The 116,548-nt window shown below is 38.8% G+C and overlaps 1 protein-coding gene across 1 annotated transcript; it reads right to left on the reverse strand.

The window, feature by feature from the left end:
• Nucleotides 1-7,346: 7,346 nt before the first annotated feature.
• On the reverse strand, nt 7,347-80,855 carry ptn (pleiotrophin). The gene is made up of 5 exons (XM_036576634.1): nt 80,784-80,855; nt 25,105-25,193; nt 22,417-22,590; nt 17,475-17,633; nt 7,347-7,939 (listed from the first exon to the last, which is right to left on the reverse strand). The coding sequence occupies exons 2-5, from the start codon at nt 25,190-25,192 to the stop codon at nt 7,884-7,886; spliced, it is 477 nt and encodes a 158-aa protein (XP_036432527.1). The 5' UTR covers nt 25,193; nt 80,784-80,855; the 3' UTR covers nt 7,347-7,883.
• Between the last annotated feature and the right edge of the window lie 35,693 nt (nt 80,856-116,548).

Raw genomic sequence — 116,548 nt, forward strand, 5'->3', positions numbered from 1 at the left:
TGTGATATTTTTGCCACCCCTATGGTCCACATCCATGTTCTAATGGAAAGAAGTTCCCTTAAAGGCATTATTGTGCTTTCCCATTTCAGCCTCATGGCTTCACCGCTCTGACAGCATGATGGAAGAGGTTTGAGGGCTTGCCTCTATGGAGCCGTCTCTGTAATGTGAGACAGACAGGCCAGTCCCGGCAGCATGCCAGGTCCAGAGCTTTCCCATCCGTCAGGCTGATAAGTGGATATGTGTCTGCATGTCACCTGTCGCACTCCCCACCCCACCCCCCTCCACGTCCACCTCTCTCTCCTGATGTTGGGAGAGTCGCAGCCCACCTGCTCACCTCGAAGAGCAGCAAGAGCAGTCATCGCAGCCGTGTCGTTAACGCAGTGTGAAGGACTAGTCCGATAGACGCTAATCTCTAGCGCAGAGATAGCAGGAGTGTTGCAGTGAGTGTTCAACATGGCACACGGGTCAGTTTTCCACTTGCCGTTCAGTCTCCATCACTGCAGCATGACCTGTGTGGCCCTGAATGTGTGAACACATCCTTAAATGGTGCAACATTCATGTATCACATTCACTCTGACCTTTTTGACGGAGATAAACTGGAGAGCAGTACATGATAGCGCAGAGTGGAGTATGACAGAACAGTGCGCGATGGCACACGAGTGTAAGTGATAAGATGCGCTTGGCCAGGTGGGTCGAGCTGTGCGATGGCTGGCAGTCATCTGCAGGACCTCGCCAGCTCTTTGCTTTGAGCTGTGTGTACTGTTCTTGCCTGATAAGACCCCACTCAGAGAGGGAGAGCGAGTGAAAAAAAGAGAGTGTCATTCAGCCTCTCTGGGTGACACCTGTTTAAAAGCAGCAGAGATGTTTAGGGTCACGGCAGCGCCAGCTTTCTGTCTCAGATACGCCACTGGGAGACTGGTGCAAAGTGTACAGGAAGTGAGTGAGCGCATATGGGTGTTAGCATGCAGCAGTGGAGTGAGCTGGAGAAGAATTCATCACTCATCCTGTCTCGGTTTTTATCGTAACAACATGCTGTCTCCAAGTTGTATAGACATATAGCACAACAGAAATATCAAAGGGCTAAGATCTAATTTAAGATCTATTCTACACAATTTATTACTTTTATTTATATACATTAAAAAAAGGTGCCAGAAAGGGTTCCACACCTGTTTCAACTTAAAAAAGTTAGTACCTTGGTTGCCTCAAAATTTTGATTTAACAGAATGTAAAACTAGATTGTTCTTCTGTTAACTTACAATTAGAAGTTCAATGAACCCAAAAGTTTAAGGTAACTAGGTCACATACTTTTTAATTTAAAATATTGGATCACATTTTATAGGGTATTGGTGATGCTATAGAAGAACCACTTTGAGAATCCATTAAGAACCATGTTTAAAAAGTAGTTTTGTAAGTCTGAGGAATTTTTAAAGCTTCAAAGTAACTTTACATAATATAAAAATTCTATACCAATTTAAGGGATCTTCTGAGAACCTGTACATTATGTGGGGGTTGTTTAAAACATTTTAAAACATTCTTCACACTCATATATTTCATTTACAATAATGTTTTTCTAAAGCAGACATTCTCGAACTGGTCCTCAGGACCTCCCAGATGGTTTTGAGTCAAATGGTTTCCTGTTCTTAGCCTAATTGCTAGGTCTTCAGTAAATGTCAAAACTTGACCAAAAACATGAACAAAAAATGAACCCAATATAATGACACTAATAGTCCCTATGAGATTCTACTGGTATATTAGCGCTAAGCTAAAGGGTGATCACCATAATTAATTTGAAATAGGACTTGGCTCCATTGGAAATCAAAACGTGATTGCTTCATTCCGCTGTCACTTACTATGATAATGATTAATCTGACACATCAGGCCTTCTGTCCAGCTCCTGAAGTCCTAATCAACAAGAGAGCTAGCTTGTATATACCTAGTTAGCCTGTATGCACCTAGACACAAAATAAATAAATAAATACAAATCTGAATTGAATAAGGCCTAGAAGGTCCTAAGGGTTCTCCACTGGCTAAATGATATGGCCGATAGAGATTATGTTGACAAATACTGACATATACTTTTAAATAACCATTTAGTGCAATGTTCTTCAGGTAACACAAGCTGGTTCTTCATTAATATTGCTCCCAAGAACCGTTTTCGGCACCTGTGTTTTAAAGAATGTATATGATTATTCTAGTATTATTGTGTGAATATGGAATATAATTTTTATTCTATATATACAGTTAGATTTAAAAATCTGTTATTTTGTGTGTGGACAGGGCAGCACTGGCTGCTCCTGCAGCAGAATGTATGAAGGCTGAGGCTGGAGTGATGAGGCTGATAATTACATAGTCAACCTCCCCTTGTGCTGCCTGGATAATTCCACACAGTTACTTTTTCAGAACGACATGAAGTGCCTTACAGAATTCAAAGATGAATTATTTAAACTTTTGATTATTTATTAATATATTTATTTTGATTAATATGCCTTTCTTCTTCTTTTTTTCTTTTTTTGCGACGACGGTGTGATTATGTTGTGTATGACTGTGAGTTGACGGAAAAGCACAGGATCCTTTAAACTGAACATTTCACTTACGCGGGGTGTCAAGAGTCTGTCCAGTGGAGCTGCAGTAGCAATGCAACGTAATGCGAGGTCTTAATGGGTCTGTCAATGCAGTGCTATCTCTGTATATATGTGGACGGGTCATCTCTGGAGACCTGAGGCTGCCTTCAGTATAGCATTTCACAAAAATGAGATTTGTGGTGTGTGTGTGTGTGTGTGTATATAAGGATGTGTGTGAGAGTGTATGAAGTGTGTATATAAGTCTTTATGTGTTGGTCATTTGTGCACTGTTGCTGTGTGTAAGGGGGGTGATGGGGTTTGAGTTAAACTGAGATTCAATTGAGAACTGTGTGTATATCAAAACTATAAAATAACCTTGGCATGTGGTTAACATGGGTGTTACACAATGTGAAATACTCTGCTGTTAAGCAGCAGAGTGAGAACATATCACATACACGCACCGGCAATTTCAGAGAAGAAAAAAAAAACGACGGCTGCCAAAGACACATACTTAACTGCCAGGGACAAGCCAACCTGTCAACAAACAAACAAGCAAGCAAACAAACAAAATGGAAAAGTAACATCACAGGAGCATACTGTATTGTATGTACTTAAAAACATCTTTTTGTATGAGGTTTTATAAATGTGCACTCAATGCAGTATAGATGCATTGTACATAAAGTGCGAGCTGTTGTTAGGCTGAGGAGATGACTCTCAAGTATTGATTCTGGAGCTGGAGCATCTGTCAGTGGAAACAAGGGATAATTGGACGTTAAATCAAGAGTCCTCCACAGACAAGCTGAGCTTTCAATTACCAAGTGAGAAAGAGAGTGAAAGAGAGAGAGAGAGGGAGAGAGAGAAAGAGAAAGAGAGAGAGAGAGAAAGAGAAAGAGAGAGAGAGAGAGAGAGAGAGAAAGAGAAAGAGAAAGAGAGAGAGAGAGAGAGAGGCGAAGGATGACAGAACATGACAAAGTTAGTGAAAGTTTCTAATTGTTAGGTGCAGAAGCTCAGTAGAGCCAAGTGCTAATAGAACTTGTCTGGGCATGCTAACATAAAAAACAGACTTCAGTTCATGTTTTGTGTTTTTTTTTCCCCTTCTTTTTCTTTTGACGGAGTGCTTAGCTGAGCACCGTCTGGTGCCTGGGAGAGTGCAGTCGCTCACTTAAAAATGTGCTCGTATGCCTGAGCTGGACCCAATGAAACCAGCTGAGGTGTTTCTCTGGAGTGTTTCCGCAGAGTAATGGCAGGTTTGCCTGTGAGTGAGACACACACCAGAGGAAGCATGACTCCAAGGCAACTCCTCTTTGGAATGAACCAAAAATCAAAAGACACAGTGTGCTTGCTCTAGACCGTATGAACAGAATGAGCTTTGACTCGGGAAGTTGGAGCAGATAGAAACAGACCTGGAAAAAAAACACTTCCTGTGTCTGATGTACATATTTAACTCTTTATCTTCGGTTTCTGAGATGTGTAGATCCTCATCGTGCTTTCCCTTCACTGTGGGTTGTGACTTTACATCTAGTAGAAGTAATCTGTTAACTGCTCAAAGTTCCCATTGTAATATAACATGAACATTCTATGTGATTTGGCACTGTTGCTGTGTAAATACATGTGTTTATTATTCATCTGAATGTTACCTTTCCACCCCTCCTTCCTTCCTCTCTTGATCCACACCCCTCCCCCTTCCCTTCCCTTACTAGCTGACCTCCGGTTTGTACACTTCTAATGGTACCGATTTCTTTGAGAGAAATGATTGGAGGAGAAATCTGGATGTTCACAAATCACTAATGAAACCATAATAATAAAATACATTCACAATATATATTGTGCCATATTCTTTTGGAGAAGAATTCTATCAATAAAGATATAAGACTGAGTAAAATACATTGTTCTTTATTTATTTATTTATTTATTTATTTACTTAGTAGTTAGTAAACTTGTAGCATGTGGCTTTATACACTCACTGGCCACTTTATTAGAAACCCCTCCCTTGTAGCTCCACCTTGCTGGCATACAAAGACTGTAGCTCATCTATTAATGTATTGTGCTAGCGATGCTCTAGCCCATCATCACTGGTCAGATTCTGACCACAAGAGCTGCTTTTGGATGGATATTTTTGGGTGGCAGACTACTGTCATACTAGTAGTAACACTGACTCATGAAAAAAAAAAAATACTGGCAGATGTTGTACTTGTTACAGTTTAGAAGGAAGGTTAATGTGTTGCATAAAGGACAACAGCAAGTTGACAAACAATTCATTTTCCAAATACACAGTGTCCCACTATGGCATGATGTGAGGTTATAGCCTACTGCTAAAATTATGTTGACTTAAACCCAACAACCAATGCAACACTTACTTGGCAAGACTCTGCTCCTGACAAGTACAGCATTTATCCCAATAAAGATGATATAAATTAAAATCTGACAGCTGAGATGTACATAACAAATACTGGCAAACTGAAAAACCTGAACCCATCAATCCATCTTGGGCTAAAGCATGCTGCCACAGCGGATGAGTTTTTTTGATTTTTTTTTTTCATTTATATCTTACCTTTAAAGTAAACAGTTCACAGACCACAATAAATAATGATGCAGCATTTTTTCTGCAACTGACATTCTTATTTGTGTTTGCCTTGGGCATCCTATACTTTATCAGAGTATCAGATCTCACTTTCACAGATCAACCAAGCATGTCTTTTGTATATCTGTGCTTCAAATTAAAAGTACATACACAGGAATGCTAGCTTAATGTTAAAAAGCAAACGTGAGCGCTTGACTGAGGTAATGAGATGGAATGCAATGATTGCAATGATAGCAGTGATTGGAGGAGAAATTAATCATACATTTCATAATGTTGTAAAGATTGTTAGGATTATGACCAGTGATAAGGTTGAAATTAGTTTTTGCAGTTCTGCCCACAGCAAGTCAAAACAAAGTTTTGTCATAATAGCTTATGAGGGCCCTCTAGAGGCTCAGGCCACTGGACACTGGGCCCAAAGAACCCATCGGATGATCCATGCTTGATAATATGTGCATGCACAATGTAATTTAGACAGCCAACCAGCAGTCTAGAGTTTAGAACAAGCATGCCTAGGAATGACTGCTTAGGTATTGAAATGTGGTATTGAATGACATGGAACTTTTCAATACTTGGCAGTATCAATACCATAAAAGTATTGAATATTAATACTCATGCCTGGTAAAAACTCTTTTACCAGCTGCACAAACTACCATGCTGCTACCATGTCAGTGTCACTGCTGTGCTGGGAATTGTCCAGGGCCCAAATAATACCTGTGCAACTGTGGTCAGAAACTGACCAATTATGGGTTAGAGGGTGATAGATAAACTGTGCATGACAGCAGATGGGCTACAGTCTGTAATTGTAAACTTAAATAATGTACTTATAAAGTAGAAAAAAGTGGCCAATGAGTGAATATATGACTGTAAGTATTAACGTGGCCTGACCAAACTGTTTAAGTCAATTGTTAAAAAATGGAAGGCAGCGGTAGTAGCTCTTTGCCAGGACTCTTTATTGAAGGAGTCACTGTAAAACTGTTGCGAAGTGAAATATACATGCATGTCTGTTACAATTTTTAAACAAAACATAGGCTTTTACAAGCCTCAAATGTTTGTGTTTACTCTAGAACAGCCAAAAACTGTAGTTTAGCACTACTATTAGCTTCTCATAGAGTTGTTTTTGAGGTGTTTTGACATCTATGGCCTGAACCGAAGGCCTAGCTCTAAGGTTATGTTCAGACTGCCAGCTGAAATCCAATTTTGGGCATATTGTATCCAGCCTGATTTTTAATAGTCTGGAAGCTTAAAACCACATGGAATATGATTTTTGTGAATCTGATCCAACCACATTTGGAAGTCGTTGTAAATGTGATTCCAATCAGGTTTTTACAGATGCATCTCAGTCTGCATGCTCTGGCCATTCAGTTCAGATTTGAACAACAGTTAATTTTTAACGTCTTTTTCAACACTCACAATGCTACAAAACAACAACGGTATTTTCCAGAGTGACAGAAGTGCTGAGATTCAAGAAGAGCACCAAAGATTCATGCTTATGCCAGTCTCACCAGCATAGCTATGTACACTCTCAGAAAAAAAGGTACGAAACTGTTACCAGGGCAGTACCCCTCTTGTCACTGGGGTGGTACCCTCAAGGGTACATCTCAGTACCTTTAGTCAGGGAACATAATTGTACCATAATCCATTGAAATTATATTTTCTAAGTTGTATTGACTCCACATGCCCCATCTCACCTCCAGGCTTTTTATTTTATTGTTCTGTTTTAACATTAAAGATACAAATATAGACCTTTTACTTGGGAAAACTTGTTTAAGGTACACAATTGGCCCTTAATACTACAACATGTACATTGTTTGTACCTTGATGAATGAAAAATGTACCTTTGCAGTACCTTTACCTCTAGCAGTGTAGTTACTGAGGCCTACATCGTTACCACAGCAACCCATGCAGGTAGGCTGGTGATGTCTGGACACACAAATCCAATCTTATCATTTGCAAATAACAGTGCGGACAGTCGTCTGAAAAGACCTGATTGGGGAAACAAATCCGATTTGCCTGCAGTCTGAACATAGCCAAATAGTCATGACTCACCACTGATTTTTACCAATGTTAGCCCCATTCACAGAATCAGGATAGCTTTAGGACAGAGATTGGGAAATGCATCTATTGTACAGACAAGTTAAAGAACAACATCGAAAACTTATTCTACACTAAAGTATACAATAGTATAAGAAACAAAAACTGCTGAATGAATGTTGGATTGCAAACCCATATTTATTTCCTGCAGAGCTGAGTAACAGGGAGCAGTAACATCACTATCTTCCATAAAGGGTGTCCACATGTAATGTACAGTGTATCTATTTTGGGTAAAGCTTCTACTGAACAATTACACACTGAACTGCTCAGTCACCAACTACATCACAGTTCAATTTTAACATTAATATTTTAACAAGTCACTTCTGTTCAGATGTTAAGGGGCAGTTCAGTATTTGTTGCATTTAACTGGACTCAGCCTAAACAAGCTAGTACTGGATTTAGTACATTTTTGTATGCATTATTATATATTTATTATTCAAAGTTCTAAACACAGAACCTACAAAAGAGCTACAAATCGCCTACAGTTCTACACACAAATGAGGGGAAGATGGGAAGATACATGTTCTCTTCTTCACTCTCCCTCCATGCAGCTGTCACCACCACTGTCTTCTCCATCTGAGAGCTGAGAGATACGGGTGGTCAGGGGGTTTCGTGGGGCTCAGGGAGAGTGTGTTCTCTTCTCTGAACCCCTACTCCGAGGGGGCCTGCTCTTTCTTCTTCCCGTCCCGCTTCGGCTTCCGTGAGTCTGTAGGGACACACAACACCGCACCAGTCACCAACAAACATATGGACACAATGAGATGCTGGCACATCGCCAGCAGCAGGTCAGAAAGGATGAAGCTGCTGTGTGTTCCCAGTGCTTAGCCCCTGGCTCCCTGCGCTGGATCGCTTTAAAGAATGTAATCTCTCTACACCTTGGCTCAGCGGATTGCAGCGAGAGAACTGGCTCTGCTTCCTTTCAATGATGCTTGGGGTAGGTCTACTGGTGTGTGGAGGTGATAAAGAGAGAGAGAGAAAGAGAGAGAGAGAGAGAGAGAGAGAGAGAGAGGTAAAGTGTTTAATTAAAAAAGAGGATTTGGCACCTGTTGCACTTGCAGTATATTGTGTGGTAAATGTCAGGTTTAATCAACACCTGTTCTCCTCATTTCCTGTACCTGATCTTCTGCAAGTTTCCACTTGTCACTAATCTCCAGACTTATTTAACTGATCCCCCCTTAAACTTTGAGGCTCTTGTCAAAATAAACAATTCAGTCAGCATGTTAAACCAATCAACTGGTTCGATTTCCAGTGAGTGGGACCATTCATCATAAAAAATGTCATTCTAGGCCTTTTGGAAGTCCTAGATATGTCACAGACTGTGAGTATGACCATTTGCTTGATCGACGTGTTTCAGTCAGATGTAACACACTACTAGAATCCCATAGGAGCACATGCAGAAATTAGCATAACTATAGAGGTGTCTTTTTTATTTTTGACCAACTTTTGACATTTAGGGCCTGAACTGAAGGCCTAGCTCTAATAGTCATGGTTCGTCAATGATTTTTACCATTGTTTGTCCCAATCACAGACTCAGGAAAGCTTTGTATGTTTTTGTGCATCTGTTTGTGTATGTGTTTATGCCTAGATAAACAGCATCTAGCAGGGGTGTAGCCACATTTGTGCCCAGACCACCCCCCACTTTGCCCTCCCACGGAAATAAAGCAAAGGTAAATCATATAATGTATTTCCTATGTGGTATTTACCTATGAGTTTGGTTGGACTGCATTTAAGCATTAACTCTCTGGTGTCCATGAATGCATCCGTCCATCAAATTTAAAGTTTCTATACATATTTCTTTATGATATTTCAGCACAGTCTTCCGATTCCATTGAATAACATTGCGAAATTGTATGTGACTCACATCTGGAGTTATAAGGCTGTGAAGAGGGGTGGAGATACATGCCATCTGCCTCTCACCATGTGTAATTGGTGGACTCATGTATTCATTAACATTTTGTGTAAAACTGACCGATGGACACTGGACCAATGGAAATCACTAAGGGCTTACCCATCACGCTGGAGACCCTTCATTCGTCATTCAGTCTTTATCTGAGACACATGTGAAATGGTGTGCAGAGAGTTTACAGCTGCTGAAGTTGCTGCAGCAGTTTTGGAAAGTAGTGATGAAGATAACAGTATTTTGATATAAAACTTATGGGTATATGGTAAATGCCTTTAAAGAATGCTTTTAAGAAAATACTTTCAGACCCCAAAGGGTAAAGATCTGACAATAAATGGGTTAAGTGTGCTCTGAATCATCAGCCTTGCTATAATTCAATAAGGATTTGATCTAAATGTTATTTTATTTAAATATATTTACTGTAATTTTCAATGAAACTGCTACAAAAAATGGTTGCTTGGAAGTTACCTATTAGCTACCTGCTTCGGTGACCTCACCTTGTCTCATGCTGCTCTCTCTCCCTCAGTGACTGTGGCTGCTTTTGTAACTGTTAGCCGCTGGGCTGAAGCTGAACTTCATTGGGTTGTAACTGCAGAAAAGCTTACTTGCTGCAAATGAAGTTAATCACTAGTTAGCCAGCTAGCTTGTGTTAGTACAATACATTTCTCTCTCTGTCTCTCTCGCTCTCTCTCTCTCTCTCTCTCTCTCTCTCTCTCTCTTCACTTCTTTTCTTTCTGAAATCCTGATTTTGGTTTCATTTTAACCAGGTGAGAATTGGCAGATAGCCACTAACTGCTCTCTATACATGATAGCACTTTAGGATCAAACCACTTTTGCTTTTCAGTCAGCAGAGAGAAGAACACAATAGGTGGAAAAGCAGAACTTATCATGCAGAACTTATCATGGAAGACACAGGCTTGTTTATGAACTTCTACAATAACAAAAAAATCTAAACTAGAAACCATGGCTCTCCATTCAGGGAGGGCCCTCGTTAGTCAGGTCCATCTTTACCTGATGACCCTGCTATCTAGTGAGCAAGATGGTCACTTTCTGCTGCATAACTGCTGTGTTCCAAAGTTACTGTTAGTTTTTTCTCTAAAAAAGAAATATAGGTCCAGAAAACTTGCAAATGTGTAAAATGTTTAGTGAAGATGCAAAGCAGCTCTCTCTCCCCTTTTTCACACACATACAAAAGTTTGTATTCCTGTCTTTGTGGGGTGTTTTCTATCACTGCTGCAATGCTGTAGCTAAACCGTGCTACAGTTATATGACATTAACCTTTTAACTCTTTCCCCCCCCAGCTCTTTAAAAAAGCTTTATGGAAATCAGCCAGATGTTCCCACTACATCAAAAATGTTGATGTTTTTCTATCATCCTGGCAATGTCTGGTCCCTACAGAGAGCTAATACACAACCTATCTCAGCACACACACACTTTCCTCACCGGTGAGGGTAATGGCCCTGTCCCCCACTTTGCGTGCTTGTTTTCATTAGTTTGCCTGTTTCCTCCGCTCTGCAGTCAGCAAATTGCTGGGGAGCAGTGGGGAGTGAGAGTGCTGCTGAGGCATTTCATTTAGCATTTCTGTTTGGGTTGCTTTAATATATATTCATTATCAGAACTACACGGTTCTCTGGATGGGGCAGGGTACACACACACACGCATGCACGTTTACACCCACCATCAGACAGTCTGTTCAGATGCCCCATCACGGGCTGGACAGCTCCCAGTGGTTTTCTTTATTATAGAAAGTGTTTCTGAAATGATATGAACCCAGATGATATTGGCAGCTCCCACTGGTGATAGTCTTGGGGCAGGCTTTGGGGATCTAGGGGCCAGAGGCTGTGTCTCATAATGTTTCATTTGCGTATCTCTGTACTGCGTGTATTACTGAGAATATTGTCTGGCCTCCAGGCTACTCAGACCTCTACACTCCTCCGTCTGCTCATTCTTCGGCTGAAGAACCTCATGACAAACGTTGCCTCCGGCCCGCCTTACCCGAGGAGAAGCAAGCCACATGGAAGTCATTATGAGAAGCGGGACGGGAGCAGGGCAGGTGAGATAGCCCTGAGTGAGTGAGTGAGTGTGTGTGTGTGTGTGTGTGTGTGTGTGTGTGTGGGTGTGTGTGTGAGTGTGTGTGTGAGTATTTGTTTACCTGTTTACCATAGCTCTGCTCACTCCACCATGACATCACTGCCCTGTCTCCCAGAAGCCTCTTGCTTATCTCACCACACAGACAGCCACAGCAACACACACCCTACAGTCTGTGTCTACAGCATGTGTACACATAACAATGTAGCTGCAAGACCCAAAAAGATGGGTGAGTCTCTTTGTCCTGCATCTCTTCATTTTCAAGGCACAAATGAAAATAAATAAATAAAACTGTTCAAATTCCTATAAATCTAGGGTTAAGTCAACGTCCTAACAGGTATAACACACAATATATTGGGATGTGTGTCATCAGGAGACATAAGAATGCTTTGGTGAACAGATACACATGCACAAACAAACAATCACACGCACTCATGCTCATAGAGTCCATATATGGATCCTCATAACCACATAGCTTACATATTAGTCTCATTGTAGTTACTAAATAATAAGGGTGTCAATAGAGGTTCATGGATGGGGGGGCTAAGCCTCTACTAGGGGTGGTCTGGGGTCATGAGAATTTTTTTAGCCCCAAAATGTCTGTTCATCATTAACTTTTAGAGTAGCAACAGCTAGAAAATGTATCTCAAAATGGCTATTTGGTCAAATTGGTACACAGTAGATCTGTCTCTTTGTATTAAAGACAGAGTTAGTATGACTTAAACACTTTGTCCATCCACTTACAACCAGCACAGGTCAAGCAAAGGTACAAAAGTCAAGCAATACTATCTCCTTTTTCTTAGATAAGCTGCATGGTCCTAAATGTATTAATCAAGCTCACAGATTACAGATCAGTTCAATCTCTGTTGGTGCAATCAGAAAGAGTGTGCTTAAGCTCAAATATAATGGTCATATCAACAAATATTATATTTTCTCAGTTAATTTTAATGAAATTCAGCATGAATTTTAACCAAAAGCTTATACAGCTCTCCCTCGCTTTCTTTTTGATCACTAACCTCAACTGGATCTGTTCCCTCAGCCCTGTCAGTCTCCCTCAGCTTCTTTCTCTCCCTCTCTTTCTGTTTTTAATAATACATTATTTTTATTAAGCTCAGAGTCACAAGGAAATGGAAATAATGAGAGATGAATCAATTATTTATTTGTTTTAACTGGTAGAAATCTCATCTGATTGGCCTCCGAAGGAGCTGCTACCTCTTAATTTCCATCTACAGGTTGAGGATTTGGAAGATATAAAAATGCATTATGATCAACACTATATGAACTTATATATGGTAAATATTAATATCTGTGTCTCCAAATGTTAAAGAGAAATATAAACACAAATATAAATATTTAATATTTAATTATAAATGCTCAAAGAGTATAAAGAGCTGCTCATGAACTCTCACTCACACTCACACTATGAATTGAATTTTCTTCAAATTCTTAAACTAGTGGCTTGTCTGCTAGCAGGCTAATGTAAGTGTTAGCTTTACTGCTTTTCTTTGCTTCACATGAACTTAGTTAGCTAGCTAGCAAGTAAATGAATAAAAACCTGATAACTGGCTACACTGATCATAATTTGCTTCAAATCCATATTGTAGGTGGGTCTCATCACTCTGTAACTACTTACTGCTTCTCTCAGTATGTTATAGATATGGAATAAGGTATATTAATTTTAGTGAGCTTTTAGCTAAAATTCTGACTTCAGCTTCAGTAGTTGCCAACTTATTTTACTTTGCAGAGCGAATAAAACCAGAGATGCTTCCCAAGTCTGATGTGATTGGTTTACAACTTATGAGGTCTGATATGATTGGTCGAGCTGGGGGTTCCACTTTTCACTTTACATTAGTAAATCTCTGGAAGAACAGCAGAAGCAGCGCTGTGGTGAAGCAGCAGCAGCGACTCCTTCAGTTCGCACCCTGCTATTACAGTTTATCATGAAATTGGAGACGTGACAAAACGGTTAAATAATGAAGAATGAATGATAATAAATTATAAATGATTTGAACTAGCAATGTACATTTATTTAGAGAGGTGGGGGGCAAACTGGTCTAGTGATGCCCCTGCTAAATAATCTGTAGTAGTCAAAGGATGATTCATAATAGTTACTGGATAATTCATAGTAGTTACTGAATGATTTATGGTACTTGCTGAATAATTCAGAATAGTAGATCATTTATAGTAGTTACTAGATCATTCGTATAGTTACTGAAGAATTCAGAATTCAGTGAATAATTAATAGCAGTTACTGGACAATTCATAGTAGTTACTTCATAACCCAAAGTGGTTACTGGATAATTGATATTGTACATACTGAATAATCCATAGAAGGTACTGAATATTTCTTATTATTCAGATTATTGACTGAATAAAAAACCTAGAGTGTAAGGCGTTAAATTTCTTTCAACTATAACAATATGAAATGGAGCTGTCTGTGTGTGTATTTTCCACCCCTATCAGAATTTCCCATCATCCCTCACAGCTGGCATGCTGAAAAGGCCATGCCTGGAAACTGTTATTATAACCTCAGTACCCTGGGAAAAACAAGTCAGATAAACCCCACACTCCCCACTGCATACACACACACAACACACACACACACACACACACACAGCATTCATGAACTTCATCCTGAAGTTAAAGAATTTGAAAGACTGTTTGAGTCTTATAACACTGTGTTATGAAATCCCCTCACTTTCCAACATTTCAAAAGAAATGAAAACTGTTTTTTCTGGCCTGATCATTATGAAACATAAGGTGTTGAGTGAGGTATTTTTAACACGGTAAGCTGTATAAAATTCTCAGACAGCATGTAGGAGGTTGTTTGCTTTCATTCAATATGGAACTGCGTTATGAGATTTTACTGAGAGTGATGAGAGTTACTGGTCTCACACACACTCTTACACAGATTTAGAAATGGAAAAAGAACCAAAAATAAAGATCAAAAGACCAGATGATAATACAAATAAAGTATTTCTTTGACTATAAAAAATGTTACATGTAAACGATGTTTCTCTCTCTGTCTGTGTCTGTGTGTACACTGATATCTTGTGTAGCAGTGTGTGTAAATTAGTGATGTTGTTTGGATAAACATATTGCTCTAATTTGTTTTTGAAAGTCTCTGCTCATTCAGGCAACGCTGTATAAATGATACAATAAACTGCATATATAAAGCCTCTCATATTCAAAATATTTTTCCAAGACTTGCGTGCTGCGATCTCTCTGCTTCTTTTTCTTTAAACCCATATACGCTCTCAAAGGCTGTGTGTGTCCGCACGTATTAAAGGCTGTATGCATCTGCATGTACTGAAGGCTGTGTGTGTGTGTGTGCATTGGGATTGTGATAAATCTCAAACCTTTTTCGGGAAGGCCTTGATTGGCCGTTCTGCCGGCAGAATAGAAATATCAACATTGATGTTTTAATCGGCAAAAGCAAATGAGCTATTTTCTCCTATAACTCTGTTATCAGATTACCTAGAGCACTGTTGGCTCACTGTTTGAGAAGTGTTGTGACTCTGCGTTGAGCTGCTAGTGAACAATAAGGCTGCAAAGAGAGTGAAGACAATTCACACCTCGTCACAAACACAGCCACAATGACAGCACATCTGCAGCTTTCCTCATATCTAATAATCATGTACAGCTGCCACAATAAAAAATAGCATGTAAACACAATAAAAACACTTTCATGAATGTTGTTTGCTTGCTCACCTACAAAGACATTTGTAGGGTTTGTAAATCATATACATTTTCATGTGAATATTATTGCAAAAATATATATAGGTCAATTGAGGGACCACCCAAAACAGGTGCTATATCGCCATGACCAGCCAGTCCAAACTTCTATTACTGAATAATAAGCCATAGAATTAGCCTGGGATTTTAAGGGGTAAAATAACAAAACACTTTATATCCTTGCACCTCTTTCCCCCCTTTTTGAACAGTTCATAAATAAATAATGTTTTAGTTTTAAATTTTGGGGTAGATTTTGGGAAAAATTGGCAAAATTGCAATCATGGGTTTTAAAAAAAAATTCTCTCTGTGATTTTAACAAAGTTTAATTTCATAGAGTCTATAATGCACTTAGATGTATATGTATGCAATTTTACATCTAAACAGTACAATACTTTGATACTTTCAACTTTAGTATGACTTTATATGCTGTGGATATAATTCATAACTGGGCCCATTGATTAACATGGAGAAAAAAAATGCAGTTTTGCAAATAACGCAAAAAAGTGGTGAACATTAAGGTCCACAGTTTGGCTCAAATATTTTATTTGCTTGTTGTATTTGTTTTTATCACTAAACATGTTATGAACGAACATGTCATGTTATGAAAAACATTACAGCTTTAATAGTCCATGTTTATTTCATACAAAGTCTTATTATTCAGTAACTACACAGACTTCAATGCAAACTAATGGACCTATTCTTAGGTTACAGAACTGTGTAATAAAACTTGGCTTGTTAAGAGGTTAATATTTACCAGGAAGATTGCTGAATTAGATGTAGTCAAAAAGTGCTTTGAAAACTGCTGCAACTTTGCAACAGCAGCTCTCATTTAATGTATATATTGTATTAAACATGTTAAAAGTAACACAAGGTTGTTCTCCTTAACTGTGTTATTTCCAACACATCAAATTGAATATATATAGATTATATGTGTGTGCAGGTTTGTGCATACAGCACAGATCAGACCTTCTATTATGTGAGCAAGTATCCAGTAAAAGAAGATCCTGGAGAAAACCCCAAACACACACACACAGGACTTACTCATTTGACAGGATTTAACTTTACTGAACACTCAAAGCTGCTCCGATAATTGCTGTACTTTAGGAGCTGTGGAATTCAGCTCTCTAAATAACTATAATAATCACAGAGGGAGAGTGTTAAGGGGGATGATAGAGAATGGAGGCAGAGAGTGATAAAAGAGAGAGAAAGAAACAGAGAAAGAAAGAGAGAGAGGGAGAAAGAGAAATGTCAGTACCGTCTAAAGTGTTCCATTCCAAAAGAAGTCAGGGACTGCTTACTGATGCAGAGGCTAAAAGAAATAACCCCTCCAGTCTTTAAATGGCAGAATCTCCAGCGAAAAGCAATTACCTCCCACTCTCTCTCTCTCTCTCTCTCTCTCTCTCTCTCTCTCTTTCTCTCTCTCTCTCTCTCTCTCTCTCTCTCTCTCTCTCTCAATCTTAGCTCCGCCATGTCTCAGTCCTCTAGACACACACATTTTTGATTGACAATAGGCAGTTAACAGGCGTGCATCTGTGGTTGTTTTTTGTCAGCAAAGTTAGGTCAGCAGTTTTCTGAAGACATTTCAGCACCATGGACAGCACTGATGACTGTCAGTCAGTGTGGGATCAGCACTATGGACAGCGCTCGAGCTTAATTCAGTTTCTCAATAATTGAACAATATGGTGCTATAAAAATGTACAATACTGCACAAAAGTTCAAGTCCATTCAAATGGCCATTCAGTACAACTTATTCATTTTCAGGAGACATATCTGAGGAGATGAGATATAAGGTGTCCGCTTGTATAAAGAAGGGAAAATTCAAAGGAAAATAAGTGGAAAAACAGGTGAGTTCAAGCAATATTCAAAGATATAGAGAAAGTGCTCCTACCAACCATGCAAGACCTGATGGATCACCAAACCTATCACCATCGGATAAACAGAACGCAAAGCTTTCATCTTTAAGAGAAAATCAAGCTTCGCTCTTGCTTCAGATCTGAAAAAGACTCCACTATGGGTCTGAAAGGACTTGTAGCTGTCAAGAAGCCATTACTGAGAAAAGACAATAAGCTAAAAAGGAAAAAACACTGACAAATCAAACAAAGAAGCTGCTGGTGTTCTCAGAACAATAGACTGACCACCCCAGAGTCCAGACCTCAACACCACTGAATATGTTTGGAATTACTTGGATTGTGAGAAACAGGAAGTGCAACCAAGACTGAACTTGGATACTAGGACTAAGACTTGGAGGTGTGGAAAAATATCCCTGCAGATTTTAAAAAAGTGAAAGCAAGTCACCTGAAAATGAATAACTTGTACTTAATTGCTGTTTTGACTGGAAATTGAATACACAAAAGGGTTGTCTCTGGCTTTTTCAATGATGCTGCTTCTAACCAGTGATGATAACACTTAATGGTTTGGTAATTCATGTAATTTGGTATTGGTCTTATTTAAGAAATAAGAGTTTGTGTGTGTGTGTGTGTGTATGTGTGTGTGTGTGTGTGTGTGTAGTTATCATTACCCTGTAGCTTGGTCTTGGTCTTGCCGCAGGGTTTGGTTGCACTGACTGTGTTGGGGCAGTTAGCGTCCATGAGGGCACGTTTCAGCACACCAGTCCGGTTCTTCATCCCTGTGGCAACATCACACTCACCCCATGCCTGGAAGTCATACTTACACTCACCTGCATGAGGCACAACAGCACAAATTAAAAAATCAGCGCTGGTCTTGGCACTCAGCCAAATCTGCCACAATTCAGCTTACAGTCAGTATTGTCAGTCAGCACAGGGCTCAGACTGCAGATAAAGCACTTTTAAATAACAGTGCACTCAGTCAGTCCAGGAGCAGAGTGGGTTGAGTCTGTTGAGGGTGTATAAGACATGACATTTTTCATGCCAAAGTGGACACAAAACAGTTTCTGAGTGGTGCGCCTGTCAAAACATCGGCCCTATTGTTGGGAGATTGCAAGTTCGATCCCCAGTTTGATGCCACAGCCACCCAGGGCCAGTAGACCAGGATGGTATAATTGGTCTTGCTTTCTTTATGTGGTCAGGATGGACTTCCTTCTCCATCACTCAGCATGATGCTGGTATCTGAGGGGGCATGTATTGGCTGATGTAGCAGAACTGTCAGGTAATGCTCTCCAAACATGTAGAGCTGTCCAATGATGCTGTGTTGGTGAGAGTTTTAAAGATGTGGTGGTAATTTAAGTGTTTGGGAGGAAACACATGCTTACCTAGGTTCTCCCAGCTTAGTAGTGTCATGTGATAGGGAGAGATCTATCTAGTGGATGGTCTATTTCACAGTAGACCACTTTTATGCACCCACCCACACGTATAGACACACGCACACATATAAGCCTGGATCTTTTTTACAGCAAAAATGTATTGATTACATCTTTATTTGTTTTGCTCAGAGCTTACACCTGGGCACCCCTGTTAACCTGATGTACCTAGATTTTTATTAAAGGTGATCCTGTCTCAGAATATAGCCTCACCACCCTCGTTGTCTTGTCGCTTTCTGAGCAATGAAAAGAGTCTCAGGCTGCAAACTGAGAGCCTGCAGTCCTGCACTCAGCCTGATATTACCCTACAACTCAGCCTAACCTCACCTTAGATTCTAATGTGGCTTCACTCTCTCTATATATTTGCACTCCATCAGGCTTCACTGACTTGATTCATCAAGAAGTCTGCACCTTCAGCCACAGAGCTGTCTCTCACTGCAGCACTCAGCCTCAAACTACAGCTCAAAATAACACTGATTGTAAATAGCTGTGAATGCTATTCTTTACGCTCAACTAAACCGACCTCAGCCTGACCTTAGAATGTTCAGCACTAGTGTTTAAATGTCTCCGATTTCCACCTCCTTCCTCCCAGATTTCCTCACATATTTCCTCCCAGATTTCCCCTTTGGCTTCCATCCATCCCTTCCTCCATTTTTGAAAAACACCAGCTGCCTTAGTCTAAACATAGTCTAAACATCTAATATTGAATGGGCCAATGGAAATGTTTCAAAATTACCTTGAATAAAATGTGTTTTGTTATAACAGCAACAATACCCAGGTTCTTCACTGTTTCAGACTAGTTCTTCAAACAAACTGTTAGTGACTCTACTTAATTAGTATTTAGCCATTTTGCTTTGTCTAATGCTATGCTGTTAATTCTTATATCCTTTGGGTAATTTTGCATAATTTCTTGGTATTTTCATCAATTGCAATTACACTTACATAGTGTTTATATTGCAATTACACTTACATAGTGTTAAATAACAACACATGCCATGTGTTGTTATTTTCAGGAGGCCCCAGGCTGCTCAGATATGTAATTACTTTACATGTAAGCTTAGACTAGACTGTCCGTTACCTGAAAAAACAATAATTTTGATAGTATGTTCTTCTGATTAGCACAAGGCATACATTTTTTATTGATTTTCTCTCTTTTTAAATCAGTGAATGCTAAACCTCAGACAGACAGCAAGACAGACGTTGGAATGTTTTGCTCAGGGTGAAGATTACAACAACAACAATAATAATACTAAAACATGATACCTACAAAGTGCCTTTCAAGAACCCAAAGCCACTTACAATTGCAGCAGTGCACAGAACAAATGAGAAAACACAGTGATAGAGAGACAGACAGCACTAGGAGGACATAGGGAGAATGTAATGGAGAAGTTTGAGGAAGATTGTAGGTGAGAGGAAATAGATCTGCTTTAAAGACCGATTTGAAAGCCACAGAAGGTTTTTGGAGAATGAGTGTCATGTGAGTATGTGACCGGGTATGAGTGAGAAGACCAGCACCACTCTCTGGACTCTCTGGAGTTTGTAAAGAGAAGAAGAGGCAATGCCAGCAAGAAGAGATTTGCAATAGACCAGGTGGGGATGAAGACATGAATAAGAGTTTCAGCAGCAAATTGAGAGAAGCATGGTCTGATTTTGGTGGTATTATGATATTAAGATAAGTACTTCTGAAAGAATTTTTACTTTCAGATTGACTTGGATTTTTACTGCAAGCTGTGTATGATACCTGAAATCAATGGAAGTTGAAAGCTAAAGCTGAATGAAGGCTTCTTGGGTTCAATGAGTTAAGCATGGCCAAACTAAGGACAGGATTAAGGAAACATAAACATGTTTAATAACATTAAATGAGTAATGCAATGAGGCTAGACAAAGGTTATTGTAAATCACAGACATAGAGCTTTGAGAGAGAGACAGAGAGAGAGAGAGAGAGAGAGAGAGAGAGACAGAGAGAAGGAGACCTCTCTCTTCTTCTCCTCATCTCTTTGTGAACACGAATGTCTTTCGGAGTCTGACTCAGACCTTCTTCCAGCTTGTTCTAAATACTGTTACTGCTTCAGCAGATGTTGTCTGCCAATGACCAATCAAAAGTATCACAAATTGCTCCTAATAGCATAGCAACTGCTCGTTTGTGGTGTGGGCAGAGCGAGCTGGATTTCCCTCTACACAATCATGCATGCCACTGAAAGCTACTTTACTCTCTCTCTCTTCCAGCTGCTGCTTGGTTAATTAGCACCCCCTCCCTCCACTCCCACAGCTACAAAACTAATAATACACACACTACAGTGTGATTTTTGTAGTGGTCATTTATACACCACTGCACTGAGTCACTGGCATGGTGTAATCAGTGGTGAACAGTTACAAAGTACTATATTCAAGTATACGTACTCTATTATTGCATTTCCATTTTGTGAGACTTTCACTCCAAAGTAAAATATTCTGCTTTTCACTGCACTGATTTCTGCAGCATGTCATTACTTCTTACTCTGAGTGAGAGAAAACTGGACTTTCTAAAATATCTGAAAGAATGAGATGCACTTTCAAACTGAAGCACACCTTTCACTAGACACCTCCCCTAAATACAGACTGTCTGATAGCTGCTTAGCAACTGTAACTAGGTCTGGGCACCTCTAGAGGGAAATTTTTTAATCAGTTAGGGATCAATGTGAAGAGTCACAGCACATCTGTAGACTTAGCCTCTATCTGTGCTCTTATAACATTAACTCATATCTACCTTAGCCATTAAAAATTCCATAGTGGCCATGGTGTGCTGGTACAACAGATAAACAAGCAGGTGGCCCTTAGTGAGGGGTCAGTTGTCTGATTTGTCTGATCTATTGCACCCATATAAAAGCTAGAAAGCAAGTTATAGTCACACAGCTACAACTTTAAGCATCAGAAAAAAAGTTAGACAGATGTATTATTCATAATTTAGCTATTTTATATTTATATCTCATGAATTATATAACTTGCAATATTAAGCATTTACTTACTAAAATAAGTTCACAGTAATTAGGGCAGAATTATCTTGTTTTGAATTATTAAAGAGTTGTTTATTATCTTTATAATATTATTTTGTGATGCATAAACATTTTCTTAATGCTTAATAAATTATTGTCCATTGATTAATATGTACTTTTTAACACATTAATAATTATTATATGGATATTATACTTTAAACCTTTAGATACTAATTACATTAACATGTTATATAATCACAAGAATAACTACAGTTCAAAAGTAACTAATACCATACATACATAAACTAATACCAATTTCACAGCACCTAAATAAAGATGAATCCTTTAAAAGACAAATGAACATCTGCTGCTGTGAAAATATTATCACATTGCAGAATGGTTTAAAGCCAGAACTTTGGGTACCATGTCATGACATAAGCTACTATAGCAAGCTAAATGTAGGGAAATAAGAATAGCACATATACAGTGTAAGTACTCTCATGATGTAGTATGTAATTACACACCTGTTACAACTAGAAAAGTCTTGTTGGAAAAACAGCAGCTCACCTTATACATAAAATATGCTGTTACAACTATCAAGATACACTTGTGTAATTACAAGAGTGAAAGCTGAAGTTAATACACCTGTGTATGTACATGAACTGTACTGCTGTAATCCATCTGTAATAGTGAACACATCACCAGTAGTAGTTACAATGTTGTTACATGTTGTTAATTTGTAACTACACAGTTATTACTGTCACAGGATATAATGTTTTCCCCATTGATACAAATAACATTCTCTCTCTCTCTCTCTCTCTCTCTCTCTCTCTCTCTCTCTCTCTCTCTCTCTCTCTCTCTCTCATGTATTCCTCAGCTACATCACTGTCTATCACTGGCATGGTGTTGCATGCTCAGGAAACAGACATGTAAATGGACTGTGAGCTCAGTGTAAGATAGTGAAGTGTCTTTATCTCTCTCAGAGCTGCACTCCAGCTCTGTGTGTGAAGCAGCTGTGAAGCAGAGCTAACCGAGTGTGAAATAAAAGAATGTAAATGAGAATGTGGCTCTAAACCCACTAAAGAGGCAAAAGGGTCGGTCTATTACACTGTACCATCACCTGCTTCACCTGCAAACTGCTCCATCTTGTTACGGGGATAAACCACTGTGTGCGCTTGTGTGCACACGTGTATGTTTGTGTGTGTGTTCACCTCCAAACTGCTTCTTCCAGTTGCAGGGGATTTTGCAACGCTGTGTTTTGATGGTCTGTTTACAGTCAGTGCCGCTACGAGTGCCCTCTCTGGTGCCCAGGCCACAGTCACCCTCGTTCGCCACACACACGCTCCACTGCCACTCCCCACAGTCTGACTTACGCTCCTTCTTACCTGTGAGACCACACACACACACACACACACACCCACACACACACACATATGTATGCAATCGTATGCAAAAGTTTTGTTGATTTTCTAAGTGAGAATGAGTTTACACTTCCTCTACAGAGAACACACTTCTGTACATTTTAATGTGTAATTACTGTTTATTCGCTAAATTTAAAGCTGCTCTTTGGGGATTTTTGGGGATTTAAAAATGTGTATTTACATAAATTGTGTGGAAGAACATTTTGTAAAGCTCCCCCGAGCAGAAGAATCTGATGATTGTGAATGTGTTAAAAGAGTATTCAAGACAAGTCCATCAGAGCTTGGTGAAGGACATGTCTATGAATTATCTATCACTGTCATCATATCTTCATCATTGTAATGTTGATTTTGCATTTGAGATCTAAACATCAAGCCAGACCTTTTTCTTGAGTCTGTGTGTGTGACATTAATATGCAAAGATGTATGACATATCCAACTTGCTTTGCACCAGCGCACACACACAGCATATTTTTGTGTGTTTTTTCCTCCTGACACATTGTCACACCACCCTGTGGCCTGGCTGGAACTACAGCCAACGGAGCCACCCAAGACTCCAGTTTCCAGAACTCCTTGCTGCATCACATGACTATGGAGTCTCACCGATCCACCTATCAGTGCTCCTTATCTCCAGACTTCTGATTCCACTCACATCTGTTCCCTATTTCCTTTTTCACTTAGTCAAGTATATAAGCCCAGGCTTTAGGATAGTTACTTTGTGAAGTATCATCACCTATGTGTGTACCAAGCGTTTCTCCAATGTCTCTGACTGCCTACCTGTGTATGACCTGTTTTCCATCTTTGACCTTGATTCTTGTTGCTCCCTTTTGTTCTGTGTTGGTGTTCTGGTTTTCGACTTTCTGCTTTGGTTTATCGACTGTGATTCTGGACAACTCCTTCGGCATTAAAGATCTTAACTCAATGCTCTGCTGCGAGTGTCTGGTTTCGTCTGCCACCGTTACACACATTAATAGTACTTCTTTCAATTTTAACAGACAAATTCTAAAAAGTGCTGCTTTAACATGTTGGAGGACAAAACATAAAATGTTGCCTATGCAAAAGTTACGGCACAGTTAATGTTAGCTTTTTTTTCCAATATGTTACAATCAAATAAACAAACTGTGCACACAAAGTTGCAGAAAAAAATATGTTCAGCTGTGTTCCCCGTAAAGGATGTGCTCACTTGTTGTCACTTAGAAAATCAACAAAAAAGTCACTTGAACAGGGGCGTTCAAACTTTTCCGTACAAATGTACAGGCACATAAATAGACAGTTTCACACTTCTGCTTGTTCGAGAACCTTTATTCTGAAAGTATGTTTCTAGTAAACTTCTGGTAAACATGTACACTGCCTATCAAAACTTTGAGGACGAAGCAGTCAACTGTTGGTAAATGGGAGAATTTATATAAGTCAAGAACTTAAAGAGAACATTGATTTTTCAATGGTAATGTTCTAACCTGTGTAGTTTTTGTCTGTATTTTGTAATATTTATTTTGACGCTGTTTGTTTTCTAAGCTTTTGACCTGTGTGTCACCTGGCCCTGCCATCCCTCCACCCCTTTCTCTTGTTGTAAAAAGCAATAAAATGCTGATCACAAAAAAAGCTATGGGGACACCTACAAACATATTTAGCTTTTTAAAACACCTTTGAACCAAAAGATTTACAATAATGTGCTTTTGGTACATACATATCTGATTCAGAGCCGTACAACCTTAAGGAGAACCTTAATTCTTAGAGTAGAATTCATGTGTCCACTGCAACATTGTTGAGTGTTAACATTGTAGCAGAACCTAACTTTAAGCTAGCAACAGTAAATGCTTCAAAAACAATGTATCTGATCCTCTAATAATGAACAGCTAAGAGCTCTTCAGAGCAAATTATCTTCACAAACATAGCTTGTTGTGCTAGTTAGTTCATTGTTCATGACACAGTGATATTGAGTCAGGTGTGCACATGCAGGTAATTACAGGGCACAGGTTTGTTCATTCACACACTGATGTGAATAAAGTCAAACATGGAAATAAGCAATAAGACTTGCAATATGAATTTAGCCTAAGAGTGTAAGTCACTCTGGAGAAGATGTAAACAAAAAACATTTTAATGAACAAGAATCTGAGTGTTGCAAACTGTAATTAAAGTATTAAATAGCTAACAATACTATACTTTATATAATAAGTATAATAATTATAGTTATAGTTATATAGTTATATAATAAGTATAATAGTTTCTTATACAGTGTATGTACACTGATCAGCCATAACATTAAAACCACCTCCTTGTTTCTACACTAATTGTCCATTTCATCAGCACATATGAGTATAGAAACAAGTAGGTGGTTTTAATGTTATGGCTGATCAGTGTGTATCTGCTCTATGTAGACCATTCAGATGAACACTCTTAGTATCCTGTATCACACAGAGTGGAGAGAAGAACAGATTAGTTGGCCTGAATAACACTCACAGTCAGTCACATTTCTCTCACCTTGCTTTTCCGCCTTCCCGCCTTCTGCTAGCATCACCGTGACGACCAACAGGCCCAGAACAGCCACACACACCCACTGCTGCTGCATGCTGGGACAGAGTACAGACATTACCACAGGTGTTGTTTAGAAACCCATTAGTTTACATGCACTGATTCTTCTGGGTTCATTCTAACAAGCACAAGCTAACAACCCTATAAATATGAGTAGCATTATGTAAATATCACATAAATATGTGAAATTAGAATATGGAAATTCTTTCATTTTAAACTGTAATTTGGACATTGATCTGCTGTTTCGGCCCCTCTACGATTAAAGCATGTGATGCAAAGGTCTGCAATAAAGAATCAAGAATCAAAGAATCAAGGGGTCAATCAAATTGATCATAAGTGTGTCTCCTAGCAGTGGGCCAGAACCCACTACTTGAAGATGGCAATGTTTACTGATGTCAAACTTTCTCTTGAGGACTAAGAATTAAGGATAACACCTGTTCTGCTTATGCAAACGCCTGTCTACAAACATGTTTTAAAATAAAGATGCTAAAAAGAACCTTAATGATTAGCTTATTAAAGAACCGCTTTAAGGTGTAAACATATTAAGGTTTAAAAAGTCTTTGCAAAATGTTGAGGTTCTGTATCAGTTAACGTTTTTTATTAGAACCATATGTCAAAGAACCTTTGAAAAACTGCTGTAGCTGTTGTAAACACGCTTACTTGCATGCTACAGCGGTGCCACAGCAGTCGTTAAACTGAGATTTCTGGTTTAAGGAATAGGAAAATCTTCTTCTGATGATGTTTTGTGAAGGTGTGGGGAACTTTTGAAAAAGTACAACTGCTTTGAACATTTTTTTCATTAGCTGGTGAATGCAGAAGGAAGCCAGGCAGCTAACACTACTTTTAGAAAACTCAATGTCTTATTGCAGCGTAAACCTAGTAACTGGTTTTAAAGCATCATAACAATGGAGAGAATGAGGCTTCACATATGAAAAAGAAAACAAGCAAATTGCTAGCAAGTTAGCAAGGTAGGTACCTCGCTATCTAGATGCATTTACCTCAGTTTGGCTTCTTTTCTCTGACTAAAATTGTCTCTGGTGTCAAATCTTTTACTAAATAAAGATTTTATTTGACAAACAAGGTAAAAATGACACTAATGTTAGTTTGGTTGTATTTATTAGCCAATAAAATAGTTGCTAGCAGTCAAGATTATTTGATACCACAGGGATTCCCAATGGGTGTATAATATTATAGTAATGCATGTACATTGACAGGACAGTGATGAACGAAAACATGAAAATGATATAAAATAATAAATTCTGTCAAACTGATGAGGCAGCAGGATACAATACTGCATTAAAGAATACTACATAACATGACAAATAACATATTAAATCCTGGTTTTAGGCCAGAACAATGCTTCAAAAGTGCATCAGTACCTCATGTGGTTGTATATCTGAAGAACAAAACACTGTATGTAGCTTTTCTTATTAAACAGTAAGAGAAAGAAAAAAAATTAAATGACTAAAGAAGGCAAGATGTCTAAGCACAGGTGAACACTGCTTATTTTTAAAGTTTGGAGCTCTGAAAGGACAAAACTGCAACAGGAATATGTTGTGCTTTGGCTGGGCGTGAGGCATTAGCATGACTCTGAGCAGGCAGTTAGAGTTCAGAGAGTGGAGGCACACAATAGACAGAGCTGAGCTAGAACAGGCTGACCACTCACAGCCTGTCCGTCTCTCACTCAGCCTTTAGATCCCACTGGCACCACAATGCTCAACCTTTTAAACTGCTTTTAATCAAAGTTTCTGTCCATTCTAGCTTCACTCAATTGCTTTTTCCTTCTCTTTACTTTAGAAATGCTCTCTGTCTCTCTCTCTCTCCTTCTCCCTCCCGTTACTCTAAAGCAGTAGAAAGGCACTCAGACCGCTCTGAGGAGAAATGAGCGTGAGGAGTTGGTAATTATGGAGCGTCTGAAGCCCAAGTGCTTCACTGTGCTTAAATTACTGCAAAAGGTACAGCCTACCGGCGACATTATCTCCATTCCTCAGTTTCAATTAATCATGAGTCTGCCCTCCCTCCTTCCTTTCTCTCGGTCTCCCTCCATCCCTCTCGCTCTCCCTCCCCAAACCTACTCTTTCCGCTTTATATTTTTAGCTCTCTGGTTTCTCTGGCTGTACGTGATCGTTGCTGCTCCCATCGTCTATTCATTATCGATGCAGAGCAGACTGTATGGGAAATGCTCGTTTAAAAAGACTATACCCACTCCCATTAATGATCCCCTTCATTAATATCACCAACTGTTTCTTTCTGTAACACTGTTCATGTCTGCACTCATTAGGCTGGGGAGAAGTCCAGCCCGAGCCCTCTGTACTCTATGTTGCTCAGAGAATTTGGCTTTGTATACACAAACTGACATATACATTATGCATAGATACAGATATACACACACGTTCAGCTCAGAACAGACTGTTCAGGGCAAAAGCGCAGAGCCACTGGCTCAGAACAACAACAACACAAAGGATGATTTCATGTGTTGTGCCTGATGATGGATATGGCGCTGTGTGGTGTGGATATGCATTCGCTCTGAGGCAGCTGACAGGGTAATTGCCTGAGAGGCGGCTGTGCTGCTGTCGGCTGGCGCTGGCAGAGAGCAGAGCAGGATTAGAAAAATGCTGTGATGCTGTGCCCCTGCTCAGGCCTCCACCCTCCCCCTTGCCATTTCACCCACCAAAAGCATCTGCATTATACTTGTGGACATTGAGTTTCTGCTGTTTTTGACACACATTATTTGTAGGCGAGTTTGTAGACACCTGCTCATGAAGTTTGTGTTGTTTTATGTAAACATAGTCAGTGTTTCAAGATGCACCATTTACTCCACAGTCCATATATCCACCTATTCAGTCTACAACAGTTTAGCTCTGCCCATTCACACTGAAGTTATAAGGAGTGTTTCAGCTCAGCCTGCATTACAAATCAAGCACAATGGAGTACAACTAATCAGAACTGGAGTCATTTATGTACTGCAGTCTTGAAGGCACAATAAAATACCAGCCTCTTTAAGTGTAAGGGATAAAAAGAGAGTGGAAAATGGTGATGTAAAAATGAATTATGACTGTTTTGGTATATAAAACCTCACAAATATAATGAGTGGGTCTCAAGGGAAATGATACAATGCATATCCATATGGGCCCTTTAATAAGGAGTTTGTCCCTATTTACTGCAGTAACAGCATCTTCTCTTCTAGGAAGGATTTACACTAGATGTTGGAACATTGCTGTGAGGTTTTGATTGCATTCAGGCTGAGGAGCATTTTTGAGGTCAGGTACGGATATTCATGAGTTCTGGATCAGAAACAATATGCTAACTCATTCCAAACGTATTAGATGGTCAGGGATGGTTCTAAACATTTGGGGATCCAGAGTGGCATTCTACTTAAGCATAAACAGTATTAAAAAAATAATAATAATTAAAATAACTGCAGAGTTGCAAGGGCCCCTTGTGACCCAGCATCTGTAAGCAACTGCTTATAATGCTAACAGCAATAAGCAGCCCTGTCAATAGTGCTCCATCACTCCAGAGAATGCAGTTCACTGCTCAACAGCCCAATGCTATGCCCAGTGCTCCACAGCCCAATGCTGTGCCCAGTGCTCCACAGCCCAATGCTGATTGGCTTTATACCCTTGGCATATGCTTAGCATGGGGCATGGTGACATTAGGCTCATGTGCATCTACTCCAGAGTAGATATCATACAGCTGAACTGAGATGATGACACCTTGTGAAGTAGGCATGAGTAAGGCTAGACATTCTGATGCAGTTAGCTGGCTAACTTGCCAACCATAAACAGTAACAAAAAATTACACAAAATACACTACAACTAGGGCTGCAATGATCACTATAACACAATGATGAAGTACATATTTTTACCAGACAATAATTTACTGATGAGGGCATAGTGCTGCAAAAACAAAGTGCATGTAACTATCATGGTTGCTGACTTAGCCAAGGGGCTAACATAGCAGTTAGCAAGCTGGCTAACCTGCCCACCATAAACAGTAAAATAATAAAAATAAAGATAACATTACCCTCCCAACTGACTGCATGTCATATAGTCTTTCTTGCATGAGCTTATTTGTTGTGGATCATACTTTGACTCTGAAAATTTAGCATTTCCTCCATTTTAGATTTTCAGTATTGCTGTATGATGGGCAGCCCCTTTAAAGATCAACACAGCCAAAGCAGCAACGGTGTTGATCGAGGATGTGAATTTGCATGACAAAGTTCACCAAAGTAGAACCTGATGTTAAGTTTCACATGCAAAACTGTGGTGAATTCCATTGAAATGAATGGACTTTCCGCTGTTAAAAATGGCAGGACTATAAAGAAGTTCCAAAACACATTATAGACCACCTTCAACAATTTTCTTTTTTTTTTCATGTTATATACATAGTTGGGAGTGAGCTTTATAGATACAAGAAAGATCGATACTATTTAATGATTCCCACCTTAATACCACCATTTTGTAATGAAGACACTGCATATCACAAAACATGGAATGGTCAAGCTTTTGTTTAAGTTTTAGGAATTTGGAGACCTCTCCGGCGTAATTGCATGAACATTTTGTAATGTAGGCTGTGCTTCAGTCCCCTTCCCCAAGAGGATGAATCTGATTCTTACGAGCGCATTGGAAAAGTATTCAGAAACAGCTCAGTCAAAACCTGCTAAAGGACATGTCTTTTGAGTGAATTATCTACTAAAAAAAAGATAAACTGTCATTTCCGGCCACTGCTGGCCACCATCATCTAAGCCAATGTGTACAAAATGCGTAATGGCCACTGATCTCAGTGACCCTCTCAAACTGAGCTGATCCTCACAGCTTATCTTCCACATCTCTGCTCTCCTCATTTGGAGTATGGAGAGATGGAGAGGTAGGGGATTTAAGTGATGAAAGTGTGCTGAGGACAGAAAAGGTGTACGTGCAGATGTGTGAGAGAGAGTTGAGGATTATTGGGGAAACCTCACGGACAGCTTCGGTGCCAGAAATACCCCGCTGGATGGATAATGGAGGGCCGAGAGGGCCAATACATCACGCAGGGTCACATGACGTAAGCCCTGCAGGAAGCAGTGGGTGAGAGAGGTGGTGACTCATCAGATCTTAAGCAGTAGAGTGAGAGGAGTTTCACTCCAGTAGTGGAGCTCAGTGGGCAGCACTGGGGACTGAGCCTGTCCATATAGCTCCATTACAGAGGAGACTCAGGGGGTAGGGTTTGAATTGAGACAGGCTGTAGCGTTATACCACTCCATTAGCTCATTGATCAGTGTCAGAGCTGCCGTTCCAACTGAGAGATGTGAAAGAGAGGGCACTATTGATCAGATCACATCTGTAAAAGTAGTCTAAAAGAGACACTAGAAAGACATGTACAACCCTGTGCTAAAGCCTGACACATACAAAGCACAAAGTAAAAGTCTATACCAATGAAAGAATACCTACACTCTTAAAAATAATGTTTCTGAATATATTCATAAAAAAAGAAAAATCTTTGAGTGGTATAGAACTTTTACAACATGTGGACGTTCTTTAAACTTCAAAAAGGTTTTTTTTTTTTTTTAAAGAACCATTCATTGAAAGGTTCCATAGGAAATCCAAAAGTAGTTCTTCTATGGCTTTGCTCCAAAAAACAGTTTTTGGCATCTTTGCTTTTAAGAGAGTACATGTTGTAATGAAACCAGGTAACTATATTATACCCATTGGAGACCAATTTAATTTAGCAGGTGTTAATTTAATGTTGGTGGTTATACTTTTTCAAATGTTGACCTCAAATCTAAACACTGACTAAACACACACACAAAACACTGAGCTGGAAAGTGTGCAAAAGTCAGAGACCACCCATTCATTTATTCAATTTCCAGACAAAATTGCCATCAAGTACATGTTATTAATTACAGAAACATATATTTAACAGAAGAAATTAACAAAAGCCTCAAAAACAATGTATGATATTAAATTTATCAGTATTTAATTTGTCTGCTCTTTAATTTTGTGGACGTGCTGCCACTTTATCTCTTCCATCTTTTAATCTTAAAATCACTGAGTTACAGTTGTGTTTTCCCAACAAAAGCTTTTTGCAAAGCTCTCACTAATATCATGTTCTCCTTCAGATACTAACATTCACACAAGCAACTACCCAAACACACCTTAATAGCCCTGTAGAATTCTTTCTTATGTACAGCTAAAATGACTAAAGGAGATATTTCTTAGATTAGATATAAGATAATCAACTTGTGTAAGTAAGAGCAAAGTCAAGAAAAATAGACTGGTAAACACCAAAACTGCCCCCATCAGATAAACAGTGCCTAAAGCTTTTATCTTTGAGTTCCACTCTTGCTTCAGATCTGAAAAAATCCACAGATGTTTCTGTCCACTGTGAGATGTACAGTAAGATTTTGTGGACTGATGAGTCTGAATTTGTAATTGGAATTATTTACATCATGAGAAGCAAAAATGCCACCAACTTCTAAGACTGAACTTTGGAGATGTGGATTTCTTTCAAAAACTGAAATCAGCTTCAAAAAAAGGACACTGTAATAGGTAAAGAGTGGACACAATCAATGCTAATGAATTTGGTATTATAGACCAAATCAAAATGTTTGTAAGTGTTGGCTGTGTGTCTGGGTGGATAACTCCAGTCAGCAGTAAAGGCAGCTCATCTTAAGTAGCAGTAACTGTGAACAGATCAGATGGAAACACGGGTAAAATACTGTTGGGGTTGAGGCTGTAATGTCAAATGTCTTTGGGGGAAATGGGGTATATGTGCCTTTAAGAAGTTATTTCCCTGTTACTACTAAGAGAGAGAGCATGATAGAGAGTGAGTGGATAAAAAAGTCAGTGCCTTTGCTTCTGCTTTAGCCTCTCCACAGCTCTTCCCAATTGTTCTTATTTTATAATAACTCATTATGTGCTGCTGATGGGCCTAAAGTTTTATTATACACTTCTATAAGCTAAGAACAGCTCATCCAGTTTGCATTGAAGTTTCTGTAGTTACTGAATAATAAGCTTTAGTATGTAATAAGTCTGGGATTTTAAGGGGTTAAGTTTAATTTCATTGCATGGAACTGCAAATAAATGCATATGAATGACAGGAAGGAAAATGAAGAGATGTGCCATGGCTATTTGATTATATACATTCAATGGTAATGAAGGTAGGCTGCAGTCTCTACTCTTCTATGAAGAGAATAGATGAAGGATCCCTGTGGTAAATTTAGGAGGTGGCCTTTGTTGGCTGAAGGCAGAGACAAAGTGTTTCGATTCAATGAAATTTCTAAGAATTTAGAAAGTTTGAACAAAGCTACATGACTGAACTCCATAACTCGCTTAGAACAGAGAAAAAATCTGATATGCTGAAAAGAAAAACCCAGGACGAGGCACACAGTGGCTGTGTATGACTAAGCTTACTTTTGTGTCCAGTGGATCAGAAGTATACTCCTCTTGTAATCCTCTCTTGTACGTGCAAGTCATTTCTGTTTTTGTGGCTGGAATACCTGAGATACTTGTTTAGTTTCTGTGTGCTCTGTTTATATTTGTGTCAAACGATTGCAGACACTATGCATACACATGACAAGCAGACTTTCATTCATAGTAAACAACTGGAACAGCAAGTCTGAAGCGTGTGTGTGTGTGTGTGTGTGTGTGTGTGTGTGTGTGTGTGTGTGTGTGTGTGTGTCAGTGTGTCTGGTCTGTGGGATGTGCCTTTTGAGGGATTTTGCACGGATGAAATGGAGTCTTGACTGAATGCAGTTAAAAGCTCAACACAGAGGTGTTTCCTGAAAGCCACTGTATTTTACAGCCAGAACTCTAAGGTCCTGTAATCCTGTAGAGGAACATTGCAAAGAAGGACAGAGGAAAAAAATATACATGGATCATTCTACTAAACTGGTTCAAAGTTAGAGCTCAAAACACATTTCAGACTTTTAACTGACTTGGACTTAAGACTAACATCCTTTTGCTTTAAGTGAACCTATACCTTAATTATGTTTAGTTTATTATAAGGAATGATTGAGCATTCTATTTTGTCACTACCGAAACAACCATAACACTACCGAAACTTTAGTAAAGGTGATTTTTGGTGGTGACTCAAAAACACTACCCAGCACATGTCTAACAAACACAGCTTTGAACAGTTGTACACAATAAAATCATAATTAATACACAAAAGTTTACTTAATTGCAGAAAATAAGTGTTTCAGTAGCGACATTTCTTAATGTTACCGCCTATGGACTAAAACTCTTTGCATTTCAGTAGTGACATAAAAATGAAATAAACTCAGAAATCTAAATACATCAACTTTATTTTAAAATAAATCATTAAGATCTTTTAAAAACTGAGAAAATACAAGGAAAAGAATTATTTTACAAGTTGTAATTTAGGGGTTAGGACACCTCCCAATAGAAAGGACACTATGAATGATGATTTTGTATATTGTTTAGCTTATTACTGTCTTAATTCATGCCTTGGATTTAAATAGATCATAATATATTCCTTGTAACTATCTAGGGTGTTGTTTTTTATATAGTTATTTTACTATGGCCATGCATTTTGAACTGGTTCGGTAGAATGGTCCATATAGGAGAAGAAAGGTGCCCTCACTTTCAGCGCTCCAGGTCATCACTCCAGGCCACTGAATAATGCGCAGCTGGTCGTGGCTCATGGCTCATGTTAATCAGAGTCTAATTGAAGCCTGTAGTGATTTGTCCCATGTTTGGCTTTTTGCTAGTGGGTGTATTTAGTGTGATGGAGACTGAAAGCGACTCATTCCTCCTCTCTGTAAAGGTCAGAGTGCAAGCTGCATTATGGTTTGTCTGTACGTGTATGTGTGCAACCCTCACATGCTCAATATGCACACGTGCATGCACTAATGTAATTAACACCCATCCACTGTACTCTCATGCTCTCTCTCTCTTTCAGATAATGTACTTAAAGGGATCCAAATTAGGGCTCAGAACTGCTCCATGAAGAACTAATATTTTAACCTGTCCATTTTTGTGTTTCATTAACACAGCCTCACTGAACCACACACACACACACACACACACATTTTCTAAGCCGCTTATCCTTCTGGGTCGCAGGGGGAGCTGGAGCCCATCCCAGCAGTCTGTGGGTGGAAGGCAGGATACTCCATGGACGGGTCACCAGTCCATCGCAGGGCAGACAGACAGACACATACATTCACACACACACTCACACCTCATATCCAATTGGCCTGACTGCATGTCTTTGGACTGTGGGAGGAAACCGGAACACCTGGAGGAAACCCACACAGACACGGGGAGAACATGCAAACTCTGCACAGAAAGAACCCTGGTCGCCCAGCCAGGAATCGAACCCAGTCCCTTTTTGCCGTGAGGTGACAGCGCTACCCACTGCACCACCGTGCCTCACTGAACCAGTTACAATAAATTTAAAAGTAGCTTAAAGTGCTATGTGATGTGATAAAATATGATGATGTGATGATGTCGCCAGTAAGTTGTCCTTCTAAAGACTCTTCTATGCAGATCATGTTTGTGCAAGCAATGTTGCACAGTAGAACAGTGCCCCTGTGTCAGCTGAACTTTCCTTCAGGTCCTTTGTCATGTGGGGGTTTTGCTTTGCCTTACTGGCCAGCATCTGAGAGATTTCTTGATATTCCAGATTTTGCCTTGACTTCCACAGTTCCCCTTAACTGTCATTTTGACCGTTAAAATATGGACACTTGAAGTCCAAAATCAAGTCAAATGTCAAGTAATTGTGCCTTAACATTTGCAGGAAAAAGGTTATTTTTGAAATAGTTTGCTTCAGAGGTGGTGACAAATATATTTGGCCACTTTTGCATACAACTGTGTATGACCAGATACATCAATTGTATTCTGTTGGCAAATGATTTATCAATTATTTATCAAACATTTGTTAAACATTGGTGTATTTTATTGTACTTTATTTACTCATCACTATGTGCCATGTCTAGCAGCAAGTTTTAACCATGGTAAAATCATTGTAATGTACCAACTAATGGCTTATTGCTGTATGACATCTTAAATCCATTGGCGATCTATGACTATTAGAGCTGGCCTTCACTTTGTGCTGTAATTGAAAAAACAAACAAACTTAGCCCTGTGCACATCAAAACATGATTGGTCGATTCCTCTATCACTTGCTAATTATGTTTGTACTTAATCTAACATTTAAGGCTTTCTATCCAGCTTCTAAAAGCTCCTGAGCTCACTTGCCTGTAGTTACTGCATCTACTGCATCTAGTTAACTGCACCTGGACCAGTTAAACTTAACAAAAAGGCTGTTACTACAACACTTGCAGAGTTTTAATACAACACATATGATGATTCGATTGAAACATATATGAACTTGATGTACATGAAATTTTAGTTCCTAGAAACCATTAGTGCTTCTCTGAATTGCACTGAAGGCACTGAATTACAAATAGCAGCCGTCAGTAGCAGCTACTTCAGGATTTTTAAGTACGTTTTGCTCCAAAGATACACACAGCTATACACTGACCCAAAGAACTCTCCTCTGAGGGTGGCTAACAGTGACTAATTACAATTATAAACAAAGTTAATTATTAATAGACACACACAGCAAGTGTGTGGCCTCCTGAGGGGGGGTGACCCAACCCCCAGCAACCTGCCACTGGAACAAATCCCTTCTGCTGGAGCAGCCTGGCCTCATTATGTAATGGAGCTTCAGCAGAATATGGGTTTAGCCTTGCAAAAGCGCTCCTGAATATTCCCCTCGCTCTGCCGTTTGTACACACACACACACACACACACACACACACACACACACACACACACGCACACACACACACGTACACACACACACACACACACACACACGCACACACATGGGCTGAATCATTGTCAATGCTTCTTCTTTCTGTTTCTGATTATGTCCCTCTGTTAATATCTCTCTCTAAATCTCTGCCTCCTTTAATGTCTCAGTTTTACACTCTTCCCTGAGTGAGTGAGTGTGTGAGCGAATGTTTCCCACCGTGTGGTGAAGTCACTGCGGGACACTTGTTCATTAGTGAGAGCTGAAGGGGAAAAGGGCTTTAACGCTTCTGACTTTTAACAGAAGAATCTCTCTCCTTTTATCTCTTCTCGTAACATATTGCTTTGTCCAGCACACACTTCTTAACATACAATATATTCACTTGGGAAGTCCACCAATTTTTCAATTCCAAATCTCACGTTTAGTACCTCTTAAAGCTACATCACAGAAAGTTACTACATTAAATGCTTACAAATATGCTTTTTGAAGATTGAGGCATTGTTTTATGAATGTTTTAAGAAGGTTTTGGCCTAAAATATATATTTTTTACAGTCCATTCAAGGTGGAGAGGTACAAGCAGGGTGTTGTTTTTTTTAGATTTTACCATCTTCAACATTACATATAAAAGCTCAGAATGTATGTTAGGTTCACTGGTTATTATAGTAATATAATAATCAATGGCTATATTATTTTATTCACCATATAGAAATCTGAGTGAGTAAATTCAGGTCACTGAATGGCTGTTTACATCTCAGTGATTAAAATAGAAAAAAAAAGCATATATATATATATATATATATATATACATGTGTGTGTGTGTGCATATATTTTCTCTTTCTCTCTCACTTTCTCTCTCTCTCTCATTCTCTCTCTCTACCATTTGCTTGCAGTTTGTTTTAAAATGACACATTAATACTGTGTTTACTGACACTGTCATTTACAGCATGACTGTGAGACTCCTCGGTGCTGTTGCTGTGAGTTATCAGTAGTTTATAGTTACATCTTCATCTCATAAATGTTTCAACAAAATGCAAATGTCACACAAACATTACAATGTCTGAAAAAATGTGAGCTCTATTAACCCACACAGACAATCTGAAGTACTGTGTAAATATACTAAGGTTAAAGCAGGCCTACGCACTCCAAACAAATGAACTGGAAAATTCAAGTCAAAATCCCAGTGATAAATCACCACTTTTAAGTGTTTTATATTATGTGAACTAGGGGTGGGGGAAAAAAACGATTCTTAGATGCATCGCGATGTGGACGTGAACGATTCTGAATCGATTCACAAATGTCAAAAATCGATTTTCTAAATATTTAATTTATACCGTAATGTTGACAGAACGCAAAGGGCGGAACTTGGAAGTGTGGAAGTGCAGCGCCCGGACAGTCTGTAGTGGCACATAACAAAAACACAACTGGATGAGCGAGAAATCCGACCGGCACCCCTGCATTAAAAACCACGTTAGGTCAGGAGTCACAACCCAAATGATAAGAAGAGACATTTTGTCTTCTCAACAAAAATCAAACCACCTTGGGAGCAGCAACATTTAATGTCCAGTATGTCTCAGTATGTGATGATGTCCTAGTATAGGCTAAACAATATAAACGAAAACGCAGATTTACTCTGCTCTGCTTTAAGCTTCGCCTACAGCCGCTTTCCTCCCATCTCCGCCAGAAAACTTTCCCTCAGAAGTTGATCAGTTAAATGTCTCTCAACGTTCGACTGTTTTACGAGGCTGAAGTCGCTTCTTATTCTCCAGCTTCTTGTTCAAATTTTCCCGTTCCACCTTAAATTCTAACTGAGGCACCGAATGTAAATGAGGCACCGTTTAAGGTGGAACGGGACAATTCGGAAGAGAAGCGACTTCATCTTCGCAACCTTTTAGTGTTTGACAGTCTCTCGTTGCAGATTTAACAAACCAGGAGACCAACTGCGCTGCTTATGAATGCAAATAATGCATCGCTGCTAGGTGACCTGCAGTTGGCACGCCGGTTCTCAGTCGTTGTGAAACAGGGCTTTCGCGCTATGCTGCACGCGTCCCGTCTCAAAGACATTTTACTGACACAGCGATCCCCCCCGTCTCTACAACGAGACCAAAACCAAAGTTATAAAATCACTAAAGAAAACGGGTAGAATAGCTGTAACGTGCTGCGTGGACATCCACTGCCACTGGATCTTATTTCACCGTAACTGCGCATTTTGTCGCAGATGAGTAGCAGCAGCTTCTCGTGCTCCAAACAAGAGCAGTGAATGAGAGCCTTCTAGTTCACTTGCCACATCACTTCCGTTTGTTTTATTAAAAAAGATGGAAGTAAATTCATTATGGATCATTACAAATACTTTGCTTTAAAAGTACCAAGTCACTTTAAATATCAATAACACTGAGTCACTTTAAATTGTATATTGTCTCTATATTCTGTGTATATTCTGTGTATATTTAATATATTTCAGTTGTTTTTTCTTGTATTTTTATTTTTACTTATTTACTTTCTGTAGAGTGATTAGCTGAGCCTCTCCACAAGCATTTCAATGCATAAATGGCCTGACATGTTGTGCAAATAACAAATAAACTCGAAACTTGAACTCACACAGTGAGAAAATATAAATGCTATATAGAAAAAAAAGATGCATCAAGATGCATCGATAATCGTTTTATAATCGCATCGCAGCCTCTGAATCGTAATCGAATCGAATTGTGAGGTGCCTAAAGATTCCCACCCCTAATGTGAACAGACTGCTGGGAGGAAAATAATTTATTTTAAGGATGGCACCATATTTACATATAAGATAATATTAAAAAACATAAGATAAATTAGATTATCCGACAAGGGGAAATTAGCATCTTTACAGCAGCAGAACTCACATTCTTAAACCCATTACTGTGATTCAGCTTTGAACTGTGGAATTTGAACACACCATCATGATTACAATAATGAAAAACATGTCAAAATGCACCCAAATCTTCGCAGGAGTATAACTAGGGTTGCGCCGATAATGGCACTCAAATGCAAGAACGGTTTCGGCGATGGGGATATTGATACCTATGATCAATACCACAAAGCAATTTCATGACATGAAGTAATTTCAAACGTGAGCCAGAGAAGCTGCTTTGTGCTTACATGTACACACCACAGGTTTATCTATTCCACTCTCATGGGAAGGAATTCCATAATATCTTGGGGTTTGTCTGTGAGAACATTTTTGAGGTCAGGCACTAATGGTGGACCACAAGGCAAGGCTCACAATTGATTTTTTAATCCAAAGGTGTTCAGTAGGGTTGAGGTCAGGGCTCTGTGCAAGCCACTGGAGCTCCTCCACTATGCCATAGCTGGCACTATGCATTCCAGTAGGTGATGTTCTCCTGGCATCTGCCGAATGATAATCACAGATATTGATCTTAGGCTTGTGTGCAGCAGCTTGGCCATGGAAACCCATTTCACGAAGCTCACAGTGTAGTTCTTGTGCTGATATTGCTTCTAGAGATGGTTTGAAACTCTATAGTGAGTGAAGGGTGATTTATAAACCTCAAAAATATCCAGCCAACAGCATCCTGTGGACAGCATCCTGTGACCACTGATGAAGGACTAGAAGACGACTGACAGAAATGGGCAACAACAGATGAGCTACTGTCTCTGACTTTACATCTACGAGGTGGACTGACAAGGTAGGAGTGTCTAATAGAGTGGACAGTGAGTGGACACAGTGTGTAAAAACTCCAGCAGCACTGCTGTGTCTGATCCATTCGTACCAGCACAACACACACTAACGCACCACCACCATGTCAGCGTTACTGCAGTGCTGAGAATGACCCACCATCCAAATAGTACCTGCTCTTTGGTGGTCCTGTGGGGGATTGAAGAACAGGATAAAAGGGGGCTAAAAAAGTGTGCAAAGAAACAGATGGACTACAATCTGTAATTGTAGAACTACAAAGTTTATCAATATGGTAAGTGGAGCTGATAAAATAGACAAAGAGTGTAAATACAAGGCGGTGTTAGTAATAAAGTGCTTGGTGAGTGTGTATGTGTACATATATACATATTTACGGTATTTAATAACATATTTCTGTGAATCTGTTCACTACACAGACACCAAAACTGCCAAGAGTGTGAAGAAGCTTCACCCCCTGGTCCCATTACTTATTTAAAATTGTGAGTTTCTGCTGTTTGAGTTGAAGAAATTAGACAATTTCATATCATATGCAATTCCCAGTTTATAACTGGCAATTATAGGTCAGTAAAGCACTGCTTAGCCATGAAACTACTGGAGAGTATAATTTTTAACTTTATCATTTTTTCACCTAATATTACTGGTTATCAGTTTTCTTAGTTACTGTGGTCTGAAAATCTTCATCTCAGTTGACCTTTAAAAACAATATTTACTTGCAGCTCCCTAATCTCACTTTTACAATCATTTTCCTTTTTTGTTATGAAAGTGCAAATATCACCACATTATAAAGCTTTTATTCAGTTTGATCATGGTGGAATAATTTAACACCAGTAATAGTCCTCTGCTCCTCTGTGCAATGCAGAAAATATTTAACACATCTGAAAGAGTGCAGAGCCCAGAGAGCTTTTGAATGCTTCAGAAGGTTTAAAGCCCTGAGAAGAGTGCAAGGCCTTGGCCTGAAAGGAGCTGCTGCTGGCAGGTATCAAAGAGTCCGGTTCATTAGCACATTCCCTCAGTGGCCAGAATTCCCCTACACACAGCACAGCCATTCCCATTCAGCCCTCACCGCTCTGCTCGCATCCCACACACATACACACACACCGCCACAAAATCCCATGTCTCACACACAAACAGACAGGTGTAACCAGCTTGGATAAACCTGCCGCCTCAACGATAAACCTGTCAGTCACCTGTAATCCCAAATCACTTTTACAGACAGACACAGACACAAACACACACACAAACAGACATGCTACGCCATGAAGCTACCAGAAATGGACCCTTAAATAAAAAGCATTCAATGCATGCCACCATGGACCATGGAATGGGGGTACCTAACCTATTTTTGTGCATGCACCAAGAACATTACCATGATCATTCTATAAAATCCAGATTCATCCCGCATATATATTCTTAGTATGAATATATTATACAGCCGCATTTCCAAAAAGGTTGGGACACTGTGCAAAATACAAATAGAATAAATAAAAATTGAATGCAATGTTATGCACATCATGAAAACCATATTTTTTAAAGGAAAATACTAGAAAGACAACATATCAAATGTTGAAAATGAGAAATTTGTTTGTTTTTTGAAAAATACATGCCCATTTTGTATTTGATGCCAACAACATTTTCCAACAAAGATGGAACAGGGGGAAGGTTTACCACTGTGTTGCATCAACTCTTATTTTAACTACACTCTGTAAGTGAGTGGTCTTTAGTCTGGAGGATGCAGTGCCCATGATTTCCAAAAAGAATTTCAAATTTTGATTTCGTCAGACCACAGAACACTTTTCCACTTCCCCTCAGTCCATTTTAAATGAGCTCGGGCCCAGAGAAGGTGGCAGCGTTTCAGGATTCTGTTTATATATGGTTTCTTCTTTGTGTTTTAAGTTTTCACTTGCATTTGTGGATGCAGTGATGAACTTTTCTGTTTTCACAGACAATGGTTTTCAGAAGTGTTCCTGAGCCCATGCAGTGATTTCCACTACAGAATCTATTTTTAATGCAGTGCCACCTGAGGGCCCAAAGATCATGGCCAGAAAATACAGTTTTTTTTGGCCTTGTCCCTTTGCATACAGACATTTCTCTGGATTCTCTGAATTTTTTAATGAAATTATGTACTGTGGATGATAAAAAGCAAAAGTTCTTTACTATTTTATGTTGAGAAACGTTATTCTTGAATTATTGCACTATTAGCTTGTGTAATCTTCCACAGAGTGGTGAACCCTTCCTCATCTTTACTTTTGAAAGACTCAGCCACTCTGGGATGCTCATTTATACCTAATCATGTTGCTAACCTGTTGCCAATTTACCACCAGGTGTTTTTTTAGCATTGCACAACTTTACCAGCCTTTTGTCGCCCCTGTCCCAACTTTTTTGGAACGTGTTGTTGGCATCAAATTCAAAATGGGCCAATATTTTTCAATAAACAATAAAATTTCTCAGTTTCAACATTTGATATGTTGTCATTGTACTATTTTCAATTAAATATAGGGTTTAAATAATTTGCACATCATTTCATTTTGTTTTTATTTACATTTTGCACAACATTTTGTCCCAACTTTGTAATACCCATTCTGTTAAATAAATACAAAAATGTTATATGCCTCCTGGGTCTACATGTATCACAATCAAGAAAGTAAAAATGAAGTAAAACGTAGTAAAAAAGTGATCTATCCATGCTCCACCCATAAATGCATTCTTTGGTAGCAACTGTTGCTAATTTGATGGAACGTTGGCAGCAAAGCCATTCCAAACAAGCAAATACTACAGGTACTGTAGTATTGCAGTACAAATTTCCTGATCAGGATTCTTTATCTGTAGTAGGTGTTATCAACCAAGCTGAACTGAAGGCCTACCATGTGAAGTTAGCAACAATCCTAATTAGGAACTGACAGTGGAATCAACAAATCATGTTTAAGTTGCTGAAGACTGGAACCAATGCACTTTTACTGAATTGCTACAAGGTCAAATATTTGTTTATATGCCTTTTACAAACTTCAAATAAAACATAAAATGTGAAACTTTTAGTTTTTTTAAATAAATTAACTGTGACTTCCTGCCTGCCCTCTTCCAGCTGGGTGGCATCACATACAATATATAACATCACATACATTATATATATATATAGAAATACAGCTTGAATAAAATATTAATAGCGATAAGAATTTATGAAGGTAAATATTAGACCATGCTGAGCTGCCCCACTGCTGCAAACCAACACACTGACTGCGCTGGATACCAAACATTATTCATTGTCTTTGTTTTTGATCACACTGTGATTTCACTGGCTATTTTCCTTTACACTTTGATTTAACAAGTTGGCCTAATTTCCTACACAGTTGCATTTCTGAACATTTTTAGTCTCAGGGAGGCTTTGATTGTTTGAAATAATCATAATAATATGAAATAAGTTAGACAAAATGTGTGTGTGCATGCTTGTGTATGTATGTAGAGTTGTATTTGTGTAGAGCTGACGACTTTGCAGTTCATTTTTTTATTAGCAACGTGTGGTACTTGGACCTGGGGATGGTCTGGCCTGCAGTGGATTGTCTTTGACCCTTCTCAGGCCTTGTGGTCTGAGGTCCCCTGCAGTCCTTTGCCCCACAGGCCTGGGGCCACTTGGACTGGCTGTACATAAGTTCAAACGTAGGCTTGTTGTAATGTAAGTGTTTATTAAGTTCATGTTTGCGCATTACTAAATCAGAATGGGTTGCACCACACTTACTAGTTTTAATGCTGAGCTTATTATCTTCTAAATAATTATACCTCCTACTAAGCAGGAGTAAGTGTTGGGGAAACCAACAGAGATCACTTATCCAAAAACAGGACTTTTTAACTAAGCTAAAAACACTAAACTATATTCTCAGATATCAGTGAGATTCAGCAGCCGCAGAAATGTGTAAAGTGATGTGACTGTTGCGCCAGGTAGCCAGAAACCCCACATCATTTAAAAAAGCTGCAGATTTGGTTGGCAAGGAAATAATAAAGACATTCTGTAAACAGTTGCAACAGACTAATGTATATGAGGTCAATTCTGAATTTAACGAATCTGAAAGATTGATTCAGATTCTGGTAGCACATTAAACAAAAATCTTGATAGCAATGTACAAGTGACAGCTATGAATAAAAGCAAGACAACATAATAAAAAATTTCTTCTCATCGTATGGTACACGTTTCCGCCCCTCTCAAAATATGTTGTGCAGTCCACGCATGCCAGCAATCCCACAGGTTTCCCTTTGTAAACCTGGAGCAGGATGGTGGAGCTTCAGCTGCATTTCCCATCAGTCATAGTCCATATGAACTCTGAGCCCCTACTGCCTCACACACTTCTCAGTGAAAGCCTTCATGCAGACAGCCATATCAACCGATTATGATGTGCTCCCTCACCTCGGTTTGACTCTGTCAGACACTCACAAACACACACGCGCGTCCGCACCTGAGTGCACTCTCCAAGATTAGCTTAGCTGAAACCCCAAGAGAGAAAATGAGCGCTCTGGATGCTTTAATGGCCTGCGTTAATGATGGGGGGAAGAAGGAAAGAAGTGGAGAAGCAGAAGAAGAAGGCTGGTGCTTTCCACTCCATGTGCTGTACCACTGCTGGACTGGCAGAGTGTCCACTTACCACTCAGCCAGTTGATTTGAGATGGGATAACAGCCCCCTTGTTAGCCCCCCAAAAAACTGTAATTGTGTGCACCTGTCAAACACATCTGAGAGGGAATGGTAACCACCTTGTTAACTTTTGATTTTGGATTTAAATCAACCAAAATTGGAGATTTTTTGATGTCTGGCTGTTCGCATTGCAAATGAGTTCGAACATGAGGAGCAGACAGAGAACTCTGCAATATAGTTCGCGCTGTCAGATGAACATGTGCTTTAACATGATATCCAAAAGAAAAATCTTCATTTTCTGGGTTTTTGAAGTAAAAGACAAGGGAGGAGTCATCTAGTTATGAGGTCATTGTTTTTTATAGTTTCAAAGCACACTATTGTCCATATATGAAAACAGAGCAGTAACAATAGCCTTGTCATATAACACATTCACATATTTCCCCATACACACCCTACAGCAGTTTAGCCCTGCCCACTCACACTGATGTCATAAGGAGTGTTTGGCACCAATATCTTTGTGTAGTGATTAGTACATAATAATTAGTATAATAACAGGCCCCAAAAACAGAGCTGAATAATTATCTAATTGTTAATGGATGTCAATAATTTTGGAATAGTTACATACTTACTTAATAAATGGCTTAGCAATAAACATTAATCATTTTGAATGGTAGAAATCTAATCATTAATCATACCTTGTCAATACTGATTTAGCTGTTTATTACTCATATCTTAAAAATCACTTGAAATAATTAACAAGTACTTAAATGTACAAGCAATTCATAATAATTCTGAATAAATTCTCTACATTCTATTTTAAATTAAGCAGGTATTTACTATCTTGATGCTTTGTGATGTATAAACAGTTACTTAAGCAGTTAATAAATGCTTTTTAAAATATAAGTAATCAATATTTAAGCCCCTGTTGAAGTTGCACATTTATAATATATTTATAAATAACAACACTTAAATATAATATGTTCATGAAAAGCATTTACAGTGCTTTAATTATTTGTATGTCCCTTATTAAAAAGGAGGCATCACACTTGGCTGGTCTAAAGAACAGTAGTCCACCCTGAGACTGTGGCAAGACCGAGACCACTAATCCAGACCAGAATCCAGTACTACAAAGCTAGCATACAGGGCTGTCATTCAGCTTGTGGCCATGCTCAGTTTTTGCTCCCATGGCTATCTCTGCTTAACTTATGCTATTGTAAGAAGTCTCAGTATGGAACATTTACCTTTATCCTAACCAAACTAGCTGAAAATCATGTGTATATCCTAAGGGTGTAACAATATGCAAATTTCATGATACGATACATTTTTGCCATTTTTGCATTACTATTCAATACGTTCCATACAAAATACGGAAATAAATGCTAACATAACTTAAACCTTTATTTTTGCATTTATTTATTTATTGGTGATTCCAGTTCTATTAAAGACAACAGTGCTTTTGGAATGGATAACTGGCGCAAGTACTTATCTTAGAAGAAGTAAAATAAATTTAAAATAATATGAAACATTAACAAAAACATTAGGCTGCATCTAAAACTAAATGAACTATTATGATTTCATTTATAATAGGTTATTGTGCGTCTTAATAAATTGTGGCTGAAATTAGTGTGAGAGGTGATTTTCTAACATGGATCAGTCGCTCCCAGTAAACTACAGAATCCACAACTGAATAGAGCTGGACACTACAGCCAAATAGAGGTGGACCCTGCAACCGAATAGAGGTGGGCTCTACCACTGAATAGAGGTGCATATCAGTAGCTATTAACATCCCTATGGAGTGAGTTATACAGACACAGTGTTTTCAGTATACAAGGTTTTCTGTGCAAAGCTGAACTTGGCTTCCTATTCAACAACTTTTTATTAAAATTTTCCATTCCACCTTCCTGCTTCAGTTGAGGTAGAACAGAAAATTTGAAAAAGAAGCTGGCTAACTTTAGCTTCATGTTTTCCCCTTGCTTTGATTACAGACAGATTTGGTGATGTCTTCACAAATGAGTTAGCATTGTTGAGGCATCGGCTCACTGTCACCATTCAATCCACCACTCCTTGCCCATCATTACTGTACTCAACTGAGAAACCTCACCATTTCAAACAGCTTCACCATCAACCCATGCAAGGTAAACAAACCTGTTTTTTTTTTTCCAGTTGCGAGAGCTGTGTAGTGGAGTAATTTTTATGTTTGTGGTTTTCACTTTTAGAAATATCAATAACATGATCTAATTGAACTATAGAAACCATTCCTGATATCACACACTTTATAGCATGAAATCTAACTGCATTTGATTTACAGCCTGTATAGTCTCCCTACCCCCGAAAAAGAAAATGAACATGCATATGAGAGTTATTTTTCACAAAAAACCATAACTTCTAAGGGTGAAACAGGCAAATTCTTAGTTCTTGTGTTATTACTGCCTGAATGATAATAACAGGTAGCTGACTGCCTGCTTTGCAAAATTACTAACTGACGATCACAGTTCAGTTGTTTTGTTAAAAGAGGTCTTTAAAGAGGAGCTGGTTGTGTGGTTCTCTCTATAACAAAAGGGAAGTGTGGGAAAGGGATAGAAACTGTGATTAATGAGGCTATTCACATGCAGATATTACATTCACCTGCGTCATGTGTTTAATTCTAGCTATTATAGGTTTTAAGTTTCAGCAACCAAAGTAACTAAGCACTGACATTAGAGAGGATGCTGTACTCCAGAAAAGGCTGCAGGAAATGAGTATAGAAGAATTTTATATGACATGTTTAGGTGTGCAGTCCTTTTTGACAGATAGCAGATAATAAAAACATTGCAGTCGATCGTAAAATTGCATTACACTAAACAGTGTGGGGATCTTGTCCAAGTGCGGAAACAAGGTGCTCCATGAACTTGGTCTGTTTTATAACCTTAATTAGGCTTTATCATTCTGCCAGATGGAATTACCTCCTCCAGTTCCCAGCAAATAAAAGTACAAGTGCAATTACAGTGAAGAAACAAGAAAAGTTGACCATAACAAATAGCAGTTTGTCTTTAATAAGCACTCGCTCTTGTTCATTACAAGCAGTCTCTGGAATATGATCAGATCTCATCAGGGAGCGAGATCTCTTTTCTCTGGACTATATTTGACTCTCAGAACTGGCTGTAAAACATTATCAACCCCTTACACTTTGGGCTTGTGTCTCTGTGACCAGAGGACTTCAGCATTTTACTTCTGCAACATAACACTAACCTCTATAATGTTAAACTATGTAACAATCTTTAAATATTAATTTAAATATTTAATATTGAAGTATAGCAGATATATTAGAATATAGTACTGAAATTTACAATATAGTGATGCATATCTTCCCATGCACATCCTCTTTATAACACCACTGCACATACTACTCCTAAACATACACATTGTGGCTGTGGGGCAAAAAACCTTGTATCTCCATTGTTATCTATTTTTTTTATTTATTTATTTATTATTATTTTTTTTGCATAATTTGTAAAGTTACCCTTAGGATTATGTTAAGATTTCATGTTAAATTAATCAATAGATTACTTTCAAATCACATGCAAACAACCTACATTGCATTACATTAACTTTAATTACAAGTTATTAATCCAGGCTATAGTAAGTATGTAAGGGCAAGGGTTACGATATACACATTTAAAACTAAAATAAAGAAAATGCTTCAAAGACAACATATCAAATGTTGAAACTGAGAAATTTTATTGTTTTTTAAAAAATCTATGCCCATTTTGAATTTGATGCCAGAAACACAAAAAGTTGGGACGGGGGCAACAAAAGGCTGGTAAAGTTGTGTAATGCTAAAAAAAAACACCTGTTAAATGGCAACAGGTCAGAAACATAATTGGGTATAAAAAGAGCATCCCAGAGAGGCTGAGTCTTTCAGGAGTAAAGATGAGGAGGGGTTCACCACTCTGTGAAAGACTGCATAATCAAATAGTGCAACAATTCAAGAACAACATTTCTCAACATAAAATAGCAAAGAACTTTGGCTTTTCATCACCTACAGTACATAATAAGATTCAGAGAATCTGGAGAAATCTCTGTATGCATGGGACGAGGCCAAAAACCAGTACTGCATTAAAAACAGACATGATTCTATAGTGGAAATCACTGCATGGGCTCACAACCCCATCCACAGGGCACAAGGAGTGAATGGTTTGATGGGAAAGAAAATGATTTAAATGATATGCAATGGCTTTTGCAGTCACTATGTGTCAACCCATTTGAACATCTGTGAGCGACTTTGATGTGCTAGACAGCACTCCCAATATCAAAATACCAATTGAGGGAATAGTTTGTGTAAGAGTGGTTTTCTATTCTTCCAGTACAGTTCCAGTGACTTCCATAATATAAGCCAAAGTGCAATTAAGCTGTAAGTAACACCTTACTGTTGTTTTTTCCTTTAATTTCTAACCCATCTGTATATAGGTTATGTAGTTATGCAAGTGAAGAATAGAAATTGGGACCCACCGAAGTGCCATTACAGTTTAATTGGTTAACATAAAGCATATATTCCTCCTACATGTTTGAGAACAATGTGGAGCTTATTTGAACTTTCATGGTTAATGAAGGTGGCAGTATTTCTGGATCGGAGTGCACAGTACATCTGCAAACCAGTAAACAATAAGTTCACTTTCTTAATTAGAAGCAGAGTAAAAACTTACTCAAGCTCATTGATTATCTTGTGACATCAAATGCCCAGACTGAGCCGCTCTTCTAAACACAGAAAGGTGGGAGAAGGTGTGAATTATGTGAGTAGTGACGTATAAAAGCTGTAATTGCTTTGTTCTGCACACCTGGTCCAGACTGCTCTGTCTAAATTAACATAATTACACCTTCCATCAGAGGCCAGCAGCAACATACAGTGCAGTCCACAACTCAATTTTTGAGTGCAGCACACTGAATTTGTAATGAAGCTGTGACTATGAGGTTAAAGTATAGAATTTCAGCTTGAAGGATATTTATACTCGGTGAACCATTTTGGAATCACAGCCTTTTTCAGGGGGCCATAAGTAACTGGACAGATGAACAAATAAATCTGTTATGTTTAATACTTGGTCAGTGATTGCCTGACGTCTCCAACCTGTAAATATCACCTCAGGCCAGATATCTTTCCCTGGTGATGCTCTGCCAGGCCTGTAATGCAGCCATTTTCAGTTTGTTTTTGCCCTTCAGTTCTGTCATGAGTAAGAAATACATGCTCAGTGGGATTCAGATTGGATGACTGAACAATACATTCTTTTTGGCCCTAAAAATCCATAGTTGCTTCACTAACATGTTTCGGGTCAGTGGGCCTCATTCACCAATATATTCCCAATTTTTTTCTTAAATTTGTTCTTGAGAAAGGTTCTCAGAAAAAACCTACATCAGATTCATGAGGTGATTTTAAACCAGTGAGTGTGTGTAGATTCTGTTCTTACCTAAGAACAAACATCAAATAAGAAAACATTGGTGAATGTCAGAATCTTTGTGAAAAATATGTGTTTTTTAAGAAGAAATTTCTTCTTAAGAACAGTTGTTGAATGAGGTCCATTGTCCTGTGACAAAGTGAAAGACCACTGAGATCTGAGACATTTGGTTGGATCTGGGCAGTTAAGATGCGTCTGTACACTCAGAATTCACCCTTCTGCTGCTATTGGCTGTCATATCAAAACAAGTGAACCAGTTTCACTGGCAGCCATTCATGCCCATGACACCATGTTTCACAGATGGGTCATGAGCAGGAGCTTTTTTTCCTCCACACTTTCCTCATTCCATCACTCTGGTCTCACTCGTCTCACTCAGGAGACTTCTCCCTTTTTGTTCTTGACAAATAGCAGTTTTTTCGTCTTGTGCTGAACCCTCTCAAGCTCTCATGACATCATGCTGGTATGTTCTTTCTTTTATGGTAGTTTCTCTACAGACACACAAAACTGTGTCAGAGACCACTCTTTTGTTTATTTAATATCCAGCCAAAATGGACTTTAAGTACAAGTTATTCTTTTTTCAGGATACATATCTAAGGAGATTAAATATGAGATAATCCACTTGAATTATGAAAGAGAAAGTCAAAAATAAAAATAATAAAAAAAAAAACAGAAGTTTTCAAATCTGAAGTACAAAAAATGATTTAGACATACAAAGAAAATAAGACTCCTCACAACTGTGCAAGACCTGGTACATACCAAAACTGGCACCAACAGATAAACAGTACTTAAAGCTTTCATCTCTGAGAGAGAGGAGAAAATCAAGCTCCACTCTTCCTTCAGATCTGAAAAAATCCTGAGGTGTTTTTGTCCATCCTTCCACTGTGAGAAGAGAATTGAACACTATGAGACTGAAAGGATGTGTAGCTGTCAAGAAGCCCTTACTGAGAAAAGGAAACAGACAAAAGAAGAATATTTGCAAATCAAACAAAGAAGCTGGTGGTGTTCTCAGAACAATGGACTGACCACCCCAGAGTCCAGACTTCAAAATCACTGCATGTGTTCGGGATTATTTGGATGGTGAGAAGCAGAAAATACAACCAGCTTCTAAGACTGAACTTTGGAGGTGAGGAGAAATATTCTTGCAGATTTCTGTAAGAAACTTAAAGCAAGTCACCTGAAAAAAATAGAAGCTATAATAAGAGCAAAGAGTGGACACACTAAATACTAGGGTTGGGGGGAAAATCGATTCTTAGATGCATCGCAATGCGGACGTGAATGATTCTGAATCGATTCACAAATGTCAAAAATCGATTTTCAAAATATTTAATTTATAATGTAATGTTAACGGAACGCAAAAGGCGGGACTTGGAAGTGGGTAAGTGCAGCGCCCGGACAGTCTGTGTCGGCACATTACAAAAACACAAGTGGATGAGCGAGAAATCCGACCGGCTCCCTCTGCATTAAAAGCCAGGTCAGGTCAGGAGTCACAACCCAAATGATAAGAAGAGACATTTTGTCCTTTTAACAAAAATCAAACCACCTTGGGAGCCACAACATTTAATGTTCAATGTGTTAATCAGTATGTAATAATGTCATAGTATAGGTTAAAATATATAAACGAAAACGCAGACTTACTTTGCTCTGCTTTAAGCTTTAGCTGTAGCCGTTTTCCTCCCATTTCTGCCAGAAAACTTTTCCGCAAAAGTTGAACAGTTTCTTGTAAAATGTCTCTCAACGTTCGACTGTTTTGCGAGGCTGAAGTTGCTCCTTATTCGCCAGGTTCTTGTTTGAATTTTCCTGTCCCACCTTAAATTCTGCCTGAGGCACCAAAATGTAAATGTGACACCATTTAAAGTGGAACAGGGAAATTCAAAAGAGAAGCTGACTTCATCTTCACAACTTTTTAGTGTTTGACAGTCTCTCGTTGCAGGTTTAACGTTCCAGGAAACCAACTGCGCTGCTTATGAATGCAAATAAGTCCATTCGTCTCCAAATGTTCGTCTTAAATTTCTCTCTTTGCCTTTTCGTTAGTGACTAGCTCGGCGAGACTGTGTTGCTGTGTGACCTGCAGTCTGCACGCCAGTTCTCAGTCGTTGAGAACCAGGGCGCTATGTTGCACACTTTGGAGCCGAGATACAGCGTCCAATCTCGAAGATATTTTACTGACACAGCAATCGCCCCACTCTCTACAACGAGACCAAAACCGAAGTTACAAAATTAAAAAAAATATAAAAGAAAATGGGTAGGAAGGCTGTAACAAGTGCTGCATGGAGATCCACTGACACTGGATCTTATTTCACCATAACTGCGCATTTTATCGCATATGAGTGGCAGCAGCGTCTCCAAACAAGAGCAGTGAATGAGAGCCTTCTAGTTCACTTACCTCATCACTTCCATTTGTTTTATTAATAAAAGATATTGGAAGTAAATTCATTATGGATCATTACAAATACTTTGCTTTAAAAGTACCAAGTCCTCACACAGAGAGAAAAAAGAAATCCTGTATAGAAAAAAAGATGCATCAAGATGCAGCGATAATCATTTTATAATCACATCGCAGCCCTCTGAATTGTAATCTAATCGAATCATGAGGTGCCTAGAGATTCCCACCTCTACTAAATACTGAAAAATGATATTATATTTAATTGTGGAGGCTTCAGTGTAACTTCTGCTAAATTAAGGACAAGGAAATTAAATAAATTAAATAAGCTAAACAGTGACTTCTGGCTTTACTGGCAGGCCTGTGTGTATCCCTACATCTGTTCACCAGTTTTTCATGTCTGAAAGTATTCTTCAATCATTCAGTACTGTGGACTTCGGTGTCAGGTTATTTAGCATTTTTAAGCTCATCTGTGCTTTCTTGCTTCTTACAATGCACCAAACAGCTGATTTTGCAGAGTGCTAGATAATGCCAGCTCTGGATTTATTCAGATTTTGCAACCTCATGATGGCAATCCTCAGACTGAGAGACTACATTAACAAAATACAGATGGCCATATTAACTATACTACATACTATAATTTTACTGTAAAATAAAATTGGAGAAAGGGCAAATGACCTTTAAGTCATTTAACAGCAGATTACGGTCATGTTGTATGTACAGGACTGTAAGTCAGTGTATCAGAGTTTTTCATTCCCGTATTTGCAGACAGACGTTATTGACCCCCAAAGGGACAATTTGGGAAATGTAAGTGGCAAGGTCAGCTCTTGATTGTTCTAAAGTCAAAGAGCCAGACAGAGTTTTATCTGCTGATGATTCCATGTCCTAATGCATGTTTTTGCTGTAGGCAGTGCTTAACACTCTTCTGCATGACTAGTTTGGTAGGAAATGAAACACATGTGAAACATGTGCATGCTACACAGTGGCTCAGTTCTCGCTGGTGCTATAGTTCCTAGAGTTGCTTTAGTATGTGCTCATCAGTGATGGCTGGTCATACTATTGGATGGGACAACTAAAAAAAAAATAACATCCATCAATAGTTCACAAACTGCATCATCACATTTGAGAGGCCCTTCCAGCTACAGCAATAAATCAATGAAATGAGCTGTCTAGATAACCACAGGTTGCACTTGAATGTTTAACTGTTGATGTGCACAATGGCCTAATGCTATAAGCCAATAAAACAATTACATGATATTTCACAGCAGCATTGCACTTTTTGTCAGCTACAACATGAGCAGAACGTGACAAGATCATATATATATATATATATGAAGAGGGTATTTTCAGCTATGAAAAGCACTCAAAATCCCTAAAGAGTGACTTGTTTTTCCTCAAACTACCAGTCGAGCCTCCAACCCAGAAAATTACTTCAGATTGGGAAAATTTGCCCGAAATGTCATATCAGGGTCAAAATCAGGCTAAAAATTGTGAAGCGTAGGCAAGACAAAATCATCAAGTTATTAGTCTTTGGGCACAAATGTTTGATAGAGCCCCACATGGCTACTTTTTTGGGTGGGGAGGGATTTTTTTATGATCTCGTAGCAGGGTTATGCAGTACCACAGTGGCACCATTCTAACTGCAGTGTTGGGGACATCAACACTGTAAGTGCATTTTTTTTTATTAGTTAAGACAAAACAATAGCAAGATTACACAATAAGAAGAGAATAAGTTAACATAAACCCAACAACCAATGCAACATTTCCCTATGAAGCATCAGTCCACTCTTGACAAGCGGTAATAACCCCAGTGAAGATGACATATTAAATTTGGGCAGCTGATAATGTACATAATAAAAAAATGTATTTATTATTTATACAGCAAATTTAAACACCCAAACCATCAAGCATACTGCCACAATGGGTTAGGATACTGTTTTTGTTTTATATTTCATATTTGGCTTTGGAATGGGGCATCCTCTACTCAGTTGGGATATCAGGTCTCCCTCTACAGATCCATAGGGCACATTGTTTGACAATCTGGAGCTTCAAATTCATAGTACATTCAAAAGAACTATCTCACTACTAAAAAAACCTGAAAGCTTGACTGAGGTAATGGAGGAAAGTGAAATGATTGCTTAGGAGTGATTGGAGGAGAAAATGATGTGGACGTTTAGGATTATGCTCGGCCATAACACAATGACAATCTATTATTTATTTATTTATTTATTCAGTTATGTATTTGTTTGTTTCTTTGTTTGTTTAGTTGCTGTACTGAGAGTAAATTTCCTTTCATGAGTCAAAGCAGCTGTTTAGATTTTCTCATAATTGGAACACATCCATAAAACCCAGGGCATGATCCAGGCCTGCTTAAAGTCAATGTGATTCAGAAATTAGAATGAACTCTTCTTTCTTAATGTGACATTTCCAAGTGATACAAGACACTCCAGTAGAAAATAATTGTGCTTGGGATATGATTTTATTCTTCAGGATTTGACTGGATTGTGAAAAGCGAGTATTCTGAAATGAAAAAGGAGTCAGGCTCTGATGGTCAGCAGAATCTGTGTGTCTTGCAGAGAAGCCATTGATATAAAAATAAAAATAAACAAATTTTGTCAAAAACGTACTCTGACATTTTGACGTTCTGCATTTTCTGTAGTATCTGAAACAAGATTCATTATTTGATTAAAACTTAATTTTAATATTACTTTTAAGACATTATTGAAGCAAAATCTTTTAGCATCTGTGTTGCCTTTGCTTTTCAAACAGTCTTACAGCAAAAGCAACAGAAAAAAAGATTTCAGGAGAAAAAAAGTCAGGTTATCATCAAAATAAATATGCGTACGAGTGTAACTACCTGTAAGCAAGAAGAGACACTGTGTGTGTGTGTGTGTGTGTGTGTGTGCACCATTCCAGTCTCACAGCACAGATACTGCAGCTAACTCATGTTAACATGAACACAGGTTGAACAAACTCATAAGTGATTATTTTACAATCGGTACAATAACTGAAAGTGAAAGCGAGAGAGTAAAGTGATGAAAAGAAGAGGTCGTCTGCAGCAGCCTATCCAAATGGTGTAGTTGACATACATGTGCACGCAGCCGGGAGTGGAGGTGATGACTGGTGTTCTTGCTCGATGACTGGTCAAGGTGGTGGGAGGGGAGAGAAAACATGCTAAGATATTATTGGGTAGAATCATTTTTCCCTGTCGGAAATTTATCCCCTTTGGAATATCATTTAGAGGTGTTCAGAGGCAAAAAGTCACTACACTTGCATCAAAGATTACAGAGGAACAAGAACTATGTGTTTTGAATGATATGACACAATGGGCTGTGCTTATTATGACCAAGGACACCTGACTTATCCGCCCCAACGAGCACTGAGTGCAGACTGCTGGACATCGTGGTCTTAAAAAACTGAACCCAGATGGATAACGACTATAGGGGCACTTCAGCTAGATGTAAATCAGGCTCATCTTATTCAATTCATAATTTGCTTACAACTTTTTGGTGGTGTTTTTGGTCTTGGGTCAAAAGAAGGCCAAAATAGTCAGCTTCTAGTCAATTATAAACAGCAAGTAAACCAATGTGGATGAATGAAACCTTATTTTGATGCCTTTTTTCTTTGAAAGAGAGGAAGGGCTTAGCCCCACTAGCCCCTTTTTACCAGCCGCCTCTGGTGTTCATCCTCCATCTAATGAATGTAATGAAGCAGTTTTACACCAGTCACACATGGCGTAAGAAGCTTCGTCCCCTGAGGATTTAACCCTGTCAAATATCTGAGCAGTATGGCTGGTTTACATTGAGGAATGGAGGTCTTTGTGTGTATGGGTGAAGGTTTGAGAGTTAGACTTTGCAGGAAAAACTTTTTTGGTGACGCCTTGACATGTTGGCCAGAGTTCAGTGCCCTTCCAGCCATGCTGACAATATTGCCCTCTGTTGGCCACATTAGTACATTAAGACTCCACACTACTGTGGTCTCCTGAACAGATCTCTCTCAGCTCATTTTGGATGAACTGGTAATTATAACCATGGCAACCCATTCAGAGACAGGCCTGAGGCATTAGACACTGTGAGCTCTGATTAAATAGTTTCAGGAACTCAGTGAAATCCAAAGAGAAAGATTAACTTGAAGCTGAACCAATACTGGGATGGAAACGCTCAAAATAAACATGAAGGAGGATCTGTGATGGAGAGAAGGCGAGAGAGAGAGATGTGATTGTGTTAGCCTATGCTGCATGGCCCATGTTTGATATCTCCATCCTCAGATTTCATTTCACAACTGTCATCTCCACTCTGTACTTCGTAACTGAAACAGGCTGAAGGTGATGTTTTTTCCCTCAAGGAGTGAACAGAGCAGCCTCAAGTGTGACGAATGGATGAAATCATTTTAGTCTACAATAAGCAAGGCCCACGTGAGCGTTTTACTCAGTCCCAGACGCGTTCTCTTTAACCACACCGTCCATAATCTCAGCCATCTTTCTCTCTCTCTCTTTCTCTCTCTCTGTCCCGCTCGTGCTCTTTCTTAGTTAATATGTCAGACTCCGTTTCCCAGCAGCCCCTGCTCTTAATCATGCAGAGAGAGACAGGTTTATTTAGCTCTATATGTCTGCAGGCAAGCAGGTTGTTTACCGAAGCTGCTGGCAGCTGTGTGGGGAGACAGCTCAGATGCGTCACACACCACTCACTCCTGCCTCTCTCCATCCCTCATCCAAATACACACGCTCGCTCGTCTCGTAAAGCTGCGAGCACCGGCCTCCTGACGTTAGCAATGGGAGTGAAACAAATTCCAAATCCGTGCGAACAGCAGCATCAGGAATTGAATTCCTGATGCTAAAATAACTAAAGATAAAACACCTTGGCCATCAAATCCACAGCCCATTTGCCTGTGTTCACTGCTGAGACACCAGAGGCAATGATGAGAATACAATTGACCTCTCAATGCTCAACCCACAAATGCCCTTTTGTAGCAACTGTTGTGAGGATCGACAAGCTTCACAAGATGCTAGCAAAATGCCGTTCAACTTAATGAGAAACTGTATTTCACAATTGCACAAGTTTTTCTCAAAGTACCTACATTTAGGGCGTAATTCATTTCAAATTACAGGTAATTTCTTTGCATGTGACAGGTTATACTTTTAGGATAGATTTGGTGTAGTTTTATTATTGGTGAAACTTGAAACTAAAAACTTTTTAATTTGTGTTTTTATCAATGCTTTTGAATTAACCAAACAAACGTATAATGAAAAAACACTTTTATCATTGATGAAATCAGTTCTTTCAAAGGAACAAAACTGAAGTGACAATAAATGTTTACAGTTTTGTCCTACAGTTAACCAAAAATAAACTTTATAAAATTAGCCTAAAACAGTGTGTACAGCATGTGCCTATGACATCCACTGTCCTTGACAACAGAGAATGCTCTAAGGCACTGACTTCTATTACTTTTTAGTTTGCACTTCGGCTATCGTTTGATTTTTTTAATCATTTGTAAAACGACAGAGGCTACATGTGGCATAGTTGTGCTAACAGGAACTCCTGTTGTTTTAATGTATTCTGTGCATTGAGCAGGATACTATGTTTTCAGGTGGTTTCAACCAATAGTGGAGATGTTCTTGAGTACTGCACCTCCTCTTGATACTCAGCATAAAAAGTCCTTTGTTGGAACCATGAAAAAAATGTCCTTTGTTGGAACCATGAAATAGTTCTACGTGGGCAGCACTTCTGCTGTTTATCTGCTGCCGTTCAAACTGTTTGAACAAGTCTGCACTGACCAGTGCAGGAGAATGAAGAAATCAGCATTTTTCACTATTAAAACTTCCTAAGTTTTAGATTTTGACACTTTCTTATAGGCCTCTTCTGCCTTTTCTTTTGACCACTTTCGGTTGAAAATTCTCAGTGTCTGAAATTTTGGGTTCTGTGAGCCACATATTGCCTGAAATAATAATTTAATAGTCAGAGGTGTCGGGTCACATTTCACGGGACATTTTCAGACTAATTCATAAGTGTTTGCGCCTTCACGTCACATGCAAGCTCAAAAAGAAGATCTGGCTTGATGTTTAGGCCTCAAATACAAAATCTACACTATACTGATGAAGATCCAATGACATTAGTGGATAATTTACTTACATCCTCGAAAGACATGTCTCACTTTTACTCTTTCTTTACTCACAATCATCAGATTCATCCACTCAGGGAAGGGGTCTGAAGCACAACCCACATTACAAAATGTTATTCTGCACGTTGCATGCAGTTACACATCTCCACCAGAGAGGTCTCCAAAATTTGCTCAATGCAGCTTTAAGTAACAACTCCAAACAAGAAGCGCTTTCTTTCTCTTTAGGTTTGAAGAACATTTTGACAACTTGCCAAACCTCAGAACAGTCACTACAAAGGAACTAATCTGTGATCAGACCACAATTCTGTGTAAAGCCAGAAATATGCAATTCTAAAAAGATGAGCACAAATGCCAGCGTTTGTTTATGGATAATTTGAATAATTATGGAAGACCTCTCTGAAGGTCATTGTGTGTATGTGTGTTATTGTGTGCTGCTAAGAGACAGGTAAAAGCCTGTGGGCTTGGCACTGTAAGCATGGGAATGGAACACAGAGCCATAAACTGCTCTCAAGCCCTGCAAGCCGTCTGTACGCGTGTGGAAAACTCACCGCCTCAGGTGAAGTGTTTTCTGTTTTGTCAGAAAGTGCAGAAAAAATGATGCAATAATGACAAAAAGGCAGAAGTAAGGGACTGTATTCACTTTCCATTAAAAATATATTTACTGTCTAGACTGAATGAAATATTTAAAAGGCTTTATGATCTGTATTCTCAGCTCAGGTCTGACAAATGCAAGTAGATTTGCCTTATAGTTCACAAATATGAAGTTGCTGCATTAACATTTATAACTTTAAAGATTGCGTACCACAGTCACCCATTAGTAAATGTCAAAAGCATTCGGAATGTATCTATATTGCAGCACGTCAGTCAGTCAGCTGAATAAACAACCTCCGTAATCCACTTTAAATTAATCTGTAAAGCCTCTGTTGCACACATCACTGCTGTGTGATTATAAATTAGTGTTTCAAGGGGCTGTCCTACACACCTCACACACGCACACACACTTCTCATCATCAGTAATGTTTTAATAGAGGCTTTACGTAAATCACCAGTGTTTAATTAACACATACAGAGGCCTATTTAACTAAATTTAACTCTGTATGAGTTAATTGAACACAGGAGATTGCCATATTTGTTGCTGGAACAGAATCCCAAAGCACCTCTCAGTGTCACTTTCACTGGAACAAGAAGCCTGGCAACCAGCCACTGCGAAAACACACATACACACACACACTCATTCAGAGCAGAGCCCCTAGCTTTTGCGCTGCTGCCCATCTCTTTCAAAAAGCATCAGTCAGAGAGGCAGCATGTTTGTTGGCATAGGAAGTTGTGCTATGTGTGACCTCCAGTGTCCTCTGTCACGACTAACTGGGTCAGAGTACACACGTACATACACATACACACTCACACACACAGGCACTCAGGTCCTGACGCTTTAGGGCCTTTCAGCTTTTGTAACGTCCACAGACAAATAAAACAAGGGGCAGCACATGATGCATCTAGCTGACCTGAACTACATTCCAACATACAGGTCACAGCTTACATCCTCAAATTAGCGTCACGTTACGTACACTCAAAAAAAAAAAAATCATTCTTTATGTTTATATAACTTAATTTAACTGAATTATGGAAAGGATTTCCAAAAAATTCAATTCTTTCAAAACAACATTTGCAAAAAAAAAGTTAATAAATGCTATACTTGAAGCGTGCACAGAATCCTAAAAATACATTTTTTTATTTTCATATATTTTATGGAAATGCATCAAAATACACTTTTTTGTATTTTACAAAAAGTACATTTTTAAAGTAACACATTTTAAATGATGTTAGTGTGCTGCACATTTAAATAAATGTGTTTCTTAACATGCTGAAACATACTTAAAAGTATATTTGATTGTCATCAACTTAAGTGTATTATTTAGATGTACATTTGAAATTAATGACCTTTAAAGTTTGACTTAATGCATTTTAGTCACATTTTAATTGCAGTGTAACTCAAAATAACCAGCAATCAAATCTGAGTATCAGTTACACCCAAGACTAAACATTTAAGATACGTTTTAAGTGTAGTAGAATTTGTCTTAACTATTGCTTAAGTTAACTTAAACATAAGTTGTTCCACTTTAGAACAGAAGAAGCACTTGAAAAAGTGTTTGAAGATGTATTTTAACATAACTACATATAGTTTAGACAGATTTAAATATGATTATAAGTAGTATAAGTTGTATTTAATTATTTAACAATTTTGAAATATAATTTAAATGCATCTAAGTGTATTTTAGTTGCAGTATAACAAAAATATAACAAAGCACTGAAGTGTATCAGTCCATCCGGTAGGATATTGATAATATAGTCCAAGTGTAATAACAGTTGTGTCTACAAATTACATACTTAAATCGACAGGCACAGCTATATGCATTTAATGTAGGGGTGCAGGAAAAACTCAATTCTTAGATGCATCGCGATGCGGACGTGAACGATTCTGAATCGATTAATAAATGTCAAAAATCGATTTTCTAAATATTTAGTTTATAACGTAATGTTGACGGAATGCAAAAGGCGGAACTGGAAGTGCGGAAGTGCAGCGCCCGGACAGTCTGTGGCGGCACATAACAAAAACAATACTGGAGGAGCGAGAAATCCGACCAGCTCCCTCTGCATTAAAGCCAGGTTAGATCAGGAGTCACAACCCAAATGATAAGAAGAGACATTTTGTCCTTTTAACAAAAATCAAACCACCTTGGGAGCCACAACATTTATGTCCAGTATGTGATAATATCCTAGTTTAGGCTAAACAATATAAACGAGAGCGCAGATTTACTTCGCTCTACTTTAAGCTTCAGCTGTAGCTGCTTTCCTCCCGTCTCCACCAGAAAACTTTTCTTCAAAACTAGAAGAGTTTCTTGTAAAATGTCTCAGCATCCGGCTGTTTTACGAGGCTGAAGTCGTTTCTCATTCGCCAGCTTCTCATTCTAATTTTCCCGTTCCACCTTAAATTCTGCCTGAGGCGCCGAATGTAACTGAGGCACCATTTAAGATGGAACAGGAAAATTCGAAAGAGAAGCGAGTTCATCTTCGCAACTTTTTGGAGAAAGACAGTCTCTTGTTGCAGATTTAACCAACCGCGCTGCTTATGAATGCGAATAAGTCCTCCAAATGTTCGTCTGAATCTCTGTTTTTTCGTTCGCTGCTAGCGAGGCCAGACCTCGGGGCTATGTGACCTGCTGTCTGCTGTCTGTTCTCAGTCATTGAGAACCAGGGCTTTCGCACTATGCTGCACACTTTGGAGCCGAGATTCAGCGTCCAGTCTCGAAAATAGAGATATTTTAGATATTTAAAGCAAAGTATTTATAATGATCCATAATGCATTTACATTATGGATCATTACAAATACTTTGCTTTAAAACTACCAAGTCCTCAGACAGTAGGACGATAGAAATCCTGTATAGAGAAAAAACATGCATCGAGATGCATCAATAATCGTTTTATAATCGCATCGCAGCCCTCTGAATCGTAATCGAATCGAATTGTGAGGTGCCTAGAGATTCCCACCCCTAATTTAATGTATATATTTAATCATAGCTTAATTACAATTGAAATACACTTGTCATGAGCTGTTTCAAAATAATACATTTAGTATGTATTAACTCCTTAAAATCACAGGCTCATTACCTACTAAGGCTTATTTTTCAGTAACTCCCAGGAATTTAATGCAAACTGGCAGAGCTATTCTCAGGTTATAGAAGTGTGTAATAAAACTCTGGACCTGCTGAGGGGCCCTGGCTTCTTAAGAGGTTAAAGGATGTTGAAGGTGTAAACATTAAAAGTATGCACTATTCATATTAAACACACCTTTGAAAATTGCACTTGAATGCACTTTTCTTTCAATACTGCTGTTGTTGTGATTTACTTTAAAAAAGATTTTTGCTAGAATTCAGAGAAGGAGTGTACTGAGTCAGGAGAAAAATAATCATGCTAAAATATGCGTGCACTGTTGTGAGTCACCCAGTAAAGCCTGAAATAAACCAGAAATAAAGCCAGAAATGTCTAGAAGGTAAGACAACACAGAGAATAGAGTAAAACATCAAATAGATGGATCCAGGAGCCAATAACATCTTTCTCTCCAGCTAATGGCAACAGACTAAACTAAATTTCAGTACATTGATTCAACTCAGAGATCTCATTTGAACACATGCAATCATCATATAAAAAAGTCCCCAAAATCAAAATAGTTGAGTAATGCGAGATACATCCCATTTAAAGTGCGACAGAGTTAATTTATTTGCATATGCATCTTATGAAACCAGGTGGATCATGAGACCTGGAAAAACACAATTCATTCTCTTTTATTTGACTTGATTGACTGGCTGATTTAATGGTGGGGATAATTATGTTCTTTCAATGATCATAGTTTAAGTACACTTTAAAAAAATGGGTCAATTAGTCAACTTGACTTGTTTTCTCAATACACACAAAAGCCAGTTCTATGTTTTTTGAGCCTGAATTTACAGAAATTCAAACCAATGTCACAGCTATTAATGTAACTCTCAGTTAACACCATGCAACATCTGTTTAAAACAAATTGACTTCTATTTAGTATACATTGCTTAATTCAATCTAAATTGCAGTTACATATCCCAGTATACCGCACCTTAAATTTTGTCACTGACATTTTAAAGGGACATAAAAAGGAAATAGGTTACAACTCCCAGCAGCTGCTTCCTTCTAAAGCACTTGCTTTTGTTTTGGACTTATTTTATTCCTTTTCAAGCAATTTCTATATTTTATTATTAGATTTCTCAATTCAACAGATACTTAATAATAGAAAGCATTTGAGGAAACATTTTAACTTTTTATAAAGTCTACACTTTGCCTCATTTAGTGGAGCTCTTGTGGATATTTCAAAAATGCAAAACGCAATGCAATTTTTCACAACATTCCCACTTGAGGTCTGTAATACCTTTGGTTTGAGCAATGGTAATGTTGCAGTGTAAGAAAAAAGGCCAGTGTTATCTGTGACACTGAATCATCAGTGCATAATTGCGTGAGGACTTGTTAGAAACAAATGAAACTTTTACCAAAAAGTCTGTAGTTTTCCAAAACTGTCATGTATAAAATATGCCAGATTATTGATCAGAAGTCTGCTAAGTGTAATTTACTCAGAAGAAAAAAATCCAACAGCTAAATCAATGCATGGGGTTGTGAGGATTAACCTGCTCATGTAGCATTAACCTGTTAATGGTAACACATTCCAACAGATCACATATGATAAAATTTCTGCTCTGTAACCTTCTTTGATTTCCATGTCCTCTGTTTCAAACGTAATGACCAACTGAATTACTCACATAGCATGTGACAGGTATCATGACACATTAGGTGTTCCAGCGAACTGCCAGATTAAAACTCTAAATTAGCCGATGTAAAGTCATCCAAATATTTTGAGTATCTCACAATAGAAAAACATGTGTTATTGCTACAAAGCCTAAGAAGAGTTCCTCAAGGGTTCTTTAGTGAAGGCATAAGTGATCCTTTGCCTGATTAAATGGTTCTTCTCTATGATGGACAACCTGTTGTATATGGTTCTTTAATGAAGATTTTAGAAACTGTCCTATGCATATAGCTGGAACACCATACAGTTTGAATTCTTAGAAATCTGTATTTGAATTAATATCTATTTTCATTTTGTCAAGCACTTTATACTTTAACTGAGTCAGGTACAAACTCTCTAATACAGAATAACAAATCTTTTTATTCTGGAAGTTCTGTTCTAAAATATATATGCCTTTACTTGCTGGTGATGTTTGGATCTACTTCAGTGCAGACAATCATATATTGTTGTATAAGCTAAATGCACAAGAGGCTGCCTTAATTAGTGTGTCATATGGAGGGACAGATGGCATGAAGTGAAATTCTGCACACAGATCATTATAAGATAAGAGAATTCCCTATGCTGTCCATCAAAATGGCCGTATATTTCTTTCCATCCATGTGGTGTACTTGTTTTGTACAGAATGTATCCCATCAAGAAGAGTTATGGGGTAGGACTGATGATGTAAAGCATTCACCAGTAGTGCTATATCTTAACACTTAGGGTGCCAAAGCGATGTCCTACTTGGGGGCCCAGCTACTCCCCCAAACCAATCATATTATTTTTTATGTGAAGAATAATTCACTCTTAATTCATTTTGATCAGGAGAGGTATGGTTACGTCAGAATGGTTACTTTGTGAATTCGGGCTGGGCGTGAGGGCATTACTTTGAAGATTCACATTTTATTCAAGTAAATAACATACAACCCACCAAGTTCAAGTTTGTCTCTCTTATCCCCCCAGCTTCCCTCAATTTGAACCCTGCTTATACCCCTTATATCTAGAAATGACCCTGTCTGTAAGTAAAGAACAGTCTTCTAATAGCATAAAAAATCAGGATTTTTGGAATATCAAAGTAACAAGACAAAAGACTTTGCCACCTGCTCTGTGCAGGCCACTGGACTTCCTCCACACTAAACTCATCACACTATGTCTTTATGGACCTCACTTTGTGCACAGGGGAACAATCATGGTAGAACAATAAAGAGTCAGTAACATTACCTTTACTGGAACTAAGGGGCCGAGCACAAACCCTGAAAAACAAGACCATTATCCCTCCCTTACCAAACTTTATTGTAACCCAGATTCATCCATTAGACAGATAGTAAAGCGTGATTCATCAGTCTGGATCAGATTCCAGTGGAGACATGCTTCACTCCATTCTAGCCGACGCTTGGCATTGCATGTAGTCTTGTGTGCAGCTGCTTAGCCACAGATACCCAGTTCATGAACATCCCAACTCACAGTTCTTGTGCTGATGTTGCTTCCAGAATCAGTTTGAAACTCTACAGTGAGTGATGCAACAAAGGACAGGTGATTTTTACATGCTTCAGCACTCAGTGGCCCCGCTCTGTGAGTTTGTTGGTGCTTTGTAGCTGAACTGTTGTTGCTCCATTTCACAATAATAGCACTTACAGTTGACCGGTGCAGATCTACCAGGACAGAAATTTCACAAACTGACTAACTGGCAAAAGTGGCATCCTGTGACAGTGCCACATTTGAAGTCACTGAGTTCTTTAGTACCCCTCGTTCTACTGTGTTTGTGGAGATTGCATGGCAGTGCGCTTGATTTTATACACCTGTTAGCAATAGGAGTGGCTGTAACACCTGAACTCAATAATAAGGAATTTGACCATCACAGTTTTTTTCATATAACAGTGACTTGTTTGTCCAAATACTGTTAAATTGTTATTAATGTTTTCAGTATTTTGAAGTATTTTCTTTTACAAGACTTTGAGATGCTTTCTCCAGTTTTGCCATGTGATTTTGTGTTGACATGTGATGTTTGTCAACTTCTGTCAATGCTGAATTCAACAGTGTTGATAATGTTTGCAGTAGCTGTAATGCTCTAGTTTATTTAATTTAAGAAACTGAGATTTTAATTGTGCTCGGTCTCGCTAAATGCTGGCCCTATGTGTCATCAGGAGTGCAGGACAGAGCCGATTTATTAAGCCTTTCAGGATCAGTGACTGGGTCGGCTCCCTAATTAAATAACACCATATATACCATGCTACATTAGGTACAAAAGGTTTTGTAAAATGATCTTACTTTAATGAATAACCTCAAGAGGGAGTTTACAGTGCACTTACCGCCAAAATGCTTTGGAGAAACTCACCCCTTCCCTTGTGTGACTATTCCAATCTCTCTCTCTCTCTCTCTCTCTCTCTCTCTCTCTCTCTCTCTTTCTCTCTCTCTCTCTCTCTTTCAAATGTTATAGATTCTTTTTCACATTCTTTCTCTCAAGCACAGATGCATAGTTCTTGAGCTGAATGTTAAATAATGTGCTGAGAACCTTATTGAAAACAGGTTCCTTCTCTCTCTCTCTCTCTCTCTCTCTCTCTCTCTCTCTCTCTCTCTCTCTCTCTCTCTGTTCCTCATCTGCCTAAAACCACCCATTCATTACTCTCTCCATCACTATCCATCGATCTCATGCTCTCTATTTGTTTCCCCTCTCTCTTTCCCACCTCTCTATTTGGCTACACCAATCTCTCTCCCTCTTTCTCTCTCTCTCTCTCTCTCTCTCTCTCTCTCTCTCTCTCTATCTATCTATCTATCTATCTCTCTCATATCTGTCTGTTTCTCTCTTCCCTCTCTATTTTTTATATGACTTTGTTCATGTCTGTTTCTCTCTCTTTTCCCCCCCCTCTCTCAAATCTGTCTATACATCTGGTCATATTGCTCTATTTATTCCTTCTCACTCTCTCTATCTATCTCTCTCTCTCTCCCCTTTGTCTACATCCCTCTATTCACCTCTCTCCTTCTCTTCCATTTGTTTGTCTACATCCCTCTGTTCATCTCTCTCTCCCTCTCCATTTCTCCCCTTTATTTGTCTGTATCCATCTGTTCATCTTTCTCTCTCTCTTGCTGTCTATCTCTTGTTGTCTTTCTTTCCCTTCCTCCCTCTCTGTCTCTCTCTCTCTCTTTCTCTCTCTTTTTTCTCTCTCTCTATATCCATTTTTTCTCCCTCTCTCTCCCTGCATCTCCATCTCCTTCTCCCTCTCTCCCTCTCTCCCTCCCTCCCTCTCTCTCTCCCCCCTAAATTCTCACTCTCTCTCTCTCTCTCTCTCTCTCTCTCTCTCTCTCTCTCTCTCTCTCTCTGTGAGATTGGGCTGGCTGTGTCAAACACAGTTCTGTGCATGGCATACTGATGAAGCAGGCAAGTTATTTTCTGACCACAGCTGTGTAAGTGTGTGTGTGTGTGTGTGTGTGTGTGTGTGTGTGTGTGTGTGTGTGTGTGCGCGCATGCATAAATTGTATAGATTCTTTTAGATCTTTAAAAACACTAGTTACATCAGTACTACTCTTTACTGAATTAACAAAGAGGGAGTTATAGAGGGAGAAGTCATAGTGGGATTATTGAGGGATTCGCAGAGGGAGTCATACGGAGGGATATAATGGGAGTCATAGAGGGGGTTCTAAAGGTAGTTATACAGGAAGTTATAGTGGGAGTTATTGATGAAGTTGTAGAGGGAGTTCTCTGTGTGTTTTACTGGCAGATCTGACCCACAATTTGACCATCGTCGTTCATTCTCTTCAACATTTCCAGTGTGATATATTAAGTGGTGTGTGTGTGTGTGTGTTTGTGTGTGTGTGTGTGTGAGTGTGTGTGTTCTGTTAAAGGTGAGGCTTCAGTCAATCATGTCTCTGTGGGTGGACATGAGCTCAGTGTGAGATTCAGGTCCAATCGCTGGGCTTCAATAATCCTGCCCCATTAATCTCACATTAATGAAGCCTCTCCTGCTCCCTCCCACCAAGCCTGAATCAGCTGCCTGTCTGCTTTCATGTCAGACATCACTACTCCTTACCCATCTGCATTAAACCTTAAAACACAGATTATAATTCACTGCCCACCTCTCCTCGCTCTTTTCCCGCTAGATTGAAAGTCTTACTTTCGCAAGTACAATGCATGTTTTTTCCCTCTGAGATCAGCTTTTGATCATATAGAAATACATATTTATGAAAAAAAAACATGCCAACATTGTTCTGAAGCAGAGAAGAAACATTCATAAAGTATCCCTGCGTTCTGCTATTAGTGTAATAATAAGCACATTACATAAACAAATCCACTGCATATGATGTGTAATTTCCCTTGAGAGTGACCACCTCATTATTCCAAACCATTTCAGCCTGTAAAGTTATTTTTAATGATGAAAGTCCTGAAAGCTCTGGAGAGGCGCTGAGGACAGTAAGCTGCACCAGAGGCAGTAAGAAATTAACCTTATCCACAGCACTAGCACCCACTTCACCTGTGTTATCATCTGTGCACAATATGTGACCATTTACGATTGAATGTGAATTAGGCACACATCCAATGAACTCCCAATGCATGAGACAGAGCTGCTTTACTCTGGCTGCTTTTCAGAATGCTTCTCCATTAGGCTGTTATTCCAAGCCATTGCCTCCCCCATTAGTGTACAGAAGCCTATTAGATTGCAGCAAGAGCCGCTCACAGGTACACACCTCGCCTCACTGCGCTCATTCCAATCAGCATTCCACCTGCTTTCCATTCCAGCTGGCACGAGATCCGCAATAAAGATACAATCAGCTACTTCCCGCCGGACACACCGTCACAAACCCACTTGGGAAGGTTTGGACTCTACTGACACGCTCTGCTCAGCTAAAATCAAGACTGACGGAAAACATCCAAAAAATGCTTTTCTTCCACATTTTTCTCAGGAAACAATGATGGAGAATTCTGCATCTGGGCATGGGGAGCTGAGTGAATGTCTATGCCAAGAGCCAGATGTGGGCTACTAAGCCTTTTACACCAGGTTTCAGGTATAAATAGGATGCATTCTACCTGAGAAAGCATGCAGGTTATGTACAAAACTGGCAAAGAAGCATCTACAGCACATCTACTCATGCTGTGTGCATTTTTAGGAAGAAGAATGGGGGAAGATTAGGACTATCAAATGATAATTAGGCATGATTAACCTCTTTCTGCAGGCCCCCTAGTAGAAATGAAAATCAACTCTGATATTTTTAATTAATATAATCAAATAAAATGCTTTCCCCCTAAACTGTGTTATCAGGTTAACCAGCAGACTGTGTGTTCTGTGTGTGTGCGAACTGTTGTGACTGTGTGGAGCTGCTAGAAAGCAATGATATGTGAAGCGGGAGGGGTGAGAACACCCTGCTGTGAATACAATTCACACCTTTCTGTCACTGTCCAACATAGTCTGCCAGTTGCTGAACTTCTGAAAGCTGTATTTAAAAGAAACAACTACAGCTGCAAGCAGTTGGGTCTCAACCTGGACTACTACGGATAGGTCAAAGGGTCATACTACTTTTGTGGCACCAATAATGTTATCATATTATCACTTTGACAGCCCAAGTGGAGATGTTGGAAGTGTAACTGCTTACATATTCCATCAGATTTACTAAGTTTGCACAACTGGTGGTGGCCAGTGAAATTTTCTCTGCCTTTTAAAACTAACGATAATTTAGTGATATTGTCTTGTTAGGGGATTCCGTTTAACTTCTTAAATAGCCAGGGCCCACCAGCAGGCCCAAAGTTTTATTACACACCTCTATAACCTAAGAATAGCTCAGCCAGTTTGAATTGAAGTTTCTGTAGTTACTGAATAATAAGCCTTAGTACGTAATACTCCTGGAATTTAAGGTGTGAACAGTGGCAGCAGTCATAATCAGTAGATGGAAACACCAGCCTTGAAGACTTCCTATGAGAACATTTCAACTCTCAGAACTCTTCCAGAGTTCCCCCTGTGAATCCTACACTCTTAAAAAAGATGATTCTTCAAGGGTTCTTTAATAAAGACAATGGCTTTATATAGAAGTATGAACACTCCAAGAACCACGTGCATGATTAAATAGTTCTTTGCATCGTCAAATCATTCTTCAGATTGATGGAGAATGTGTTGTATATGGATCTGCATAGAACTTTTTTGAAAATGTTCTGTATAACACCAAAAAGGTTTGTCTAGTGTTACAAACTTGACTTTGTAACAATATAACAACCCTTTTTGGTTCTATATAGAACCATTGTTTTTTATTAAAGAACACTTGAAGAACCATCTTGAGTGTATGGCAATGATTTTCCATGTTCCTAGTCCTGTTGTTTAAACTGGAATAGAAATACCCCCTTGTAGAATGGTTTGGTGGGACAGAACTTCATTTATTAGCACCTCTTTATTATCTTCTCTTTTGTCCCACACTTATTGATGGCTCCACTATTTAACTGTACCTTTTAAGCCCAACATATCACAAGTATAGAACAATTAGAAGTCAGCCCTGAGTGCAGTTTATGTGATCAGATATGGGAATAGTAATTCAAACACAAATTTCAGCCACATATTCAGCACATATTGCAGCCACATCAAGGCACATTTTGCACAGCACCTTTTAATGTAGTCTACCTGCATCTGGCTCTGAGTGTGAGGCGCATCAAAGGTAGAGGACTGAAAATGCTGCCACACTTTTGAACACAGTCACACTATACGATGCACTCAGGTCGCCAAGGCCAAGTTGTTTCTATTGGCACAAACGATGCTGCTCCACACTGATATGATTCTTTATATCACAACTGCCTGCTTTATTGACCTGTGCTTAAGATCAATACGAGCTTCTCTTTAAGGCCGTGCACATTTCATCAGCTACTGTTTATGCTCCTTGCCCTGAGCAAGCCACACTCGTTTAACACCCCATGACATGCTTTCTCTGATTAACAGCAGTCATAATATCTTTAATAATCCTGTTTGGATCGAATCCTCGGTCTCAGAGCAAGAAGGCGTACATGGTGGTGTTGGGGGTAAATGAAATCCTGCCTGCATCAACCCCAGGCAGACATCTGCAATACTCGCTGGAGTTTTTGAAAGAAAGATATCCTATCAGTCTTCTACTAGTATGTGCAGGCTTGCTGTTTGATGCTTTTCAATTCAACCACCATGATGAAATGCTTAATTGTTTTCTTGTTTAGGGTTAGGAAATATGCTATATGTCCAAAAGTTTGTACACCTGCTCACCCAGCATTTCTTCTGAAATAAATGGTATTAATAGAGAGTCTGCTGCACTAACAGCTTCTATTCTTCTGAGAAGGCATTACTCTAGATGTTGGAACATTACTATGAGGAGTTGATTGCATTCAGCCGCAAGAGCATTAGTGAAGTCAGTGATATTGGGTAATTAGTTCTGGCTCACAAACGTCAATGAATCTACTCATCCCAAAGTTATTGGATGAGCTTCATCAGTCCAGAGATGGAGAGCTTAGGCCCTCCAAGTATATTGATGGCCACTCAAGTGGCCATTTCCATGACTTAAACGTTTAGTTCATGAAGTGCTTCACATCTAAAAACAAAAAACACATGTAAGGTTTAATATTCACATTTCATTCAAATACCCAATTAAGTAAACAAATGCTATGATGAGTTTTGATTTCCACATATTTAAATAACCTCCTTCAACCCCACAGTGCTCTCCCCAACTTTGTTTCAGACCTGTGAGAAACACTTTTATACCCCTCTAGCAGGCGCTTAGCACTGCGCTCAGTGGGCTGTTCTGTTCTATTAACCCCCTAAAATCCCAGGGTTATTATATATAAAGCCTTATTATTCAGTAACTACAAAGACTTTGATGCAAATTGGCAGAGCTATTCTTATGTTATAGATGTGTGTAATAAAACTTTGGGCTCATCGGTGGGCCTTGGCCATTTAAGGGAAAACAATGATTAACTATGGAGATTGCATAAGCAGTGTGTGTGTAAATGAACACCTGTGTCAATAATAAGCGCACCTTAAAGTAGGTTAAGAATTCAGCTAATTAGGGGTTAAGAATTCAGCTAATTAGGGGTGTTTGGACATATAGTTTATGCTAAATAGCCTATACGTCCTGTAAACATCAGTACTTTTAAGCAGATATTGAAGCAAATAATGAACAAGTGGTTGTTTTGTAGATGAACATTTCGAGTCAAAGAATGGGAACATAGGCAGTGTACAGACAAACATCTGTAAACTCACACAGCAGTGACACTTTCAAAAAGATTCAAATGTTTCAAAATGTTTGCATTACATGATAGAATTGAGATTCCTCAAAGATGAATGAAGCCACAGTTCTCTCTCTCTGGCCACTGGCATGTATTAATTAAAACTCGTTTAAGACACTTTAATTCTACCTGTCTGTCAGTCACCTCACAATCCTCACTGGTTCTTTTCTATCACTCTCCCAATAGGACCTTCTAGGGCTTCATTTAAAAATAGAATAATCTCAGTTCATCTGATAAAAATAACCCTGTTCACCTTGAGAGCTAAACAGACAGAAAGACAAAGGAGTTAAAGAGATCCTGAGAGAGAGCTAAAACCATCCTTCATGCCCAGAGGTGTGGGTGCGTGTTTTCTTACTCAGCCTTGATTTGCACAAACATTTGCTTATGCTAAGTCCTTTGACATGGGAATATAATACCCCAGTGCAGCACCTGAAACCATATCCCTGTGGTATTCCACATTCACTACATACAAGAAATAGGTGCTAGGCTACCCCACACAGCACCAGTGATGCAAAGAACTGCTCTTATGAAACACGAGAAGCTATTTGAGCGCTTGATGGCAACCCTAATGAATGAATGAAAGAATTTTCCTAAATGTGAGTGAGTGAGTGAGTGAGTGAGTGAGTGAGTGAGTGAGTGAGCGAGCAAGGGAGTGAGTAAATGAGCAGGTGAGCTATAAACCCGGTCCAAGAAGTGCTTTGCAACTAAAAATGGAAAGAGGTTGATTAATTAAAATATTCAAAATCTCTCCAACATCTGTACTATGCCTTAGTCAATCATTTTGTCCTTGACTTTTTCCACCTGAAACAGATGTTATTTAACCTATTTTAACATGATGTAGTGTCTAATCATGTGAAATAAAATTGACATTGATGAGGATTCAGGGTGCACATACAGCACACAAACAGATATACATAATTTAAAAAATGATAAATATGTTTCAAACAAGTAATTATTTTATGCTATTCCAGTTTTAAGGCCAATCTGTTTGAAATTTTCTTTGGAATCCCCTTATTGAAAAATATTTGAAAAAGGCAACCTTCCTAAAATATACAATCATCGACATTTGCATATGCATTGACGTCCACAGCATTCAGAAGCCACTTATTTGCCTTTTTATCTGCTAAAGTGACCATTGTTGCCTCTTAATGCTTGGACCCCTATAATTTGCCAATAACCTTGACCTATTTTGCTTCATCTGCCTGATTGAGCATACAAAACTTTTATAATAGTGTCATAATATTTGTTTCCTCTTTGGAAGCACACCCACAACTTTGTGACTGATATCAGGAATGGTTGATGGGATTTTACATTAACATTATAACAATGCCACAGCTATAAAATGGCCCATTTTCTTCAACTACAGTGTGGCTACAGATACAAAAACACACATGAACATATTATTCACTGTCTTTTTTCTGACCAGAGAACTTGCAGTGTCTGCAGTAAATTCTAGAAAACTTCTGTTCACCCAAGCGAGTTTGATCATGAACGAGAAGAACTAAAACACATCATTTTGATCACGTATTTCCTCACTCTCAGCAAGCGTTTAACTTTTCTTTTGTGCTCTCAGTAGTTGCTGAGCAGAGAAAATGCAGGTCTGCCCCTGTGCAGCAACACTGGAGCACATCTTACAGTTATGGTGAATGGTAAACTGAATTCAACTTGACAAGCTAGCGCAATCGATACGTAACACGCAAAGTCTGTCAACAAGTTCAGGAGTAAATAGAATGGCATTATGCCTAAAATACAGCATGAATGGCTGTAACACTCCACCTTTGCCTATTAACATGACTACAAGGACGGTATTCTGATTGGGCCCTTTCTGACTTGCCAGTGTCTTCTAATGCTTGTTATATTAGTACCATATTATCTGCATTACTGTACACTTTAGTGTCAGAACTGAGCATAAAGGAGGAGGAGTATTTCTTTAATGTTCTCTTTAACAGATATATCAGGTCACATAAATGCCACTAATGCATACATCTAGTTTGCCCCTCTGTCCTGGATGAGCCAATCACAGAGCACGATGTTGTAGTTAGCAGAATGCAGCAGGCTGGAAAAATGAGTTTTACTGAATAATTGATGATAGATAGCGAGATGTTGGCTGCCAATTTCTCCTTCCAAACAGCACTCTACTGTTTAAATAGATTTTCTCTACAAGGTCTATTGGCAGCTTTGTCCGGTTCATTCAGTTTCTCAAATATTGAACTCCACTCATGTCATTGAAGATGCACTCCATTACTTTTCCTGGGTGGATTTTGCAGGTTCAACCAATGTTTCATCCACAATAATTGATTTTCTTAAATAAACGTGAAACTCTTAGACAGTGCATTAGCGCTAGTTCTTAAAAGAAAAATCATCTGCAGCTGAATAGTAACAAAGGACTTTAGACTCCCCACAGCCCACTGGCAGAGCTCCACTGTGCACTCGTAAAAAAACTCTTAAAACAGGTTCTTAAATGGTTCTTGGCTCGAATGTATTAATTTTTCAGCAGATATTTCTGAAGAGATTAGATATAAAACAATCCACTTGCATAAGGAAGGGAAAGCCAAAAAAATTGAAAGAAAAACAGGAGTTCCCAAAACTGGAGCTCAAAAATGATTCAAATATACAGAGAAAATGGGACTCCCAACAACTGTGCAAGACCTGGTAGACCAGCAAAACTGTCACCATCAGATAAACAACACTTAAAGCTCTCATCTTTGAGAGAGAGGAGAAAGTCAAGCTCCACTCTTGTTTCAAATCTTAAAAAATCTACAGTTGTTTCTGTCCATCCTTCCACTGTGAGAAGACATCTCAACACTATGAGTTTGAAAGGATGTGTAGCAGTCAAGAAGCCCTTACTGAGAAAAGGAAACAGACAAAAAAAGAAGAAAATTTACAAATCAAACAAAGAAGCTGCTGGTGTTCTCAGGACAATGGACTGACCACCCCAGAGCCCAGACCTCAGCATCACTGAATGTGTTAGGGATTGTTTGGAACATGAGAAACAGGGAATGTAACCAACCATAAGGAAATATTCCTGCAGATTAAAGTGGACACAGTAAATACTGAAAATGTTGATTTAATATTTAGTTGTTTTTCTGTTAGATATATATTTCCTATAATAAATGAATAGAGCTCTTTACAAGTTAATGGCAAATGAATGGCAAACAAATGCTTCTGTGAATCACTGCTAGCAAGGGCTTAAAATACTATTAAAATCCCATAAAGTCCCTAGCAGAACTTTAAAGCATTATTGTCGAGGTGTTTTTTTTTATATTTATGGCCTGAACTGAAAGCTTATCTCCCGTAGTAAAGGTCCACTGCTGGAAAGAACTAAAAGTGGTTCTTCTATAATATTGCTCCAAAAACCCTTCTTGACACCTTTATTTTTCATAGAGTGTGGGACCCTCAGGTAGAGCTCAACTTCTCCCCATAATAATTACATGGAGGAGTCCTGCCTCCCCTAAGAGTTCCCTCTGTTAGCACTCCTTTAGAGTAACTCCCTCGTCCACGGCCTGCCTGTAATTCTGCTGTAGGGCCCACAGGTGCCTCTGTATGAGAGCAGTCTTGCAAAAAGGTTTGGACCACAGACATGCAGCTTTGTGCTCAGTTCAATGTGCCTCAGAGCATGACATTCCATACCAATAATGTTTGTCTTTAAATGGAAGCCATGAAACAAAACAAGAGGGTGGAGAGAGAGGGAGAGCAAATTCACTCCCTGTTACCACCAACTAAAGCTATTTTTTTCCATTAATTTGGGGACATGCCAAGCACTGTTGTACTTGGCACTCCACACACATAAACAGCATTGCTGGTGTCTTCATTAAGAAAAACAGCCTAGGAAAAAAATACACAACAACACAGAGCTGGACACGGGAAGGAGTCCATTTAGAGCAATATTTAGCAATACATTTAATGGAAAATGTTTTAGAAATAGAAGAGTTTGATGTAAACACTACTGATTCTGTTGACTTTCTGCCCAAATTGCAAGCAAGAAAATGAAAATGTGTAAAAAGATGTTTATCAAGTTTATCAATGGAAAAAAAAATATTTCACGTTCAAATCTCATGTCACAATTTGTGTACTTTTCTCTTTTCTGAATCCCTCTAAACTACTGATAGAGAACTTTTATTTATTTATTTATTTATTTATGTATTTATTTAGTTAGTTATTTATTTTTCCATCTATTAATTTTACCAGTGCATGAGAGATCATGCTTCTCCACCATATAAAGCTGTTTGAGCACTTTCCATTTAGAAAGTCTGTGGCCTTTTCTGGACATCCCTTTCTGTAAGACAGCATTCCCTTTAAAACTCTCCCATCACCACCTCGGGCATGTGAAGAAATCTGTCACATGACCTGAAATTTATTAAATAACATGCATTATTTTTCTAAAAAAATAAGATCCAAACATTTTCAATGAGATTTTTGTGATATTTCAGGTATAAATAATTTATTTTTCCACTAAAGTTGAATTTAAAAAGTTGTATGTACACGTATGATAAAATAACACTGACAGTTTCCATTTCTATAGCTTTTTTCCAAGCAGTACAGTGCTTTTTAGAAAAAAAATCGTTAGATGGAAACATTGCTGTTTAAATTTAATAACTTGCCATTCACACCTCAGTCCATACACTGCTTCTTTTTTTTCTTTGGAATTCATTGTTTTTGTGATGTCTTGAAAAACAATGTTTACATATATCCACCTGTTCGGTGTACATCACTTTAGCTCTGCCCACTCTCAATGAAGTTATAAAGAGTGTTTCAGCCTGGACTGTTTTTGAATGAGGCACGATGCATGGCAGCCAATCACAACAGAGGTCATTAACAAGTATCAACAAAACAGCCTGTTTCATTTTAAGAGATAAAGTGGTCATAAAAAATAAACAAGATTTCAGCGGAAAAATAGTACAATAAAAGTGTAGGATAAGGCCCTTTTTAACACAGTGTTCACAGTTTCCTGGATTTCCTTTGGCAATAATCCTGACCTCCAGCTGATCTGAGGCCAGTCTCCCAGACGGGCCTTCGCTGGTTAATCTCTCTTTCATTAGATGCTCACCATGTGCTGATGGTAAAGAAATGAAGCAGCTCCCTTTCAGCATAGGCCTCACCGCTGCGCCTTTTGTGTGCACAGGAATGAAGCAGAGTTTGGTCTGGCTGGAGTGACTGTGGCCTGACTTAAAATAACTATGGCAACAGCAAGAGCATTGAGGCCCTCTCTCTCTCTCTCTCTCTCTCTCTCTCTCTCTCTCTCTCGATTTCTTTGCAGGAGCAGCCGGTTAACTCTGCATCGCTCCCATTCACATTCCAGTCAGGAACGACCCACTTTATAGACCTCAAGCACACACATGCCCAATGCAACATGGGAACAAACCACATGTACTACACATTGCACACAAACGCAAAGCTCCACATCTACTCACATACATATGTATGCAAATAAACATATGAACATGAGGCATAACACTGCTGCAGTAAACAAGAATATTTTCCAGAAGTAAAATGGTAAAAAATATAAAATAAAATCAGGTTTGAAACGACTACCATGAGCTCAGTGATAAGAGGGAAGGTGAGACGCATTTCATTACTGCTCTTACATTTGGCTGCAAGCCCTTCAGGCAAAAAATAAACAAAACTATGGTCTCCACTGAAAAAAGCTGGGCCACTACAAACCACAGAATTGTAAGCAATATAATATATATAATATATTATATATATAAATATAAAACAAAGACAAAAAAGGAACCTAAGCACTGTTAGACATCTACTATGTAAGAGAATGCAACTCTCTCCTTCCTCTGACATCAATACATGCAGAAAACAAGTGAGAAACACAAAATTAAGGCCTAATCCCATTTCACTCCTTGCCCCCACCACTTAGCCCTTAGCCCTCCATTTTGCATGTTCACGTCTAGGGGTAGGGTGTCCCAATTTTTATTGAGATAGAGGGGTAGGGAGAGGTGTTAAGGCTACATGGCCCTCCAAATGGAGGTCTTTCAAAGGCACAATCCAAACAAAAAAAAAGAAAAAACAGCAAGATGGCTGTACAAGTGATCCAAGTAACCCAGATATGTAATTATTTTCTGTTAAAAAAATGATGATTATTATTTTAAAATGATCATTATTTTAGTTTAATGTCGTTTCAGTGTATTATGGTCCTTTTCTTCATAACAAGCATAAAAAATCACTAATAATATGCTGATGCCTCAGTAGCTGGCTAGCTAAATTTCCCATTCCACCTTAAATAGTCCAGCAGCTCTGATGCCTGAGGCGCCAGAATGTAACTGCTGCTCCATTTAAGGTGAAACAGGAAAATGTGAACAAGCCTCATTTTGTCTCAGACGCTCTGATCAAAAAGAGAGACACACTTGATCTGTCCATATAAGAAACACAACTAACACAACACCCCACAGCATACAGAAGAAGCACCTCACGAGGAAAGAGTGGTGGATTTTAGGTTGTTTTGACCATCTGCACCTTTTATTTAAATACATATTTACTATCTAACTAACTCAAGAATATCTAATGACTAAACTCAAAAGATCATTTCATAATTCTCTCTTTTTTGTGTCTCGTGAAACAACAAATCATCTTGCTTTGTGAAGGCCCAAACACAGCTCACAGTCATATTCAAAAGTTTGGGCACCCCTATTCAAAAGACATGTTTTGTTGATTTTCTAAATGAACAAAGTGAACACATCTTCTGTGTCCTGGAGATCTACCTTCCAGTGGAGTCTACTTCTAAGCACAATCTGCCACACCTGCTCCAACTGATAAACATCTTCCTTAATTGAAGTCGTTGATTAGCTGGATCAGATGAATTTGGATCAGAGTTAGGCAAGGGTGAGGCAGCACGTTAGACGCAGGTTGGAACTAAACTCGCAGAGAAGCAGATCTCCAGAAGGAGGCCTGATGAACACTGTTCTACAGAGAACTCACTTCTGCACAGTTTAATGCACAATTACTGTTTATTTGCTGAATTTACATTTTGGAGAAAAAAAAATACTGTAGAAAAGTTATGACACTTTATACTTTTTTTAATATATTTTTTCCCAATATGTTAGCAAATAAATAGCAATATTTAAATGTGTAGAGGGTGTGTTAGCTTATTTTCACTCAGAACAGCAATAAAACATGTAATGAACAAACATTTCCATACGACTGTACATATTCACTTATATTCTTGTATATTCTTGATCACAACTTTGGCTCATTAACGTCTATATCTGAAATTTTTAATTCTGCTGCTCCTCATGTTATCAAAATTTGTCTATGCACAAAACAAGGATTTTTCAAACTGATCACAAGGGGCTACTGATTTCCAATAAAACAATAGGAAGTGCAGATTTGTTTGTGAATAAAAGCATGAAAATGTGATATAATGAAAGCAATTTGAATGGGTACTTTTAGACATTCATCCAAGGTATCACTATGTAAAATGTCATGACTTCAGGCCAATCAGAACACGTTCTGTGGCATTTTTTCTGATCACACTAAATTGTGGATGGACATGAATGGGTAAAGATAGACATTCTTTTAGCAAACTTCTGATTAAAGGATGGATCACTTCTCTTATCACTGATCATAAGTAAACACTGCTTCTAGACAGAGCGTCACTATACATGGCACCATTAGAAACTTGCTACTTTAATGAAAGATTAAGTTTCACCCCAGCAAGAGAAAGGGTTTAAAATTCCTCACAATTTTTCAAGAAGCATAGAATCAGAGTCTGAGATGATGTTCCTGTACAAATCTCTCTAATAAACTCTGTTTCATGTCTGCAGGCAGTGCTTTTTTCTTTGACCACTTTTAACATCCAACTTGAGAGATTTTATCCGTTCATATCTACAATCAAAGAAGAGACCACAGAACTCCATCAGAGAAGAACAACACTGGGCTGCACAGTATACTGTTTATTAAATACTTAAAAGACTTATCACATACTAAGGCTTATTATTCAGTAACTGCAAAAAACTAATATTTTGTCTGTATTGCTCCATTGTACATCTTAGATGTATTTGTTACAGCGAAAAAGACAAGAACATTATCTACTAGTCAAGTCATGTCATTGGTGTGACATACAGAGCATTGATTTCCCAGTCCATATAGTTTATACATAAGTTGTAAAAAGGTTATTAGTGTTAGTGATAGTATGGTAACTTAAAAAACAGAATTCATTGTTTTTGTGATGTCACAAAAAACAGCACACTTACATAAATCTGCCTATTCTGCCTACAGCAGTTTTTTTCTTTGGTTGTGTTCGACATCCAACAATAGAAACAATATTCAATAGAAAACTTATAATCTAACAAGAGAACACAGAACTGTCCAGCGGAGGAGAACAACAACAAAAGCATCCCATGGTTGCCTTTAGCATGACAGTAGGCCTGCACAGTATACTGTTTGTTAATCGCTATTGCGATTTCGCAATTTGCAATACTGATATTACCAAAGACAATATGCAAATGGGGCTTGGGATCTCAATGTTGAGATGAGAGTTTTCATGAACCAATGTGTTGATTTAATTCAGATATTTGGTCAAAATGATGCAGGCCATTATTAACCATATCACATTACTGATCCGCCAATGCGCAAGGCGCATCACAATCCATAACAATGTAATTGCAATACTAGTATCTTGTCCATATTGGTCACTTCTACATGATGGATGTAACTGCCACAGTAATAAAGACATGCACATTATCTGCTAGTCCTGTCACGTCATTGATGCAACATACAGAGCAGGCCTCGAGCATTCAGAGTGACTTTCTCTTCATCTGTGGACTGTACTAGCTGTCTCACCAGGACTTGTAGGACACTCTGTGGAGCCCTCACACACATTCATGCCCTCACACACTCGCCGGAGCATGGAAATTTTCTCTGACCACGAATCTCCCTCTGAAACTTCTCTGCCTGTCTCCTCCATGCACACACATGGCGTGAAGCGATATATTCAGAGCACACAGCTTCCCTCAGGCTCTCTGCTGAACCTGCTATCTCTCCCCTTCTCTACTCACCCCATCTCTCTCTCCACTCTTACTTCCTCTTCTTCTAAAGCCTCTCTTGCATGGTACTTACTTTTAGTTTGGTGTTTCCGCACTCAGAGCAGTCTTGCCCCTCTCTTCTCATCCACTTTGCGTTGGCTGCTTTGCTCACTCTGCCTTCTCTTACACATTCACTCTCTGTCTCTGGTGAACTTGCGCTCTCTGAGCCACCGGGTTGTGCTAATGGTGTCTGTGAGAGTGTGTGTGTGTTGGGAGTGGTGGTGGTGGCGGTGGGGTTGGGGGGGTTGTTGTTGGGTTGTGCCTGTGCCTGGGAGGGCGTGCTAAAAGAGCTGCTCTCAGCCTCATGATCACACCCTCATTAACACAAGGTCACCCCAGGGACGAGCGAGATGGAGAGAGAGTGAGAGAGAGAGAGAGGGAGAGAGGGAGAAGAGGTAGGCAGAAAAAAGCTATGGGGTGGAAGTCTGTCAATCAGAAGGATGGATAGTCTGTATAAAGTAGTGGAACCAGACAGTCAAAAAAGGACTGGCTGATCTTGCCCAGTAAACTAGGAGTAACATAGACTTCCTGTAGTTCTCATGTTGGGCGTATGAAAAAAATCTTAGCTGGTATAGGACCTTTACATTATCAGGTTTTTCTAAACTTCAGAAATGTTGTTTAATCCCTTAAAGTCTAGGCTTATTAGTCAGGCACTAATCTTAGTAAATATTACCCAAATACTAATTATCCATTAACCACTATGAATTATTCAGTAACCAGTATGAATTATTCAGTAATCACTATGAATTATTCAGTAACCGCTATGAATTATTGAGTAATGACTATGAATTATTCAGTAACTGCTATAAACAATTCAGTAACTACTATGTTTTATTCAGTAACTACTATAACTTACAAAGAAATTACTAACAATCATTCAGTAATCACTATGAATCATTCAGTAATCACTATGAATCATTCAGTAACCACTATGAATTAATCAGTAATTACTGTGAATAATTCAGTAACCACTCAGTATTATTCAGTAACCACTATTAAATACTATTACTTATTTTGTAACTACTATGAATTATCCACTAAATGCTATGAATTATTCTGTAATTACTAGTTATTCAGTAACTGCTATGAATTATGAAATAACTACTATAAATTATTCAGTAAATACTATAACTTACTCAGTAAACACTATGAATTATTCAGTAATTCAATGAAACTAATATGTATGTTATTTTCATTTTGAGAACTGAATTGTGGACCCACAAAACAATCTTTAGAGATTAATGGGTTAAAGAACCATCCATTGAAAAGTTCTTCAGAGATTTAAATGTGGTTCTTCCATGGCATTACTCCAAAAAAAATGTAAATGTATGCTATTTAAAAAGTATGTGGACACCTATACATTGCACTGAATTTGTTGGACACCCCATTCCAAAACCATGGGGATTAATATAAAGTTGGACCCCCTTTTGTGGCTATAATAGCCTCCTCTCAGACTTCGGAGTGTGTAAGTGGGGATTTGTGCCCATTCAGTTAAAAGAGCATTTGTGAGGTCAAACACTGATGTTGAACAAAAAGGCCTGGCTCCCAATCAACGCCCCAGTTCATCACAAAGGTGTTCAGTGGGGTTAAGGTCAGGGCTCTGTGCAGGCCACTACAGTTCTTCCACACCAAACTCATCAAACCATTTTCTTCATGGACCTCATATTGTACAGTGGGGCACAGTCATGCTGGAACAAGAAAGGGTTCTCCCCAAACTGTTCCCTCGAAGTTGGACAGTTTGAGGGAACAGTTGTCTAAAATGTCTATATATGCTGAAGCATAAACATTAACATTACCCTTCACTGTAAGGGGCCAAGCTCAAAGCCTGAAAAACGGCCCCAAACTATTATTCCTCCTCCACCAAACTTTACTGTTGACACAATACATTCCAGTATTCTACCAGCATCCACCAAATCCAGATTTGTTCATCAGTCTGCCAGATACTGACGATACAGATACTCACTTCAAAGAACATGTTTCCACTGCTATAGAGTCCAGTGGTAGCATGCGTTACATCACTCTGGCCGACACTTGGCACTGTGCATAGTGATCCTAGGCTTGTGTGCAGCTGCTCAGCCATGAAAACCCACTTCAGGAAGCTCCTAGACACTTACATTTTAGAATAATAGCACTTACAGTTGACTGGGGCAGATCTAGCAGGACAAAAAAAATATAAACTGACCTGTGGCAGAGGTGGCATTCTATGATGGTACCATGTTTAAAGTCACTGAGCTGTTCAGTAAGACCCATTCTACTGCCAGTATTAGGTTATGGAGATTGTATGGTTATGTGCTTTATTGTATCAATCTGTTATTAATGTGTGTAGCTGAAACACCTGTACTGAATACTTAGGAGGGGTCTCAACATACTTAACGTACCATGATCTGCATCCTCCAAGTTGTATGACACTAAATAATTCACAAACAAACATGCAAAACCTCCTTAGTCAGTACTTGAGTGAATTGGCTATTCTGGTCACAATATTTGCAGCCCTCCACGTTGGACACAACAAATGAGGCCATGTATCAAAGTAATGTTTTATGACTATTACTGCAGTTTAGTGTGATTGACTGTGGTGCCATTAATAATTGGCACAATCAAGCTTTCAGTGCTTCGTTCTTCATTTGTTATGGCTGATGTTATAATTCTGTTCTGTTTGGTTCCTGTTAATTGCTTCAGCAAAGGAGCGCACACTGTGTGTCTTCCACAAGGAATTACATTAACTCCCTTATAAATCACATTACCTCTGCTAGGCACAATGTGCTTTTATAGTGCTTTTATCAACCCATCATTAAACAGACTGCAGAAGTGGCAGCTCTGATGCTCTGATAGACTATGACGCTCAGCCCAGGTTAAGGAACAGACACATCTGCTTGCTATTAAGACATTTTTTAGTGTTTCAGATTTGCTTCTATGGCTATATTTCGTTGAGAAGTAATTTTCCATAAATTATGTCAACCAATATATTAAACCTCTTAGGGCCCACTGGCGGGTCCGAAGTTTTTCTACAGACTTGTATAACCTAAGAATAACTCAGCCAGTTTGCATTGTAGTCTAAGTAGTTACTGAATAATAAGCCTTAGTATATAATAAGCCTGGGAATTTAAGGGGTTGACAAAGCCCTGCACTTTTGTAAAACAAGCAGATGATCTGGAAAACTATTTGAAAGCTACTGTGTCTATTAATCTTTGTACTATTACACATACATGATTAAGATTAATACTCTTGGATTTGAAACCTTGCTCTATAACAGGACTTTGAGTGTGATTGCATGTGCAATGCAATCTAAATATTAAATAATGGTCAAATCGGGCCTTTCTTTTTATCAAATACACAATGATTAAATAACAGTGCTAGTGATTAAAAACAGCCAGAAAAAGCCAGCGCTTCGGCTACATGCTTTCATCTGCATGCATCAGCGTAAGATACAAAGCAACAATATTCACCCATTTTAGTAGTCATCTAATGAGAGAATCCAATCAGCTTAGTCAATCAACATTAGGCTGCTTCACTGAGTATGGTAATTCTTAGGCAAGATTTTCACAAATGCGATTTCTTTAGCTTTAAAGTCACGAAACTATTACACTGCCCTGCAAAAGTTTGGGAGTACCTGGCTTTTCAAATAGTTTTTAGTTCAGCTGAGCAGAGGTGGGTGGAGTTGCCTAAACCCATACTCAAGTATACATATAGTGACTTTGTTAATGACTCAAATCAAAGTAATAGTAACTTCTACAACAGTAAGAAATAGGAAAAACAACTTAAAAGTATTGGCCCTACCCTGGAAAGATCAACCAAGATCAAGTAATGCCTAATGCTGATTTTACGTTTGTGTTGAAAAGTCCATCATGCCGCACCTCATAGGAACGTGGCCAACAACAGCATGAATCCACACAAATGTTGGCATGGTGACAGCATTACTATCAAAAATGGATGATTATCAGAGGACAGCTTTAGCAGTGTAGATTGTTTATTTAAGGTGGAAAACGCTAGAGGACACTCTGTAATCTTTTATGTTGTGTTGTATATTACTGGGCTCATCTAGAATTCAACAAAGAGACATTTGGCATCCATGTCTCTGCAAAAAATCAGCATCCGGTTAGTTTCACCAGTGTGGCCATCGGCAAAAGTTGATACAGCTGGGCATATGCTACACAACTTAAAATCCAAACAGATTTCGAAAATGGACAGCATCACATATAACATCCATCTTTAACAGAATTTACTGCTATTTAGTTGTAAAAATACATGCACACTAGACAATAAGGCAAGAAAGGGTAGGCCTACAACACACAGAACAGGTTTTGTCTAAGAAAAGCATTCAAAATCCCAGATTTCTCCTGTTATCATATGACACAAACAAAGCTAAACTGGACTGGACCAGTTTTTCCTTTATGCATGCACAAGAAGTATAACTTATAAAACTGGGGAACGCAGATTTTTTCACACTGCAAGATACTTGAATGTTTCGAGTCGTAAATATAAAAATGTTTGAAAATATTAAAGGGCCTCCAATCACTTCAGAGTTTAATTGGAAGGCTAAAGATTGACTTCTCCCCTCACACTACCAGATCATCCATGTCATTGTTTGCTTCTGATCTACCTGGAAAATCAAATTTTCAGAAGGAGCAAACTGTGTTGAAAATCGGTCAAAAATCAGGTAGTATAGCCCCAGCTTAAACTATGGTTGTCAGTGTCCAAAAGGGCATTATTGGTCATATTCAGTCTGGGTGGGTAGGATGGTCTTCCATCTCCACATCACTCAGTGTGGTGCTAACCAACATGGACAACTGTAGCTGATGTGATAGAATTGGTGGTTAGTGCTATCCTTCAAACGTGTTCATGCAATGATGTTGTGTTAGAGGCAGTTTGAAAAAAAGTGGTGGTTTTAAAGTCTTGCCTCAGTTCTTTGTATTTATCAGGAAAATGTTTGGGCAATATGACAATGAGTTCCAAGACAGTTTAATTAAAATATGCTTAAATACTTTCTAGATAATAAGCGGGTGTACAAACTCTAAAGTGCTGTGTAATTGTTATGGGTAAAATTATAATAGTCATCAAAACAGTGTAACTTAATTATAATGAAATTACCAGCAGGTTCTAGCTAACTGGTGAAGGAAAAATACAATAAAAGTGAAGAATACAAACATACTCACACTAAATTTCAGCATAATGTCACATGAACACACAGGAAAGTAAATTAGAAACATCTCCAAGTAAGTTATATGGCATAACATGGCAAAATACAAAGATGATTAAAACCACAGCAGGAATCACTGCTTTATTTTACAGCCCAGGTTCAATTTCGTTTGTAGGTAATAAACAAATTATGTAAACATATTATGTAAAACTCTGCATTTTGTTCATGTGCAGCCTTTGTACATCATAACTTTATGTTTAAATAAATTTTACCCTAAATAATTATACAGCACTGTGGAGTAAGTACTACATACTTACCCAGTTAATACCTAGAACCAGTATGATATTTTAGTGTAATGTAGTTAGAGTGTTGTGGAACTCACCAATCAAAAGAATTACCTGGTACTTTTGAGTATCTCACACGTACCTGGTTAACATCTAGAACTGAAGGAACTGTAAAAGAAAGTGTTATATCAAACATAAATATTCATGACCATATTTGTGTACTGTCTTCGGTAATGATGCCAAACCCCACACATTTATGTCCTTTTTATGATGTCAACACTCATCAGCATTGTCACCTGTTTACACCACCTTTGAGCCAAAAGATTTGCAAAAGAAAGCTGTCAAAAAATTATTTTCGCAAAGTCTTCTCTTCGTACCAAGAAATATATTTCGATCAGCACGAATTTGAGTGCTGCAGAGTATATACAAATATTAATAACTAGCTGCTCTGTATCAACCTGCGATGGACTGGCGACTTGTCCAGGGTGTTTCCTGCCTCCGCCCAATGACCGCTGGGATAGGCTCCAGCTCCCCCCACGATCCAGAAGGATAAGCGGCTTAGATGGTGTGTGTGTGTGTGTGTGTGTGTGTGTGTGTGTGTGTGTGTGTGTGTGTGTGTGCTCTGTGTCTGTGTTTTTGGATTAATTCAAAAGTAACAGTGAAAGAGCTGGACTGTGTATGAAAAATGACCCATTGATGGAACACAATGCTTGTTTGCATTCCACGTACTCCTGTGCACACACCCCACCTCCCACCAGCTGGTACTGAGCAGATGAGGCAGCATAAGGAGAGGCTGTAGAGCCACAAGGCTCCTCTGGCCATTCCCGCTCATGCCTAAGGCCACATCCAGCCTCTAAACCACTGCACTGTTTCAAAACTGAAATCAATAGATTTGTTAAGGTAGCTGAGTGGATTATAGAGGAAAAGAGAGACTGAGAGTCAGATTTTGGACTTTTCATCAAGCGAACAAACATGTGTTACTGTGAGTTGTGAGCCAAAATGAGTTGTGAGTTGTGAGCCAAAATAATTCTTTGAGTTTGAGGTATTTGTGTGAATGTCGATGGACTGTCCTGAACACCATGGAAACTTTGATTTTGAGCTGAAAATTGGCTTCAAATGACACATGCTTTTAGAAGATGGTGTTGCTTATAGTGCACATACTGTAGTGCTCACATACTTTCTTTCCACATGAACTCCAGACATAACCACACAGAAATCACTCTGTTTGATTCCAAAGGGAAATGGCATTCGATTCATGCGTCACTGTGGGCTGACGGCTGGAATCGAGACCAGGCTGACCTTAAGCTAGCCCTAAACCTCCTGTTCCATTCAGCTCCAGTCTGACTGCTTTGACAGATTACAGCACAACCAGTCAATACCCTGCACCATTAGTACGCTTCTCTCTCACTCTGTCTTTCTCTCTCTCTTTCTCGATCTGGCTTTCTTTCTGTCTCTGTCTGTCTGTCTCTCTCTCTCTCTCTCTCTCTCTCTCTCTCTTTCTCCCCCATATCCACAATTAGAGGATATTAGATAAACTTCCATTTAAAAGTTTGGAATCAAACTAATTTTTGTTATTTTTAAAAAGATTTCCAGATGTGTCTCATATGTCTCCAGATTTAAAAAAGGTAAAGGTATTTTTAGATATACAGCTGTATGCAAATGTTTGGGCACCCCTATTTGAATAACAGTCAAAACACCCAAGACTGTAACTATTTAAGTATTTGTAGATGTTTTTTCAATATTTTAAACATTTCAGAGCAGAAGTTAGTAAGTGATGTGTACTCTTATTATCTGTTTGCAGTCATTTTTGATCATTTTCTGCCTCAGAAACACCAGGCATTCTGTATATTAATTTTATAATAATTTCATTAAGTGTGAATGTGGAGTCAATGAACAGGCTTATTTTGCAATTTTCAGCTAAGCTTGGCTCATTACTGTGGCAGTGTTTGAATTATTTTCCTACATATGAATCACTCAAAAAGAGTAATACAATACATGACCACTCACATCACTTGAATTCTTTATTAATGTCCAAGTTAAAAACATCATACTGCTCATGGAAGTAGTAACTGTTTATGTTGCTTGGCAACGAAAGCCTACTGTTACTAAATTATATTGAATGATGAAAGAATTGCTGATTATTATTATCATTACGTTATTACAGGCTTATTACTTTATTACCTAAAGTTTATTATTCAGTACCTCCATGGACCACAATGCAGGCTGGATAAATTTGTCTTACTTTCTATATACCTCTCATATATATGGGGCAAGGAAAAGAATGCAAAAGGTTTGTAGTGTTTGTAGTCAATAGAATATCTAAAAAACTGTTCACTTAATCCGATGTGTAATAAATAACATTTAAATTAAATCATGAAAACAATTTGTATAGATGAGATTTTATTCATTAGGTACAGTTTAAATGTGATATTTATTTAGGTATATAACAAAATTACATTTTGAGTTAATGAGATAAATCATATGGCTTAGTCTGGTTATAGTGTGTTTATTCCATCTCACTAGAAAACACCCTCACAGCATTTTTCATTCACCAAAACAGTGCCCTAGAAATGAATTGCTTTGCAGACTGAGTGTCAAGTCGCTCCAGTAGAGTTTAAAGTGGTGCAATTTGAAACTGAAACGCAGGTGCAAATAAGGAATCACTAGGGCTGGTTTCACCTCGGCTATGCTGGCTGCTGCTAACTCTCACTGCCCACTGCCACAGTCTTGTAGCCCAGAATCAAATGATCCACAGCCTGGCATCAGTCTGCAGAGTGATGGTTGGGAAGGTCTGGCATAAACAATGCAAGTGTGACTGCAAGATGTCTTTCACGCTGCATAACATACAATGGCCAACTCTATACATACCTAAAGAGTTTTTTAAATTAGTTTCAAATCAGATATTTTTAGTTTGGTATGAGACCCTGAGATCTGGCTCCAGTGCATGAGCCTCATGGCCAGTGCCAGAAACATGAGTTACAGTGTGAAATGGAAGCCTGGACCAGCAGGTTCTGGCTGTTTAAGGGGTTATTTACTGAACACTGATGTATTCTTTTGTATTTTATTTTAGAGATTTCCACACCTGGCACCATCCTTCAATCATAAATTCACAGTAAGAAATAGCCTTTTAAAGATTTTTTTGAGTTATTATTATATTATTGAAATCGCTGTTAAGTGGTGATTCTAAACCTTTGAACAGTAGTGTTAGGCTAGTCAGCAGCTGTGTACAGTGGTAAACTGTGTCTTCACTTTGGGCCCTAAATGTCAAAACTTCTATGATAATGTTCATTTCTGCCAGCATCATTATGAGATTTTAGTAGTATATTAGTGCTAAGCTAAGGGTGATAGATGTGAACATTTTTGCTCATTCAACATTAAACGTGTACATTAGAAGCATGTACCTTGTAAAAATTACCTTGTAGTAATTTTACAATGACTCTTTCTATAAACAGTGCTGGCATAGATCTACCTCTGTTTTCTATTTCTAACATCTGACTGAAATGCACTGGTCAGGTGACAGCTTGTACCTACAGTCAGGAACATGAGTGATGTTGTTTGCTCACAAAATTCATTGTTTGTCCACTGTCATTTCCTAATTATGCTTAGGAATGTAGTTAATCTGATGCATTAGGACTTCAGTTGAGCTCTTGAAGGCCTAACCAATGAGAGAGCTCACTTCACTGCATCTACCTAAATACCACAGCGAAAAAAGTAACCTTTCTGTTTCCAACCAAAATTTAACTACAAAATAAGAGTATTACTTCAATAAATGCAGAGCTGAAACACCTGAGATCGTTTTATTAAACCAAAATGAACTAAAAATGCAGATATGCTTCTTTTGCTGTATTTAACGCTCATTTTATAGGAACTCTCTTTCCTAAACTCTCCCACTCAGTGGTTTTCCACATCATTCATCGAGGCTGGGCTGCTAGCATGAGAGAAACAGAGAGAAAAACAGCGGAATAAAAGCAGTTGAGTCCCTGCGGTAATACAGAGCAACACTACAGTTAAACTAAAGCCACCAGCGGAGCGGCACACTGAGCCCACAGCCCAGCAGCTCAGAGAAACTTCACTCAGAGAGGAGAATCTCTCTCTCTCTCTCTCTCTCTCTCTCTCTCTCTCTCACACACACACACACACACACACACTCAGAAAGAAGAGAGAATCATTTTAATATTAAATTTTAATGTGGGGTGTCGGAGACAGTCACAGTGTCCCCCTCTGCTCTCCCCCCAGCTCCTCTCCTGCCCCCCTCTGCTTCCTTCTCATTTTCCTTTCATCAATAATACACTCCGTCCATCTGCATCTCTCTGCCTCTTTCTCCATCTCACTTCCCCTTGCCTGTTTCACATCCCTCTCATTCACAGCTGTCTTCCTCCCTCTCTCCTCCACCCCCCCAACCCCACCATCTGAAGGCACAGTAGAGCCTCACGTCCTCTCTCTGTTTATGTGTGTTATGGTTATTTTTTATTATATGAGTGTGCTGTTTCAGCCCTTCTCAGCTACTGGATTCATTGCACATCAGCATACGTCAGGTTAAACTGGCTGTTTTCATTTCAGAGGCAAAGTAATGCGCTTTTCCCCACGAGCGCTGGACATTCGTCTGATCATCTGAATGTGTGTGTGTGTGTGTGTGTGTGTGTAGTGATGAAACTAAATGAAATCTTCCACTCCAGCTACTAGTAATGTGACACATAAAGCAGTCCCAGAGGCCATCAGACAGAAAGACAGACAGATGGACTCTCTCCCTCTCTCGCTCTCTCTCACTCTCTTTGTAGCAGTAAGGGTAGTAAGCTGAGCTGAATGTTTGGCTGAGCTGTATTGGTGGGGGGCCGAGGCACTAGCCATTTCTTTATGTATATATGTATATATATGTGTGTGTGTGTGTGTGTGTGTGTGTGTATTTCAGTTTGTTGCCTAAAGACACACACACACACACACACACGCACACACACACACATCTTTAGGCAACAAATTGAAAAATAGGATTTTTGCGCAAATAGGGCACATACACATAAAATAGTTTTTAGGGCACATACTTTCTACTTATTTGCAGAGTATAACACATTGGAAAAAAAAATATATATTCTCCCCTCTCATTTGATAACTGCTGTGTCAAATTCAGAGACACTTCATTTAGTTAATTTCCAGTCAAACCAGCCATTAAGTACATGTTGTTCATTTCGTCCAAAAGAGAGAAGAAGAAAACATGTATTTAACAGAAAATTACACAGAAGCCTCAATAATATCATTTTTTTAGTGTGTTCACCTTGTCCCTTTGATTACATATTCCATTCTTTTAAGGTTTCTTTCAGTTTTTCAAAGAAATCTTCAGGGATATTTCTCCACACATCCAAAGTTCAGTCTTAGCAGTTGGTTGCATTTTCTGCTTCTATCAATCCAAGAAATCCAAACACACTCAGTGATGCTGGGATGGTCAATCCATTACCCTGAGAACATCAGTAGCTTCTTTGTTTGATTTCCAGATTTTCCTGTTTTGTCTGTTTCCTTTTCTCAGTAAGGGCTTCTTGACAGCTACTCATCCTTTCAGACTCATAGTGTTGAGCTGTTCTTCACTGTGCAAGGATGGACAGAAACATCCTGCAGATTTTTTCAGATCTGAAGGAAGAGTGGAGCTTGATTTTCTCCTTGCTCTCAAAGATGAAAGCTTTAGGTACTGTTTATTTTGCTGGTCTAACAGGTCTTGCATGGTTGTTAGGAGCTGTTTTGAACTGTCTTATATCTAATCAATATCTCACAAAAAATAAATAACCTGTACTTTATGGACAAATGGGATAAATTATTATTACATGCAGGTACTGACATATGTATAATACATGTGGGACATATACATGGACCCATGCATGTCCTAACATAACCTGCTGGCAACTCCCGTTCACTTTCATTATGACTGTACTCTCTTCTCTCTCTCTCTCTCTTTCACAAAACAAAAAAAAACAACAGCTCACATAGCTTCACCCCAAAATATGAGACACATCTGGAAAGAAAACTAGGACAGCTGGGGGGGTTAGCTGAGCTCATTATAAAAGGTGTGTGTGTGTGTGTGTGTGTGTGTGTGTGTGTGTGTGTGTGTGTGTGTGCGTGTGTGTGTGAGAGAGAGAGAGAGAGAGAGAGAGAGAGAGAGAGAGAATGAGACAACAGCGGATCAATGAAAATGATTTCAGTCAAGACTGTCAATGTGTGTGTGTGTGTGTGTGTGTGTGTGTGTGTGTGTGTGTGTAGTCGTAGTCCCCTTGAGAAAAGATGCACTGATTACTGCAGTGTGTGACTCCTGTGATGCTAGAAAACGTGTGTGTGTGTGTGTGTGTGTCTGTGTGTGTCTGTGTGTTAAATCTATTATTCGTTCAGGTCGAAACATAATGACTGGAACACACACAGAGGTGCTCTGACTCTTATGAAGCACTTCAGCTTGAGAGCTTTCTGTGGATCTATTGCATCCATTACCTATTGAACGAACCTACTGAATCTGGAGCTGCTATTCTACACACCGCATGCACACACTTATGAACAAATCACATCCCTTTCCACAGGTCTACCTGCTTACATGGCTTTTGTGCACTTTCTAAACTGAATCTACTCAATAACAAGCCTGAATTGAGTCAATCTGAAGCCAAAACTGACATTGTTTACCTTGCTAGTACATATCACTGGTCATATTAGGCTCATATACTATTTAAAAGACCCTTCAAAAGTTCAATAATTTTTATCAAAGTGTAGTACATTTGGTCCACAGTGAAAACATCTTGAGTTTTTATTGCATCATCATGCACCAACAGCAAGGGACAAATTACATAAGTGATGCACTGCACTTAAATTTAAATGTGCACATCATTTCCACATACCAACAGAGTTTTCTCTTTCTGTTTACTTAAGGCTGACATATACATCTGGAAAGATGTGCTTATTATGTATACCTCCAAATTCTCAACTCTGTGAATCTGTGGAGCTGCACAGCAAGTGAATAGTAATTGCTATCCGGTAGCATTGGGGTATGACAAGGCCCTAACAACCCTCGATCCAATTCAGAACTAGCGCAAAATCTAATAGAGCAGTTTGAGGATCGGCTGGCAGATGAAAAGTGGCATTACTAACATTTATACAACGAGTCTTCAGAATATATCCTGCAGAGTTAAAGCTGCAATGTGGGGGAAAAACTTGGGGGCCTCTATCAAGTATTTTTAGCAGTATGCTAGCCAGCTAACGTTTCTGAGTAGGAATTTATACTGGAGAGGATGTTTTTCCCTATTTGAATCCCTTTTGACAGTATTCGTGTTGATGTAGTATATTTGGATGTACATATTTGAATCAAGTAAATTCAGCGCATTAGTTTCTGCAGAGGGGAGCATTCAGGGCCGTCTAGGTCTTCAGAGAAGGCCGAATGATTTCTGATTTATTGATTGATTCTTTTATTGCCACATGACGGTGGCAATTCTGGGAACAAAAAAAAATGCATGTTTTTAATTTTTAGTGCTTGTATTTGAACCTATAACTATTATGCTACCCTTGTTTCTTTGAGTTAATGAATAAGTTCTGAATGGAAACAAAAGGGTTAATTCCCTTTTTCTTTGTGGTATCTAGGTAGATTATAGCTAAGCAAGCTAAGAGAAAGCCTTAGATTAGCTATCAGCATAATTATGAAGTGACAAAGGAATCAGCCAATCACATTTTGATTTCAAAAGGGTGGGACCAATTTTGTGTTGTCTTCTGAAAGACTTATTAATGTCACTGACAGAATACATGTGGGCAGCCATTTCAGTGGGTTGTTAGAAATGGAAAACAGCAGCAGCAGCAGCTCTGTAGCAGCCTCTCTAATGAAAGAGTCACTGTGAAACTGCTACAAGGTGAAATATATGCTAATATATCTGTCACAAGATTCAAGTAGAACATAAAGTGGTTTTTAGAAGCTTTAAATGTCTGTGTTTAAGCTAGAATAACCAAAAATATTCATGTGAATTGCATTACTACTACTAGGATCCCACAGTGAGGCTAGCAGAAATTAGCATTATTGTATAGGTGTTTTTTTCTCATGTTTTGACTGTTTTTTATTGAAGGCCTACCTCTAATAGTCATGGTTCAGCACTGAGTTTCTGTATGTATTAAATACTGCTGCTGGTCAGACTTCATGTAAAATCATCATCATCTGACTCCACTGTGCTAAAAGCAGGTCCCTCTGGCAGATTTTATCTGTGTCCATATTTGAATAAGACTCCTACAAATAGCCATGGGGAAAACTAACACTGCTAACATTATTGCTAACACACATCCACACCCCAACACCCACTGCACCACACACAGTCTCTTTCACTTCCAAACACCATTTTTTTTTTCTCACCTAGCACCTCTCTCTCACACACATTCACAGCAAGGATGGCTTACTGACCAGTGGGGCCACTGCCCAGGGGCTTCCAGGGGGCTCCGATCACACACCCTGAGGGCCTCCAATACTGAGGACAATCCAGTGAAGACATTAAATTAGTTATTGAATGTGAACAAAAGACTAAATAAAATAAATAAATGATGAAATGTTATCAGGGTTTGTAATATAACCCTCTCTTGGGATTTTGTTGTTTAGATGGTGTGTGTTAGCGGTGTTAGCATTTACTCTCACGTGTAGAACTGCCTCTGTTACTGCACCATGACTCAATGCGGCTTACAAGAAAAAGAGAAAAAATCTTAGTTGAAGTTAGATGTACTTTATATGCATAAATCTCACGCAAAAAAAGCACAAACTGTTATGATGTAGACTCAACTGAATGTTACATATTAATAAGATAATCATTTTGTTTATTTTCATAACAAATAAAGAAACAAATTTGCATTGCTCAAAGTAAACTATTGTTTAATGTTACTTTTCTGGTCTGGATTAATTAATTAAGCCCTAATCAATGTCAGCATAATCATTGTTTAGTAGTGTTAATAATAGTTTATTAGTATATAATATAATATAATAGACTATCAATTGAATTATTACTTATTTACTTAGTGACTTACAAATAATCTGTATTTTTAAAATAATGTACAAATGGAATCACTGATTATAGTTTGTTAATAAAGTTTTTTTTTTAGTTAACTCAGAAATGTACTTGTTGAATAAAAACATTTTTTTATCATTTTGATTTACTATTCAGTAATATGACCTTTTTAAATGTTTAAGTCATTATTTATTATCCTGCTACTGTGATACATACACTTTTCCTTAAGGTTTAGATAATCATTATTAAGTAGTAAACATTTACCTTTTTAAACATCAATGCTTATTAATTGAACCCCTATACAAAGTTGCAGCTGAACTTTATAATGTATTTATAAAGATATATTGTATCACTTATTACTCTTAAATATAATACACATATATGTATAACACACATAATAATATAATACATATTTTCTGAAAAAAAAACATTTACCGTGCTTTAATCATTTTTGTCACTAAGTAAATGGCTAATAATTAAAGTTTTTACTAAAATAATAATGCATAGGAAACAATTCTATTATTAATAATCATCATTCATTTTTAGATAATTATTAAGTTGCGATTTATAGAAGCTTCACAACCGGGATCCATACCTGACGTGCACACACACCTCTTAATATAAATAATCCTCAGTGAGATCATAATTAGCAGACAGCACACCAAAACCAAACACAGAGAGGAGAGGAAAGAGAGTTTTCTTATTGCACTGTGTGTGTGTGTGTGTGTGTGTGTGTGTGTGTGTGTGTGTGTGTGTGAGTCCTGAGAGTCTGAGCAGCAGCAGGCATGGGCACAAACTTCATTTAGACCTGACAATTAATCTACGGCTGTGTCAGTGTGGGTTCCTCCAGTGAAGCGCAGCCTCGCTCGCCCTATCACACTCTCTCTCACTCACGGATCTATAAGCCCATGCACTTTTTCTAACAGGAGAAAAATCTCATTAATGTATTACAAGCTTGTTCTGAGCTCAGTTATGTCATATACAGTACATGTCCTCAGCAATGGCTTTGCATAATCAAATGCCCTGCAAATCCTAAAAAAAGAAAAAAGAAAAGGTTTCACTTTTTATCCTTATCTGAAATTACAATAAGTTGAGCAATCGAGTAAACTGGCAGACTTTCACTAAGCTCACAAGTCACACAGTAACATGTGTGTGTGTATATGTGAAGACAGAGGTTTTGTGAGTCATTCTGTCCATGACTGCCTAAAATGCTGCGTACATTTAACCTAAACATATTTTTCTTGTCAGGCAGGCCAATGCTACGTCACTTTACATTTCTCCGTCTCTCTCTCTCTCTCTCTCTCTCTCTCTCTCTCTCTCTCTCTCTCTCTCTCTCTGTACCTGTATCTACTTGCATCTGGGTTTGTGCACTCCAAGGTTTATCTCTCATTAGAGAGAGTGCAGGCAGTTTAGCAGTTTGTGGCTCAGCAGAGGGCTAATTTGAGAGCATTTTCAGAGGCTGCACTATACTGAGAGAAATGATCTGGGTGCAGTGAAGTTGACTCATGCATAAATAGAAGCACGATTCAAGATTCAAGATTTGGTGGAAAACCAAACAGTGTAAAAGATCTGACCAACACTCATACTTTATTTAATCACTTAAACTCTAAAGCTAAAGCTTAAAGTATAAAACTGCAAGATGTTTAGCCCAATTTTATCCCCAAATGTCACAGTCTGAAGCAGATTTCCCGGTGCAGAGTTCAATCAGAGGTGACTGATGGCACGGATGACCTGGTAGCGTGACACGGTAAACAAGTTGGTCCTTAGCCTTTCCAATCTCGCTCTGGAGTGATCAAGGGCCTCCGGATATTCACAAACCAGTTTGTAGTAAACACCTCTTCAGCTCTTACTGCAGAATAGAATGAACTCCACATTATCAATGTTTCAGGAGATATTTCTGATGACATTAGATATAAATTATTCTAGTTGTATAAAGAAGGATAAAAAGGAAAATAAGTGAAAAAACAGGAGTTTCCAAAACTGGAGTTTAAAAAAGTGGTGACACCTTATTTTGAGCAATCCTATTTAGATGAAATAAACACTCAACAGACTCTCAGTAACATCAACAACATATCAATAATGTAGCAGCAGTGAATACATTCAGTAGATTATCAATAGACTTTTAAGTAACAGCGTGAATAACATTTGTTAAGTTGTTTTTCACTTTATTTGGAGTGTTCAAGTTCATATCTGTGGATGTTAATCTGAGAGGTCACTGAACATGTAACAGGTTTAATTCAGAACATCTCAACATCCACAACAAGCTATTATAGACACACCGCTGATACCACTCTGTAACTGGAGTTTACTTGGACTAGGTTTTGGTTAAGGTTAGGGTTAGGATTAGGTTTTGGGTTGAGGTTGAGGTAAAGGTTAGTATTAGGGTTAGGGTTAGGTTTTGGGTAAGGTAGGTTTTGCTTAATGGAAGTAACATTAAGTCTACTTCATGTAAAATATTAAGAATACATCTACTTAATGTAAGTAATGCATCAACAGTACATCTTCTAAATATTTACCTCAACTTCTTCAGATGCCTCACTACTGCTACTTCACTGATGTGTTACTGATACTCTGTTAAGAGTTTATCACCCATATTGTTTAAATAAAGTGTCACCAAAAATCTTATTGAGAATTAGGCTATGTTCATATGACAAGCCTCATTGCTTGATTTTTGCTCAGATCTTTCCACCATGATGGTTCACATTCAGGTAGGTATGGGACTCAAATCTATCATTCACTGCATGTGTAGTGAAAAACACATGAATTCCAATTTGTGCGTTCTCATTAAGGTCATGTGGCCATGAATCAGATATGTATCTGATCTAGGAGCACATATGAAAGTGGACACACAGATCTGAACCTTTCAAACCAGAAATCAGCGTCACATTATGGCAAAAAATCTATATATATATATATATAGTTTTCTATACAGTTTTACAAAAACATAAGCTGGATGGCAATGTGAAGATGCCTCACAGACACTTTGCCCAGAGAAAAGTCTCTCTGAAATTTGTGTACTGAAGTGTAAAACGTCATGCCTGGAAAACCAGAATTTCATTATGACCAACAGTCTTGCACAAAACCATAATAAAATCCCCCGCAGTCTCTCTCTCTCTCTAGCGCGTTCTTGCTCTTTAGTAGAAGAGGACAGAAATCGATTCTGAAATTAATCTCTTGCTGGAGGGATTAAGGGCCAGTTTTGCCTCCACTTCCCCAACTCCCAGAGGACACACCACACACAACACAAACAATATGAAGAGAAGATGGAAGTCTTTATTTGCCTGATTTTTGTGCTATTTGTTCACAGCTTCCACAGTTACACTGGAACACTTCCCTAGACTTACCTCAATATACAATGTGAGAGGCAGAATAGAGCAGCTATTTTTTCACCGGCCCTGGGAGTTACATTCTCTAGAGCGCAATCATGGCAGGTAGATGGTGTCCTTCACTCCTGGACTGGTATTTGATGCTGATCTGGGCCTGTATATATACCTAGCTACAGTCATGTGAAAAAAAGTTTCAACTTTTGATGCTAAGGCTTATTATTCAGTAACTACAGTGACTTCAATGCAAACTAGCTGTGGTATTCTTAGGTTACAGACATGTGTAGTAAAACTTGGGGCCTGCTGGTGGGCCCTGGCCATTTAAGAGAGGATAGGTGAAGTTGAAGTTGTTAATTTAATAAGTGACACTTAGGCTACATTCACATTACATGGTTGAAGTGGCACAAATCCAATGTTTTGCCCTATGGTGACTGAGATCTGATCTCCATCATCAAGAAAGCCCAGCAGACGATGTACTTCCTGCGTCAGCTGAGGAAGTTCAACCTGCCCCAGGAGCTGATGGTGCGGTTCTACACAGCCATCATAGAGTCTGTCATCACCACGTCCATCACAGTGTGGGGCAGCTCAGCCACCAAGCATGACCACCACAGACTGCAGCGCATCATCAGGTCTGCAGAGAGGACTATTGGAGTTAAGCTGCCCACACTGCTAGAACTGCATGCCTCCAGAACCAGGAAGCGTGCAGAGAAGATCTCCACAGACCCCTCTCACCCCGGACACCACCTGTTCCAGCTCCTTCCCTCAGGCTGGCGCTTCAGCCAGATGAGGATCAGGACATCCAGGCTACAAAGGAGCTTCTTCCCACAAGCCATCACTCTCTAGAACAGTTAAAATATTACACAAAAACAATATTCCACCTTCAAACTGCACTTCATAAATACTGGTATATAGTATCTAATTCAACTCCATCCTCTGGAACTGCCGCCTCAAACCAGTGTTTATTCTAGAATCTTACTCACCTGCCATATTACCCCACTTATCAGACTGTTACCTCACTGATCCCTTTCACTGCCACTATACACCCTTTAACTGCTGCTGCACTCAGCACTTTAACTTTAGACCCATACTTTGCACAGTGTAAGGTTTACAGGTATGACTCTGTGTGTGTGTGTGTTTGAGTGAGTGATGGTAGGAATGCATGTTTTATTTTATTTTATTTTGTTATATTTTATATTTATATTTATTTTATTTTATTCACTAGATGTAAATGTCTGTCTGGTACTGTGCACTGTGAGCCAAAACCAAATTCCTTGTATGCGTAAGCATACCTGGCCAATAAAGCTTGATTCTGATTCTGATGTTGTCAGGGCTGTGTGGACACACAAATCTGATCTTTTCTAATCCGACCTGAGCCACTTTCATATGTGGTCCTAGGTCAGATACGTATCCGATTCCCATGCGACCTTAATGTGAATGCTCAGATCAGAATTCATGTGCTTTTTTTCCACTGCATGTGTGCCATCGCTCAGCGTTGCCATGGCAGCAGCGCTGAACAGATGTTAAAGCTGAAAATGGTGGAAAAGCAACACATCTCACCTTTTTTGCTATTGTCTTGCCCTAAAAATGAACATCTTTGCAGTGAAGCCTCGTTCTGCTCGTTAGTTTATTTGCTAATGATGCACGTGACACACGTGATTCATTCACGTGACGTAACTGAGTAGGATGTGCAAATGCAAGTCGTTTCAGGATGCCGGTTCGTTCACATTAATAACAGATTTGAATCACTTACCTAAACAAGTGTGAACCATCGTGTCAAAGAGATCGAATCTGAGCAAAAAATCAGATTTGAGCAATGATACTTGTAATGTTAATGTAGCCTTAGAATTCACATTGTTGTCATCGTTTATATAATAGAAATGAACAGAAATGCAACTTTCTTATGTGGAAAGAAAGACAGCAAGAACAGCACTATATATACCACCACTTCAAACGTTTCAAATTGAAATCAGATGCACTTGATCATGTGCTAATGATTAGAACACTGTTACAGAGTATTTTGGAAGAAAACCGTCTCATTTAAAGTGCTAGTGCTAAATGTTTATTTATTTTTTGAGCAAAATATAAAATATGAGATATGAGAAATTGTTTGTCTTTTGTTTGCTTCCCATTCCCCAGATCATCTATCTATCTGTCTATCTACAGCATCTACTAACAGACACAAATTTGATTTGCAAGACAAATCAGAAATGCTCCCATCACTTCTGGGTGCATTTCATATCTTACAAAGGCACTTGCTATATAAAATGTTATAAGATATCATTTTCTGAAATATTAGAAAGTACGTAAATGGAATGTGGGGATCGGTGAGGTAATCTCTAATGTAACTGAACTGCTACCCACATAATTCCACTTAATCTGCTGGAATTACACACAATAAAGTTAAACCTCTTTTAAATATGAGTTTAAACCTCTTCATACTGTTCAGGGCTCATTTTGAATAACATACAATATTAATAAGAATATATTAGCTCCTCTAAAACTGAATATTTAGCAATGCAGACTGAATTAATTTCCATGGCAACACTGGGCTTGACATTACAACTAGATGAGATCATGGTTCTTCCTTGCAGAGCTCTATCCCAAAGCAAGGGCAAATTCAGCCTAATCCTCTACTTTGATTAGAAAGAACCAAATCTTATCCTTCTCAGTTTCTTTCAAAGTTTCCAGTTAATAGAGGTTATTGTTTAGTATTTCATAGATCTGCTGGAACGACTAAAGGAAGTGAAATGATGAAGGAGAGAAAGAGAAATTTAACAATGATCAAACGACCTCAAGAGCCAGTTACTTGCAGAACTAAAATCACTACAAGTCCAAGAGTTTTAATAATAACAAACTTTTATTCATTAAGAATATGAATGCAATAATCCAACGCTTCTGATTTCGATCTGAACTTCAAAACCCACCTCACTGAATATGAATATAGCATGACATGAACAAAGGGTCCCATGGTCCTGTACTTCATGATGAACAAATCACTAACCTTCAAGAACAATAGTTATTGCTACATCTGTGAACTTTGGCAAAAAATGAACTGTGACCAGAAAGGAAAAGCAAATAGACAAATGTCCTTGGTCACTTTTTAACCTTTTCAACACAGAAACAATGCACTACCTTAAAGATAATACTAAATGAAACCTTAAGATATAAAATGAAAATCTAAGAATACTAAATAAAACTTAAAAATGAAAACCAGGGTGCAAAGTAGACATTATTTCTACTTTCTTTTGGTAATTCTGGTCCTTATCAATCTTATGTTATGTTCTAGTCATAGCAAGAGAACACCAATAAGGAGTAAACATGCTTTCCAGACCCCTATACTGGTTCCTTAAGCATTATCTTTGTTGACCAGGACATTGCAGTAAAAAAAAAGGACAACTGAGTTGCCCATAAAAGTGGGTATCTAAGGATAGCCCTCAGTCTGTGCCAGAGCCTGTAAAATACATTAACAGGTGCTCCTTTGTTCTGTAAATAAACACTCTGTGATGTAAGAAAGTGCAAAAATTCAAATTCAATTACAAGTTTCTACCATCCACCACTTAACTATGTTACACCCCAGATAGCAAGTTACCAGATACCAGTTCTGGCTCACACGTACTACTTTCACCCAGCCCCCTCACCGCCAGGGACCACTGGCAGGCCTGAAGTTTTATTACACACTTCTATAACCTAAGAAAAGCTCAACCAGTTTGCATTAAATCCCTGTAGTAATGAAAAATAAGGCTTAGTATGTAATAAGCCTGGGATTTTATGAGGAACCAACCAGGATGTTTAGTAGTGTTCTTTGTATTGAGGCAGATTGTGGACTAGCTATTTTTTTCAGGTAACAAAAAATGTTACAGAGGCCAACATGCTGCCACATCTCTGCCAGACATGGCTTGGTTTATGTAGGCCATATAAGCATGTTTTAAGCATGTTGTAAGCATGGCCAACTTTTGTCTCAAATGCTGTTTGCCTGTGCGACAGTGGACCAGTAGAGCCATGTTTGCCAGTAGTGGCCCACATCCACATGCTATCTGGGACATTGTGTAGTAGCAGGTAAGTGTATATAATTTATGCGATTTGTATATTTTGTTGTTTTACACAGGATGATATTTCTGCCTATCATTAATGTGTGGGTGGGTGGTGCCTGCATGCCAATAATTTGGTCGGTACCTCTGCTTAAGGCACATGGTATTTTCATCCCCCTGCTCACCTTGAAGTCTAGATTTTGGTCTTGGAGTTAGACTTGTGCAGTCTACCCTTAAAGCCACTGTCTGAATCAGGCTTCAAGTGGATTTCACTGAAGAATGCTTTTCTACTGATGATTACTGGACTGTCTCAGTGGTGTGTTCACCCCTCATGTATTGAGTGCTCTAATAAAATTAAAATAGCAATCTTCAACAATTTCACCTAACATTAACATAACATAACATTCAGCATAACCTTATTGTAACATATTAGGAACAATCTCCTTGAAGGAGCTCCACAGATTGCAGCTGGCTTCTTGTTATTGTTATGGGAGCTTATAATGTTTTTAGTTCATTCCATAAACCAAAAATACATGTTAAAACTTATATATGAACCATTCGACTTAAAATGATGTAAATCAAATTGCAGTCCCATAGTGAATATATATATATATATATATATATATATATATATATATATATTATATATATATATATATATATTTATACAATGAAGTATTCAGAGCTTACATATTTATAAGGATTATGTTATGATCTATTTAAACCCAAGGCATTCAAATAGATGGTAACTAGCTAAATATATACATCATCATATATAAATTACTTTCTATGGGGAGGCGTCTGTCCCAAACCCTAACTCTTAAATTTCAACTTATGAATAATAATACTTTCTTGTTTTTTTAATATTTTTAAAGACTTTTTGATTTCTTATAAAGTGAAGTTGAAGTATTTAGATTAACCATGAGCTTAATTATTAAGTAAAATTTTAGTCTATAGGTGGAGCTTACTTTAGCCACACCCCTGCATGTTAGAGCAGGAAATGAGACTGCATCCCTGTTCCCTGTGGCCACATGGTGAGCAGTTACATCTCATTATTCTGAAGTAAATGTATACCAAAGTTTGAAAATCAGTGTGTAAGTACCAAAACACGTCTTCTACAATTAAGTAAGTTTATGTTTTGACAAAAAAAAATTGTAATGTTATGTGTGTACAACTGTTCAAAGCTGTGTTTGTCAGCTAAAACAGTCACTACTTTAAATATTTAGTAAAGTTTCTGTAGTTTTATGAATGTTTTATAGTGACAGAATGGACAAAATTTAGGTATATGGTAAAAAACATATTTAAGGTATAGGGCAGACGAATTTTAGTCTAAAGTCCAGGTCAGTTAAAAGTCTTTTAACTAAAGAAAAGTTTTTAGTTTTACTTTTTTCACTTACCTCTCTGTTTCTCTCTCTCTCTCTCTCTCTCTCTCTCTCTCTCTCGCTCTCTCTCTCTGCATGTCTATTTTCTCTATTTTTTCAGTCCCCACAGCTTGCTGAAAAAAACATACATTTAAAATATTAATAATATAATATTAAAATATTAATAACATGCATTATAATGGGCTGTCTCTACAAACAAAAAAAACTGATAATGCTACTGAATGAAGAGCTGTTCGGGAACTGAAAGAGAGAGTTCTTATTGGTGAACTGAGCACAATGATTCAAATGATTCACTGAAAAGAGCTGGAACGACCATCGCCAGTAGTGTAGCGTCTTGTACAGAGATAAACAGAGTGGGCACTTAAGACCAGCTTTTCTAAGGTCAGCTGAGAACCAGTCACTGCTGATTGGATAGTCTAGTCTCTGTTTCCACAATGAATCTCATTAAACCTTCCAAAGACACCAAGGTGTCCTCATGCTAGTGATGGCTATTTGTATGGTAACAGCAGGATAAGACAGATGTCTGAACATAAAAAAAGCCTCTTTATCCAGTAATTTCATGAACTTTGACATTTTATTTTGGTTTATGCTGAAACTAATAAAATCATGAAGATGGAGCTAATTTAATGGACTAATCTACCAGAAGACAGTCACACTTTTTACACATTCAAACTCAAAAATTTAACTCCAGTGAGGCATTCCGAGAAAAACACTGCAGCAAAACTTCACTCTGTTCCTCCAGACTGGCGCTAAGCAAGAGACATAAAACACCACCATTTCTGTCTAGAAACAAGGTAAAGTTCAAATGTGCCTCCTGGTCTTATACTTGTTGTATAAGTGAGAGCGAGGGAGATTTAGATTATGTGTGTAAGTTCTACTAATGAGGTCCAGAGGAGATCTGCTCTCAGCACCTAAGAACATGACCCTGTGAACTTTAACCTTGCTGTCATTCACCTAGAGGCTCTCAAACAACAAACAATCAGCAAGCTGTAAACATACACAAACACACCACCTCCACCTGACGGGGAGAAAGGGAACATAAGTCTGTGTGTGTGTGTGTGTGTGTGTGTGTGTGTCTATTTGATTAATGACCGTCTTTCTCCACTTTATTCCAGTGTGACTGGGGAAATCCACTGTGTAGCATCCTTCCAGGCTGACTGGGACAAATATGTGATCAGGGCAATCTCTATAATCAATAGTGCTATTATCCATAACAACCTGCTTATGGGGAGGCACTCCGCCACACACTCAATAACGCATGACTTTCAGTGAGCCCCAGACCAGCCACTAACACCAACACAACAATCACACTTCTCATTGCCCCCTCGCCTCACCACACAGCCATCATTGTTTTTCTAAATGGAATGTAGTGACTCACTATATATTGAACCATACAGAGACCAAAGCCCTGCCATCACTACACCCAATCAATGACTGATTATAAAACAGGCTCTCATTTTTAAACAAACCTCTCCTTTCCTCCCCCTCTCTCTGTCAACAGATGCAAAGGATGAATTACGTGTGTGAAGCAATAAACAGTGGTTCTTTTGTCACCTAAACCAATTAAAGACACAAAGGTTGCCACAAAGTATAAAGACCAAATTACTAACATTCTCCTTATTGAGAAAATATTCCAGTATTTTAACCTGAGCTCACAAATGGAGGATACAGACTTAGTGTGCCAGTTTACTATAAATTTAGAAAAGACTGCAGTGTGCTATGAGTGAAACTTCTGTAATGAGTGGAGTATGCGATAAATATGAAAAGGGGCTCACTACCAATATGAGCCTATACAATAGCATGTTAAGTCAACATATACTTCTTTTTTTAAAAAAGAAACAACAAATTAGTTTTTTGTTTGTTTGTTTGTTTGAGTACATTTAATTTTGGGTCAAAATTAAGAACAAGTGTGCACAACTCTGGTCCTGGAGGGCCGGTGTCAAGCAGAGTGTGGTGATTTCCTTGCTCAAACACACCTAATTCAATTCATCTGTGAATTGCCAGGTTTAGTGGATTTGTTTGAGCAAGGAAACCACCAAGCTGGGCTGGAGCTGTGCACCCCTGATTAAGAGTGATGTGGAAATAAGAGTTACATAGGAAAACTGAACATTAACCCTCTTCTGCAGGCCCTCTAGTGGCCATTCCACCAGAATGGAAATCAACTCAGATATTTTCAATTCATATAATATAATGAAGTTTTTTTTCCCATACCAATGTTATTAAATTAACAAGGACACTGTTGGCTCTTTTTCTGTAAAATGTTCTGACTCTATGTTGAGCTACTGGTGAGCAACGAGGAGTGAAAGAAGTGGAAACAATTGTATATAAATGCCATTATAAAAATAGTATTTAACCCCTTAAAATGCCAGGTTTATTACAATCTAAGCCTTCATATTCAGTAACTGTAAGGACATAAACGGCAGAGCTATTCTTAGATTATAGAAGTGTGTAAGCAACCTTTTTATAACCCCTGTTATTGTGTTTAAGCCCTGTTAAGCAATAAAGTAACAATAAAAACACTTTATAAATGTTGACTTGCTTGCTTCCCTACCAAGACTCAAATTCAGTCCACTTCTAGTTATATAAACCATAAACATTTCCATCAAAATTTATTACATCAAAAAATGCCTAGAAACTGATGGACCTGCTCAAAACAGGCAGAAATTGCATTTTATGGCTACTGTGAAAAAGTGTTAATACTGTAGCATATACAGGGAATGCCTATCCAGACTGGCCAGTTCCAGCAAGGAATTCACCAAGAGAGCTCCAAAACAGGAACTCTCCCCTAACTGAACTCCCCCAGGGGTCGATTTACTGTCTCTCATATCTCATATTATCCCTGTATACTATTCAACTGGCTGGACATTATCCACAGGTCTATCAACCACAATGCCACATTGCCCTTGCCCCCCTGGTGTCCCAAGACCAGCATCCCTGCCACAACCCCATAATCAAGTCCCTAAGGAAGCTGGAAGTCTATCTGCAGCAGTGTTGCTCAAGGACAAGGCATCAGCTGAGTGCTCCAAGGAGGTGTGCTGCTGCTGGTGTGTAGCACTGCCGAGTCCTGATTAGTGGGCATGGCAGGCTATTGTGGCCTGTCTGGAAAGGGGCATGTGGTGACTGAGCTGGCTTGCTGAACTGCTGGCTGGTGATCATTCAGTCACATGGCCGCTGTCTGCCTGGAGAATGTAACCACAGCGAAGTGGCTAGATTCAGATTCATCCTCATGAGCTGGTCCCAGAAGGGCTATTATCATTCTCATTCCCAGGTTGCCTCCTCTTTTTCTCCTTGTGCCCTTACCACTGACTGAATACAGCACCTAATGGGCTCAACTTAGGACACAACAGCGATGTGATGACACATTATCTCCACCATGTGACCTTACCCCCAGAGGCCTCTACAGGTGTATCCCAAGGATGTAGTCTTCAGGAGTTTTTATTGATGAGCATGGTCACCAGCTGACCCCATACCTGGCAGCCATCTGTTGTCCTCCCACATCCAGGTGACCCTCTTTTACTGTGTGTCCCTTGCTTTGGTCTTGTCTGCAGTACCTACCAGCATGGCCTTCCTAATGGTATGGTTGGCATATCACCTAATGCGATGCCTTAGCAATGTCCAAATCATCTTTAATCCCATATTCATCTGCATTTCTTATCTTGTTAGCCCTCACCTTGGCAAATTGCTCATTAGGTATGTCCTGTGCCTGCAATAAGATTACTTAGCTATCAAACCTATGCTTGCTAGTATTCCATTGCTAGTAGGAGTGTGAACAAACACGTTGAGTGCTAGCTTACTTATGCATGCCTTTTGCAACTCCCTGTAAGACTCTTCTCAGTGTCTCCAGGATTCCCCAGTTCCCACCACCTAGACATTCTCTGCTGTCCACAGCTGGTGTCATCATTCTCTATGGTAAAGTTATGCCCAGTTGGTGTCATCATTCTCTGTGGTAAAACATTAATTCGAAAGTTCAAACTGTCAGCTGTAGACCTCCCAACCTCTTGACCATCATAATAGTGTGCCTCAGGGTGAATCATAACTATGCCAGGCTTTATGACTGGTGGGAGAATCTTAAGTATCCACACATCCATGGTACTAGTGGAGTCTGCATGAGTGGGAGAAGCAGAACACATCAAAATGACAGTAGGCCGATCTGTGGTAAGCCTGTCTGAGACAGCCAAGGTAGAGCTGGTAGACAAGTCAACAGCAGTAGGCAGTAGGTGCCAAAGCTCCAGCAACCACTGCAAGTCATCAACAATAGCTTGTTCTAGGCCATGAGGTAGTCGTGAGGTGCAAACCTGCTCAGTGACTTGAGGAAGGCATACTTTCTGGGAGTCAGCTCATATACTTTGTGACAGTTTGCTGCTTTGCGCTTCTAATTTCTTCAGGAAATCTTGGGATAACTCTTCCCAAGGTGTAAAGTGGTTGACCACTATTGGCCTTAACTATCTTGGTCGCCTGGTGTTCACAGCATTTTCAGCCTTTTCCCACTGATGCCATCAGCTTGACTGAATTGTTAACTGTTAACTTGATTGTTGGACATTCTTTACTCAGCCAAAAAGATTTGTATAAGTACTGCAAGACATGTGCTAAGCTAACATGAAACTGTATCAAGTATCTTATTAAACAACTTGGTAACAATCTACTGTAGGGTGCTTGTTCATAAGGCTACATGACATCTACATAAGCTTGTCATGACAGCTGATATAACTCAATGTAGATGTTTATAAATGCTTATATCGATTGGCATCTGGTATCTGCCATAAAAGCTACTTTAGCTAACTTTGATCAAAATTGGTAAATGCAACCTTTACAGTGAATGACATCTATTGGAATATGCATTAATAAACAATAACCATTTATATAGGGTTATGTCAGTTGTCATGACAAGCTCATGTAGGTATCATAAGGCCTTATGAACAGCACTGTACAGTAAAGTGTTAGCAACAACTTCTATGTAATTATCAATGTTATGATATAGAATGTAAAACCCGATCCTAGATTGGTTTAATATGTACAGTATGGTGCCTGAACTCTTGCCCTGAAAGCAGCGAGCCATATAGAGATAAGCCTCCACATAACGTTAATAACGTCCTGAGCATCTGCTGCTCCATGCTGTGAGCTCTAATTGGGAGCTGAGACATTCCAGTCCGGACTCCTGGCAGCCCATCTCTGTCTCTGTCGTTATATCCGCTGAAGGGGACAGCAACCGTCCAGTTACCTGAGCAACGACTTCTCCCTCTATTCATCAGGGAGAGAGGCCATCAGCAGAGAAGAGAGTGAGGGCAGCGAGAGAGTGAAAGGAGCCTGAATGGACCTGCCTTTGCCACCGCAGAAACCACTGCTGTTTGCCGTGCACACAAACAGCCCCATTCAGTGACTCTCTTTACCCACCCCCTCCCACACTAGCCCCACTGTTTATCTAATAATGCCTCTGTATCTGCCCTACTGTTTACCTAATAATGCCTCCATACCTCCCAGCACAAAGCCACATTCTCTGGCTATGGCTCTCTATGGTCTGGCCTAAAATACCACGCTGAGCAAATCTGCCATCACCTCAACTGGAGTTCTGGAATTTTCCATCCACACTGCAGTGCCACTTACCTCAGATCCCTGCGCTGCCAACGATGGGTTGACCCACAACATACCTGAACTAAGAAATTCCATCATTTTATGCTGGATGTATGTGTGGGTTTAACTTTCCAGAGAGCAATGGAGTCTACTTTAGCTTTTCTTAAATCATGGGATCATTGTGAAGTCATTTTATTTTCCTTTCAAGGGCTGCCTGCAGGGTAAGCTAGAGGAGGAGACAGGGGCAGCCATGCTGCAGCACCCCTAGAGCACTTAGCAGGTAGTGTGCCTTCCTCAAAGACTTCGCAGCAGGAGGAAAAGGAAAGCTACTAATCAATATCCCCGGTGCCCCATCTGGAATTCTAATCAACAACACCTGGTTCTTAGTGTGAAGTCTGAACCTACTGAGCTGCTTCCAGCCTATACACATCTACTTGGCTTTTCCTGGTGAAAAAGAAACTACAGGGTATCAATAATTTCAGTGTACCTTCACAAAATGTGTCCAAGCAGTACATAATTTTATGTAAACAACATTCTTACAAAGTAGCCAACATTTACCCTACTTTCTGCCCAATTTCCACCTACTTCCCCAGAGATTCACAATGTAATAATGTGTATAATTTCACTATAAAATTACAGTAAATTATTGGCTATTAGCTCCATTACATTCACATTACATTTACTGTGCCATATTAACAGCAAATGATAGTAAAATAGACGTGTAAACTACATACTTGACTATATAAACTAAAGTATATACTGTGATGTCACAGATATCCTGGGCCGCGAAATTACTGTGATGTAGCTGTACACTTACAGTGATACACTATAATTAAAATATAGTTATCCTTAGTATTTTTACCTGCCTCCTGTAAAAGTAATGCAACTCAGTAGCCAGTAATTTACTATAAGTTTAAATATAAAAGCACTTTTAATTTTACTAGACCTGTAAAATGTTAATTAAAAAAATCAATGAACATATTTAATTCACCATGGTTTGCACTGTAGATGCACAGAATATCTCAAATATGCTATTTAAAATGCAAATACACAATTAGACTTTAGAATTTTGCTTATAATTTGCACAAACATTACCAGAAACCTACATCTATCAATTACAATAAATAATAACATTGGGCCTTATTCACCAATACCTTCCTTCTGAGTTTTTTCTTAAATTTGTTCTTGTGAAAAGTCCTAAGAAAAAGTCTAATTTAGATTCATGACATGTTCTTAAAGTGCAGAATTGCTTGCACCTTTGTGCTTTTGAGTGTGCGAACATTCTGTTCTTACCTAAGAACAAATCCCAAATAAGAAAACATTAGTGAATGTCCCAATCCTCATGAAAACTGCTTTAGTGGGTTTTAAGAAGAAATTTCATCTTAAGAATCGTTGGTGAATGAGGCCCATTCTTGTCAACATCTCCAGCATCTAAACAATAAAAACGCACGAGACTTTAAAAATCTCTAAAACACCAAAACCTTAATTGTCAGAATTAAAACACAATGTTTTTATTAAAATGTTCACACCTTTTTAGCTCTCAATTGCTGTCAAATCCCATCATGCTGTGCTGCACAGCTCAATAAAAGGATAAATATAGTTTTTTGCTGTTAAAATAATAGTGTTATATATTATGAAATTGGGCCCAGGTCTTCTTTATCGCATGACACAGCTGCCAAACTGGGTGGATGAAGACTAATACATGCCTCATCCATGACAGCAAAGTGCTCTACGGGTGCTGTAGCATGGCTGCTCTGTCTCCGCCCCAAGCTTACCCCTGCAGCATGGCTGCTCCGTCACCGCCCCAGCTTACCCCTGCAGCATGGCTGCTCCGTCTCCGCCCCAGCTTACCCCTGCAGGCAGCCCTTAAAAAGGGAAAAATTGCTGCACATTTTCTAACTGCCAATCACACAACAGACATACCGGACTGCACTAACTCAGAGGTGTCTTAGAGTCGGTGTTGCTGAACACAGATGCTCTAAGCTACAAAAACACTGTTGTGTGTTGTTGCAATCCAAAATGTGTTGTGGCACAATTCATAAGACAACGCAAATGCGAGCTGCATTCTGGGCACTATAGGGACAGCCATCTCTGGACAAACCATCTTGTACCACCAGTGTCCTTTCACCCAGTCAGCTGTCATAGCAGACGAGTAGTTGGACAAGTCTCTTGCAGAAATGGTTCACTCATGTAAACATATATAAAATATCTTGACCTCATTATTCCAATAGAAAAGGTAAAGCAGCTCTCTCTCCTCTACTGTCCACATGTTTAGCTGTTGTGTTTGTTGGAATGACAGGAGATCCTGTTCTGATGTGTCCTCTATCGTCCCCTTGAATACTGAATGTTTTAACTACCATGCTTTTGCAGTGCGTTGGCCTGGCATTGTCATTTGCAGTCATGCATTTGTATTATGTATGTTTCTGACCTTATCCACCCCACCTGAACAATGTAATAGCTCTTTTCTTAACAGCAGCGGCTTTTGGAAGCAAGTACAAGTATTCCATTTTTTCAGTTGTGAAGACAGTCGAGGGTGGACCATGTCACTCTAACAGGACACTAAGTGGGCACTCTGAGACCAACACAGGTGAAATGACAGAGATTTATTAAAAGATAACAAAGAGTCAAAACATAATATAAACAAGGCACAGGCCACAGCTTTTTTTAGTGTAGGCTCTTCAGCACAGTTCTCTTTTAGATCACAGCTCATTTTAGACTATTAAGAGTTCCAGCTCCTCCTCTAATGAGGTGCACCTGCCTCCCACAACAATGAGGAAAATAATGCTTTTCATAACTGGATAGCAATTAATGACATGACAGCAGCTCTGCCTCTCTAGCCCTCACACAAAGCAGTATATATTCGCTTGGTGTAATTCATTAGAAATCTCATTTGTAGCTCATTTAAACAACAATTATTGAAGATTTTGTGACTTTTTGAAAAGTGTGGATTCTAAGCTTTCAATCGATACCACATTTGCATTTGTAATTACAATAGATTTTTTATGATTTTAATATGGTGAACAGGTGAAATATTGATATAATTTCTTGACACAAATGGAAGAAAGGTGGAAATGCAGACTTGCATTGTTACCATGTGATTAAATACACCCTGGTCAAATGACATGTTTTATTGATTTTTTAAAGTGAAAATAAGTTACACATCCTCTACAGAGAACACTCTCCTGCACATTTTAATACATGATTACTGTTTATTTGCATAATTTAACATATTGGATAATATGCAGAAAATGCCAAATGTAAGTGTGTTCTCCGCAGAGAATGTGTTAACTTGTTTTCACATATAAACTTAACAAAACATGCCAGGGGTGCCCAAATTTTTACATACAACTGTATATAATTAATTCTTTGAGTAAAGATATAAAAGAACCACTGTTGATTGCCTGAAAAACTATGTCTAAAAAAGAGTTTTTTGAGTGTGAAGAACCTTTGACCTTCACATAATATAAAGGTTCTATACCAATTTAAGGATCCTTCTCAGAACCTTTGTTCTGTGAACCAATAGGTCAGTATTGTTTTGTCCTGTTTGCCAGTTTGCAGCAGCAACTATTGCAACTCACAAGCTAATTAACATTAGTTACATTTCTTGTGTGGTTGTTCAGTCTAACATTGTATCATGGTCTTTATCCGTACAACGTTTGTTAAGGGTTTAATGGTCACAAAGATCTAAAAAAACAAGTTTGCTAGCCCAGTGACTATGAGCTTCTGAGGGAGCACTGAAGGGAGGGGTGTATTATTTTCTTTGAATGAATATCTGAATATCTTTCTCCAGAATCATAAACTGCACATATCATTCACTCCTTGATTCATAAAATACATATTTGCATCTAAGATGCAAAAAAATTACTGTTTTTTGGGTTGACCAGACTGCTTTGTTTGAAGAAGGCATAATAAAGAGCAGCCAAACAGAACAGACCATTTGCATATAACAGTCTTAAAGGCACAGAAACAAAAAACAGCCTGTTAAATGTTTAACAGAGATAAGGAAACATTGAAAAACAGTCATGTAAAAATGAATTATCACTGCTTTTCATTTACAAACTTTAGTGGACCTCAGGGGAAAACAGCTCAGCAAACTAGTGCAGTCACTCTCATCTTCTACAGGTTAAGAAAAGTGTAGGTACAACTTAACTATTCCATTTCACATAAACACACAGAGAGACAGCACTGCCACCTCCACTCCCACCACCATGTCTGAACAGTCACTCCAGACCATTCACAGCATACAATCAGATCACAGCAGGGGGCTAACTACTGATACACAGTCGCCGCTCTGCGGGAACCGTCTGCCGCCCTCACACAACCGACAGGTCACCTCAACATCCGTGTGCCAAAAATAACCGGCAGCGTTGAGTCACGCAGGCCAGGCCCGCATTCATCGCCTACCCGCTCTGCTCTCCTATACGAACCTAATGGAGCCCAGTCTCTTACCAGGCCCTTACAGAACGTGCTCATCTTTACAGGCTGACAGCAGACGCAGCTGCGGAGAAGCTTTCATTCTCATAACATCGTCGAAGGGAGATGGGTGGGAAAACTAATAAAGATCTGAAGCATTTCTGAGTACAAATTCATCTTCGAACAACAACCCAGTGATTATTTTCTCTCCTCTCTCGCTCCCTCTCTCTCTCCTTCTCCCTCTATGTCACTTTTTTTAAAGAGAGGGATGAGATTGCAGCAGCGAGTGGATGGGCTGAATTGCGCCGCTGTCCCCGTCAGCTTCAGCTTATTGAATTGATGTCGCTCTTTTAAACTCCATTTGAAGTGTTTGGTGAGGGGCGGGGGAGGGGGCTGGCTGGTGAGGCTTAGGGAAGAAAAGTAGAACCAATAATTCAGGTGGAGACCGGAGACAGGAGCCTGGCACCTGTCCAGCAGTCCAGAGGAGCAGTCCCCCCCAGGCTTATCGCTCACCCCTCGGTCATCCCTCCACATGGCTGGAAACCCACACTGTGGTTGTGTTTGTGTTAGTGAGTACCCAATGCAGAACCACAGCTTTCGATTATGCCGTAAGATCTGGCCTCCAAAACCCTTTAAAATTGCTTTAGAGTGAACTTCATAAAAATACTGTTGCTTTAACCTCACCAGAAACTTTTTCTGCTTGTCCTTGGCTCGTGAGGTCTGCTTGCCTTCAAGCAATGCCAAGACTTCCTCTGCAGTTTTAAAGCAGTGGAAAACGGCCACAGTGGAAAAAAAGGTAACCGGTACTTAGTAAGCAGCGGCGGGTCTGGTGAAATTGTGCATTTAATTCAATTTGTGTGGAGGTCTGAAATCATGTGTGAGAAGCTGGAATGCAATGTGGTCAAATGATCGAATGATCAAATGGAGGTTTATTTCTGTTAAGCGGGTGAGGTTAGCCGTCACAAATGTGGAAATGCACAGAAATGGCACATTAGCACGCTTCAATACCTTTGCTAATGAGAGATGTTTTTAATATTTCATCTGAGACAGAGTTTTGATAAGACGGATTGGGCGTGCCACACTTCAACTACTCTACAAAGTATGGCTGTCTGAATAAGAGAACCCACAGAATACCAATAAGACATAAAATAAACTAAAGCCAATGCCAGTTTCCCTCACATTACCCAAGACAGGGCTCCACTGATACATTTCCTTTTACAAAGTTTCGTCCTCAATAAGGCTTTCACTATGATTAAATAACAGCTAATGTAAAAGGGAAAGAGAAATTCGCTAGCTGGCACAATGCTCTCTGTAGCATATTCTATGTTCTTAACGGAGCGAGGGGGTGTGGAGGGGAGGATTCCATAGAGACGGCACATCTGTGTTTAGACAGCAACACACATCTCGCACTGTACTCGTCTCTGCCTTCACACGAGCCTTAAGTTTTATTTACGTATAGTAACAACATATTGATGACTAAAACAGCAGCATGTAAACTTATAAGGTGAATCTTAATGGAACAGATTTATGAAAGATGTCTACTCTACACAGTGCTGTGATAAAGTCAGAGACCACCTTTCACTTATTTCATCTCATGTAAAAGCTGACATGATTTTTCAGTGTTTAGTGAAGGGGTGTCAAACTCAACCGCTAAAAGGGCCATGTTAAAAAATCTCAACAAATCCGTGGGCCAGCGAAGGCCTATGTTTTTATTTCATTTTTAGTTAACATTTTGATACAACCCGAACTGGCCATTGTTTATTTAAAGTATGGCAAAAACAAATACAGGAATTTTAGCAGACCTTAAAATATTACATGAATACTTGAACTATTCAAAAATCATTTTAAATAAAAACAAATTGTTTATTTAAAACAATAGGCTACATAAGCTACAGATACCCGTTAAACCTCCCAGGTTTAAGTACCCAGGAAGTAGGTTTTTTAAACCTGCCTATTTGCTTAAACGAGACACCTCACATGTTTCCTGTTTTTGGTGTAACCGCGGTCCCATACATTGTTGTTGGGGGAGGAGTGTCAGAGCACATATCACATAGCAATGCATGCTGCGGGTTGTAGTGCAGCTCATTGTGAAACGGGTTAATATTCATAGAAAATTAAAATTATTTCGGGCCGGATAGGATTGTGCCACGGGCATGACTTGGCCCACGGGCCTTGTGTTTGACACATGGGGTTTAGTGTGTCCACTCTTTGCCTTTTTTACGTTCCTTTCAGAAGGCTTGTGTTCAGTTTTTCAAAGAAATCAGCAGGAATATTTCTCCACACCTCCAAAATTCAGTCTTAGAAGTTGGTTGCATTTTCTGCTTCACACAATCCAAATAACTCCAGACACATTCAATAATGTTGAGGGTGTTTTTCTCAGTTACTTGACAGCTACACATCCTTTCAGACCCATAGCGTTGACTTGTCTTCTCACGGTGCAAGGATGGATGGTGGAGCTTGATTTTCTGTTTATCTGATGCTGACAGGTGGTCTACCTGGTGTTGTACATTAAGACCCCCATTTTTAAGAGTGCCATTCTCTGTATGTTTCAAAAATGTTTTGAACTTCAGTTTTAAAAACTCTTGTTTTTTCACTTATTTTTCTTTGACTTTTTCTTTCCTTATGCAAGTGGACTATGTTATATCTAATCTCCTCAGAAATATCTCCTGAA

This window comes from Colossoma macropomum, unplaced genomic scaffold, assembly GCF_904425465.1.
Source record: "Colossoma macropomum unplaced genomic scaffold, Colossoma_macropomum, whole genome shotgun sequence".
Lineage (NCBI taxonomy): Eukaryota > Metazoa > Chordata > Actinopteri > Characiformes > Serrasalmidae > Colossoma > Colossoma macropomum.

Coding starts and splice junctions, on each gene's coding strand:
- ptn (XM_036576634.1), bottom strand. CDS start 25,192: ATGCAGCAGCAGTGGGTGTGTGTGGCTGTTCTGGGCCTGTTGGTCGTC. Junction 22,591..25,104: donor CGGGAAGGCGGAAAAGCAAG/GTGAGAGAAATG, acceptor GTGGTCTCACAG/GTAAGAAGGAGCGTAAGTCA. Junction 17,634..22,416: donor CTGGAAGAAGCAGTTTGGAG/GTGAACACACAC, acceptor TGCCTCATGCAG/GTGAGTGTAAGTATGACTTC.